This window comes from Cibotium barometz, chromosome 7 (genome assembly GCF_041138505.1).
Source record: "Cibotium barometz isolate CiBa-2024 chromosome 7, ASM4113850v1, whole genome shotgun sequence".
Classification (NCBI taxonomy): Eukaryota; Viridiplantae; Streptophyta; class Polypodiopsida; order Cyatheales; family Cibotiaceae; genus Cibotium; species Cibotium barometz.
In genome coordinates, this window is record NC_141052.1 from 62,439,664 (window position 1) to 62,583,842 (window position 144,179).

General features: G+C 44.8%; 1 protein-coding gene and 1 long non-coding RNA gene across 2 annotated transcripts; both read left to right on the forward strand.

Annotated features, from left to right (window-relative positions):
- Nucleotides 1–1,741: 1,741 nt before the first annotated feature.
- LOC147637294 (putative oxidoreductase C215.11c) lies at nt 1,742–118,934 on the forward strand. Its single transcript, XM_086800933.1, has 6 exons — nt 1,742–2,168; nt 70,502–70,667; nt 70,795–71,047; nt 117,804–118,065; nt 118,211–118,374; nt 118,475–118,934. The coding sequence occupies exons 1-6, from the start codon at nt 1,808–1,810 to the stop codon at nt 118,673–118,675; spliced, it is 1,407 nt and encodes a 468-aa protein (XP_086657059.1). The 5' UTR covers nt 1,742–1,807; the 3' UTR covers nt 118,676–118,934.
- Nucleotides 118,935–142,413: 23,479 nt separating this feature from the next.
- LOC147637295 (uncharacterized) lies at nt 142,414–143,062 on the forward strand. The gene is made up of 3 exons (XR_015266166.1): nt 142,414–142,473; nt 142,607–142,878; nt 142,965–143,062. It is a non-coding gene; the product is annotated as an uncharacterized LOC147637295 (long non-coding RNA).
- Nucleotides 143,063–144,179: the final 1,117 nt, after the last annotated feature.

A 144,179-nucleotide genomic window follows, 5' to 3' on the forward strand; every position in this document is an offset into this window, starting at 1 on the left:
AAACTCATTATGAACTTAATGAATCTAGAAATGATTCAGATATGGTCAAAGACATGGGAAAATTTTCCCATATCAATGCGCAACCTCCCAATGGTACATGGAGATACAACTATGCCAACCCTACTCATGCGTCAATGAACAAATATTGCCATGTCATCACCTTGCGTTGGATAACTCATGTTCAACAATAATGTTAACTTCCTCGATGCCCAAACATGCATGCTTCATTGAAATGTCCCCAAAATGTATTGAAAAAAACAACACTTTCAACGAATTGTCTGTGCACAATTGAAAGGACTATGAAAAGATCATATAATGTGCACTTACATGTTTCTATTTCTAGTCCTTGTGAGCTTATGGCATCACTAGAAGCATGTTGGGAATTGGAGTGCTCCCGCAAAGGTTAAGGTGCCGATCTAGATGGCACTAGGTTAGAGTCCTCGTTCTCAGTAGAACGAGGTGAGTCCACAAGTTCTTAATTGCAAATTAAGTTTTTTCTCTTATGTCCGTGTTCTTTCTTTGCAAAAGGCTTGACAACCTTCTCCTTGCTTGTTGTGCTCTCTTGTTGCATTGAAGAACCTAATTTGAGTTATGATTCTCATTAGAGATTGGTGAGAACTCACTAGGATTGGTGAATCAAGGAGTTCTAACTCTTTTTCTTTTGTGTTTCCTTATAGATGGCTCACATGCTGCCTCTTTGCTTTTACTATGTCTTTCTTGCATCCACCCCCTTTCTTTGTAGAAGGGTGGGTGGTGGCCTTTGATGATGCAGCCTTTTCTCCTTAGTTCTCTTTGGATTGTGGTGCGGATGTGGCCATGCTTTTCAACCCAATATGTACTCTTACAACAAATCCTCATCATTACACACCATTCAAAACCCTAAAGCCTTTTAAGAATCAACCATATATAACAAATGCATGCTTACTCTTCCCCATAACTCCTCCTCGGGTAAATTCTTGCCACATCCACATGGGCATAGAATCCATTCATCTCTGCCTCCAAGCTCCTTTATCTAAAGTTCGAGATAAATTTCGCTATACTCAACCTCGCTCCACACCCAATCATCTATCACTAGATGTTTGAGCCCTTCATAGCCAACTACATCTTTCACCACCTGCAATTGAGCATAACGTTCACAACATTTAAGGTAAGACTACATAGAAACCAATATGTCGCACAAGCGAAAGAGCTAAGAATACATGGCTATGAAGCACTCACCTAGTTGTGCAAGAGATGTGGGGTTGGGAAACTGGGGGAAATGAAGGTTGCATGGCCTTGTACCAACATAAAAATGATTTTTCAAGTGCATCCATCAATGCATGCACTCAATGTGATGGTGCCCCTTGTCTGTGCCTCCTCATGCACATGTTTAACAGGTTCATCTTCCTCTATCTTGCTCCTCGTGGTGGCTAGAACATGAATGCGAGTAATCTTATTAAATGTAGAACACACGAGGTGCCATTATAATCCAAACCAACATGAGATGTTAAAATATACACCAACCTATTCAATGAGGTGAGGTTCATTATGAGCTTTGCCTCCTCTTCACACAACATTGCACCAACGGATACCAAAGTCAAATAATCTTTTGTGTCCTTGACAATACTAAGAATTGCTTGAAAAAAAATACAGACAACGAACGGGACTGGTGGACTTTGAGATTCTCCTGCTCATATTGCTTAATTTACAACGCACGACTCTATGTGTGCATGCTAATATTTAATTGAGGAATGGATATTTGGAGAGATGTTTCATTTAGATAGGGTCAAGAGATACGGTAAGCGTAAGCCCTTGGGCAATAGAGCCAATGGCGGGTCTGGCCGCAGCGCCTTCTCTTCTGCATGCTGGTGGTGGTGGTGTCGGGGTTCCTAAAGACTGCCCCGCCCCTTCCTGCTGCCCGGCTCGGACCTTCACAGCACAAAAGAAGGACAGGAAGACGAAGCAGGGGATGGCTACAACGCGGGCTCTACTCCTGCGAGCCCCTTCATGGCTGCCTCGCCCGGTCACCTTGTCTCCGGTCCTCCACCCGTCGCAGCAGCACTTCCACCCTCGCGCCCTCTCCTCGCTTGCCGCCGCCGAGCCCACTGCGGACCCGGCTAACTACATCCCCGGTCGTGCTGACAACGCCGGCACCTCGCAGTATGCGCAGAGGATTGGTGCAGCTGCAGGTTAGTTCGGTCTGGGAACTAATATGGTTTTAGGCTTTCATCTCTTTTAGGGTTTAAGGCTTTAACTCTCTCACCTCTGCTTCCGAGGATTAGGGTTTTGGCATTCCTGTGCTCGGTTAGTTGTTTCCAGAGAAGAATCCCTAACATGTACGTAGTAGAAGCTGCGGCATTTAGTCCTTTGTTCGCAGGCCTGTATCCATTGTTAAGGGCCTTGGGGAAATGCTACATGCAGGAATGGTAAGGCCTCAAAACAGGCAGATAATGAGCATGTAAACCTGGGTTAGAAATAGCTTCTTGTGAGCCTTTCCATCGGCTTGCTGAAGTGTGATTACACTAAGATGTAAAACAAGGGGAGGCCATTATGGTACCACCAATTTTTAATTAACTCACACACGTTTTCTAGTGAGGGGTTTCATTTGGCCATTTTGGAAGAGCAGCATGGATGGCAATGGCCTTTGTCATGGATGTCTACCATGTGGCTGGCGTTGTGAGGCTGAGAAAGCAAACCAAAAAAACATGTATAAATGTATAGAACCCTGGTGTTTTTTGTGTTAAGCAATGATCGTTGGCTTGTGTAGGTCTTATGGCATGTTTGTTCTTTAGTGTAGAGGGGGTTGTGCCTTGATATGCATCATTACATTTTGTATATTTATAGCATGGTGTTTGATGCATTGTGTGTGTGAATATCACTGCTCAAGAAATGATGATGTGCCTTGCCAAGAGCTCTCCATAGTTTATGTGCTTTGAGCCCGATGGTAGTAGCACCTTGGTAATGATACTTAGAGATAGCAAACTTTGGCAATAGTTGCCCAAGAAGATTGGGTGCAATGGCTCAATGTTTTGGGAATTGGTCAATACGGAGGCTATTATTTGATTTTTTTTGATGTGATGAGGATTTGGGGTTTGGGGATGGCCAAGCTTAGGTAGCATAGAGGTATAGTCAACATTTTTATAGGCTAGTGATGATATAGGAACAAATGGCTAATAGCAATTTGGAGGGAGTTTTTTATTACATGTATGAAAGTGTATTAAATGAAACTCCAAAGGATTTTAAAACTAAGGTAGTTTAAACTCTCGCAATATGAGGAAAATAGCGCATCAAGGATGACGAGAGCAAGGAAAAGATCGACAGAGGAGTTGGTCGCCAGAAGAGTCTTGACCCCATTGAGAAGAAGCAAAGAGAAATATTTAGTAAGTGCATGGGAGCAGCATGAAGTCGAGTCGGTCACCTTTGGAGGATTGTATTAGAATAGTATGGCGTGTGCGTGAAGAGGCTGGAGCAGTTGGCAATGTAAATAGCAAGAGAAGGAACTAGTTGCAACCGAAAGATCTCGATTGTAGACAGGAGGTGAAAAGGCATCTGAGTTGTTGCTAGTTTTGTTCCAGTGAGTTGAGTATGCCTTATAGTGGAGGACCAATGAAGCTCGAAGTTTTTTCATGCTGCTCACATTGAAGATCTTACTCAAGTGAAAATGAAGAGCCTGCAATGCTGAAGGTGGTGGTTTTATAGACTACTGTCGCTGATGATCAGAGTGGAAAGGTTGTGATGCTGTTGATTGAGAGAAAACACTTATGGTGATGGTCGCCTTGTGAAGATGATGGAGGAGGTGAAGACCATGAAGACCTAGGAAGATTGTGAAGCTATGATCAACCTCAACTCGTCAAAGAGTACGCTTAGTTCTTGCTAGCTATATTCTTTTTGGTGATGTGTTTACGAGCGGAGTATAATTCTTCTCATACTTACTAGTATAAGGGTTAAAATTAGCAAGAATTTTAGGTGCTTCTTTCATAGTCACAGGGAATGTGCATTTTTAGACTCGGGAATGTTGGGGATGGTAGCATCTTCCCGTTCCCATTCCCGTCCCATGTCACTCTTGTCATGTGCACAGTGTGTATCTACCGTGTGCTACACGCACGCAAGACTAGTTTCGAGGCTTGGGGAAGCTTGGAGCTAGCCAGGCTGATTGATGAGCTGAGTTAGGGATATACTAACGGGCGGGCACCCAAGTATGGAATTGCAGGCTCCCAAGTGTGGACGCCCGATGACCGGCCAAGAGCCTATAAAAGGGTGGCCAAGGTTAGTTATTGGGATATAGAGAGTCTCGTGAGTTTGTGAGAGCTCTATGGTCTTGGAGCCTGGATCTAGTGCAGACGTGCACCTGTCTTACGCAGCCGAGGCCGGCAGCAATCTCGAGGCCCGCGAGGGCAGCTTCGTGGCGGTATGGGACGTCGTGAGGAGGAGATTGGTCGGTACGTCAACCTAGTTAGCTCAGCTCGTGGCTCGGTGGGGACAGCCAAGACCGTGGGCTTGCCCACGGTTGTCATGGTTAGGTGGTGAGTCACGCCTGCACCCCTTGTTTGTTTATTCGTTTGTTTGCAGGATTTGAGTCTCGTACCAGGAACGATCACGAGGAGATCCGTGGGAATTTGACAGTGGTATTAGAGCATACCTCGTGAACGAGCAAGTCGGTAGGTAAAGAAGAAGAGGTCGAAGAAAGGTGTGTGTTAAAAAGCTTGCTGTTTTTTCTGTGCATACTGTTGTTTTCAGATTTAGTATGTGTTTTTCTTCATCAAAGAAACCCATGTTGATGGGGATGGTAGATGGTAGGGTCGTTTGCTTTGCAAAGAAGAGGAGAGACTCGTTTTTGCAGTCGCATGAACGTAGAGAGAGAAAACAGAAAAAGCATGTTGCATTTCGTTGAACGAACGAGAGAGAGAGCGAGAGAAAGCGAGCCAGGCGCACGCTGCAGGGCTGATCGAGTGGAGCTGCTGGTCGTAAAGAGATGTACGTGTAGGCACAGGCGGCAGCTACAGGCGGCCAGGCGGGCGCCCAGGCACACGTGGACTTATGGCCACGCCTATGCGGGGCTGTCGCAGGCGCAGGATGTCAGCAGCCGTCGATAGGCGAGCAAGCGCCGGTAGCACGCCGGCTAATCCAGGAGGGATGAGAAAAAAAAGAAAAAACAAGAAAAGCACTCGTTTTTTTTATGGGCTTTCTTTTTTAAAATTTTTTTTTAAATGTTTAAAAAATCCCCCTCTCCAAGGTTCAAAAGTGTTTATTTTTTTAAAAGAGTTTAGAATATATCTATATATATATATATATATATATATATATATATATATAATATTTCACGAAGATAGATTTACGTATCGGCTATCACCAGATACGTATTCATGAAAGGCATGTCGAAAGAACCGCCTTTCGGACTAGGTATGGCCATTACGAGTTTCTCGTATTACCTTTTGGGTTAACCAATGCTCCAGTCACTTTTCTGCAAATGATGAACGATCTTTTTCATGAACATTTGGGAAAATTTGTGGTGGTGTTCCTGGATGATATTTTGATATATAGTCATACTCTTGAGGATCGTGTCAGACACCTCACGATTGTCTTATCTATTTTAAGACAGAATCGACTATATGCTAAGTTAGTTCTTTATGATCGACATCATTTACTTGGGACACAAGATCACTCGAGATGGATTGAGCATTGACTATGATCGAGTTCAGAAGGTTCTGGATTGGCCTATACCGCGAACAGTGAAACAACTTCGTTCTTTTCTCGGTTTTGTTGTTTTTCTTAGGAAATCTGTACGGGAGTACTCTCAGCTCATACTACCGATGACCGACTTATTGAAAGGTTGTGGACGTAAGTCAAATCAGCCTATCGCTTGGAATAACGATTTGGATATGGCCTTCAGACTTTTGAAAGATAAAGTCAAGGAAGCACCTATCTTAGCATTGCCCGATCCTAGTCGGCCTTATGTTCTTGAAACTGATGCCAGTGACTATCCCATCGGGGCTGCTCTATTTCAAGATGGTAGACCGGTTGCTTTTGAAAGTAAAAAGCTAGACGACACTCAATCTCGTTGGCCAACCCTTGAGAAGGAGCTTTATGCTGTGATTCATGCTCTCAAGGTTTGGAGACATTATTTCTATGGCTCCAAGTTTGTGGTATTGACTGATCATCAGTCAATCAAGTATGTGTGTGATGCAGATGATTTGAGAGGAAGGAAAGCTCGTTGGGTAGAGTTAATGCAAGATTTTGATTTTGAGATCCGTTATCGGAATGGGTCCATGAATACTGTTGCAGATGCGCTTAGTCGAATTAGAGAGGTGAATTCTTTGTCGTTCACCGAGATTTCTACTGACTTATTTCAGTCATTGAGAGGGCTTTGCAAGACTGATAGTTATTTTGGTCCATTTTGGCAGAAGATCCAGGACGGGAGCTCATTGATTGACCACGACTCAATGACTGAGCAGTCTACCATTCAGGCTGCAGGAGGCCAGTGGTGGATGATTCGGAATGGTTTACTATTCCGTAATGACAAAATTTGTGTACCACAGATCCCGGACATTAGGTCCAAGATTCTTAAGGAGTGTCACGACGCCCCTTCTGTTGGACATCCTGGGGTACACAGGACACTATCGTTAGTGAAACACACTTTTTATTGGCCAAAGATGAAAGGGTATGTAGAAGATTATGTTCTCAAGTGTCAAATTTGTCAGGCAAATAAAGCTGAACGCTTTAGACAGGCTGGGTTGTTGCATCCTTTGCAAATCCCAGGTAATAAATGGGAAAGTATTTCCATGGATTTTATTACCGGATTGCCAAGAACACATCAAGGCCACGATTCTATTTGGGTTGTGGTAGATCGCGATTCTATTTGGGTTGTGGTAGATCGCTTGATAAAAATGGCTAGATTTTTACCGACCCGGAAGACTATTACAACTACGCAATTAGCACGGCAGACTACAGTTTATCGACCAATTGTTTAGACTGTACGGGTTACCGCAGGACATAGTCAGTGATAGGGACTCAAGTTTACGAGTGATTTTTGAAAACTTATTTTTGAGAAGTTGGAAACAACTTTGAATTTGAGTTCCTCTGATCATCCTCAATCTGATGGCCAGACTGAAAGAGTGAATCAGATTTTGGAGGATATGCTTCGAGGATATGTATCCAAAAGACAGAGTTCATGGGAGGATTATCTTCCTATGTTAGAATTTGCATATAACAGTACTAAGCATACGAGTACAGGGTTTAGTCCTTTCATGCTTATGTATGGTTTTCAACCTAGATCACCTGTTACAGTAGGATTCTCAGGACTTCAGCATGATGCAGCACGTAATTTTTTGCAAGACATGCAAGAAATGTTACAATTTGCGAAGGAATCTATTAGAAGTGCTCAAGACCGAGACAGGTTTTATTCTAATAGACATCGTTCAACCAGAGAGTTCTCTGAAGGAACGATGGTATATTTGCGAGCTCCGAAAGATTCCGAGACTTTACGGACAGGTCGATCTCCGAAATTATCTCCTAGATATTGTGGACCATTTCGTATTACACGATGGATTGGTTCAGTTGCATATGAATTGGATTTGCCTTCTCATGTGAAAGTTCATCCTGTATTTCATGTCCTTAGACTTAAGGAAGTACTGGGTGGAGCAGATCAATTAGTTACTCCTCAAGAAATTATAGATGTCGAGGACATGACATTTGTTCTGCACGAACCTGAAAGGATTCTTGGATTTCGTGAAAGAAGATTGCGTAATACGCTTATCACGGAATACAAGATCAAGTGGAAGGATCGTGTTGAGGAGGACGCTACATGGGAGACATTGACTACTCTTCAGAGAGATTACCCTGGCTTTTTAGTGAGCTCAGGAGTGAGCTCTTAGAGGAAGGGGAGTATGTCATGTGCACAGTGTGTATCTACCGTGTGCTACACGCACGCAAGACTAGTTTCGAGGCTTGGGGAAGCTTGGAGCTAGGCAGGCTGATTGACGAGCTGAGTTAGGGATATACTAACGGGCGGGCACTGAAGTATGGACGGGCGGGCGCCCAAGTGTGGACGTCCGATGACCGGCCAAGAGCCTATAAAAGGGTGGCCAAGGTTAGTTATTGGGATATAGAGAGTCTCGCGAGTTTGTGAGAGCTCTATGGTCTTGGAGCCTGGATCTAGTGCAGACGTGCACCTGCTTTACGCAGCCGAGGCTGGCAGCAATCTCGAGGCCCGCGAGGGCAGCTTCGTGGCGGAATGGGACGTCACGAGGAGATTGGTCGGTACGTCAACCTAGTTAGCTCAGCTCATGGCTCGGTGGGGACAGCTAAGACTGTGGGCTTGCCCACGGCTGTCATGGTTGGGTGGTGAGTCAGGCATGCACCCCTTGTTTGTTTATTCGTTTGTTTACAGGATTCGAGTCTCGTACCAGGAACGATCCCGAGGAGATCCGTGGGAATTTGACAACTCTAGTCACAGGGAATGGCCATTCTCAATCTTTTCCGTCCTCGTTCCCCGTCCCCATTTCACGTCCCATGTGACTATGGCTTCTTTGGCTTGCTCATTTTATAGCCAGGGGAGCTTGCAAGTTGCGTTGGTGGAAGAAGCTTGACTCCTAAGCTTGAATCTAGTTGATCGTGGGATGTGTTGGGTGGTGTTGATAGAGTGCATTCTCTTTTTGTGTCCACTTATGGTCATCATGTTGAGCTTTGTTTTGAGTTAGTAAGCCGAGGTCAATTTAAGGAGTGAAGGGTTTAACAGTAGTTGGTGTAACTATTTGGTCCTCTTAGCTCTATTTCACATGATGAAACCCATGCCCGGACACCAGATAGGTGGAAGAAGACATAGGGACAGGGTCCATAAGGTTTGATTAAGAAAAAGCACAAGTCTTGGTCAAAAAGCAAGAAAAAGCAAAAAGTCAAACTAGGTTGACGGCGAGCCAAGGGCACCATTGGCAAGAGGAGATTGAGCTGGACCAAAAAGCTAAAAGCTGCTTTTCCAAAAAGCAGCTCCAGGGCGAAAAAGCAAGGCCCTAATGTCACCAATTGGCCGACCATTTGGTCCATCTCCAGTTTTTGTGTCTCGTTCACTTGAGGCCAGGCCGGTGTCTCATGTGAAGAGGCCAATATTCTTGCTTGACATGGACGGGAGCCAGACTACCTGTGTGTTAGCAGGATGGTGTCGTATGGACGGGAGCCAGACTGGTGCCACTCGTGTATGACTTGGACTGTGTTCTATCCATGGGATTGTCACGCCATGGAAGAGCCGGTATTTTTTTGCCGTGTCTTGCCTATGGGACTGTCACTCCATAGGGAGGCTCGTGCCTGGAACTGTGTCTTACCTACGGGACTGTCACTCCGTAGGAAGACCAGGATTTATGTTTTACGTCGTGCCATTTTTGTGCCGACAGATATTTTGTACTTGTTCCATGGACGGGAGATATGTCCATGATACTATTTGCACATGCACTCATGTTTTGCATGTTTGAAACTGTTTTCGCATGACTTGTATTTTTGTGTTTGCCTGTTTGACGTGTTACTTACTGAGCGGGAACGCCTGCCAGTGAGTCGTAAAGTTTGCTCTGTCTTCTGACGAGTTTTGTTGCATGTGAATAGGTGGTAAGTATATTGCACATGTTGGTTTGATATCTTATTTCTAACCTTTTGTTTTATAAGGTTGTATGTTCACATACACTTCAAAGTGGGCACCCACTTAGGGGCCAAGGTGGGGAGCCACACTTGACTTGTGTGTGTGTGGGGGTGGGTGCATGGTCACCTACGCACACCACCATGGAACTGGCCGCCCACATGCAAACATGGGGAGCCAGCCAACTCTAGTAGTGCAACTCCCTCTCCAACCTTTACAAAAAGAGAGTCACCACCTCCATCGTAGCAACCCTGGCGATCATCTCCTTGGTTTTATTTTCAAGCGACGCCATCTCCACCATCTTAGTGGCCTGCGACTCAGTTCCTCCACGCCTCTTCAGGCTGCAGCCAGGCGTCTCCTCCCTTGCAAGCGGGTGCTCCTCCTCTCACAGCAGGCGGCTGTGACCTTTGTACGGGGCTGTGTTCTGCATACTGGCGCCTCCTCCACTTCAGTACTGCTGCGCCTCCTTCTCTCATCAGGCTGCGCTTCTGTGCCCTCTGTTGGCGGCTGTACCCTTTACTGGTGGCTGCGCTGGTTATCCAGTGGGCTGCCCACTACACAAGACAGCTGCGCAGGCTGCAGGCGGTTGTACTGGCTTTGGCGGGTGCGCTAGCTCTCTTACGGGCGGCTGTTCACTCTGCACTACAGGCGGCGCAGGCTGCAGCCAGATGCCTCCTGTACATACCGATGCGCTTCATCACCTCATTAGTCGGTGACTCTCCTTCTGTCCAGCAGGCTGCAGGTGACTGTGCGCCTCCATCTCCTCCTCCAGGCTGCCTCTTCTCCACTGCAGCCAGGCGACTATATTGGCTGCTCTTTTACGCCTCTTTAGGCTGAGCCACCTTCTCCTCGTCATCTGGTGGCTGTGTTCCTACAGCCAGGCGTTACCTCTCCTAAGGCGGCTGCTCCATTTCCTTTTTGCAAAAGGTTGCACTTCCTTTCCATTGGCGGTTACAAGAGGATTTTGCACCTCTTAGGTGGCTACACCTTCTACATAGGTAGCTCCACAATCTCCTCGACAGGCTGCTGTGTCTCGGTGTCCCTCTCAAGTAGCTGCACACAGACACCATGGGTATTGGACTTCCATCTGCCATCCACAAGTAAGTGAATTTTCAGATTTAAGTAAAGTACTTTGTGATAAATCTGATAAGGGATTCTCTCCACGGCAACACCCGTTCGGTGCCGGGTAGTCCAAGCTCTTGGAGAACCACGGTCCAAAGGTGCTGAGATCGGGAGAGCCAGGCGTAAGTATGGGAGCGCCTGTTTGTGCGTGGTCCTGGAACACCAGTGGGGCGCTCTACGCAGAGTCCAGTGAAGGCACAGAACCGTAGAGAGTGGACCACTCAAGTGGTCGCTCTACTTCGAACGTCGACTTCAAGCCTTTTTGTTTGGTACTGTATTCATTTGTACATGGACATCATCTGGTTCTTTAAACCCATGGAGCATTGTATTTGTTAAATACTCCCAATAAATATATCATATATTGAGGGGGGGTCGGCCCGTTCCGGCCCCAGTGCTGGTGTCCATCTATTTCATTCCATTTCATTTCAATTTCAAGTTATTAAGTTGTCCATTTCAAATTGTGATATTAAGTTGTGCTATTACGCGTGTCGGTGTCCAACGGAGTCTATTCCCACTTGACGGGATCGGTTTCATTGGTATCAGAGCACGGTTGTTTGCCTCTTCCTAGTGGGGAAACGAACCTGTGTATTGGACACCCCGCTTCTAGCACACTTAACACAATGGACAGCCAAGGCAACCCTTTGGAAGTGCCTAATTCGAGGGGTCTATCTAGTGCCTCCCGTGGTTCTGATGCTCTGCGAGGAAGGCACAAGTCCCTTGAAAGGGTTAATGATAGTCAATCAAAGGGTCAACTGTCTCGAGGAAAGACAGTCATGCTAGAAGAAGAGCCTGATGCAATGAGGGCTGAAATGGAACATATGAGAAAGCTTTTCCAGGCACAAGAGCAAGAGCTAAAATTTTTGCATGAAGATCCCCATGTGCAAAGTGCCATTGAAGCAAGGAAAGCTGATGCAATGGTAGATGTAACTTTTGAGTCCATGGCATGGGAAGTGGGCAAGAAGCCAAGGGAGTTGGCACTTGCCTACCTCCTCCGCAAAGGTGACATCAAAGAGGGGGACGATGGAGAGCTGAAATTCAGAAATCCACCTCGCTTGAAGCATGGAGATCCCGCATCTCAAAGGTTGAGGTCTTTTATGCAAAAGGAAGAGGTGACAGTCACCTCTCGTCATGCATCTTCTCCACAAGGCACAAAGCCTGACAGGTATATGTATGCTAGTAGGGCATGAAAGTCACATGCATTCAAGACATGTATCCCATGGTAGGGGTGACAGGTCTCCCATTAGAAGAATTTTGCCTTTTGAGTTGTCTCATGAAGAGACATTGCCTTATGCAGGAAAGTCACGTGCATCTGATTCTCAAGTTCGTGGAGCACATGCCACCGTGCCTCATGAAACTTCTATGATGGCCCATGGAGCCCATGCAGATAGGGTTGCCCCGTTGGATAAGGGGAAAAGAAAAAGAGAAGACCATGAGCCTCACGCCAGAAAGCTCAAGGAATTTAAAGCAGGCGACAAATTTATTAAGTTTGATGTTTTTCATGGAGAACATGATGCGTGGGCATTATGCCTTTACCCCAACAACCTCCCACTTAAAGGCAAAGTGCCCTTAAATGAAGGAAAAGAAAAATCAGCATGTACATGATAATATACAAGGCCATATCAAGGCTGAAAATGGCCTCATCCAATGCCCATCAAGTGTCTGCAATGAGCAAACCGCTCCGGAGGCAAACTCTTTGTCAACAGATCAGCCGGGTTGTCATCTGTATGAATCTTAACAAGCTGAATTTGCTTGTTCTCTATCACCTCTCTGATGAAGTGATACTTCACATCCACATGCTTCGTCTTTGCATGAAAGACAGGGTTCTTTGCCAACTGGATGGCACTCTGATTGTCACAATGCAACAATGGAATATCCCCTGTATAGCCCAAATCAACCACTAACCGAGATAGCCATAATGCCTCCTTGCAAGCCTCAGTGGCTGCAATATACTCGGCCTCTGTAGTAGATAAGGCTGTGCACTTCTGCATCCTGGATATCCATGACACAGCACCTCCTGTGAATGTAAACACATAACCGGTAGTAGACTTCCGGTTATCTGCATGACCGGCATAATCCGAATCCGTGTAACCATGCACTAATGCATCCTGTTTGCCAAAACATACGCACATATCCTGTGTGCCCTTCAGGTATCTCATGACACCTTTCATTGCTTCCCAATGCTTCTTGCCAGGGTTGGCCATGTATCTAGAAACCACTCCCACTGCAAATGCAATGTCCGGCCTAGTAGCAACCATGGCATACATGAGACTGCCACAAGCTGAAGCATACGGAATCTTGGCCATATCAGCCCTGTCTCTATCTGACTGTGGGCTGTCCATAGCACTGAGTTTCACATATGGAGGCAAAGGAGTACTAGTCTTCTTCCCCCCGTCCATATTGAACCTCTACAAGACTTTGCCAATGTATTCCTTCTGAGACAAATACAACACATGCTGATTTCTGTCCCGAAGTATCCGCATACCCAAAATGTGATTTGCATCACCCAAATCCTTCATATCAAAGGTTTGATGCAGCCTCTGCTTCAAGGCATCCATCTCTTTACGAGATTTCCCGGCAATCAACATATCATCAACATACAAGATGAGGATCAATAGACTGCCATCCAAAGCTTTCTTGGTGTATAAGCAGTGATCTATGTCACTTCTCCTGAATTTCTGGGATTTCATGAATGTATCAAATTTATGATACCATTCCCTTGGTGCCTGTTTGAGCCCATAACGACTCTTTTTCAGCTTGCATACAAGCTTCTCCTTTCCACTTACTGCATAACCCTCCGGCTGCTGCATATATATCTCCTCATGGAGATCTCCGTGAAGAAAAGCAGTCTTCACATCCATCTGAATCAAGTCCAGATCATCATGCGCAACCAAAGCTAACACAGCTCTAAGTGTGGTCATTTTGACCACTGGAGAGAAGATCTCATCAAAGTCCACACCATATTCCTGCTTAAAGCCCTTAGCCACTAACCTGGCTTTGTATCTTGGCTTTGCATCTGGTGCAACTTTGAGCCTGTAAACCCACTTGCATGGCAAAACCTTCTTGCCTGTAGGCAAATGCACCAACTTCCATGTTCCATTTTTGTGCAGAGAATCCATCTCTGACTTCATGGCACGCTCCCAAAGAGCCTTGTCTGCCCTCTGTAAAGCCTCCTTATAACACGAGGGCTCCCCACAGTCAGTAAGCATCAAGTAGTCAACCCCTGGAACAAACCTGTCAGGGGCTCTGGAGGGTCTAGTGGTCCTCCGTACCCAATGACCATCATTTGCAGGTTGCTGTCCAGCCTGCATATCATCCATTGGTGGCTCTTGTTCCATGCCATAAGGCTGAAAAATCATGCCCGGTATCTCCTCTAACTGTGGTATATCTATAGGGATATCTTCTGCCATCTCTGGCTGTCCATTTGGACCATTTTCAGCACCATTTAAGGGCTGGTTTTCTTGCTGTAATGGCTGATTTACAGCCCTTTGTTGTTGTCCATGATGTCCATCATCATCAAAGATGACTCTGCCAGGCTCCTGTTGCCTTGCAGGCTCCTTATACATGCATGTTTCATCAAAAATGACATCATTGCTGCGTATGATCTTTCTATTCATGGGATCCCAAAGTCTATACCCCATTTCACCTCTGTCACCATATCCTAGGAATATGCATTTGTGAGACTTAGGATCAAGTTTGGTGCGCATTTCCCTGCGTATGTGCACGTACGCAACGCAACCAAACACTCTCAAGTGCTTGTATGACGGAGGCTTCCCTGTCCATACTTCCTCTGGCACTTTCCCACCAAGCCTCGTGTTAGGTGACCTGTTTATAAGGTGAACGGCTGTCATAACAGTTTCAGCCCAAAAACCATGAGGTAACGCAGCATGTGACAACATAGAACGGACCTTCTCCTGTATGGTCCTGTTCATCCTCTCTGCTGTCCCGTTTTGTGGAGGATCATAAGGAGTAGAGAGCTCCCTCTTGATGCCTTTAGCATCACAAAAGTCCTGAAACTGTTTGGACATATACTCTCCACCATTGTCGGAACGCAAAGCCTTCAGTGTTTTGCCAGTTTGATTCTCAACAAGAGCAACAAACTTCTCAAACACTGAGAATGTATCACTCTTCAAACGAAGAGGATAAACCCACACCTTACGTGTGGCATCATCAATAAAAGACACAAAGTATTTTGCCCCTCCCAAAGAAAGCTGAGGCATCTCACATACATCTGTATGCACAAGCTCTAACTGAGCATCTTTCTGTCCAAGAGCTTTCTTGTGGGGGCACTGTAGTTGCCTACCATATATGCAATGCACACAAAACTGAAAACTTGAAAACTTTAGAGAAGGCAAGTAACCCAAACGAGACAATTGCTCCATTCCTTTGACACTCATGTGTCCCAACCGGCTATGCCACATAGAAATTTCCGGCAGCTCGGTTGCATTTACATTAGCATGGTGACAAACACCTGCATGCATGAAATAAAGAGTGTCCACCTTAGAGCCTCTGGCAACAACTAGTGAGCCCTTACTAATCTTCCACTTTCCACGACCAAATGTGGTAACATAATCAGCATCATCAAGCTGTCCAGTAGAAAGCAGATTCTTCTTGATCTCAGGCACATGCCTGACATCATGGAGCATAAGCTGTGAGCCATCTGAAAACACAAGCCTCACATCACCTCTGCCAAGAATCTTGCATGCATGGTTATCACCCAAATAAACCACTCCTTCATTGCCAGCAGTATACCTGACAAACAAGTCTCTGCAACCTGTGACATGAAAGGAGGCACCTGAATCAATGATCCATGAGTGCATACCATGACCACCTGTAAGAAGTGAATGGGCATCAAGTGAAGACGTAAATAGGACCTCATCCTCACTGCCACCTGCATGTGACACATTGATTTCTTCAATCTTGACTCCACTTTTGCCCTTTGGCTTTACATCTTTGGCTTCATCTTTCTCTTTGTCTTTGCATTCTCCTAGTAATAGAGCTCCATCCCCTACACACCCAAATTCAGCTTTTTTATTCAGTACTTTTTCATTTTGTTGGGATGACAGAGGATACCCCATACATGTACTCCGATTTGTCTCATAGGCCGAGTTCGGTCTTTTGGAAGACGTTAATAAAATCTTTCTTTCTTTCTTTCTTTCTTTCTCTTTGTCTTTGCCTTTTCCCTTTTCCTTTTGATCATTTTTCCATTTGTAGCATTGCTTTTTAATGTGTCCCTTCTTGCCACAATAATGGCATTCCAAATCCTTTTTGGAGCGAGACTTGCTCCTTCCCCGTTCTTGGCTTTTTCCCCTTTGCTGGGATCTCCCTCGTGCATTCATTGCATTGGACTTTCCAACAGAGTTGTTTTTCCTGTTCATCTCTTCTTGAAGAAGAGCACCCTCAACATCTGCATATGACAGCATAGCATTCGAATTGCTAGTGGCTGTCCTGAATGTATCCCAACTCTCTGGCAAAGTGCATAACAGAAAAGTGGCTTTGAACTCATCGTCCATTGCCAACTTTTGATTAATGACCTGGCTGACAATACCATTAAACTCATTTAGATGGGCTGTCATAGACGCCCCTTCCTTCATTTGAAGACCTATGAGTTTCTTCAACCAAGACACTTTGCTTGAGGCACTTTGTTGGGCATACAAGTCCTGCAATTTCTGCCACATTCCCCAAGCTGTCTTCTCTTCACGAATGCTGAAAAGTAATGAGTCTGACACAGACAACATGATAGTAGATCTTGCCAGCTCATCCATATCTTCCCACTCTTCAGCAGTAAGAGAAGCGGGCATTACACCCCTTTCTTTGATAGGCTTGTGCTGCTTTTTTTGGAGCAACACATTGTAGCACTGGGTTTGCCAAATATCATAATTATGCGAGCCTTCAAGCTTCTTGATATGAAGCAATGAAGAGCTCTCACCTGTGGTTGCCATAGCAAAATGCAACCTGTCAATGCTTGACTCCCTGCAAAATGTGCAAACACTGCACCAAAAGCACACAAAGTGCTCACAGTTGTTCTCCCAAGCTTTATCTCCCACTGCGGAAGCAAGAATGCAACTTTTCTCCCACTTTATGTGATGAAATCACCAAAATCTGGTTGCTGCAGATTTTGGACAGCACCTTAAATGTGCTCTGTTGCCCTTCCAAAGTACTGTACAGCAGTACCAAGTGCTCACCAATGATGTACCAAACCTGTACCGGCAAGTACAGCAGCTGAAATTGAGCCTTTTGGTCACTCAAAACAGTGTACAGCCATGCCAAAACTTGCACAAAGCTGTGCCAAATCTGTACCAGCAGATACAGTAGCAATAAATGCTATCCTCGCTGTCCAAATGAGTGAAAATCAGACTTTTACAGTCCCGAACACTGCATACAACAGTCCCGCACAGAAATTGGGCAAAAGCCCCTTGACTGCAAGCTGATTTTTGAGGATTCAAGGCATAAATGTCTTGCCTGCTGCTTTGCCAAGCTCAACAAGCATACGAACTTGAAAAACCCCTTGATTTAAGATCAATTTCTGATCATACATGGTACATTGACGCACATGAAGGCATCCAGAGTGTTCACGATGCTTCCCCCTGGCCACATATACATCCAGTACATAAAACCCCCTTGATTTACAGGCACATTGAGTGCTTGTCAGGCATCAACACATTATCCACAGCATCAAATGCAATTGCCTGCATGCAAATCAATCCAATCGGCATAAAAGCCCCTTGATTTGCACTGCAATTTGCTGCAATTTTGCCCAAATGTGCGATTTTTCACATCATACAGCATGTATGAGTGCTTAATTGCACAATTACATCAAAAGCCCCAAATTTCGAGATCCAATTTCCTGCAAATTGATCGTGATTGTGACCAATTTCTTGCAAATTGATCCTGATTGTGACCAATGTCACCCAATTTTGCCAATTTTGCTCAAAAATTTTGCAATTGGGCACCTGTACCTGCTCAATTGATTACTGTACTTGCTCAATTGCAAATCCCAAATAAAAAATTGAAGCAAATACCTCTGAAATTTCTGCAGAAAAGGGGCGTTGAATTTGCTGCTGTTGTATTGATGCTGCTGCTGCTGGAAAACTGTGCAGATGGAGGGCTCTTCAGGCATGCTGTAGAAGTCTGACTCGACTCAGGTCAGCAACAAAGGGTTGCAGGAAGATGCGCATGCCTACAGGCGAGAGCTTATCTCTCAAGCACAGGTTGAGGCAGAGATGGAGGCGTTGTGTGAGCTTTTGCCGATGACGTATGGAAGCGTGAGCAGAAGCCGTGACAGAGATGGCGGTATAATAGCCTGCACTGCAGCGCCTGCAGAGCGACGACAAACGCAGCGTAGCTTGTAACAGTGTTACCCTCGTAACTACCCTGCTTTACTTCACTTCGTGTGTACCCTGTAGCCCACGTAAGGCGAGTTACGCTATCGAGTCGGCGTAAGGCGAGTTACGCTATTGAGTCGGCGACGATGGAAACAAAGACTCTCCCGCACGTCGCCCACGTTTACGCTGGCAAATCCGCTCGTCGTCACCCACGTTTGCCTCCCGGCAGGGCGACGCTAGTGCTGAGAGAACTGCCGCTGGTCAATGTGTAGTAGAAGCGCTGACGTCGTTGACGCCCAAGGCCCCAAAGGAGAGAGAGATCGTCTGCGCATACGCTGACAACTCCCGGTTCTATTGGCTGGCGCCTTCTCGCTTTCTCTTCCAGCGGCTGGTTTCCTCAGCCTGTCACCTGCTGGTGTTTGTTGTGGGCATGGCTTACAGGTCAGCAGGTTTGATCACCCCTGGCCTTCTTCTTGGCTCTGATACCAGTTGATGGGAGAAGGAAGAATTAGGGTTAGGTTAATTCATGTGTGGGAGACATACACAGAAAAGAACAAGGGAGAGAGAGAGAGAGAGTTGTGGGGATAAGTCAACTCATGAGGCATGAGTGTGTGACTCCCCTATCACAAGTGTATATTGCACTAGTACACATAGTGCACTTAGTACATTAAAAGTACTAAGTGTATTATGTAACTTATGGGCTTGTACACACTATAAGGGTGGGCATTATGCCTTTACCCCAACAATTTGCACCTGGAAGGAATTTAAGGATAGATTCTATGCTCAGTTTTTGCCACCAAATGCGGAGCAAACTCTCACCCAAAAGTGGGACAGACTTGAGCAAAGAGATAATGAAAGCGTGCATTAGTATGTTGACAAGTTCTGGAAAGTGTTGCTGGAGGTAACTCCTTTTATGCAAATCACGGAGGATGAAAGAAAGAGGAAGTCTCACTCTGGACTGCAACCAGCATATCGTTCGGGCATTGAATTGCACCCGAAACATACTTTGCAACAGCTCACAGCTTTTGCTCTTGCTACGGAGCAATTGGTGCTCAAAATTAAGTAGGATCAAGGCGGTTCAAAGGGGAAAGACAAGGCTGTCCCAAATCTGCAAAAGGGTGGACAGCCACCTAAACAGAACTTTCGGGAGACCCACAAGGGAGGTAGAGCTGAAAATACCTCATCTAAAGATCAGGGCCCAAAGAAGAACAAATTCGGCTTGGCCCCGGAGCAAAGAGAGCAATATGCCAAGGAGGGAAAATGTTTTTCTTGTGGTAGCAAAGACCACATGTTTCGACAATGCCCTGACCGCAAACCAAAGCACGAGAACAAGCAGACCAAGGCTAATGTACATGCAGTTCCCGATGTGCAGGGAAACACTGAACATGATGCAAAAGAGCGAATGGTATGCAAGGCTTGGGAACAAATCAAGGATCAGCCCGCCCTATTCATGTTTGATGACTGTGCAACCGATAACTTCATCTCTATGCAAACGGCAGCTGCATTGGGTATTGAGGTTGAGAACATGGGACCTCAGATTGAAGCCCAAGCTACATTTGTTGGTAAAGAGGTGCAGGTTACCCCTTTGATAGGGAAGTTGCGCATACATATCCAGGGCTACCTTGATAATGAATATTTCCTAGTTGCTCCACTAAATGGATGTGATGTACTGTTGGGCAAGCCATGGCATCATAGGCTTGAGTCCTGTAAAGAATACAAGCCATGGCATCATAGGCTTGAGCCCCGCAAAGAATACAAGACCAATATGATTTCTTTTATGCATAAAGGCTGCATGCATTTTATTGATGCTGGCAAAGAAGGGGATTCCATCCTACTTGTATCACACATCCAAATTAATAAAGCAATCGAAAAGAGTCTTTTTGCGTACTTGGTTTTTGTTCGTGATAGCCTTGTACCAAATCATCAAAATGTGGATGCTATGACTAATGATAGGCTGAATTTTCTTCATGCATTCAACGACTGTTTTGCTGATGCATTGCCAGGTGAATTACCTCCCCAAAGGCCCAAAGATCATCACATAGATCTTGTGCCAGGTAATTCTCCACCTAACAAACCTGCATACCGAGTGAGTGCTGCACAAGAAGAAGAGATCATGAAGCAGGTAAATGAGCTTTTAGAGAAAGGTTTGGTTCAGCCCAGTTCCTCACCTTATTGCTCTCCTGCACTTCTTGTTCAAAAGAAGGACGGATCATTCCGCATGTGCGTGGACTATAGAAATTTAAACAAGCTTACCATCAAGAACAGATTTCCAATTCCGTGAATTGATGATATTTTGGATAAGCTTGATGGCTCGGCTTGTTTTAGCCGACTTGATTTGAAGAGTGGTTATCACCAAATACGAGTGGTGCCACAAGATGTCCATAAAACTGCATTCAGGAAAGCCTTTGGATTATATGAATTTTTGGTAATGCCTTTTGGTCTCACCAATGCTCCTGCTACGTTTAATCGTATGATGGATAGGATATTCCGATCCCTTTGCAAATTCACAGGAGTATTCTTTGATGATATCTTGGTTTTCTCCAAGAATGAGTAGGAACACAGAACTCATTTGGTCAGAGTGTTCGAAGAGTTGCGGAAGCATAAACTTTTCATTAATGCCAAGAAAAGTGCGTTCTTCCTTTCAGAGATTCATTATTTGGGACACGTTGTATCCAAGGATGGAGTTACAATGGATCCTGCAAAGATAATTGGCCAAGATTGCAAAACGTACATCAAGTACGTAGTTTTTTGGGATTGTGTTCGTATTATAGGCGTTTCATAAGGCATTTTGCTATGATAACCACTCCTCTACATGATCTCACAAAGAAGAAAACCACTTTCAAATGGACTTCAAAAGAATAGGATGCTTTCTTGTAGCTCAAGCATGCTATCATATGTGGTCCAGTATTGATTGTTCTTGACTTGCACAAGTCATTCGTAGTTGAATGTGATGCTTGTGGTGATTGCATAGGAGCTGTCCTAAATCAAGAAGGGCATGCAGTTGCATAGGAGAGTCGTCGTTTGCATGATGCTGAGCTTCATATGGATATCTATGAGAAAGAGCTTTTGGCTGTAATTCACGCCTTAAAGATATGGAAACATTATCTTCTTGGGGCTGAATTTGTAGTCAAGACATATCATCAAAGCTTGAGATATTTTCTATCTCAAACAAAGCTTTCAGAGAAGCAGATGAGAATGGCAAACTTTCTTTCCATGTTTCATTTTCAAATTGTACATACTCCAGGAAAGAAAAATGTGGTGGCCGATGCATTACCCAGGAGGCCTTATGTAGCTGCAGTCTCAGTGGCCTCTCATGGGGACTTATCTGCTATGAGAGATTTGTATCATTTGGATGCTGATTTTTGCCATATATGGACTGATTTGATGGCTGGTCATTCACATGCCTCTTATGCTATCAACGAGGGTTATCTTATGAAGGATAATTGCCTATGTGTGGTGAAGGATTTGTGTCCAAAGGTTATGGACGAATATCACGCTCCACCTTATGCTGGTCATAGAGGTAACATGCCTACTACACGCATGATTCAGAGATATTTCTTCTGGCCAAGCATGCTTAAAGACATTGAGGCTTATGTACGTGCATGTCTTACTTGCCAAAAGGTGAAATTTGACAGGCAAAAACCTCCAGGTTTGCTTCAGCCATTGCCTATTCCCTCGCAACCTTGGGAAAGTATTACTATGGATGTTATTATGGATTTGCCTAGATTCCGGCATGGGAATGATGCTATTTGGACCATTGTGGACAGGTTTAGTAAGCAAGCTCATTTCTTGTCCGTCAAGAAAACCATTAAAGTTGATCATATGGTAAAGCTTTTTCTTACTAATATCTTTAAGTATCATGGCATGCCTAAATCCATTGTTGGGGATAGAGATCCCAGGACTACCAGCCTCTTTTGGAGGGCTTTATTTGATAATATGGGTACTAAACTTGAGTTTTCATCAGCTTATCATCCCCAAACAGATGGCCAAAGCGAAGCTGCAAATTCAGCCATGTTGGATTTATTGAAGTGTTATGTGGCAGATCAAAAGACTGCATGGGAGAAGTATCTTCCACTTGTTGAGTTTGCCTACAACAATACAATCCATGCCTCCACGGGAAAGGCTCTCTTTGAGATTATTCATGGCAGAGTGGTATTGCCACCCATCCTTCGTACAAAGGATGAGATTTTTGCAGCTGATGAATATGTTCGTGACTTGGATGTAGCCTTCTGTCAGGTACGGACAGCCATTGCAAGGTCACAAGATAAGCATAAAATGGCTGCTGACAAGCATAGAAGGGACATGCAAGTCAAAGAAGGTGATTGGGTTTTGCTGAAATTTGAGAAAGCTAGGCTTCGGAAGAGGCCAGGACGAGAAGGATCATATCCTAAGCTTTCTCCTCGCTATTATGGACCCTTCAAGGTGATTCAAACGATCAATGAAGTGTCATACAGGCTTGCTTTGTCTAGTCACTGGAAGATTCACAATGCAATTCATGTGAGTCTATTTTGGAAATATGTGGGGCCAGATCCTGACGAGCCTGTCATAGAAGATCCGCCAGAGATTGATGAGCTTGAGGAGATCCTCCAGCCAGAACAGATTGTTTTTCACAAGGAGCGAAAGCTACTTGCAGGGAAGCTTTCCAGGAGATACCTTGTGAAGTTTAAAATTATTTGCCTATTGATGCAAAATGGGTAAATGAGAACTATTTTGTTGACTACCCATAGTTGTTGCAGGCATATCTTGAGGCTTTTCAGTTGAGGCAACTCTTTAGAAGCCCGGGGGGATGTCACCAATTGGCCGACCATTTGGTCCATCTCCAGTTTTTGTGTGTCGTTCACTTGAGGCCAGGCCGGTGTCTCATGTGAAGAGGCCAGTATTCTTGCTTGACATGGACGGGAGAGACTGGTGCCACCCGTGTGTTAGCAGGATGGTGTCGTATGGACGGGAGCCAGACTGGTGCCACCCGTGTATGACCTGGACTGTGTTCTATCCATGGGATTGTCACGCCATGGAAGAGCGAGTATTTGTGCCGTGTCTTGCCTATGGGACTGTCACACCATAGGGAGGCTCGTGCCTGGAACTGTGTCTTACCTATGGGACTGTCACTCCATAGGAAGACCAGGATTTATGTTTTATGTCGTGCCATTTTTGTGCTGACAGATATTTTGTACTTGTTCCATGAACAGGAGATATGTCCATGATACTATTTGCACATGCACTCATGTTTTGCATGTTTGAAACTGTTTTCGCATGACTTGTATTTTTGTGTTGTTGCATGTGAACATGTGGTAAGTATATTGCACATGTTGGTTTGATATCTTATTTCTAGCCTTCTGTTTTATAAGGTTGTATGTTCACATACACTTAAAAGTGGGCACCCACTTAGGGGCCAAGGTGGGGAGCCACACTTGACTTGTGTGTGTGTGGGTGGGTGCATGGTCACCTACCCACACCACCATGGAACTGGCCGCCCACATGCAAACACGGGGAGCTAGCCAACTCTAGTCGTGCAACTCCCTCTCCAACCTTTACAAAAAGAGAGCCACCACCTCCATCGTAGCAACCCTGGTGATCATCTCCTTGGTTTTATTTTCAAGCGACGCCATCTCCACCATCTCAGTGGCCTGTGACTCAGTTCCTCCATGCCTCTTCAGGCTGCAGCCAGGCGTCTTCTCCCTTGCAAGCGGGTGCTCCTCCTCTCACAGTAGGCGGCTGTGACCTTTGTACGGGGCTGTGTTCTGCATACTGGCGCCTCCTCCACTTGCCATCCACAAGTAAGTGAACTTTCAGATTTAAGTAAAGTACTTTGTGATAAATCTGATAAGGGATTCTCTCCACGGCAACACCCGTTCGGTGCCGGGTAGTCCAAGCTCTTGGAGAACCACGGTCCAAAGGTTCTGAGATCGGGAGAGCCAGGCGTTAGTACGGGAGCGCCTGTTTGTGCGTGGTCCTGGAACACCAGTGGGACGCTCTACGCAGAGTCCAGTGAAGGCACAGGACCGTAGAGAGTGGACCACTCAAGTGGTTGCTCTACTTCGAACGTCGACTACAAGCCTTTTTGTTTGGTACTGAATTCATTTGTACAAGGACATCATCTGGTTCTTTGAACCCATGGAGCATTGTAGTTGTTAAATACTCCCATGGAGCATTGTATTTGTTAAATACTCCCAATAAATATATCATATATTGAGGGGGGGTCGGCCCGTTCCGGCCCTAGTGCTGGTGTCCATCTATTTCATTCCATTTCATTTCAATTTCAAGTTGTTATTAAGTTGTCCATTTCAAATAGAGCCAAGGAAGAAAAGGACCAAAGAAGGGCTCGAATGTTTGAAGATTTCATCAAGGATCGAGCCACCGAAGCTGAAGGAGTTGAAGCTGCTAAAGCCTATCTTTGGGCCAAAGGAGTTACCATTGGAGAAGGATTTAGAGCTACCCGCTCTAATTCTCATGGAGGAGACAAGGAAGCTACTTCTAGGCCTGCTCTTTGCGATGTTGTTTCCTTAGGACATGTAAGAGAAAGGAAGGCAAAGAAGCCAGAGGGATCAGAAGATCATCAGATTGACTTCATGCCAGGAAGTTCGACGAATGGTTTGCAGTGGTGCTTAGCCCATTGTGACAAATAAAGCTGTGGAATCTTTGTAGACCAAAGCTTATACAGAACCCTTTTGAAGCATTGAGACTTTATGCTAGCAAAGGACTGGTGTTGGGTATTCTAGGCCTTTCTGTGGTTGAATATGATGAGATTGCATTGTGGCAGTCTTGAACCAAGGAGGCCATGTTGTGGCCTATGAATGACAAAGATAACAAGAAAGCAGACGCATGATCTTCAAGACCCTTGAGCCATTTGGTTTCTATAGGTTACCATATGGATTTCACTTTGATGAAGGATCCTTATGCTACCAAAGAGGATTTCAAAGATGTTTTGGAACAGATTGCAAAATAGAGATTTGGTGACTTTTTATGTCATCATGTAGGGTTTTCTTATGATGCAAACCGAGGTTATGTGTGACACAAGAAATTGAGGTGTCTACATGGGGCATGGAGACACCTTGACTACACTTCAAGCTTTAGAGAACTACTTCTATTTACCTACTATGAGAAAGGACATTGAACTATTCTTCACTAAAAAAAAAAGGACATTGAACTATATGATTCGAGAATGTTTGGTTTGTTAGAAGGCCAAGTTTGATCGACAAACACCAGCAAGACTATTACACCTATTGAATGCTCTATCAGAGAACATTGCTATGGATTTTATCTTTGGAGTGCCAAAGTCAGGATTCGGGAATGATGGAATATGTACTATTATTGATAGATTCAGTAAGCAAGCCCACTTTATTCCCGTGAAGAAGACTATCCGCACAAAGCATATGGTGAGATTGTTTATTCACCAGATTTTTAAACATCATGGATTATGAAACCGATCCCGTCAAGTGGGAAGACTCCGCTGGACATCCACACGCTTAATAGCACAACTTTAAAACCACAAATTTGAAATGGACAACTTAAAACAACTTGAAATTGAAATGAAATGAAATGGAAAGATGGACACCAGCACTGGGGCCGGAACGGGCCGACCCCCCCCTCAATATATGATATATTTGTTGGGAGTATTTAACAAATACAATGCTCCATGGGTTCCAAGAACCAGATGATGTCCATGTACATATGAAAACAGTACCAAACAAATAGGCTCGAAGTCGAAATTTGATGTAGATGCTCGAAGCAGAACGACCACTAGCGTGGTCCAGTCTCTACGGTCCTGTGCTTTCACTGGACTCCGCGGAGAGCGCCTCACTGGTGTTCTGAGACCACGCACAAACAGGCGCTCTCATACTAACACTTGGCTCTCCCGATCTCAACACCTTTGGACCGAGGTTCTCCAATAGAGCTTGGACAACCCGGCACCGAACGGGTGTGGCCGTAGAGGGAGTCGGGAATCCCTTATCAGATTTAAACACAAAATACTTTACTTAAATCTGAAATTCACTTACTTGTGGATGGCTGATAGAAAACCAATACTCGTGGTGTTTGTGTGGAAGATGAAGCCACCCAGGGGATGTGAAGTCTTCTTGTAGTCGCCGGTGGAGAAGATGAGCAACTTCTTTCAAAGTAGGAAAGAGACACCTTGTTGAAGAAATAGTCACCTCGTGGTGAACCACCAAGACAAGTACCACCGCAAGAGACCACAGCCGCCTGCTGTGAAAGGAGAAGTACCCACTTGCAAGGAGAAGATACTTGGCTGCTGTGTGGAGGAGAAGATGGCTTGGATGAGCAGCCTGTTTTGAAGGAAGTGGACAACACAACTGCCTGCAAGAGTAAAGGGCAGCCACCTATGAGGATGGTGGGCAGCCCTGCCTGTAAAACAGGCGCAGCCTGTAGAGGGTGTAGTTGCCTGTATCGGAGTAGAAGCAGCCGCCTACAGGAGAGGAGGCAGCGTAGCAGTGCAGCCTTTTGGAGGTGACAGCCGCCTACTGAAGGGGCTGAGATGCACATAGCCGCCTGTGAGAAAAACGACGCCTGGCTGCTGTACACAGGCGCCTGAGGCTGCAGCCTGATGAGGTATGCGCAGCCTATCCTGTAGGGGGAGATGGTGTAGGCGCAGCCACCTGCAACAATAATCAGCCGCCTGTAGAGAGACAGGCGCAGCCAGCAGCAGAGGGTACAGAAACAGCCGCCTGAATGAAAGCTTGCGCCAGAAAGAGAGTCGCCGGTTGTCTCACGTAAGGTGGAAGCGAATCATGCCCACGCTTGAAAGGGAAAGTTTTCTTTTATAAAAATTAGAGTGGAGTTTTCTCTACGCTTGCATGTGGGTGAGGAGTGTGGGTAGGTGACCATGCCCACCCCCACACTCACTTAAGTGGGGCTCCCCACCTTGGCCCCTAAGTGGGTGCCCAAAGGGGGTGCCCACATTTAAGTGAATGTGAACACTTAACCTTATAAAACTAAAGGTTAGAAATAAAATAATAAAAACAACATGTACCATATACTTACCACCTGTTCACATGCACTAAAACTCGTCAGAATACAGAGCAGACTTCACGACTCACTGGCAGGCGTCCGCGCTCAGTAAGTAACACGTCAAGCAGGCAAACACAAAAATACATGTCATGCGAAAACAGTTTCAAACATGCAAAATATGTGTGCATGTGCAAATAGTAACATGGACATATCTCCCGTTCATGGAACAAGTACAAAATATCTGTCGGCACAAAACTGGCACGACATAAAAACATAAAAACTTGGTCTTCCTATGGAGTGACAGTCCCATAGGTAAGACACAGTTCCAGGCACGAGTTTCCCTATGGTGTGACAGTCCCATAGGCAAAACATGGCACAAATACTGGCTCTTCCATGGCGTGACAATCCCATGGGTCGAACACAGTCCAGGTCATATACGGGTGGCACCAGTTTGGCTCCCGTCCATACGACACCATCCTGCTAACACACGGGTGGCACCAGTCTGGCTCCCGTCCATGTCAGCAAAATACTGGCCTCCTCACATGAGACACCGGCCTGGCCTCAAGTGAACGAGACGCAAAAACTGGAGATGGACCAAATGGTCGGTCAATTGGTGACATCCCCCCGGGCTTCTAAAGAGTTGACCTCAACTGAAAAGCCTCAAGATATGCCTGCAACAACTGTGGGTAATCAACAAAATAATCTTCATTTACCCACTTGGCATCAATAGGCAAATAATTCTTAAACTTCACAAGGTATCTCTTGGAAAGCTTTCGCTCCTTGTGAAAAACAATCTGTTCTGGCTGGAGGATCTCCTCAAGCTCTTCAATTTCTGGTGGATCTTCCTGATAGGCTCATCAGGATCTGGCCCCACATATTTCCGAAATAGACTCACATGAAAAGCATTGTGAATCTTCCAATGACTAGGTAAAGCAAGCCTGTAGGACACTTCATTGATCTTCTGAATCACCTTGAAGGGTCCATAATAGCGAGGAGAAAGCTTAGGATATGATCCTTCTCGTCTTGGCCTCTTCCGAAGCCCAGCCTTCTCAAATTTCAGCAATACCCAATCACCTTCTTTGACTTCCATGTCCCTTATATGCTTGTCAGCAGCCATTTTATGCTTATCCTGAGATCTTGCAATGGCTGTCCGCACCTGACCATAGGCAACATCCAAGTCACGAACATATTCATCAGCTGCAAAAATCTCATCCTTAGTACGAAGGATGGGTGGCAATACCACTCTGCCATAGATAATCTCAAACGGAGCCTTTCCCGTGGAAGCATGGATCGTATTGTTGTAGGCAAACTCAACAAGTGGAAGATACTTCTCCCATGCACTCTTTTGATCTGCCACATAACACTTCAATAAATCCAACACGGCTGATTTTGGAGCTTCACTTTGGCCATCCGTTTGGGGATGATAAGCTGATGAAAACTCAAGTTTAGTACCCATATTATCAAACAAAGCCCTCCAAAAGAGGCTCGTAGTCCTGGGATCTCTATCCCCAACAATGGATTTAGGCATGCCATGATGCTTGAAAATATTAGCAAGAAAAAGCTTTATCATATGATCAGCTTTTGATGATTTTCTTGACGGGCAAGAAGTGAGCTTGCTTGCTAAACCTGTCCACAATGGTCCAAATAGCATCATTCCCATGCTGGGATCTAGGCAAATCCATAATAAAATCCATAGTAATGCTTTCCCAAGGTTGGGAGGGAATAGGCAATGGTTGAAGTAAATTTCACCTTTTGGCAAGTGATACATGCACGCACATAAGCCTCAATGTCTTTACGCATGCTCGGCCAAAAGAAATACCTCTGAATCATGCGAGTAGTAGGCATGATACATCGATGACCAGCATATGGTGGAGCGTGACATTCGTCCATAACCTTTGGACGCAAATCCTTCACCACACATAGGCAATTATCCTTCATAAGATAACCCTCGTTGATAACATAAGAGGCATGTGAATGACCAGCCATCAAATCAGTCCATATATGGCAAAAATCAGCATCCAAATGATACAAATCTCGCATAGCAGATAGGTCTCCACGAGAGGCCACGAGACTACAGCAGCATAAGGCCTCCTAGATAGTGCATCGGCCACCACATTTTTCTTTCCTAGGGTATGCACAATCTGAAAATGAAACATGGAAAGAAAGTTTGCCATTCTCATCTGCTTCTCTGAAAGCTTGGTTTGAGATAGAAAGTATCTCAAGCTTTGATGATCTATCTTGACTACAAATTCAGCCCCAAGAAGGTAATGTTTCCAAATCTTTAAGGCGTGAATTACAGCCAAGAGCTCTTTCTCATAGATATCCATATGAAGCTCAGCATCATGCAAACGACGGCTCTCGTATGCAACCGCATGCCCTTCCTGATTTAGGACAGCTCCTATGCAATCATCATGCAAACGACGGCTCTCGTATGCAACTGCATGCCCTTCCTGATTTAGGACAGCTCCTATGCAATCACCACAAGCATCACATTCAACCACGAATGACTTGTGCAAGTCAGGAACAATCAATACTGGGCCACATATGATAGCATGCTTGAGCTGCAAGAAAGCATCCTGTTCCTTTGAAGTCCATTTGAAAGCAGTTTTCTTCTTTGTGAGATCATGTAGAGGAGTGGCAATCATAGCAAAATGCCTTATGAAACGCCTATAGTACGAACATAATCCCAGAAAACTACGTACTTGATGTACGTTTTGCAATTCGGGCCAATTACGAATGGTCTCTATCTTTGCAGGATCCATTGTAACTCCATGCTTGGATACAATGTGTCCCAGATAATGAATCTCTGAAAGGAAAAACTCACTTTTCTTGGCATTGACGAAAAGTTTATGCTTCCGCAACTCTTCGAATACTGTGACCAAATGAGTTCTGTGTTCCTGCTCATTCTTGGAGAAAACCAAGATATCATCAAAGAAGATTCCTGTGAACTTGCGATGGGGTCGGAATATCCTATCCATCATACGATTAAAAGTAGCAGGAGCATTGGTGAGACCAAAAGGCATTACCAAAAATTCATATAATGCGAAGGCTGTCCTGAATGCAGTCTTATGGACATCTTGTGGCACCACGCGTATCTGGTGATAACCACTCTTCAAATCAAGTCTGCTAAAGCAAGCTGAGCCATCAAGCTTATCCAAGATATCATCAATTCGCGGAATTGGGAATCTGTTCTTGATGGTAAGCTTGTTCAAAGCTCTATAGTCCACACACATATGGAATGATCCGTCCTTCTTTTGAACAAGAAGCACAGGAGAGCAGTAAGGTGAGGAACTGGGCTGAACCAAACCTTTCTCTAAAAGCTCGTTTACCTGCTTCATGATTTCTTCTTGTTGTGTAGCACTCACTCGGTATGCGGGTTTGTTAGGTGGAGAACTACCTGGCACAAGATCTATGCGGTGATCTTCGGGCCTTTGGGGAGGTAATTCACCTGGCAACGAGTCAGCAAAACAGTCGTAGAATGCATAAAGAAAATTCAGCCTATCATTAGACATAGCATCCACATTTTGATGATTTGGTACAAGGCTATCACGAACAAAAACCAAGTACGCTGAAAGACTCTTTTTCATTGCTTTATTAATTTGGATGTGTGATACAAGTGGGATGGAATCCCCTTCTTTGCCAGCATCAATAAAATGCATGCGGCCTTTATGCATAAAAGAAATCATATTAGACTTGTAGTCTTTGCGGGGCTCAAGCCTATGGTGCCATGGCTTGCCCAACAATACATCACATCCATTCAGTGGAGCAACTAGGAAATGCTCATTATCAAGGTAGCCCTGGATATGGATGCGCAACTTCCCTATCAATGGGGTAACCTGCACAATAAATGCAGCTTCGGCTTCAATCTGAGGTCCCATATGCTCGACCTCAATACCCAATGTGGCTGCCATTTGCGTAGAGATGAAATTGTCAGTCGCACATTCATCAAACATGAATAGTGCGGGCTGATCCTTGATTTGCCCCCAAGCCTTGCAAACCATTTGCTCTTTTGCATCATGTCCTGTATTTCCTTGCACATCAGGCACTGCATGTACATTAGGTTTGGTGTGCTTGTCCTCGTGCTTTGGTTTGCGATCTGGGCATTGTCGAAACATGTGGTCTTTGCTACCACAAGAAAAGCATTTTCCATCCTTGGCATATTGCTCTCTTTGCTCCGGGGTTAAGCCGAATTTGTTCTTCCTTGGGCCCTGTTCTTTAGATGTGTTATTTTCAGCTTTACCACCCTTGTAGGACTCCCGGAAGTTCTTTTTAGGTGGCTGTCCACCCTTTTGCTGATTTGGGACAGCCTTGTCCTTCCCCTTTGAACCTCCTTGATCCTGCTTAATCTTGAGCACCAATTGCTCCGTAGCAAGAGCAGAAGCTGTGAGCTGTTGCAAAGTATGTTTCGGGTGCAATTCTATGCCCGAACGATATGCTGGTTGCAGTCCAGAACGAAACTTCCTCTTTCTTTCATCTTCAGTGATTTGCATGAAGGGAGTCACTTCCAGCAACACTTTCCAGAATTTGTTAACATACTGTTGCACGCTTTCATTATCTCTTTGTTCTAGCCTATCCCACTTTTGAGTGAGAGTTTGCTCCGCATTTGGTGGCAAAAACTGAGCATAGAATCTGTCTTTAAATTCCTTCCAAGTGGAGATGGGATCCTTGGTGATCTTTTCAGTGATCCACCAATGAGCAGCAGTCCCTTTCAAAAACATGCTAGCATGGCGCACCTTTGACTTTTTTGTGAAGTCCTCATTGCTAAAAGCAATGTCGAACTTTAGAAGCATCATGCTCACCATGAAAGACATCAAATTTGACAGATTTGTCACCTGCTTTGAATTCCTTGAGCTTCTTGGCATGAGGCTCATGGTCTCCTCTTTTTCTTTTCCCCTTATCCAACGGGGTAGCCCTATCTGCATGGGCTCCATGGGCCGTCATAGAAGTTTCATGAGGCACGGTGGCATGTGCTCCACGAACTCGAAACTCAGATGCATGTGACTTATCTGCATATGGCAATGTCTCTCCATGAGACAACTCAGAAGGCAAAATTTTTCTAGAAGCAGACCTGTCACCATGAGATACATGTCTTGCATGCATGTGACTTTCATGCCCTCCATGAGCACTGGCATACATATATCTGTCAGGCTTTGTGCCTTGTGGAGAAGATGCACGTCGAGAGGTGACTGTCACCTCTTCCTTTTGCATAAAAGATTTCAGCCTTTGAGATGCGGGATCTCCATGCTTTAGACGAGGTGGATTTCTGAATTTCAGCTCTCCGTCATTCCCCTCTTTGATATCACCTTTGCGGAGAAGATAGGCAAGTGCCAACTCCCTTGGTTTCTTGCCCACTTCCCGAGCCATTGATTCAAAAGTTACATCTACCATTGCATCAGCCTTCCTGGCTTCAATAGCACTTTGCAGATGGGGATCTTCATGCAAAAACTTTAACTCTTGCTCTTGAGCCTGCAAAAGTTTTCTCATATGTTCCATTTCAGCCCTCATAGCATTAGGCTCTTGTTCAAGCATAACTGTCTTTCTTGGAGACAGTTGACCCTTTGATTCACTATCATAAACCCTTTCAAGGGGCTTGTGTCTTCCTCGCAGGGCATCAGACCCACGAGAGGCACTAGATGGACCCCTCGAATTTGGCACTTCCAAAGGGTTACCTTGGCTGTCCATTGTGTTTAAAGTTTGCTAAAAGCGGGATGTCCAGTACACAGGCTCGTTTCCCCACTAGGAAGAGGGAAACAACCGTGCTCTGATACCAATGAAACCGATCCCGTCAAGTGGGAAGACTCTGCTGGACACCCACACGCTTAATAGCACAACTTTAAAACCACAAATTTGAAATGGACAACTTAAAACAACTTGAAATTGAAATGAAATGAAATGGAAAGATGGACACCAGCACTGGGGCCGGAACGGGCCGACCCCCCCCTCAATATATGATATATTTGTTGGGAGTATTTAACAAATACAATGCTCCATGGGTTCCAAGAACCAGATGATGTCCATGTACATATGAAAACAGTACCAAACAAATAGGCTCGAAGTCGAAATTTGATGTAGATGCTCGAAGCAGAACGACCACTAGCGTGGTCCAGTCTCTACAGTCCTGTGCTTTCACTGGACTCCGCAGAGAGCGCCTCACTGGTGTTCCGAGACCACGCACAAACAGGCGCTCTCGTACTAACACCTGGCTCTCCCGATCTCAGCACCTTTGGACCAAGGTTCTCCAATAGAGCTTGGACAACCCGGCACCGAACGGGTGTGGCCGTAGAGGGAGTCGGGAATCCCTTATCAGATTTAAACACAAAATACTTTACTTAAATCTGAAATTCACCTACTTGTGGATGGTTGATAGAAAACCAATACTCGTGGGGTTTGTGTAGAAGATGAAGCCACCCAGGGGATGTGAAGTCTTCTTGTAGTCGCCGGTGGAGAAGATGAGCAACTTCTTTCAAAGCAGGAAAGAGACACCTTGTTGAAGAAATAGTCACCTCGTGGTGAACCACCAAGACAAGTACCACCGCAAGAGACCACAGCCGCCTCCTGTGAAAGGAGAAGTACCCACTTGCAAGGAGAAGATACCTGGCTGCTGTGTGGAGGAGAAGATGGCTTGGATGAGCAGCCTGTTTTGAAGGAAGTGGACAACACAGCTGCCTGCAAGAGTAAAGGGCAGCCACCTATGAGGATGGTGGGCAGCCCTGCAGGTAAAACAGGCGCAGCCTGTAGAGGGCGTAGTTGCCTGTATGGGAGTAGAAGCAGCCGCCTGTAGGAGAGGAGGCAGCGTAGCAGTGCAGCCTTTTAGAGGTGACAGCTGCCTACTGAAGGGGCTGAGGTGCACACAGCCGGCTGCCTGTGAGAAAAACGACGCCTGGCTGCTGTACACAGGAACCTGAGGTTGCAGCCTGATGAGGTATGCGCAACCACCTGCAACAATAATCAGCCGCCTGTAGAGAGACAGGCGCAGCCAGCAAGCAGAGGGTACAGAAACAGCCGCCTGAATGAAAGCTTGCGCCAGAAAGAGAGTCGCTGGTTGTCTCACATAAGGTGGAAGCGAATCATGCCCACGCTTGAAAGGGAAAGTTTTCTTTTATAAAAATTAGAGTGGAGTTTTCTCTACGCTTGCATGTGGGTGAGGAGTGTGGGTAGGTGACCATGCCCATCCCCACACTCACTTAAGTGGGGCTCCCCACCTTGGCCCCTAAGTGGGTGCCCAAAGGGGGTGCCCACATTTAAGTGAATGTGAACACTTAACCTTATAAAACTAAAGGTTAGAAATAAAATAATAAAAACAACATGTACCATATACTTACCACCTGTTCACATGCACTAAAACTCGTCAGAATACAGAGCAGACTTCACGACTCACTGGCAGGCGTCCGCGCTCAGTAAGTAACACGTCAAGCAGGCAAACACAAAAATACATGTCATGCGAAAACAGTTTCAAACATGCAAAATATGTGTGCATGTGCAAATAGTAACATGGACATATCTCCCGTTCATGGAACAAGTACAAAATATCTGTCGGCACAAAACTGGCACGACATAAAAACATAAAAACCAGGTCTTCCTATGGAGTGACAGTCCCATAGGTAAGACACAGCTCCAGGCACGAGTTTCCCTATGGTGGGACAGTCCCATAGGCAAAACACGGCACAAATACTGACTCTTCCATGGCGTGACAATCCCATGGGTCGAACACACTCCAGGTCATACACGGGTGGCACCAGTCTGGCTCCCGTCCATACGACACCATCCTGCTAACACACGGGTGGCACCAGTTTGGCTCCCGTCCATGTCAGCAAAATACTGGCCTCTTCACATGAGACACCGGCCTGGCCTCAAGTGAACGAGATGCAAAAACTGGAGATGGACCAAATGGTCGGCCAATTGTTGACAGATTACCCAAAGCCATTGTAGGAGATAAGCTGTTTCTGGCAAGAAAATTGATATAAAACCTGTTTTAATGGATTTGGAGCGATAAAAACCTCCAAAAAGCAATTTTTAGGGTTTTTTGGAGCAGTTTAGGGTTTTTGAAATTTTTACTCCATAAAGCTCCGCACATGTCCGTACAGCTCCGTACAGCTATACGGATCTGGACAGTCATACGAACAAATGATGACGTGGCACTACACCCGATGAAGGCACTTTGAATCAGAAGGAAAAACTCCATGGTTTGGTTCATGATCAAGAAGATGATTTCCAAGCTTCAACGGAGATGGCAACACCTTAGAGATGAAGAGGTTGTGTAACGGGAGGCGGACGCGTGTATTGGAATCGTATAAATGTGAACAAGATTCTGAGCACTTAACACTTGAGCATTACAACCACAAAGCTGAAAATGACAGTACACCACATAAAGGGGCCGATGATAGGCTGACCCCCCTCCTTTAGGTTATATTACCAAAAGAGTCTGCAAAGTACAAGATTACGGGTGCCTGGGGATTCACCACCAGCCTGCACCTGATTCTTCCAAATACATCATGAATGAATACATTTCAAACAAGAGAATCTGTAGGTACATCCGCCCTACACACAGGTACATCCGCCCTGCATAAGCCTCTTCACAGGTACATCCGCCCTGCACAAGAGTTTCACAATCCTCACAGGTACTCCGCCGCCCTGCACAAGAAGTAAATGGATCTTTAGGCCCTGTTTCCACGCGAGAAAGTGATCCAGAAACCTGTGTTCTCCGCGAGCAAGTGTTCCCAATGCTTGCCCTAAACACCTGTTACACCAGGAATCCTTGAGACACATCCATGCTCACACATTCCATTGCTGTCCGGCCTGTTTTATGCAATAACCAGTCCAAAACAGCAGCTTTCCATCGCGAGAAATCCACCTGTAAAGGGTCCTACAGCCCTGTGGAGGTCCCTAGAGCTGTCCTGTATTGTCCAAGTTGACTTTGGACACCTGTAACCAGCCCAAAACTCGCAATAACCAGAAAATACAGGTCTGAAATTTACCAACCAGCCCTTTAGAAGAGTGTGGGGATCGATATCCAAGCTTGTGTGAGTCCGGGAAGCAAGCAACCAGCCCTGTAGCAACTCCCAAAGCTTCAACCAGCTCTCCAATGTGTTAAGTTATGAATAAAACAGCCCAAATGGCCTCTTGAAGGAGGCGCCTTTCTCCAGTGCCACCTAAGGGGCTTGGTGGGTTCACAAACAGGCTGACAAGTGTCCCCATAAGGTGTCCAGGTAGGTGTCCAGCCCATAGTGTTCCATTTGTCCTGTTTGTATAAGTTTAGGTCCAACCAAATGGGAAATGGCCATAAGTTGTCCGGACTTCATTAATTTTGGTCCAACCAAATGCGAACGCATTATAAGTTGTCCGGCCACTTATTAATGAGTGTGGACCTGCAAACCAATAAACTTTAGTAGTAAATGAAATAAGCTGTAAATTGAGTGTGGACGCACTTACCACCTGCAAAACCCATAAGCCCACAATTTTAGGCCCAAACAGGAGTGCACACACGCGTCCACAAGGTGCCCGGGCGTCCCCGGTCCCTCGGACTTCACAAGCCAAAATAACAAGCATTGTCCAGGCAGCAAGACAATGTCACACAAAGTAAAATAAAGTTATGGCATGCATCATTTATGCATTGTGCACATGTAAACTTGGAGAACCACCTATCATCATTCTTGTACTTGAAAATATTCCGCCTGCCATCATAACACACCATGTGTGCATGGCCGGAATCCACACGGGCATCGCCCGAAAGTCCACAAATGTCCTGCCATGTCCTTGGACTCATATGCATCCACTCATATGATCCATACACATGCTCAGGTATAATACATACATGCATCCGCATGTTTCTAGGCCTGACACGCATCCGCATGTCCCTAGAATATAGGGATTTGTGACATCCCCCCGGCTTCTAATCAGTTGACCGCAACTGAAAAGCCTCCAAATAGGCCTTCAAAAGATCTGGGTAATCCTCGAAGTAGGCCTCATCCATCCATTTTGCATCCAAAGCTGAATAATTCTTGAACTTCACAAGGTACCTACGAACAAGTTTGCCTCCCGCAAGCTTTCGTTCCTTGTGAAAAACAATCTGTTCAGGTTGAAGAATCTCTTCCAGCTCATCCACCTCGGGTGGGTCTTCCAAAACCGGCTCAAACGGTGTCGGTCCCACATAAGGCCTCAATAGGCTCACATGAAAAGCATTATGCATGTTCCAATGATCTGGGAGTACAACCCGAAATGCAACATCATTGATCTTCTCCAAGATCTGAAAAGGTCCATAATACCTGTTGGAAAGTTTAGGGTACTTTCCCTCTTTTCCTGGCCTCTTCCGAAGGCGTGCCTTTTCAAATTTCAGCAAGACCCAATCACCTTGTTTGAATTATACATCCCTTCTATGCTTATCAGCTGCATTTTTATTCTTGGTTTGAGACCTCTCTATGGCTGTCCGTACCTGTGCAAATGCAGTATCTAAGTCTCTGACATACTCATCTGCTGCAAAAATCTCATCCTTTGTACGAAGGATGGGTGGTAGTACCACCTTGCCATAGATAATCTCAAAGGGCGCCTTGCCCGTAGAAGTATGCACCGTGTTGTTGTAGGCAAATTCCACAAGTGGTAAATACTTCTCCCAATCCGATTTGCGGTCGGATACATAAGATTTCAGCAAGTCAAGGACGGCTGAATTTGCTATTTCACTTTGCCCATCTGTCTGTGGATGGTAAGCTGATGAGAAGTTCAGCTTTGTACCCATATTGTCAAACAATGCGCGCCAAAATAAACTTGTGGTTCTAGGATCTCTATCCCCCACAATAGATTTAGGCATGCCATGGTGTTTGAATATCTGTGCCAAAAACATCCTGGCCATATGATCTGGCTTTATTGTCTTGCGCACGGGAATGAAATGTGCCTGCTTGCTAAACCTGTCAATAATGGTCCAAATAGCATCATTTCCCTGTGGTGTCCTTGGCAAATCCATAATGAAATCCATAGCAATGCTTTCCCATGGTTCATTTGGTATAGGCAAAGGCTGAAGCAATCCAGGTGCTTTATGTCGATCAAACTTGACCTTTTGACATACCATACATTCACGTACATATGCTTCAATATCCTTGCGAATATGTGGCCAAAAGAAATACCTCTCCAAAGCTTGTGCTGTGGCCAAAATGCCTCTATGACCTGCATATGGAGGAGCATGACACTCATCCATAACCTTATGGCGAAGGTTCTTTACCACACACATACGATTTTGCATCATGAGATATCCATCTCTTATGACATAAGATGGGACAGCAATACCCTCTTGCAAATCAGCCCATACATGTGCAAAATCCTCATCCAGATGATAAGTATTACGCATATCCGATAAGTCCTCATGGTATGCAACTGTAATAGCATGAACCTGTGGTCGTCTAGATAAGGCATCCGCCACCACATTCTTTTTCCCTGGAGTGTGTAAAATCTGAAAATGAAACATTGAGAGAAAATTTGCCCATCTCATATGCTTCTCTGAGAGCTTACTTTGAGTCAAAAAGTATCTCAAACTTTGATGATCAGTTTTGACCATAAAATCAGCCCCTAAAAGATAGTGTTTCCAAATAGTAGGGGCATGAATTACAGCCAACAACTCCTTCTCATAAACCTGTAAGTGAAGCTCTGCATGTTGCAAGCGTCTGCTCTCATAGGCAATGGCATGTCCTTCTTGGTTCAAAACAGCCCCTATGCAGTCCCCACTTGCATCACATTCCACCACAAAAGGTTTGTGCAAATCCGGAATAATGAGTACCGGTCCCGAGATGATTGCACTCTTCAATTTTTGAAAGGCATCTCTCTCTTCTTGTGTCCATTTAAAGATTGCTTTCTTCTTCGTTAAGTCATGTAACGGAGCGGCAATGAAAGCAAAATGCTTGACGAACCTCCTGTAGTAAGCACATAAACCAAGGAAGCTCCTCACTTCATGGACTGATTTCAGCTCTGGCCATTCTTGCATGGCTTGTATCTTTGCGGGATCCATGCGCACACCATCCTTTGATACAATGTGACCAAGATAGTGAATCTCTGGGAGGAAGAATTCACTCTTTTTTGCATTTATGTAGAGCTGATTTTCCTTAAGCTCTTTAAACACAATAGCCAGGTGCTCACGATGTTGGGCTTCATTCTTTGAGAATACAATAATGTCATCAAAGAATATACCTGTGATTTTTCTATGCTTTCTGAACACCCTGTCCATCATCCTGTTGAAGGTAGCGGGTGCATTTGTAAGACCAAAAGGCACCACCAAAAACTCATAAAGACCAAAGGCTGTCCTGAATGCAGTCTTGTGTACATCTTGAGGTGCCACTCACTTGATGATACCCACTCTTGAGGTCTATTCGGCTGAAACATGCCGAACCTTCAAGCTTGTCCAAGATGTTATCAATGCGCGGAATGGGAAACCGATTCTTAATGGTTATCTTATTGAGGGCACGGTAATCAACACACATCCTGTAAGTACCATCCTTCTTTTGAACAAGAAGTACCGGCGAGCAATATGGCGAGGAACTAGGTCGAATCAAACCCTTTTCCAAAAGTTCATTCACCTGTGCCATAATCTCTTCTTGTTGACTAGCACTCACCCTGTATGGTGGCCTATTAGGTGGAGAGCTACCGGGAATTAGATCTATACAATGATCTTCCGGCCTCTCTGGTGGCAACCTTGCTGGCAAAGCATTTGCAAAACAATCTTTGAACTCATTCAAAAAGTTAAGCTTGTCTTGATCTAATGCACTAACATCAACACTAGAATGTTCAATGGTATCACGTACAAAAACCAAGTAAGAACAAGCTGATTTCTTTATTGCCTTATTAATTTGTACATGGCTTACAAGAGGTATGGTACTTCCAGTAGTACCAGCATCTATAGAGTGCTCACGGCCTCTATGTACAAAGCTGATTTTCTTCTCTTTGTAAGCCGTAACAGGCTCTAAACGGTGATGCCAGGGCATCCCCAACGAAACATCACAACCTGTAAGAGGAGCCACTAAAAAGCTCTCATAGTCGAGGTAGTCCTGTATATGTACACGGAGCTTACCAATGACCGGAGTTACATCAACCTGTTTGCCCTCAAAGGCGGCATCTGCATTCATTTGCATTCCCATGTCTTCCACATTGAGACCTATGGCGGCAGCCATCTGCACGGATATAAAGTTATCTGTGGAAGCATCATCAAAAAGAAACAAAGCGGGCTGATCCTTCAATTTGCCCCAAGCCTTGCATATGACTCTACTCTTGGGCTCATGCCCTGTATTACCCTGCACATCGGGTACAACATTCACAAGAGGCTTTTGCACATTAGGCTCAGCATTCTTAGGATTCTGTGGGCATTTAGGATATATATGATCTTTACTGCCACACTTAAAGCATTTTCCAGCCTTCCTGTACTCTTCCAATTGCTGTTTTGAGAGCCCAAAATTGTGGCGTTTACCCCCCGGCTTCTTTTCAGAGTCATCCTTTGCATCTCGGCCATCTTTGGGAGCATTCTTAGGTGGCTGTCCACCCTTTTTCTGGTCATAACCAGCCCTGAATTTGCTCTTGTTTTGACCTGCAAATGGTTTATTTGTGGGTGCTTTTATGTGCAAGTTCTCCGCAATCATGGCTGAGTGTATAAGCTCTTATATGGTCTTATTTGGGTACACTCCCAAGCTTTGTTGGATGATGTGATGGAGCCCCGATTCAAACTTTCTCTTCTTCTCGTCCTCTCCAATCTTCATGAAGGGAGTAACCTTGAGAAGGATTTTCCAAAACTTTGCTATGTATGAAGCAACGGACTCTCCCTCATCTTGGGACAGCCAATCCCACTCCTTGCGTACATCCTTTGCAAAGTTTGGTGGTAAGAATTGATCATAAAACTGAATTTTGAAAGAAGACCAAGTTGGGGCAGCACTTCCATCAAGTATTTTTGCAAGCCACCAATCACTTGCCGTATCCTTGAGATGCATTCCCACATGCCTGAGCATAGACTTTTCCGAAAAGTCTTCATTGCAAAAAGCTATCTCAAACTGTCTAATGAAAGCAAGTGCTTTGGTAGAGTCCATCCGTCCCTGAAAGTTTTCAAACTTTACATCCTTGTCACCGGACTTGAACTCTCGAGGCTTCTTCCTTCTATATGCATCCCTATGTACATCCTGTTCATCTGCATGATGATGATGCCGCGATGAAGATTCACGATCCCTCTTCGTTCTCTCTTGAGTCACACTCTCCAAATGAGTGGAAAGCTCAACACGAGAACGGACATGTCTTCTTGGAGCAAAGCGGGAATGAGTAGAGGATCCCTCATCCTTACTCTTCTCTTGACCTGCATCAAGCCTAGCACCAGAGACTCTTGTCCTTTCAGCATTTGGCACTTGCTGTGCTCTTTCTGCTTGTTGTGCATCATGTGCATCACCACGGGCAGCCATGAGGGGTGGCTTCTTGAAAGCCAAACTACCATCTGCTTCAGTGTATACATCACCCTTAACCATTAGGTATGCAAGTGCAAGCTCTCGGGGTTTCTCAACATCCATTTCCTTTGCAATTGCTTCAAAAGTGACTTCATGGACCGAAGCCTTTGTCTTCGCAGCCAACACCCTTTGTACATCCGGGTCATTTTTCAATGACCTAAGCTCTTCGGTTTCAGCCCTATAGCGTCGTACTTGACGCCTCAAAGATTCCAAATGAGAATGCATAGTGTCATGAGTACCTGCATCTCCATAGACATCATTGCCTGCAGCATCTCTTGCATCCCTTGTACCATGAAATTCACGGTCCTGTGTGTTCTCCACACTGTCAGAAATGTGGCTGTCCATGACACTCAAATCAGGTCACCACTTATGATTCCAAGCCTCAGACCAATTTCCAATGAGGGGAAAAACTGAGCTCTGATACCAATGTAACGGGAGGCGGACGCGTGTATTGGAATCGTATAAATGTGAACAAGATTCTGAGCACTTAACACTTGAGCATTACAACCACAAAGCTGAAAATGACAGTACACCACATAAAGGGGCCGATGATAGGCTGACCCCCCCCCCTTTAGGTTATATTACCAAAAGAGTCTGCAAAGTACAAGATTACGGGTGCCTGGGGATTCACCACCAGCCTGCACCTGATTCTTCCAAATACATCATGAATGAATACATTTCAAACAAGAGAATCTGTAGGTACATCCGCCCTACACACAGGTACATCCGCCCTGCATAAGCCTCTTCACAGGTACATCCGCCCTGCACAAGAGTTTCACAATCCTCACAGGTACTCCGCCGCCCTGCACAAGATGTAAATGGATCTTTAGGCCCTGTTTCCACGCGAGAAAGTGATCCAGAAACCTGTGTTCTCCGCGAGCAAGTGTTCCCAATGCTTGCCCTAAACACCTGTTACACCAGGAATCCTTGAGACACATCCATGCTCACACATTCCATTGCTGTCCGGCCTGTTTTATGCAATAACCAGTCCAAAACAGCAGCTTTCCATCGCGAGAAATCCACCTGTAAAGGGTCCTACAGCCCTGTGGAGGTCCCTAGAGCTGTCCTGTATTGTCCAAGTTGACTTTGGACACCTGTAACCAGCCCAAAACTCGCAATAACCAGAAAATACAGGTCTGAAATTTACCAACCAGCCCTTTAGAAGAGTGTGGGGATCGATATCCAAGCTTGTGTGAGTCCGGGAAGCAAGCAACCAGCCCTGTAGCAACTCCCAAAGCTTCAACCAGCTCTCCAATGTGTTAAGTTATGAATAAAACAGCCCAAATGGCCTCTTGAAGGAGGCGCCTTTCTCCAATGCCACCTAAGGGGCTTGGTGGGTTCACAAACAGGCTGACAAGTGTCCCCATAAGGTGTCCAGGTAGGTGTCCAGCCCATAGTGTTCCATTTGTCCTGTTTGTATAAGTTTAGGTCCAACCAAATGGGAAATGGCCATAAGTTGTCCGGACTTCATTAATTTTGGTCCAACCAAATGCGAACGCATTATAAGTTGTCCGGCCACTTATTAATGAGTGTGGACCTGCAAACCAATAAACTTTAGTAGTAAATGAAATAAGCTGTAAATTGAGTGTGGACGCACTTACCACCTGCAAAACCCATAAGCCCACAATTTTAGGCCCAAACAGGAGTGCACACATGCGTCCACAAGGTGCCCGGGCGTCCCCGGTCCCTCGGACTTCACAAGCCAAAATAACAAGCATTGTCCAGGCAGCAAGACAATGTCACACAAAGTAAAATAAAGTTATGGCATGCATCATTTATGCATTGTGCACATGTAAACTTGGAGAACCACCTATCATCATTCTTGTACTTGAAAATATTCCGCCTGCCATCATAACACACCATGTGTGTATGGCCGGAATCCACACGGGCACCGCCCGAAAGTCCACAAATGTCCTGCCATGTCCTTGGACTCATATGCATCCACTCATATGATCCATACACATGCTCAGGTATAATACATACATGCATCCGCATGTTTCTAGGCCTGACACGCATCCGCATGTCCCTAGAATATAGGGATTTGTGACAGGTTGTTCTCCGACTTGATGCTCAAGAGAGGCTCATGCTTCTTTTATACTTGAAGAGGGTCCTTCTTTTTGCCAAAAGCTTATCCATGCTTTGCTTTTGCCTTTTTACTCTTTGCTTTTTCCTTTTTGCTTTTCAATAATGAAATATTACTCAACTTTTGTCAAAGTTATTTAGTTATTTCTTTTCCCCCCCCCTTTTTTTTTTTTCAATTGGCGTTTGGCCCAAGATCCTCCCATAGTTACAAAATTTCAGTCCGTAGACAACCGCCCCTAGGCGCTTATTTATCCACCCGTAGGCGATGCCGCCAAGGAAGCACCAAGGGGGGTTTTGAACCCAGGACCTCTTGGTCCTAGGCAAACATCTTCACCACTTAAGCTATCACCTCATTGGCTTTTTCTTTTCTAACTTCAAGGCCTTGCTTTTTGGTCCTGGAGCTACTTTTCGAAAAAGTGGCTTTTAGCTTTTTGGTCCAACTCAGTCTCCTCTTGCTAGTGGTGTCCCTCGCTCACGGTCAACCTAGTTTGACTTTTTACTTTTTCTTGCTTTTCCACCAAGACCAATGCTTTTTCTTAATCAAACCTTATGGACCTTGTCCCCATGTCTTCTTCCACCTGTTTAATGTCCGAGCATGGGTTTCATCATGTGAAATAGAGCTAGGAGGGCTAAATAGTTACATTCCCTCCCTCTTATATCGCATTTGTCCTCAACTGCGGACTGCAAGTGTTCCAAGCACATCCATATGTTCCATGTATATCCATGTGTTCCAAGTACATCATGTACCTCCATATGTTTCAAAGTACTAGTCCCATTTGGTGAGCTTGTGTATCTGGTCTTTCCCCGTATCTGTGGTGCAGTCATAGGAAATGGCCGTTTCAGCCCCTAGAAACGCGTTTCTTTGTTTCAGGATCCCATTTGTTTCCATGGCCATTTCTCGTTTCCTAAGTGATATTGTCACAAGAAACAGCCGTTTACACCCCAACAAACTTGTTTCCCTATTTCCATTCCTCGAACTTTTCCGTTTCCATTTCTCGTTTTTGGTGACTATGCTGTAGTGTTATCTGTTCATCTGGCAACATCTCAATGCCTTTTATTAGACCAATTGCTTTATTCTTGATGGTACCTCTTCATGGCCTGTGTCACGTGCATCGCGCACTTGGATGCCACGTAGACATATCTGCACAGAAAGTGCAGTACCTGGGATGGTGAACTGGTCCCATGTGAGCCTAGTCCGGGACGAGTCAGCCAGGGATCCATCTCAGTTGTCCGAGGTTAGGTGTGCATTGTCTTGCATAGGAGTCTAAGGTCAGGTGTGCACTGTCCTGCACATGAAACAATGCCAGTCCTAAAGATGTTTGTCAAAGCCTTGTCCAGCCACCCAGAAGCAGGCGCATGATGCCCAGCCAGTCAGGGAACAAAACGCATTGTAGGAGTAGTATAGAAGGGTGACCCCACGATCCCATTATCTCATCTCATTTCTCACCAAGAGCTCAAGCATAAAGAGGCTAGACAAGCCAAGAAGGTGCTAAGCAAAGGGGTGAAGGACTGCAGGTCAAGGGCAGGGAATTTCCAGCCAAGAAAGGTCAAGGATTTTTGTATTTTCTTTCAGATTTACATCATTCTAATAAAGCAAATACACCATCCGTGGTGGGGGCCCTAAAGAGGGTATTTGGGACCCAATATTGTGTCCTCTCCATCTCTCTCTCTCTCTCTCTCTTAAAGGAGGAACTAGTGGAGGCCAAATTGCATGCTAAAAGTCAAGCGGCTGAAATCTCAGCCTTCAAAAAGGAGTTGGAATCCACTTCCCAAGGCAAGCTTGAGGATGGAAAATTTCAGGCCTCCTTTATTGAAGAGCTGAATACCATCAAGGAACAAATGAGGATCATTCGAGAGGAGGAGGAGCAACATAAAGAGAGGACATCTTCATGGGTGGAGGTGATCACAGAGACACAAAAGAAGATGGATGAGTCGGAGAAATGGATCGAGGTCGCCAAGAAAGGGAAAGGTAAAGAATCGCCACCCATCCCCACTCCCACCATCATCAACATGACCCTTGAAGAGGAGCAAAAGAGGAAGACCTGGACCTTACATGTACGAGTGTCCAGTCTAAAAGACCATGATGATGCGGAAGGGGAAACCAAGGAGCTCTTCTCTATGATGGGCATTCAAGCCACGCACACAAAGGCATGGAGAGTGGGAAAGAAGAGAGAAGGTAGTGGCGAATCTTCTAAGGAGAGAGCACTTATCATTCGTTTCCCCTCCATGGAAGTGAAGAAGGACTTCTTGAAGAGACGTCCTACACTCAAGAAGACGGGAATATTTCTTGGAGATGACCTCACACTCTCGCAACTTGCCCACATGAAAGAAGTTATGCCCGAGATAAGGGCAGCCCGAGAGAAAGGGAAAGTGGCCTTGTATAGAGATGGTAGAGTGGTGATTATGGAGAAGCACTCTTCATGACGGCGTGAGACCTATGGGACTACAGTTGCTACTTGGAATTGTAATGGATCTCTACGCCTTGATGTAGGGGCTTTTGAGGATAGTTTCACTGGGAGGGACATCATCTTCTACTGTGAGACGCATTAGGCCCCTGGACAGTCCATGCCCCATGTTAGTGGATACCGATGGGAGACAGCTTGTAGACAGGAGACTCGTTCAGAGCATAGAGGACGGGGCTCAGGAGGAGTGGCAGTATTGTTTAGAGAGGAGCTGCAGCCACTGATACATATAGTCCGCAAAGATGAGCAGGCTAGGTACATGTGGGTTAGACTGAGGGCAGAGACGGGCAGATATCTCTACATTGCTATATGCTATTTTGCTCCTAGTACATTAGTATATGCATCACCTAGCGCGGGCAGTCTCCCTTTTCTATTTTGGATGATGACATTTGGGAGTTCTCCAGGGATGGTGACATCATTCTCCTGGGGGACTTCAATGCGAGGACCGCCCATAACCAGACAGTATTTTATGATACCTCAGAGGAGATGTTGAGGGAGCTTGATGTTAGGGATATGGGCCTATCTAGACTCTCACAGGATGAGGAACATACAGTGTATGGGCGGTATTTGATAGACATGGGGATTGCACATGGATTGGCCATCCTGAATGGCCTACAGAGATTCCCGACAGCGGGCGGTTTCACTTGCTTTCCACATCGGCATGGTGCTAGTACAGTGGACTATGTTATGGCTCAGCCCAATTTCATTCCCTCTTTTCAGGATTTTATGGTAGGCACTAGGCCGGTTGGAGTAGCAGTGGATCATGCTATCTTGTCCTTCACTCTCACATTTCAGTTCAGCACCCCTCCATTGGAACAGGTCTCCACACACTCGTTATACCTTTACGAGGGAGACTGATACCGTGTACACGGATGAGATATACAGACGCTTATGTGCCGAGGAGCCGGGACGGCCATTAGATGAGCTCACTCAAATATTGATAGAGACGCTTCATGCTGCAGCATCAGAGGCATATCCCCATAGTCAGCCTACACGGAGATGATCTGGGAACATGCCCCAGAACAGCTGGTATGATGAGGAGTGCAGAGAGATGAGGATCAGGTTACAGAGAGAGGTGCTCATGGGTGTTACCACTCACAGACAATCACGGATTACCTTCCGGCGCCTAGTGCGACGGAAGAAGAGGGCTTATCTTGCTCAGTTAGAGAGGGATTTGTATCAGTTATTTATGAGTCAGGACTCAGGCGAGGCATGGAGACTATTCCATGAGCATTCACCATCACCAGCCATTACCTCCACAGAGATTTGGGGTGAGTATGCAGCATCCATGTACACAGCACCAGGACAGCCGCCCCTGCTAGATCCATCGGAGCCATGCCCAGAGACATGTGCTTTCTTTACTGCTGAGATGGTAAGGAAAGCTATTGACAGGATGAGGATTGGGAGAGCATATGATCATGATGGTTTGGTAGCAGAGCACTTTCTTCATGCCAGAGAGATGCTTGCAGAGCTTATTGCTATGATGTTTAACTGAGCCATGTGTGAGGGTTTTCCTGAGCCTTGGAATATGTCCACGATTGTGCCTATCTTCAAGTCAGGGGATCCCATGCTTCCTGGGAATTATTTTACCATCATGATTGGTCACACATTGGCTAGATTATATGCATCTATCCTTGAGCAGGAGTTGAGTAGATGGGCAGAGAGAGAGGGCATACGTGCATCAGGGCAAGCAGGGTTCAGGAGAGGTTTCTCCACTCTTGACCATATCTTGACACTTAGAGCTATTATTGAGGAGGGCAGATTATATGGTAGGAGGATTTATTGTTGCTTGGTGGATTTCCGCAAAGCTTTTGACACAGTACCGAGAGCCAGACTGATGCGCAGACTACAGGAGATGGGAGTGCCCACAGAGCTGATTTGGGGAATCATGGTGTCACCATTTGGCCATCGGAATGGTTCACTCTTGCTTTCACACTATGTACATATTGGATTGGTGTCCATGGCTTATGGAATGTGCCTATGCATGTGATTGACATGTGTCATGCTGTATAGTTGGATATGATATTCCGCTGGGACTTGATGTTATCATGCCCGGAATATCTGGAGGACTTGGCTTTCCGCTGGGACTTGTGCCTTTGTGTACATGCCCGGAAACGCCTGGAGGACTTGGCTTTCCGCTGGGACTTGTGCCTTTGTGTACATGCCCGGAAACGCCTGGAGGATTGGCTTTCCACTGGGTCTGGTATCGCATATACTTGCCTGGAAACGCCTGGTCTTATATGGTTTCATGAACGGAAATTGCTCATGCCAATGCTGCATTGCATAGCATCTTTATGTGCTTGCCTGCAAATGAAATTGCATGCTGTTTTCATGCCTGCATGACCTATGTGTAGTTCCGGGTAAGGGGACGCCCGCCCGTGAACCGTGCGTGTGAAACTGTCTGCTGACATGGTTGTGTGGCATGTGAACAGGTGGTAAGTATTTCCCGATCTAGGCTCAAATAGTCCTTAGGACTTAGCCAATATTTATAAGTTAGTGCGTTCCCATTTCATTAAAGTTTGGGCGCCCAAAAGTCACTTATAAATTATGACATCTTCCAAGTTCACACTCATTGAAGTCCCGAGGCGGACAAGACTCAATGTCCAGGACCTAATCCTCCCCTTTTACTCATAAATGGGCATCTCCCCATGTCCCTTCACGTGATTGGACCCCAATTCACTCACTTATTAAGAGAAATTCGTGTTTTCTCTTCATGAGGATATTTGGAGGCTGAAAACTCTGTTTTTCCACCATTTCTCTCCATTTCCAAGCTCTCCATAGCCATACCCAACTTGCTAGGGTGTTTTCCAAGCTTCCAAGAGTGTTTCCAAGTGCTAATCACTCTCCTCCTCACTCCCAATGACTGAAATTCAGCAAAACAGCTCTCATTTTTGCTGTAATTTCTGGTCTTTTTGCTGAAAACCGTAATTTCAGCCTTCCTTTCTTAAGTTGAACCATAGGGGAAGCTTTCCCAAGGTTCCCTTCATCCTCTTGAAGACTTTTGTCGCGAAGGATTGCGGCAAATCGAAGATATCAACACTTCTAAAGCTTCCAACGCGAAGGCTTCCGCTTGCAACAACTTCTATGAAGACTGGTAAGGTAATTGGACAATGTATTGTCATTACTTACTCAGTAGAAGGGCAGGACTCCTTGTTTAGCCGCCTTGTGTAGTATTTCTCTTGTCCTATGTGCTCTTGAAGATGTTGCTAGAGCCAATGGTAGAGAATATGGGCACTGAAGTCGGGCCGGGCATCAAGGCAGCTCCTTGGTGATCTACATCGACATACCATTGTTTTCTAAATGCTGAATTTCATATGCATTGGCATGGAGGATTTGGCAATGGATGCCCGTGAAACTATGTATTGAATTTCTCCAATAGTAATACAATTTACTCAAGGGAGGGGTCGGCCGTTCCGGCTCATTGTGTGCCTCTTGTCAATTCAGCAATTTACTACTTGTATTTGAGCAAGTGTCCTTCAAATCTTAGTGTACTTAAGTGTATTGATTAGCATTGTGTTCAACCAAGTTACATTGGTATCAGAGCGTACGGTTCTCTTTCACTTCTATCGTGAGAGACGATCACCGTGAACACTTGCTATCTCTACACTTAGAACATTATGGACAGCCATACAATGAATGTTGGAGATGCTAATACAAGAGGCAGGGACAATAAAATGCATGCCTCCAATGCTTTACAGGATGAGCAAACTCATGTGGTGCACAATAGGGAACATGAATATGTGGGACAGCCGTCTCGTGGCAAAGAGAAGATGCAAGAAGAAGAGTCGATAGTCTTGAGGGCTGAACTTACTCGTATGCAGGCTCTTCTCCAAGCACAACAAGAAGAATTGAATCTCTATCGCCGCGAGGATCCATTGGTACATGACCGTTTGAAGACCAAGAAAGCTGAATCTTATATGGATCATGCAATGGCAATGATTGCTTAAGAGTTGCACATGCAACCAAGGGATGCAGCACGTGCATACTTGGCTCGTACCGAGGATGCCTATGCAGAAAAGGCAACCATCCCACATGTCTTGGAATCCCCACAAGTGCCCGAACAAGAAGTTATGTCTAAGAGGATGAATCTCCATGCTATGGGAGAGGAACAATCAGTGACTTCACGCCATGCAGGAATATCTCATGTAGCCCGTGAAGGATACAATGTTTATGGCAGTGGTCAAAATGTATGTCAAATGCCATTGCCGGCTGAAAATGTACATGCACAACACATGCAACATGGGCTGCAATTTTCTGTTGGTGCAGGTATTCCACGTATCTCTCATGCCACTCATGCCTTCGAGTGTGCTCGTGGGGGAGAAGCTATGGCTGAAAATGTATCAATGCATGTTGAGGGGCCAGCCATGCCTCATGCTTACAGGGCACATGTATCTATGCCTTATGCATCACCTTTTGGTCCAAAAATGATGCCAGTCACAGGAGCTGTCCCAATGGACAAACATGGGGGAAAACATGTTGAGATGCACACACATGCATCAAAGTCTCGTGACTTCAAAGCCGGAGACAAATCTGTGAAGTTTGACACATATCATGGAGAATATGATGCATCAAAGGTACTTGCTTTTATTGCCCAGTTTGATATTGCTTTCAGTGATGAGGATTTCACTCAGAAATCCATGATTCGGCATGTAAGCATGTTCATGAAAGGCACTGCTGTCCATTGGTGGCTCACGGAGAAGCTCTCACCGAATCCTGTTAGATCATGGAAAGAGTTCAAGGAGAGGTTCTGTGCTCAATTCTTGCCTCCCAATGCATTGAATGAGATAACAATGAAGTGGGATTGGGTAAAGCAAAATGAGGGGGAATCGGTGAATGCATATGTACAAAAGTTTTGGAAAGTGCTCTTGGAGGTGTCTCCATTTATGCATGTTACTGAGGCGGAAAGGAAGAGAAGGTTTCAATCGGTATTGCAACCCGTGTACAAAGTGTTGGGTTTTATGCTGTGTATGCACCCAGAGGAGTGCTAGTGATCATCAGTAGATTACTGGGGCACTTTTTACTTCAGTTAGTGGAGGTTTTTTCCCCCAGTTTAGCTCAGTTTCACTTATATGCAGTTTATAAGTGTTTTGGTCCACCCGGCACATTTTATGGCCGGACATGTGAACACTTATCTTTAGGGTCACTATTATGTGGCTATTGTACTTCACTTTTTCATTAAGCATAAACTGAAGTCGTGTTCTCTCTCTCTCTTGGTTTCCACTCCTGCTTGAGGTTTCTGTAAACCCTAACCCTAACACTTCATTGCCTTCATTTGGTATCAGAGCTTTGAAGCTTGCCCTACCCTGCCTGTACACTGCCAGTGCTGCTGCCCGTACTTCTGAGCGCCGTACACCTGTGCGCCGTACAGCACTGTTGCTGCCCATACAACTGTGCGCCGTACTGCAGCTTCAGCACCTGCTGCCCGTACACCTGTGCGCCGTACTGCATTCCGTACCTGACAGCGCCGTACTGCATTTCGTTCCTGTCAGCGCACGTGTACCAGCCCCGTATACCCAGACTGAGCCGCCTTCAGGTACTGTACCTGCCCGTACAGTAAGCGCCGCCCTCAGTTCTGTACTGCAACTGTCAGCGCTGCCTTCAGCATCTGGTCGCCTTGCTATCAGCTTCCGTACAAACCTGCGCAGGAAGCCCTGCAGCATTCAATGCTGCGTACCTGCTTCTGTACCTGGCGACTGTACCTGCTGTGATACGACTGCAACTTCCACCTACTGTACTTGCCCGTACAGTAAGCGCCGCCTTCAACTCGACACTGTGCAGCTTCCGTACTTTCAAGAGTCGACCACAGTACCTGCACAGTACCTCCACGAATCTGCCTGCAGCCTTCATCAGTCCTGTGCAGTACAGTCAACTGTACATTGAAGTCAACTTGTACCTGCTAACATCACACTGTGGTAAGCATTGCAAGATTTGAATATTGGGCATTTTTATTTTCTCTGTGAAAATATACAGGCACAACAGGCAGATTTTCTAGCAAAGAACTATACATGTTTTTTGCACAGTTTGGGTGCAGCAAATTTGGGCATTTTTGGGGCATTTTGGCATTGTGTACGCCATTTGCTGCTCTACTCAGTCATTGGTGCTTTGAGCTGCACATTCAGAGGATTGAGAGTGCAGGCATGCTTGGGTGAACTGTATTCAGTGGAGTACAGTTATTTTCAGGGTTTCTGCTATTGGGTTTTTTGATAAACAGGTACAACATTGTGCGTAAGCATAATGGCAAATCAACAGCAAAGTGATGTATTCACATATTTGTCTAAGGAAGACAAATTGGATGGCACGAACTACTCCTTGTGGAGTTTTATGCTGAAAAATGTGCTTGTGGCAAAAGGTCTTTGGGATTTTGTTAGTGGTGATGAACCACGTCCAGGTCCATTGGCTCCAGAGACTCCTCCCCAAGGGGGTGCTCGTGGACGAGGACAACAGGTACAGGCTCCAGGACAGCCATTGCCTGTTCAAAGAACAAATGCTCAAAACACATGGGATGCCAGGGATGCACAAGCTTTGTCACTCATTGCATTGTCAGTACAGAGGTCCATTATACCTCATATTCGTTCAGCTGGCTCTTCACAGAATGCATGGGTGACTTTGGAGCAGATGTATGCTGCTCGTAATGAGGCTAGGATCTCATTTTTGAAAAGAGAGCTGGAAAATCAGAAAATGAATGAAGGAGATGATATGTCTAGCCACTTGAACAAGCGGCAGGATTTGAGAGAACAACACATCAATGTGGATGAGATTATTCCTGAGACACAGCTTGTGTCCACCATCTTGCACTCTTTGCCAAGATCTTACTTGGCTTTTCATACCTCTTTGAACCTCAGCATGAGGAATGCTGTTGAACCCCTCAAGTATCAGGAACTTGTTGCTCTCTTACTACAAGAGGAGCAAATGAGGAAGAATATGAATATGAACACAAATGCTGAACAAGCATTTACTACAGGTCAAAAGGGGAAAGGAAAAACTCAGCCAAAGAGTTCAAATCAAAATTCAGGTGATGGTGGTTCTTCACAGGATACCAAGAAAAGTGATGGACAGCCCAAGAAGAAGGGCAAATGTCATTACTGTAAGAAGCCAGGTCACTACATCACGGAATGTAGGAAGAGGATTGCCAAAGAGAAGGCAAAGGAAGCTGGGATGTCTGTTAATGATGCTTCTAAAGCTCCTCCAGAGACTGCTTCTTTTGTTGAGGACAGGGATTACTGTTTTTATACATGCAGCTATGATGCCTCTTGGTCTTCACAGGCACTCAGTTTGACAGAGCATGCATGTACTTGGTATTTTGATAGTGGTGCCTCAAAGCATATCACATCTCGCAGGGATTTGTTTAGTCATGTTGGCCCTGCCCCTGTTGGCAAAACTGTTCAGTGTGCCAACAATGCTTCATATCCAGTTCGTGGCATTGGGGAGATTCAGCTCATAGCCATTGATGGCTCCATTCTCCGCCTTACAGATGCCTTATATGTACCAGGGATAAAGAAGAATTTGTTGTCCATTTCTTCTTTAGCACATTGTGGTATGCAAGTCCACTTTGATGATGATAAATGCATGGTCAGAGACAAAGCTAATGCCTTGACCTTGATGCTTACTGGTACATTATGTCATGGACTTTATTAGTTGGATGCATTTCAGCCCGTGGATCAGTCTGCTTATAATGCATTCACTCTTACTCCAGCTATGGTTGATGCGGAGTTATGGCATGCTCGCATGGGGCATGTAAATTTTGGTAGTCTTATGCTTATGCAGCGACATAACATGTTCATAGATCTACCTCTCATGGAGAAGCCTCCAGATCACATTTGTGAAGGATGTATTTTGGGAAAAATGCATAGGTTTTCCTTCCCACGTGATCAGGCTCTAAGAGCAACTGCAAAGTTGCAGCTTATACACAGTGATCTTTGTGGTCCCATGCAGACGAAGTCATTAGGTGGTTGCTTCTATTTTGCAACATTTATTGATGACTTCTCTCGTATATGCTGGGTCTATCCTTTGACACAGAAATCACAGGTATATGATGCATTTTTGGCCTTTGTAGCACTTGCTGAGACAGAGTCAAGATGCAAGGTCAAGACTCTCCGTTCTGACCGAGGGGGGGAATATATGTCACACATGCTGAATTCCTTTCTTGGGAGTTGAGGTATAAAACATCAGTATACTACTCCTTACACTCCACAGCAGAATGGGGTTGCAGAAAGGAAGAATCGGTCACTCATGGAGATGGCCAGATGTATGCTAAAGGCAAAGAGGCTACCACATATCTTTTGCGTGGAAGCTGTCATGTGTGCTTGTCATATTTTGAATCGATGTCCCACAAAGGCATTGGTTTCCATTACTCCTTTTGAGGCTTGGCATGGCCGCAAGCCTTCTGTATCACATTTTCGTATCTTTGGGTGTCTTGCATATGCACACATACCCAAAGAGTTGAGGAGGAAGCTGGATGATAAAGCCACAAAATGCATTTTTGTTGGGTATAGCCGTGAGAGCAAGGGCTACCGGTTATATGACCCACTATCTAGGAAGATATTCACTAGTCGGGATGTGATTTTTGATGAGAAATCAGAAATATCCATGGCTGGTTATGAGGCAAATCAGGCTGAAAATGATGTGTTTGAAGGTCTACTACCTATGGAGTTTCATTCCACAGTTGGTGATCCAACTCATGAGGGTATAGGACAGCCAGCAAACGATGTAGGTGGTGCAGAAATTCAGCAGCAAAATAAGCCAGAAGCTGAACCAAATAAGGGGCAGCAGGCCCCATAGGTCAGACACATACCTAGATGGTATTTGAGGACATTACAGGACAGCCATTTAGAGGTCCTCTTGCTGGTCGTACTCGTAGGGAGACACGGACCAATGAGCATGCACACATCATGGATTTGAATCTGGTTATGGCAGCCAGTTTACAGGATGATGATGAGCCTGATTCATTTGTGGATGCACGAGATAATGTGCATTGGAACGAAGCCATGCAGGATGAGCTTGATTCTATTAAAAGGAATCAAACATGGGATTTGGTTGATCTGCCCAAAGGCAAGAAAGCAATTGGTACTAAATGGGTCTATAAGTTGAAAAGACATGCAGATGGATCCATTGACAGGTACAAAGCCCGTCTAGTTGCAAAGGGCTATGCACAGAAGAAGGGCATTGATTATGAGGAGACATTTGCTCCTACATCCCGTATGTCGACACTTAGGTGTGTCATTGCATTGGCTGCACATCGTGGTTGGGTTGTTCACCAGTTGGACATAAAGACTGCATTACTACATGGGGACCTCGAGGAGGAAGTTTATGTATTTCAGTCCATGGGATTTGCAGAACATGGTCATGAGGGGAAAGTTTGCAGGCTGGAAAAGGCCTTGTATGGTTTGAAACAAGCTCCACGAGCTTGGTATGCAAAAATAGATGCTTTTCTACTCACTCAGGGATTTGTGAACAGTCCATCAGAAGCCACTCTGTATGTAAAGAAACAAGAGACAGATCTGCTGGTCATCAGTCTTTATGTGGACGATCTCTTGCTCATGGGATCAAATGATGACAAAATTGCAGCTTTTAAGGAGATACTGCAACAGACATTTGACATGTCTGACTTGGGGCTTGTACATTACTATTTGGGCATACAGTTTGTGCAGGATAACAGAGGCATTGGGTTGTTGCAATCACGTTATGTTGCTAAACTTCTGGAGAAGTTTAAATTTCAGGATTGCAAGCCTATTAGTACTCCTATGGAGCCTGGGATGAAACTGTCACTACAAGATGACAGTGTTTCCTTTGATGCCACTACATATGCTCAGGCTGTTGGGTGCCTCATTTACTTGTGTAATACAAGGCCAGATATTCAGTATGCAGTCTCTCAGTTGAGCAGATTCATGCACAGCCCGCGGTTGTCACATTGGCAAGCTGTGAAGCGTGTATTCCGTTATTTGCAGGGTACCTTGTCTCTTGGATTGCTTTATCCTGAGGGGGGGTGACATGCAGTTATACGCTTACAGTGATTCAGATTGGGCTGGTGATTTTGATACCAGACATTCCACTAGTGGAAATTGTTTCTTTCTTGGCTCTTCATGCATTTCTTGGCTAAGCAAGAAACAGACCACAGTGGCCACTTCGTCTTGTGAGGCAGAGTACAGAGCAGCCTACACTACTACTGTTGAGTGTGTTTGGCTGCGTCGTCTCATGACTGATATGGATATTTCAGTGGAGGAGCCTACACCTATCTATACTGATAGTCAGAGTGCAATTGCTGTGGCCAAGAATCCTGTGTTTCATGCTCGCACGAAACACATTGAGATTCACTATCATTTTGTTCGGGAGAGACTCCAGGCAGGAGATATCAGTCTGATCTACTGTCCTACAGTTCAGAATGTGGCAGACATCCTCACCAATGCATTACCACGTCCGAAATTTGAAGCATTCCGCAGTGCTTTGAATTTGTTTCCTTTTGGTGGATGATGTACAGTGATCACATATCACTCCAGGGGGGTTTGTTGGGTTTTATGCTGTGTATGCACCCAGAGGAGTGCTAGTGATCATCAGTAGATTGCTGGGGCACTTTTTACTTCAGTTAGTGGAGGTTTTTTTCCCCAGTTTAGCTCAGTTTCACTTATATGCAGTTTATAAGTGTTTTGGTCCACCCGTCACATTTTATGGCCGGACATGTGAACACCTATCTTTAGGGTCACTATTATGTGGCTATTGTACTTCACTTTTCATTAAGCATATACTGAAGTCGTGTTCTCTCTCTCTCTTGGTTTCCACGCCTGCCTTAGGTTTCTGTAAACCCTAACCCTAACACTTCATTGCCTTCACAAAGCGGGATTACAAATGTATCCTGGTCATACCTTACACCAATTAATCGCAGCCCGCCACCGCCACCGAGCAATTGGAACTCAAATTGAGTCGATCCAATAAGACTAAACCCTCATTTCAAGGCAAAGAGAGGGCTGTCCAAAACCTGCAAAATGATGGACAGCCACCTAAAAGGGACCAAAACCAAGCCAAATCAGGTCCAAAAGCTGAAAATAAGTTTGCTAACAAGCGTCCTTATAAGCCGGCAAACTTTGGTCTTAGTGCTGAGAAGGAGGAGCAATATATGCGTGAAGGGAAATGCTTTACTTGTGGCAGCACTGAGCACATGGCAAGAGCATGCCCAAATAAGAAGAACAAAGCTGAAAATGCTAATGTACCGAAGCCTAATGTGCATATGGTTCCGGGTGTGTAGGGCAACACTTCACATGATAGCAAAGATAGGGTTGTATGTAAAGCTTGGGGACAGCTCAAAGATCAACCCGCTTTGTTCATGTTTGATGATTGTGCATCGGAGAATTTCATATCCACTCAGATGGCAGCTGCTTTGGGTATTGAAGTGGAGGACATGGGTCCTCAAATTGAAGCAGGGACTGCCTTTGTTGGTAGAGAAGTGCAGGTCATGCCTATTTTTGGCAAGTTGCGCATACACATTCAAGGCTATGTGGATCATGAGGATTTTCTTGTGGCGCCTTGAATGGTTGTGATGTATTGCTTGGAAAGCCTTGGCATACACGTATTGATCCGTGCAAGGCTTATAAGACTAACAAGATCACCTTCATGCATAAAGGCCGAGAACATGTAATTGATGCTGGTGAAGAGGGTCCCCTTGTATCTCATGTACAAATTAAGAAAGTAATGAAAAAGAGTATTTTTGCGTACTTGATTTTTGTGCGAGATCCTATTGAGAAAACTAATGTACATGTAAACACTCTTTGTAATGATAGGCTGAAATTTTTGCAAGAGCACAATGATTGTTTTGCTGATGAGTTACCAAATGAGTTACCACCTGTACGACCGGAAGATCATCGCATTGATCTTGTGCCGGGTAGCTCACCGCCTAATAGGCCAGCCTATCGTGTAAGTGCATCCCAAAAAGAGGAGATCATGAAGCAAGTAAATGAGCTTCTTGAGAAGGGTTTGGTTCAGCCAAGCTCTTCCCCATATTGTTCACCCGTCCTCTTGGTTCAAAAGAAGAATGGATCCTTTCGTATGTGTGTGGATTATAGAGCTTTGAATAAGCTTACCATCAAGAATCGGTTTCCGATTCCACGCATAGACAACATCCTTGACAAGTTGGATGGATCGGCATGCTTTAGCCAAATTGATCTCAAGAGTGGATATCATCAAGTGCGTGTAGTGCCTGAGGATGTACACAAAACTGCTTTCAGGACAGCATTTGGGCTTTATGAGTATCTTGTTATGCCTTTTGGTCTTACAAATGCCCCGGCTACATTCAATAGAATGATGGATCGCATATTCCGTGGGTACAGGAAATTTACAGGTGTCTTCTTTGATGACATACTAGTCTTCTCGAAGACCGAAGAAGAGCATAAAGCTCATTTGGCTATTGTTTTTGAAGAGCTCCATAAGCATAAACTCTTCATAAATGCAAAGAAGAGTGAGTTCTTCTTGTCAGAGATACATTATCTTGGGCATATTGTGTCCAAAGATGGAGTGCGGATGGATCCTGCAAAGATTGATGCAATTCGGAATCGGCCCGAATTGAGTTCAGTGCATGAGATCCGTAGTTTTCTTGGATTATGCTCTTACTACCGCAGGTTCATTCGGCACTTTGCATGGATTGCTTCTCCTTTGCATGATTTGACAAAGAAGAAGGCCGTGTTCAAATGGACTAATGTAGAGAGAGATGCATTCCTCAAATTGAAAGATGCAACTACTCATGGTCCAGTGTTGATCGTTCCGGATTTGCAAAAGCCTTTTTGTGTGGAATGTGATGCATGTGGAAATTGCATAGGGGCTGTCCTTAATCAAGAGGGACATGCCGTGGCTTATGAGAGTCGTAGATTGCATGATGCAGAGCTATCTCTTGGCATTTATGAGAAAGAGCTCTTGGCTGTAATCCATGCACTTACTATATGGAAACATTACCTTCTTGGGGCTGATTTCACTATGAAGACAGATCACCAGAGTTTGAGGTATTTTCTTACTCAAACTAAGTTGTCAGAGAAGCATATGAGGATGGCCAATTTCCTCTCTATGTTTCATTTTCAGATCTTGCACATCCCAGGAAAGAAGAATGTAGTGGTCGATGCATTGTCACGAAAGCCGTATGTAGCAGCTATCTCGGTTGCCTCTCATGCGGACTTGTCTACCATGCGTGATTTGTATCATACGGATGCTGATTTTGCCACTATTTGGGCTGATTTGATGGCTGGTCATGCACATGCCTCATATGTGATCAAAGAGGGTTATCTCATGAAAGATAATTGCCTATGTGTGGTGTCTGACATGAGGCAAAAGGTTTTGGATAAGTGCCATGCTCCTCCATATGCTGGTCATAGAGGCATAATGCCTACTATGCACATGATTGAGCGGTATTTCTTTTGGCCAGGTATGCGGAAGGACATAGAGGCACATGTACGTGCATGTATCACCTGTCAAAAGGTCAAATTTGATAGGCAAAAGGCACCAGGTTTGCTTCAGCCATTGCCTATTCCCACGCAGCCATGGGAAAGTATTACAATGGATTTCATTATGGACTTGCCACGTACCCAACAGGGTAATGATGCAATTTGGACAATTGTGGACAGGTTTAGCAAGCAAGCTCATTTCTTGCCGGTCAAAAAGACCATCAAAGCTGAGCATATGGTTAAAATATATCTTGCACAAGTGTTCAAACATCATGGGATGCCGAAGTCCATTGTGGGGGATAGAGATCCCAGGACTACAAGTCTCTTTTGGCGGGCCTTATTTGATAATATGGGCACCAAATTGGACTTCTCATCAGCTTATCACCCTCAAACGGATGGGCAAAGTGAGGCTGCAAATTCAGCCGTGTTGGATCTCTTGAAATGTTATGTGGCGGATCAGAAGTCTTCTTGGGAGAAGTACTTACCGCTTGTGGAATTTGCATACAACAACACGGTGCATGCATCTATCTACGGGAAAGGCCCGGTTTGAGATTGTTTATGGTAAGGTGGTTTTGCAACCCATCCTTCGCACAAAGGATGAGATATTTGCAGCTGATGAGTATGTAAGAGACTTGGATATTGCGTTTGCTCGGGTGCGGACAGCCATTGCAAGGTCACAAGACAAGCATAAAAAGGCTGCCGACAAGCATAGAAGGCAATTGGATGTTAAAGAGAATGATTGGGTATTGCTGAAATTTGAGAAAGCAAGACTTGCAAAGAGGCCTGGCAAAGAGGGTGCATATCCTAAGCTTGCAACCAGGTACTATGGGCCTTTTCGAGTGATCGAGAAGATCAATGAAGTGGCTTTCAGATTGGCATTACGTAGTCATTGGCACATACACAATGCTTTTCATGTGAGTCTCCTTCGCAAGTATGTAGGGCCAGAGCCCTGTGAAATGGTCATTGAGGATCCACTAGAAGTGGATGAGCTTGAGGAGATCTTGCAGCCAGAGCAGATTGTGTATCACAAGGAACGCAAGCTTGCTACAGGCAAAGTTGTGAGGCGTTACCTTGTGAAGTTTAAGAACTATCTTTCCATTGATGCTAAATGGGTAGATGAAGAGTTCTTAGGAGATTGCCCGCAGTTACTACAGGCATATTTGGATGCATTTCAGTTGTGGACAACTGTTTAGAAGCAGAGGGGAATGTCACCATTTGGCCATCCGAATGGTTCACTCTTGCTTTCACACTATGTACATATTGGATTGGTGTCCATGGCTTATGGAATGTGCCTATGCATGTGATTGACATGTGTCATGCTGTATAGTTGGATATGATATTCCGCTGGGACTTGATGTTATCATGCCCGGAATATCTGGAGGACTTGGCTTTCCGCTGGGACTTGTGCCTTTGTGTACATGCCCGAAAACGCCTGGAGGACTTGGCTTTCCGCTGGGACTTGTGCCTTTGTGTACATGCTCGGAAACGCCTGGAGGATTGGCTTTCCACTGGGTCTGGTATCGCATATACTTGCCTGGAAACGCCTGGTCTTATATGGTTTCATGAACGGAAATTGTTCATGTCAATGCTGCATTGCATAGCATCTTTATGTGCTTGCCTGCAAATGAAATTGCATGCTGTTTTCATGTCTGCATGACCTATGTGTAGTTCCGGGTAAGGGGACGCCCGCCCGTGAACCGTGCGTGTGAAACTGTCTACTGACATGGTTGTGTGGCATGTGAACAGGTGGTAAGTATTTCCCGATCTAGGCTCAAATAGTCCTTAGGACTTTTCCAATATTTATAAGTGAGTGCGTTCCCATTTCATTAAAGTTTGGGCGCCCAAAAGTCACTTATAAATTATGACCTCTTCCAAGTTCACACTCACTGAAGTCCCGAGGCGGACAAGACTCAATGTCCAGGACCTGATCCTCCCCTTTTACTCATAAATGGGCATCTCCCCATGTCCCTTCACCTGATTGGACCCCAATTCACTTACTTATTAAGAGAAATTCGTGTTTTTTCTTCATGAGGATATTTGGAGGCTGAAAACTCTGTTTTTCCACCATTTCTCTCCATTTCCAAGCTCTCCATAGCCATACCCAACTTGCTAGGGTGTTTTCCAAGCTTCCAAGAGTGTTTCCAAGTGCTAATCACTCTCCTCCTCACTCCCAATGACTGAAATTCAGCAAAACAGCTCTCATTTTTGCTGTAATTTCTGGTCTTTTTGCTGAAAACCGTAATTTCAGCCTTCCTTTCTCAAGTTGAACCATAGGGGAAGCTTTCCCAAGGTTCCCTTCATCCTCTTGAAGACTTTTGTCGCGAAGGATTGCGGCAAATCGAAGATATCAACACTTCTAAAGCTTCCAACGCGAAGGCTTCCGCTTGCAACAACTTCTATGAAGACTGGTAAGGTAATTGGACAATGTATTGTCATTACTTACTCAGTAGAAGGGCAGGACTCCTTGTTTAGCCGCCCTGTGTAGTATTTCTCTTGTCCTATGTGCTCTTGAAGATGTTGCTAGAGCCAATGGTAGAGAATATGGGCACTGAAGTCGGGCCGGGCATCAAGGCAGCTCCTTGGTGATCTACATCGATATACCATTGTTTTCTAAATGCTGAATTTCATATGCATTGGCATGGAGGATTTGGCAATGGATGCCCGTGAAACTATGTATTGAATTTCTCCAATAGTAATACAATTTACTCAAGGGAGGGGTCGGCCGTTCCGGCTCATTGTGTGCCTCTTGTCAATTCAGCAATTTACTACTTGTATTTGAGCAAGTGTCCTTCAAATCTTAGTGTATTTAAGTGTATTGATTAGCATTGTGTTCAACCAAGTTACACATGGCTTTATACAGGACAGTTGTGGGGCAGGTACGTACTACTCAGGGTATATCTGAGATGGTTCACTCCACTATTGGGGTGAAACAGGGCTGCCTCCTTTCTCCCACCTTATTTGGGATGTATGTGGATGAGGTTTCGGACTATGTAGAGCGGGAGGGTGACATAGGAGCACAGCTAGCAGGGACATGGATTCCGTTGTTATTGTATGATATTGTGCTGATCTCAGATTCTCCAGAGGGGATGCAGCGTCATTTGGATGCATTGCACACGTTTGCACAGGACAGTGGATTGTCTGTTAACCTTGGTAAAACCAAGGTGATGGTGTTTAACACCACAGCACAGTGGGGTAGGAGGTCAGTACCCACCTTTACATATGGTCAGGAGACAGTGGAGTATACAGATGCATATACTTAGCTTGGTGTGGTTTTTAGTGGCCCACTATTTTCCTTGAGGAGAGCAGCGGAGACCAGATTGACCAGAGCTTATGGAGCATTGGGGAGACTAGAGAGGATGTGTTCGCAGGTTTAGCTTCAGGAACCTCGAACAAAGCTCAGTCTCTTTGACACTTTGGTCACTTCAGCCATGTTGTATGGAGTGGAGATATGGGGACCCTCAGTGGATCACCACAGCCGAGCTAGTAGCACCGATGGATGGAGATGTATGGAGAGGCCTTTGGTTTCTATGATTTTCCGGATGATTAGGGCCAAGGCCTCCGTACCACATGATATTATCCGTGCAGAGATGGCTGCCCCCCCATTGGTAGTAGAGGCACTCACTCGATCAGTCTCCTTTATACATAGCACTTGGGCTCTCCCTAGAGACAGATATGCTCGCTTAGCCCTGGAGTCTTCACGACAGTTGTTGGCATCACAGGGAGAAGGATCATGTTGGTATGCACAGATGACAGCTTGGTTCCAATTGCATGGCTTTAGTGTGGACAGGCTACCTCCATTTCAGTATTCCCTGGATGCACCCTGCCTCTCTCTCACACAGGCAGAGATTACCAGACTTATCAGGCAGGACTTGACTCAGCTAGCTGGACACTAGGAGGACATGGATACAGCTGACACACGAGCTTGGTACAAAGATGGCTTTCTATAGAGATCATCTTCTCCAGCTTACGGAGGATGGGTTTGTGATTAGACCCAGCTACATGGATACTCATCTTTCTCATGGGGTACAGTGTTCTATTGGTCAGATGCGCACATCCTCACACCAGCTAGAGATTGAGACTTGCAAATTCAGAGGAGTACCAGCTGCGGCCAGGATTTGCCAGTTGTGCCAGATGGAGCATATGTCACTGTACAGTATATTATGAGATACGAGGCCGTTTTCACTGCCTGTTCAGAGAGGGTTTCGGACCACTTTCCAGAGTCATGAGATACCAGGATGAGAGATGCCTCGGATTATACTTGCTGGAGCTGCGTAGACATAGAGAGGGTCTCTTGAGAGGGAGGGGATCAGAGAGGGAGAGACACCTACAGAGGCAGATTACAGACTTCTTTCGACCAGAGGTTGAGCAGTCAGGCCAGCAGGCATTGTAGCTAGCCCCAGAGTATAGCCGCACCAGAGGTACACTGATTGATCGGGCTATAGAGTTGGGGCGGTCCAGGCGCCCCAAGATGAGAGGCCCATCTCGACACCAGCGGAGACCACAACAAAGGATCAGGACCATACTAGCACGGCATGGGAGACGTCCAGTCAGAGTACTCACCATGGAGGACATTGAGGATATCCGCCATCGACTGATGAGAGACATCTTTGGATAGTGATGTATATGATGCTTACCTTTGTTGTTGGAGTTTTCCTTCCTAGATGTTATCCATTAGGAGCTTCTAGTACCTTACTTTTCCTCATAGTTGTTTCAGTTTCAGTTAGTTGTTTAGTTGCTTTAGCTTTTCTTACACAGACATTGTATCAGATCCACCAATTGTTGTAACCTTTTTGGTCTCATAGGTCATTTTGGCCTTTTGAGGACGTTAATATATCATTTCATCTCTCTCTCTCTCTACCAGACTTATCAGGCAGGACTTGACTCAGCTGGACACTAGGAGGACATGGATACAGCCGACACACGAGCTTGGTACGAAGATGGCTTTCTATAGAGATCATCTTCTCCAGCTCACGGAGGATGGGTTTGTGATTAGACCCAGCTACATGGATACTCATCTTTCTCATGGGGTACGGTGTGCTATTGGTCAGATGCGCACATCCTCACACCAGCTAGAGATTGAGACTGGCAGATTCAGAGGAGTACCAGCTGAGGCCAGGATTTGTCAGCTGTGCCAGATGGAGCCAGAGACAGAGTTACATTACATATGTCACTGTCCAGTATATTATGAGATACGAGGCCGTTTTCACTGCCTGTTCAGAGAGGGCTTCGGACCACTTTCTAGAGTCATGAGATACCAGGATCAGAGATGCCTCGGATTGTACTTGCTGGAGCTGCGTAGACATAGAGAGGGTCTCCTGAGAGGGAGGGGATCACAGAGGGAGAGACACCTACAGAGGCAGATTACAGACTTCTTTCGACCAAAGATTGAGCAGTCAGGCCAGCAGGCATTGCAGCTAGCCCCAGAGTACAGCCGCACCAGAGGTACACTGATTGATCAGGCTATAGAGCTGGGGCGGTCCAGACGCCCCAAGATGAGAGGCCCATCTCGACACCGGCAGAGACTACAACAGAGGATCAAGACCATACTAGCACGGCATGGGAGACGTCCAGTCAGAGTACTCACCATGGAGGACATTGAGGATATCCGCCATCGACCGATGAGAGACATCTTTGGATAGTGATGTGTATGATGCTTACCTTTGTTGCTGGAGTTTTCCTCCCAGATGTTATCCATTAGGAGCTCCTAGTACCGTACTTTTCCTCATAGTTGTTTCAGTTTCAGTTAGTTGTTTCGTTGTTTTTAGCTTTCCTTACACAGACATTGTATCAGATCCACCAATTGTTGTAACCTTTTTGGTCTCATAGGTCATTTTGGCCTTCTGAAGATGTTAATATATCATTTCATTTCATTTCATTTCATTTCTCTCTCTATTTTTTGCACATCTTCATTCAGTTTGTGCGTTAATTCCGTCGCGAAACGAGTGCTGATTTTTGAGCATTGAAGTTACCGATTCTTCTCCGAAGCTTCCGCATGTTACAGTGGTATCAGAGCCCACTTCAAGTGCAAAGATTCAACAAAGAAACCAGAATTTTTTCTCGCTCGTGTGGTTGGTTTTTAGACGCAGGTGGACTACCTCTTTTGGAGTGACTCCTGTCCCTCGAAGGACGGTTGGTTTTCAACCTCCGGACGTCTCCCACACAGATAGTGGATGGTCAGATTGCGTTCCGGAAAGGAAGTGCATTTTCCTGCTATGGGGAGCTTTGACAACGAGAGAGATCAAGAACCATGGGACTAGAGTGCACCAGACAGCCTAGCTAGGTCACCAGGCTTGAGTGTTACAGACATGTTTCAGCAGATGATGCGAGCAATCGCAGAACAGACAACCAAGTTGAATGAGTAGAAGGCGCAGATCTTGGCTCTGGAAGAAGAGTGTACCCGTTCTCTAGCGTCGCGTTTTCCATCTCCTCCTCCCTCTCCTTCCGTATCCCAGATTCCAGATCCTCGACATAGGGACCCTTTTGCGGGGTCACAACCGCAGCCGAGCTCTTTGCTCGAGTTGTAGATGCGTGCATTGGAGATCCGACAACGAGAAGACGAAGCCATGCGACGCGTGAAACACCAGCGTTACCTCAAAGCTTTGGACGCCATATTGACATCGGCGGTGCTCTCGAATCATTTTCCCGAGCAAATGAACTTGAGTAAGTATAATGGTAAACTCGATCCCACAACTCTCTATGCATGGTTGCATCAGTTTGAAGCTTACTTTGCCGCAGTTAGAAAAATAGATACTGACAGAGTGATCTTAGCCAGTTGGTACTTGGAAGGCGAGGCAATTCCTTGGTGGACTCAGTGGGCTCATGCCCACACCAGAGTAGGTATGGCAGCTTATGTGTGGGACGAATTTGTCGGCGACCTTAAGCAACGATTTCTACCGCCCCACTACCTTGAGTGACTCGAAGACGAGTTCAGGGGAGCGCGTCAGAACGCGCAACCAGTCCTTCAGTTTGCCAATAGAATTTCGACTTTATGTCAGCAATTAGGCTTATCTGATACGGACAAGAAAGGACAGTTTTTGTATGGCCTTGACACGCAAATCCAATGGGAGGTGCGTATGTTTAGGCCAGCCACCTTTGAAGATGCGCTCTCGCTTGCGCAGAGTGCAGAAATGAAACATAATGGTGGCAAGCCCAAGACTTCTCAGCCGGCTTCTCCCAGGGCTACCACCTCGGGGGGCAAAGGCCAGAACCAGACGAGGTCTTCCCCAAGACAGAGCCCGGGAGCCTCTGGCTCGAAGAACTCGAACAATGCGTCTAAGCTTACTCCAGACCAAAAAGCGGAGGCAGGCAAGACAGGTGGCAAGTTGAGTGCTGAGGAGCTTTCTCAGTACAAGGAGGAGGGTAGATGTTTCTTTTGTCATACAAATTGTCCTAAGAAGCCACCAAAGCCCGCCGTCGCTGCCTCCACAGCTTCCGTGGTGAGCTCAGCTCCCACACAGACCCTAGCGGCTACCCCAAGTTCTTCAAACCCCGGTGCTTCAGTTGGAGCAATTATTAGCCGGGAGCTCGAAGATAAGCAGAAGGGCGCCCATGACCAGGAGTATAAGCGCAACGAATTGCTCAAGTCCTTTGGCTACATAGGTGGCCAGAGAGTCGTTGTCTTGTTTGACAGTGGCAGTACGGAGGACGTGGTCACGAAACAGGCTGCTAGGCATGCCCGTTTCGATTTGACTTCAGTGGACAAATAGGTTGAGGGTTTTAGCACAGGCATGACAACGAGCGTCAAGTATGAAGCTCTAGGTGCTGAGTTAGTTATTCAGGGCATAGAGTTTGTGCGTGATTTTATGGTTGCCCCTCTTGTAGGAGCAGACATAATTTTGGGTATTCAGTGGTTTCACAAGTTTCTTCCAGATGTCAAGTTGGACAAGCACACGTTCCAAATCAATCGGAATGTGTCAAACGCCCTAGTGACCATTAAGTGTGAGCGAGGAATTCCGAACTTTCCGCTCATAAGTCACTTGCAGGCTAAGCAAGGAGTCAGGAAAGGCGCACAGTGTGCGATGATTTACATCCAGACAGCCTAGACGGTGGCCAGTGCTTCCGAGAAGCACTCGGTTCTCCATGAAAAGTTTCAGAAGATTTTTCTTGGGGATAGCCTCCCTCACCAGCTCCCCCCGTCCAGACTAGAGGACCACAAGATTGATTTCCTCCCAGACTCGGAACCCCCGAGCAAGTTTCTGTATCGAAGGCAATGGAATGGGAGTTGGACCGCCAACTCCAAGAATTGTTGCAATTTGGCTTCATCCGCCCCAGCGTGTCGCTATTTGCAGCACCGATCTTATTTGTCAAGAAGAAAGATGGGTCTTCCCGTTTGTGTGTCGATTATCGTGCACTCAACAAGTTGACTATCAAGAGCAGATTCCCGATGCCTCGAATTCATTATATTCTCGAGAGGCTGAATGGAGCAAAGGTGTTCTCGAAGTGGATATCACCAGGTGTGGATTGTGGAGGGGGACATACCCAAGATAGCCTTCCGTACGGAATGGGCCCACTATGAATTTGTGGTCATGCCATTTGGCTTGACAAACGCCCCAGCTACATTTAACTGCATGATGATGCGTGTTTTCTGGGATTTGATCGGAAAGTGTCTGTTCATATTTTTGGACGACATACTGGTATTTTCAGCTACGGTTGAGCAGCATGACATTGATGTGGAGAAAGTCCTTAAGTTGCTGGAAAGCAACGAGCTCTACGTCAATGAAAAGAAGTCGGAATTTTATCTGTTCTGGGTGCATTACTTGGGATACATAATTAGTGCTGAAGGCATTCGACTGGATCTGGTTAAAGTGGCCGAGATTGTTAATTCGGAAGTACCTCAGACAGCCTATGACATCAGATCATTTGTGGGTATATGCAAGGCATATTTCACCCACATCGACAAGTTTTTTGACCTCTCGACAGATCTCACCGATCTGCGAAAGGGAGTGAAGACAAGAAGGCAAAAGATTCGAATGACTCCACGAGCGTTGGAGGCATTCAAGAACCTCAAGGTGGCTTTATCAGAAGCACCTTGTTTAGCACTTGCCTCGTGGGACGAACCATTTCAGGTGATCACTGATGCCAGTAACATCGCAATTGGAGGTGTATTGCAACAGAATGGTCATCCAGTAGCTTACATGTCTCGTAAGTTATTGCCCGCAGAGAAAAACTACTTAGTCTATGATCGTGAACTCCTAGCAGTTATACAGGCCTTGAAACATTGGAAACATTTTCTGTATGGCGGTGACTTTGAAGTTCACACTGACCATCAGGCATTATGCTAGATTCAGACAATGCCAAGTGCACAGTGGAGTGATCGACAACACCGCTGGAGGCAGATATTCCAGCAATTCGGTGGGATGATTGAGTACCTTCCAGGAAAGGCCAATCGAGTGGCCGATGCTTTGAGCAAGAAGGGACAGGTGACTACGATTTAGACCACTAGACTTGATCTTGTTGGAACCACCCCCATGAGGGCCAGGAAGGCCTTGGCTGAACCCACCAGCCATGGAGGGGCTGTAGGACAGCCTAGGGGCAAGCTAAAGGCAGATTTCAGGAGATGCAGCCTTTGTGTGGCTGTAGGGCGCAGCCCATACAGGCTGCACAGCCCTAAAGATGTTTGCAAAAGCCTTGTCCAGCCACCCAGAAGCAGGCGCATGATGCCCATCCAGTCAGGGAACAAAACGCAGCATTTTATGTGATTATTTTCAGCATTAAATGCTGGAAATTCAGTCGTGGGAATAATTTATGCTGGCCGCCTGGTTTAGAACTGGCTGACTGCTATTGTAGGAGTAGTATAAAAGGGTGAGCCCACAATCCCATTATCTCATCTCATTTCTCACCAAGAGCGCAAGCATAAAGAGGCTAGACAAGCCAAGAAGGTGTCAGAATGCGCAGCGGAAGACTAACGCACGTAGGAGACGCATCACCAACGAGCACCATGAACACCCCCAATGGGCACTGCAGCATCCCTCCACCGGGCTAGCATCCCTCCACCGGGCTCCCATCTCCCGGTGAGCTGCCTCCCAAAACACCGGCCGGAGGAGATGACTATGACAAGGTGCCATTCTAGCCTATATATGGCTCTTTCAACTTCCCATGCTTCCACTTATGGGATAATCCAAGGCACCTTCTAGCCATAGATCACATGCTCGAAATCGCCTACCTTCCAACACCCTCCCTCGATTCGAGCTCCGCAAGCCACCGAGGCGTGAGGGGGTCGCCCAGGACCGCACACGCCTGAGCCGCCCAGGACCGCACACGCCTGAGCCGCCCAGGATCACACACGCCTGGGCTTTGATACCATGTTAGAATGTGCAGCGGAGGTCTTGAGCTTCATGCTTCAATCTCTCTGCTTGCTGATCCACAACAGCCAGCCTTTTTTAGAAAAGCACAGGTAAAGCTTAGAATTTATGCCAAGTTCAGGAAGCATGAAATTTTCTGTATCAAACAAGTTTTACATCGTTGATGCTGAAATGTGTACTGCTGTCCAAGCCCACTTTGCTAATGTAGAAGGTAGGTTCTAAGTGTGACCTTTCAATTATGGTGATGTAGATTCGCCTTTGGTGTTGCTTTTGCAGGCCCTTTTATGAAGTTTAGGGTATTTGCAGAGAATGTGTAGGGTTACTAGAGACTTGACGGAGAAATGCTGCTCGCAGCAAGGCTGCACTAGAAGTCCCAGTGATTGACGTGGATATGTCTTGCAAGAGTGCCGTGATTTTTCACATAGGATTTCTAGGAGAAGAACATGCTTTATTCTAAGGGCTTATGAAGAAGAGCATTGGATGAGGCTGTTTTAAAGGGTTTTTTACAGGATAGAGCTGGAGCTGCATCGGGGGGTTCTTAAATGGAGCATAGGAGGGAACGAGTATGGAAGAAAGAGAGTATAGTTGACTGAATCTGACTTTCTTTGGGAGGGGGTTCTATCAATATTTGACCAATTCTTTTGAATACCTATGGTGCAATGAATTTTGTTTGATTATCTGTGATTGATCACTTTATAAATATTGAGCCTTGCCACTATTTTTGTCTGGATATGTGTTCTTGTTTTGTGGAAATAATAATCTTTTTCTTTGATTCTTTTCAGGTCCTGGCCACTTTAGACAGTTGAAAGTTGGTGGTCAACTTGGGGATCTCATTGTCTCATCTCTTGGCATTGGAACCTTTGGGGGTAGTGAGTATGAAGAAGTAGACAAAGACTATGTTAAGACAATAATAAGAGGCTTCAACCTTGGCATCAATTTTATAGACACGTAAGTATTCTGGCCCACTTTTGGAGTGTCAAATTTACAAATCCAGAGTTTGTGCCAGCATGCTTGCACACGTATAGACATCCTGTTTGTGCATTTATGGTGGTGGTGTTGTGGTGGATCCTTTCAGAGCAAGCAATTATCGCAGCATGCACAGTGAGCTGGCAATTGGCCAATGCATGGCAAGAGCTGTAAATCAGGGTATAGTAAGGAGAAATGAAGTAATTGTGTGTACAAAGGGGGGTTTCCTCTCTTTTGATTATAGAGAGAGTGTTGAACCTCGTACATACATCGAAGACAAATATGTTAAAACTGGACTTTTTCAATGGGATGAATTTGTGGGAGGCGTGCATTGCCTTTCGACACCATTTGTTATGAACCAGGTGAGATTTGGTGCAAGCCAGCTAGATGCTTCTCTGTATATTATGTTTTTGAGATTATCTTCGATTCATGCCCTATTGCAAGCATAAGAATGATGCATCCAAGCATGGTATCTCCAGGCATTTTATCCTGAAAACTTAAGCTTTAGGTAAAATCCAATCATCCGCAACCTTGCAAATTTTAAGACTTATGACAGCTCTCAAGACCAATGTCTTCCCCTCTATAGAATCAGGTTGTCGCGTTAGCTCGATGAACCTTTCTCTTTAGTAATTTGGCCATAGCCAGGAAGATTTAAAGACATTACAGCAGCAATTAATGTAAATGAGTAATTCATGGTTCAGTCTTAGTGTACAGTGAAGTAGTGGTATCACAAAAAGGTCAATTTCCTTCTTATGTGAAGATTTTGACCAAGAAGCGCAAACAAAGGCTTCAAGGAACTGGGGAGGGTAGTCTCATCTATGAGGTAGTTCCCTCCGAGAGCGGCCAGCCATGGAGGGGACTACCCTCCCCAGTGTTTTCCCTCTTTTAGAGGCTCTGAGCATGTGCTTCAACCCGTTGGCTGGTTTTTCATATAACTAATAGAAGGATATTTTTCTTGGAAAAAAAAGGCTTCAAGGAACTGAAGGCCTGTTTGGGGCTGTTTTCACAGCCCAACAGGTGTTGGAGGTGCCTTGGACATGCATCCATAGTTGGGACACAAGTTGGGCACAATATGAACATAAGAAATGACCTTTTGGACAACTTTTTGGTGTCATAAAAGGGCTGGCTGACCGACCAGCATCATGACACCCTATATAAGTGTAGTTTAGGGTTCATTTTAGTCATCTCATATCATCTGTCACGTGCACGCCCGTGCCATGGCATAAATCTCAGCGTATTCCCTGGTTTAGATAGCATCTAGGGCATTAACAAGGCCCATATGGTCTTATGAGCAGTCGGCAGCATCATGGGCATTGTTGGCAGCATGAACCACATCAAGGCCACGTGTGTGAACTGAATCAGCATTTAATGCTGATTTCATCAGGTCATGGACATATGTACAGGCCGACAGCTCCTTCTCTTGGCTCTACCAAGGTCTATATAAGCATTAGACATCAAATATTATCTAGTCCCTCTTTTGGGCTTAGGTCATCATGTAGGTAGTAGATGTGCATCAGCCACCTTTTGGGCAGGCCAAGGGCCTCATGAAGTTTTAAGTCATACATCTTTTTGTACCATAGTAATATACTGAATACCAACAGCCATTTCTCTCTCTCTCTCTCTCTCTCTCCCCTCTGTCTAATCATTTCATTAAGCATCCCATAATCAGGCTTAGGGCTGGATCACGGAAGAATGCATCCGTGCATGCTACATCATCAGCCCTTACACACATACAGGGTGAATACAACTGTTTGTTGCAGTCTTCAGCCCTTAATGCAAGCAACATCTTGAGATCATCACAAAGCTGTGAATCAACAAGTTATCTATGCATAACAAGGATCTGATCCAAGATCCAAGTTCATCATTGTAAATATTCATGTTTTGTAATACACAACATATTAGGTCTATCTCTACTTCTCTCTTGTGTCTTGCTAAGTTTTGACGAGTGTTAATCCGTCATGTGCTGAGCATTAAATCATATGTTTGTCTCTCCGCCTTGTCACTCATGTGACAAGGAGATAGTCGGACTCAATCCACATCATCAAGTCCTAGAGAGTCTCTTAAACGATTAGCTTCTTTGAGCCTTACATCTTGATATCTTGCGGAAATCTTTAAATTTTTTTTTTTTTTGGGGGGGGGGAGCTTCCCCTGTGTGCTATTTTGGAGCATGCAGAATCTTACAGATAGGATTATACTTTGATAAGGAATATTCATCAGCTTGGTTCTTTAACGATTGCACAATGTAGATGAGATGAGAGAGAGAGAGAGAGAGAGAGAGAGAGAGAGAGAGAGAGAGAAAGAAAGAAAGATTTTATTAACGTCTTCCAAAAGACCGAACTCGGCCTATGAGACAAATCGGAGTACCTGTATGGGGTATCCTCTGTCATCCCAACAAAATGAAAAAGTACTGAATAAAAAAGCTGAATCTGGGTGTGCAGGGGATGGAGCTCTATTACTAGGAGAATGCAAAGCTATATGCATGGAGTATACAATCATGATATGCAACCTAGCTAGCTCCATCCTGTACCATAGCTGTATTAACGTCTACTAGAGGCCGAACTCGACCTATGAGACAAATCAATGTACAACTGTCAATGTCTTCTGGATGTCCAGAAAAAAAAAGGACAAAATGAACATGAAATAAACTATGAAAGTATTGAGAGAGAGAGAGAGAGAGAGAGAGAGAGAGAGAGAGAGAGATTTTATTAACGTCTTCCAAAAGACCGAACTCGGCCTATGAGACAAATCGGAGTACATGTATGGGGTATCCTCTGTCATCCCAACAAAATGAAAAAGTACTGAATAAAAAAACTGAATCTGGGTGTGCAGGGGATGGAGCTCTATTACTAGGAGAATGCAAAGCTATATGCATGGAGTATACAATCATGATATGCAACCTAGCTAGCTCCATCCTGTACCATACTGGGGGTATAAAATGGTATACATCAGTGAAGGGGGTGTCCACAGCTCCCTGAAGAACATGCCTGGGTGTGCTCTGAAGCGAGCCAGTCGCTCCGCACCCTCTCTGTGAAACTGAGCTCTGATCTCTGTCATCTCTCTCTGGTATAGGCCTGGTGTCCGAAAGCCAGGTGTCCTCTGTCTCCTGCGGGCTCTAAGTGTCTCTGCTCTCTGGAGAGTAATTCCCTGCCGTGTAGGGGCTGGGAGGGGTATGGATCTCTGAAAAAATGTAGTAATCTGTGTCTGTCGCCCCCCCTCTGGAGCTGTCTGAGCCTGTAATAATGTCTCTCTGTGGCGCTGTATGTCTAGAATGTATCTCCCCAGTATGCGCTGGTCTGCTGCCTCAAAGATCTGGCGTAGGGAATGTGGCTCTCTGAATAAAATGGGATATCTCTCTCTCATGGCTGTATATGCTCTGCATTTGCATACATAATGCTCCTCACTCTCCACCTCCTCTCTGCACAATCTGCATACCCTCTCCTCTCGGGGGATCCGTGCTGCTCTGCCAGTCTCAATCTCCAATCGGTGTGATGAAACTCTGAGCTGACCAATAGCCACTCGGGAGCCGTGTGGTAAAAAGCCCTCCATGTATCTAGGCCTCTCTATAAATCCATCATCAGTGATACTCATGAAGTGATCTCTGTAGTATAGCATCTTCGGTGGAAGAGGCTGTGTAGGCGATATCCATGTCTCTCGTGTATAGAGCTGCCATAGATCCTGTCTCAATACTCTGTTCCTCTCACTATGAGAGACGGATATGTGGTGCATCCCTGTCATACTGGAATGGTGGTAGATGATCCATGTCTAGGCCATGCTGTGAGAACCAATGTGTGACCTGTGCATACCATGATCCTTTGTCTCCTGCCTCAGCCAAGTGTCTAGATGCCTGAAAAGCTCTGTATGATAATCTGTCCTGTGGCATCTCTCTGAATCTGTCTAGCAGGCATATAGTCTGAAATATGGCCTCTACCATCATAGGAGGCGCAGCAAACTCTGCTCGGATAATGTCATGAGGTACTGACGGTTTGCTGCGTATCATGCGTGCCATCATGAGGGCCTGTGGTCTCTCTATCTGTGTCCACCAATGGGTAGCAAGGCCTGGCGCCCATACTGCTGCTCCATACATCAATGCCGGTGTGACTAATGTGTCAAATAGCCACCCCTTCGTCCGGGGCTCCTGAAAATGCGCCTGGTGGCACTGTCTCTCTAGCATAGCCAATGCTGCATATCCCCGTGTCAATCTAGCTCTGGCTGCTGAACCCATGGTAAAGCGTGTGGCTGCTGCAGAGAAGGTAACCCCTAGGTACACGTATGATGTCACCACCTCCACCTGGCATCCTGCGAGAGTGAATGTCAGCTGACTCCTGCCCTGTCTCGATGTATGAAAGACCATAACCTTGGTTTTCCCAAGGTTCACAGTAAGACCCCTCTGTGTGCAGAAATCATGGAGTGCATGTAGATGCTGCTGTAGACCACCTGGGGACTCAGACACTAATACAATATCATCAGCATAGAGCATAATATGTACTGAGGTACCTGCTAAATCAACTCCATCTCCGCCTCCCCGTGTAATGAAGTCAGCCACCTCATCAATGTATAACCCAAATAGCGTGGGGGAAAGTGGGCATCCTTGCTTCACACCAATGGTGCTAGAGAGAAATGAAATGAAATGAAATGAAATGATATAGAGAGAAATGAAATGAAATGATATATTAACGTCTTCAAAAGGCCAAAATGACCTATGAGACCAAAAAGGTTACAACAATTGGTGGATCTGATACAATGTCTGTGTAAGGAAAGCTAAAACCAACTAAACAACTAACTGAAAACTGAAACTGAAACAACTATGAGGAAAAATACGGTACCAGGAGCTCCTAATGGATAACATCTGGGAGGAAAACTCCAGCAACAAAGGTAGGCATCATACACATCACTATCCAAAGATGTCTCTCATCGGTCGATGGCGGATATCCTCAATGTCCTCCATGGTGAGTACTCTGACTGGACGTCTCCCATGCCGTGCTAGTATGGTCCTGATCCTCTGTTGTAGTCTTCGCCGGTGTCGAGATGGGCCTCTCATCTTGGGGCGCCTGGACCGCCCCAGCTCTATAGCCCGATCAATCAGTGTACCTCTGGTGTGGCTGTACTCTGGGGCTAGCTGCAATGCCTGCTGACCTGACTGCTCAATCTCTGGTCGAAAGAAGTCTGTAATCTGCCTCTGTAGGTGTCTCTCCCTCTCTGATCCCCTCCCTCTCAGGAGACCCTCTCTATGTCTACGCAGCTCCAGCAAGCACAATCCGAGGCATCTCTGATCCTGGTATCTCATGACTCTAGAAAGTGGTCCAAAGCCCTCTCTGAACAGGCAGTGAAAACGGCCTCGTATCTCATAATATACTGGACAGTGACATATGTAATGTAACTCTGTCTCTGGCTCCATCTGGCACAGCTGACAAATCTTGGCCTCAGCTGGTACTCCTCTGAATCTGCCAGTCTCAATCTCTAGCTGGTGTGAGGATGTGCGCATCTGACCAATAGCACACCGTACCCCATGAGAAAGATGAGTATCCATGTAGCTGGGTCTATTCACAAACCCATCCTCCGTGAGCTGGAGAAGATGATCTCTATAGAAAGCCATCTTCGTACCAAGCTCGTGTGTCGGCTGTATCCATGTCCTCCTAGTGTCCAGCTGAGTCAAGTCTTGCCTGATAAGTCTGGTAATCTCTGCCCGTGTGAGAGAGAGGGAGGGTGCATCCAGGGAGTACTGAAATGGAGGTAGCCTGTCCATACTAAAGCCATGCAGTTGGAACCAAGCTGTCATCTGTGCATACCAACATGATCCGTCTCCCTGTGATGCCAACTGTCGTGAAGAATCCAGGGCTAAGCGAGCATATCTGTCTCTAGGGAGAGCCCAAGTGCTGTATAAAGGAGACTGATCGAGTGAGTGCCTCTACTACCAATGGGGGGGCAGCCATCTCTGCACGGATAATATCATGTGGTACGGAGGCCTTGGCCCTAATCATCCGGGAAATCATAGAAACCAAGGACCTCTCCATACGTCTCCATCCATCAGTGCTACCAGCTCGACTGTGGTGATCCACTGAGGGTCCCCATATCTCCACTCCATACAGCATGGCTGAAGTGACCAAAGTGTCAAAGAGCCAGAGCTTTGTTCGAGGTTCCTGAAACTGAACCTGCGAACACATCCTCTCTAGTCTCCCCAATGCTGCATAAGCTCTGGTCAATCTAGTCTCCGCTGCTCTCCTCAAGGAAAATAGTTGGCCACCAAAAACCACACTAAGGTAAGTATATGCATCTGTATACTCCACTGTCTCCTGACCATATGTAAAGGTGGGCATTGATCTCCTAACCCACTGTGCTGTGGTGTTAAATACCATCACCTTGGTTTTACCAAGGTTAACAGACAATCCACTGTCCTCTGCAAACATGTGCAATGCATCCAAATGACGCTGCATCCCCTTTGGAGAATCTGAGATCAGCACAATATCATCAGCATACACTAATAGCGGAATCCATGTCCCTGCTAGCTGTGCTCCTCTGTCACCCTCCCGCTCTACATAGTCTGAAACCTCATCCACATACATCCCAAATAAGGTGGGGGAAAGGGGGCAGCCCTGTTTCACCCCAATAGTGGAGTGAATCATCTGAGATATACCCTGGGTAGTACGTACTTGCCCCACAACTGTCCTGTATAAAGCCATGATTCCCCAAATCAGCTCTGTGGGCACTCCCATCTCCTGTAGTCTGCGCATTAGTCTGGCTCTCGGTACTGTGTCAAAAGCTTTGCGGAAATCCACAAAGCAACAATAAATCCTCCTGCCATATAATCAGCCCTCCTCAATAATAGCTCTGAGTGTCAAGATATGGTCAAGAGTGGAGAAACCTCTCCTGAACCCTGCCTACCCTGATGCACGTATGCCCTCTCTCTCTGCCCATCTACTCAACTCCTGCTCAAGAATAGATGCATATAATCTAGCCAATGTGTGACCAATCATGATGGTACGATAATTCCCAGGAAGCATAGGATCCCCTGACTTGAAGATAGGCACAATCGTGGACATATTCCAAGTCTCAGGAAAACCCTCACACATGGCTCGGTTAAACATCATAGCAATAAGCTCTGCAAGCATATCTCTGGCATGAATAAAGTGCTCTGCTACCAAACCATCATGATCATATGCTCTCCCAGTCCTCATCCTGTCAATAGCTTTCCTTACCATCTCAGCAGTAAAGAAAGCACACGTCTCTGGGCATGGCTCCGATGGGGCTGGCAGGGGTGGCTGTCCTGGTGCTGTGTACAGGGATGCTGCATACTCACCCCAAATCTCTGTGGAGGTAATGGCTGGTGATGGTGAATGCTCATGGAATAGTCTCCATGCCTCGCCTGAGTCCTGACTCATAAACAACTGGTACAAATCTCTCTCTAACTGAGCAAGCTAAGCCCTCTTCTTCCGTCGCACTAGGTGCCGGAAGGTAATCCGTGACTGTCTGTGAGTGGTAACACCCATGAGCACCTCTCTCTGTAATCTGATCCTCATCTCTCTGCACTCCTCATCATACCAACTGTTCTGGGGCATGTTCCCAGATCGTCTCTGTGTAGGCTGACTATGGGGATATGCCTCTGATGCTGCAGCATGAAGCGTCTCTATGAATATCTGAGTGAGCTCATCTAATGGCCGTCCCGGCTCCTCGGCACATAGGCGTCTGTATATCTCATCCGTGTATACGGTGTCAGTCTCCCTCGTAAAGGTATAACGAGTGTGTGTGGAGACCTGTCCCAATGGAGCGGTGCTGAACTGAAATGTGAGAGTGAAGGACAAGATAGCATGGTCCACTGCTATTCCAACCGGCCTAGTGCCTACCATAAAATCCTGAAAAGAGGGAATGAGACTGGGCTGAGCCATAACATAGTCCACTGTACTAGCACCATGCCGATGTGGAAAGCTAGTGAAACCGCCCGATGTCGGGAATCTCTGTAGGCCATTCAGGATGGCCAATCCATGTGCAGTCCCCATGTCTATCAAATACCGCCCATACACTGTGTGTTCCTCATCCTGTGAGAGTCTAGATAGGCCCATATCCCTAACATCAAGCTCCCTCAACATCTCCTCTGAGGTATCATAAAATACTGTCTGGTTATGGGCGGTCCTGGCATTGAAGTCCCCCAAGAGAATGATGTCACCATCCCTGGAGAACTCCCAAATGTCATCATCCAAAATAGAAAAGGGAGACTGCCCGCTAGGTGATGCATACACTGATGTACTAGGAGCAAAATAGCATATAGCAATGTAGAGATATCTGCCGGTCTCTGCCCTCAGTCTAACCCACATGTACCTAGCCTGCTCATCTCTGCGGACTATATGTATCAGTGGCTGTAGCTCCTCTCTAAACAATACTACCACTCCTCCTGAGCCCCGTCCTCTATGCTCTGAACGAGTCTCCTGTCTACAAGCTGTCTCCCATCGGTATCCACTAACACGTGGCATGGACTGTCCAGGAGCCTGATGCGTCTCATAGTAGAAGATGATGTCCCTCCCAGTGAAACTATCCTCAAAAGCCCCTACATCAAGGCGTAGAGATCCATTAGAGAGAGAGAGAGAGAGAGAGAGAGAGAGAGAGAGAGAGAGAGAGAGAGAGAGAGAGAGGGGGGGGAGAACAAAGACAAGTACACCCAATTGGATCCCAAATACCCTTGGAAGGCCTCTCACCAAGGATTGGTGTATTTACTTTATTGAATGATGAAAAAGACTGACTTCTTGGAGATCTTCCTTGGCTGTAATTTTGCAGCTTGAAAATGACCTCAATCCTTGACCTTCAAGTTTACCTTTTGCCTCAGACTTCCCTTGGCTGTCCTGGCCCTTGAAGTTCTTTAGCACTTTGTGAACAATGAGACAAATCAATGTACAACTGTCAATGTCTTCTGGATGTCCAGAAAAAAAAGGACAAAATGAACATGAAATAAACTATGAAAGTACTGAGATGAGAGAGAGAAAGAAAGAAAATAAGAAAGATATATTAACGTCTACGAGAGGCCAAAGTCGGCCTATGAGACAAAAAATAATACAACTATGTTCTTCCGGTCATCGGAAGAAAAGAAACAAAAGAAAAAGTGTGCATGTGTCTGGATACAACTGTGAATCATCATGGATCGGTGGAGCCCATATACAAACAATATAAGGGGGGTGGGGATGTGGATGGAGTGCTAAGGTAAGATGCATCTCTATATGCTGAAGGGGTAGTACAAGCATGCTATGCAGATCTATGTCTAACTCCATCCAGTGCCATAAGAGGGATATAAGATATCATACATCGCCGATGCTGAGGCTGTGAATGGCATGAACATGTACCCTGAGTCTGAATGAAAGCGAGCTAGCCTCTCCTGTGTCTCCATCTGGTGTCTCATTCAGATAGCTGCTATCTCTCGGTGACGGAGTCGGGGTGCTCTATGTCCAGTCTGTCTAGGTCTCCTCCTGGCTCTCAATTCCTCTGCTCTCTGTGCGGTCACCCCACGTGGTACGTCAGCTGGCACAGGCATAGCTCTCTGGAAGAAATCTGTGAGCTGGGACTGTCTCCCATCCCTAGTGGGAGCGGGTGTCTGGAGGAGTCTCTCTCGAGAACTATGAAGCTCTAGTAGTAGTCTGCCAAGCTGTCGCTGGTCCGAGGCCTCCATCAACTGATGTAGTGAAGAGTGCTCCTCAAACAATCCTGCATATCTATCTCTGACCCCTGGTGGGCTCTATATCTACATACAAAGTGATCCTCAGTCTCCACCTCCTCGCGGCACAATCTGCATATCCGCTCAGCTCTAGGAACCCGTGCCGCTCTCCCAGCCTCTATCTCTAGTTGATGTGATGAGACTCGCAGCTGTCCAATAGCAACACGAGAGCTGTGGGGCATGTATACATCCATGTACCGCGGTCGATGTATAAACCCATCCCTTGAGATGCTCATAAAGTGGTCTCTGTAATACAGCATCTTCGGTGTAGTGGGCTCTCTGGTGCTGTCCATGTCTCCTGTATGTAGTGCTGCCATATGTCCTGTCTCATCACTCTGTTCCTCTCATTGAGAGAGAGGTAACCCCGTGGAGCAGACTGATCATACTGAAAAGGTGGCAACCGCTCAATGTCTATACCATGATGTAAGAACCACTGTAGCATCTGTGCATACCAAGATCCAGTGTGTCCAGCCTCGGCCAGCTGTCTGGATGCCTCAAAAGCTCGGCGGGATAATCTCTCCATGGGCATCTCCCTCATCCTGTATATAAAGGAGATCGTCTGGAACAATGCCTCCACTGCCATAGGTGGTGTAGCAAACTCAGCTCGAACAATGTCGTGCGGGACGGATGGTTTGCTGCGTATCATCCTCGAGAGCATCAAGATCTGTGGTCTCTCCAGTTGTACCCATGTGGAGGCTGCAAGCCCTGGTGCCCAAACCGCTGCTGCATACATCAAGGCTGGTGTCACTAATGTATCAAAGAGCCACCCCTTCGTGCGGGGTTCCTGAAAATGTGCCTGATGACACTGACGCTCAAGGCCAGCAAGAGCTGCATACCCCCGGGTCACTCTGTCTCGGACTGCCTGAGCCATGGAGAAGCGTCCAGCTGAGCTAGTAAATGTGATGCCAAGGTAAACATAAGAGCTCACCACCTCGACCCGCCCTCCTGCTAATGTGAGAGTAGTGTGGCTCCTGACTGCGGGTGAAGTGTGGAAGATCATAACCTTGGTTTTCCCAAGGTTCACTGTGAGCCCCTGCTGTGCGCAGAAGTCATCAAGAGCCACAAGGTGTCTTTGAAGCCCAACCTGCGTGTCGGATACCAAGACGATGTCATCAGCATAAAGCATAACATAGACAGTAATACCTGATAGCTCAACCCCAGAGCCTCCTCCCTGTGTGATGTAATCGACCACCTCATCAATATAGAGCCCAAAGAGCGTGGGGGAGAGCGGGCACCCCTGCTTCACACCAATGGTGCTAGCAACTGTGTCGGACAAGCCTCCTGGGCATCGGACTCTCCCAAAGAGAGAGAGAGAGAGAGAGAGAGAGAGAGAGAGAGAGAGGAGAACAAAGACAAGTACACCCAATTGGATCCCAAATACCCTTGGAAGGCCTCTCACCAAGGATTGGTGTATTTACTTTATTGAATGATGAAAAAGACTGACTTCTTGGAGATCTTCCTTGGCTGTAATTTTGCAGCTTGAAGATGACCTCAATCCTTGACCTTCAAGTTTACCTTTTGCCTCAGACTTCCCTTGGCTATCCTGGCCCTTGAAGTTCTTTAGCACCTTGTGAACGATGAGATAATTTGACCCTTGCCAAGCCTTTGCTTTTATATTCACAAAGGCTCCGGGTGTTGTTATATCTCTGATTATACACATGTGGAGGAACACCATGGAAGGGTGGTGTGTGTTCCAGGCATGGTTTAGTACTTGGAAGGACTCCATGGAAGGATTGAGATCCTGGTGTGAGCTCCTGGCATGATTGGTTACATGTGAAAGGACTCCATGGAAGGATTGATATCTTGGTGTGCTCTCTTGGCATGACTCCGTACATGTGGAAGGGCTTCATGGAAGGGTGGATACCCTTGTCTTGACTGCCTGGGCAATGCTTGGTATTTCTGCTTGTGATTGTCCATGGGTTCTAGGGATGCTTGGGAACCCTGTGGACGCGAGTGTGCACACTTGTGCGTGGTCTTATGTGTTTTGCAGGTGGTAAGTGACCCCAAACTCAATTTACAGCTTATATTTTATTATACTAAGGTTTATGAGTGCAGGTGTTCACATACACTTAAATTTGGGTGGACAAATTATGAAGTGTTCACATACACTAAAGTTAGGGTGGACCATTTTTAAAAGTGTTCACATCAAGAGGACTAGTTTTTAATGAAACTTGGCCATTACTCAAGGTGGGCAGTCCATCAAGCCATTGTTATTCTGGGAGGGGAAGGCCAAACTCAGCCAGGCGCCCCCCCCCCCCCCCCCCTTCCAGCTGTTTTTGGAGGTGGAACACCCTAGGCTTCTCACAGGTGTCAGTTGGGCATGCAAAGTTGCTCTCGAGGGCTGGTCGACTCCTTGCAGGGCTGCAATATCGCTGAAGGCTTGCCTCCCTAGCTTCCACAAGAAAAAGTGATTCTTCTCTCTCTCTTTCAAAGTAGGCGACCCCTTCTGGCTTCTCTACAGGGCTGGTCAATTGCTTTATAGCAGGTTTCAGGGCTGAGATTTGATGCTCCGAAGGCTCTTGGTTCAAGGCAAACAACAGGGCACCCATCTCATCTCTTGGGGTGACCTGTACAGCATGTTTGTGGGTTGAAAACAATGCTGTTCAGTCCAAATTCTTCGCGATAGATTTGAAGGCAAACAATATTTAAACCTACGTGAAGCTTGCGGCTCTAAGGGTGTGTCGGGGTAAAGGCATTATGCCCACCCTTATAGTGTGTACAAGCCCATAAGTTATAGTACATAGTACATTAAAAGTACTAAGTGTACTAAGTGCACTATGTGTACTAGTGCAATATACATGTGTGATAGGGGAGTCACACACTCTCACACTTGGTGAGTTGACTTATCCCCACAACTCTCTCTCTCTCTCTCCCTTGTTTCTCTGTGTATGTCTCCCACATGAACTCTAACCCTGATTCTTCTTCTCCCATTCAACTGGTATCAGAGCTTAGGTTGTTGTCTTGATCCTCTCCCTTTGCCCTAGAGCTCGCCATTTTCCGGTGCAGCACACTCTGCTCGCATTCTTTGTGCATCTCTGCTGATGTACAAGCCTAAAGCACTACTGTACCTGCCAACTAGGCGCCCACAGCAGCAGCAGCAGCAGCAGCGCCCGCAGCACGTTGGATCCTGATTTGCCTATCGCATAGTTAGAGGCGTTGGTCCAAAAAGCGTAGCGCTACTAGGTGGAGGCGGCGAAGGCAAGCTCGACACGACGAGTGGCTGGGCGAAAACGGGTCAGCCCACACGAGGCGAAGGCGAGCTAGTGCGATTGGTGGCATTTGGTCGCTAATCGGCTGGCTACAAGGCGTGTAGCGCTACAAGGCGAAGGCGGCGGCAACCGGCGTTGGAGTGTTGCGAGACGGCCACTAGGCGGAGGCGGCATCGCATCAGGCGTTTACGAGAAGGCGTAGGCATTGCAGCCCTCTCTCTCTCCACGCCGGTGATCTTCAGCACCGCAACGCCTCAATGCCGGTGATCTTGTCTTTCGAAGGCGAGTTTGGGTCAGCGTGACTAGGCGAGGTGGAGACAAGGGTTGCCCAGCCAGCAGCGTGGGCTGCTCAGCTGCTGCCCAGCAGCAGCAGCCACGCTGCCCAACCAGGCAGCGCAGAGGGCTGCGCAGCCATCCGTACAACTGCACCACTGCAGGCACATCAGCAAGAAGCGCCCCCCCCCCCCCCCCCCCTTTCTGCATCAGATTTCTGCAACAGCATCAACAGAAATTCAGCCTGCAAATCTCAGAGAAATTCAAAAATTAAGAGGTATTTGCCTTCAATTTTGGGAATTTCTTATCAATTCAATCAATTGAGCAGGTACAGGTGCCGAATTGCTCAATTTCTGAGCAAAATTGGCAAAATTGGGTGACATTGGTCACAATCAGGATCAATTTGCAAGAAATTGGATGTCGAAATTCGGGGCTTTTGATGTAATTGTGCAATTAAGCATTCATACATGCTGTATGATTTGAGAAGTCGCACATTCGGGCAAAATTGCAGCAAATTGCAGTGCAAATCAAGGGGCTTTTGTGCCGATTGGATTGATTTGCATGCAGGCACTCGCAGTTGATGCTTTGGGCAACGTGTTGATGCCTGTCAAGCACTCAATGTGCCTGTAAATCAAGGGGCTTTCATGTATTAGATGTATATGTGGCCAGGGGGAAGCACCGTGAAGACTTTGGATGCCTTCATGTGCGTCAATGTACCATGTATGATCAGCAATTGATCTTAAATCAAGGGGCTTTTCAAGATTTTATGCTTGTTAAGCTTGGCAAAGCAGCAGGCAAGACTTTTATGCCTTGAATCCTCAGAAATCAGCTTGCAATCAAGGGGCTTTTGCCCAATTTCTGTTCGGAACTGTTGTATGCAGTGTTCGGGACTGTAAAAGTCTGATTTTCACTCATTTGGACAGCCAGGAGAGCATTTATTGCTACTGTACCTGCTGGTACAGATTTCGCACAGCTTTGTACAAGTTTTGGCATGGCTGCACATTGATTTGAGTGAGCAAAAGGTTCATTTTCAGCTGTTGTACTTGCCGGTACATGTTTGGTACATCACAGGTGAGCACTTGGTACTGCTGTACAGTACTTTGGAAGGGGAACAGAGCACATTTAAGGTGCTGTCCTAAATCTGCACCAACCAGATTTTGGTGATTTCATCACATACAGTGGGAGTAAAGTTGCATTTGTGCTTCCGCAGTGGGAGATAAAGCTTGGGAGAACAACTGTGAGCACTTTGTGTGCTTTTGGTGCAGTGTTTGCACATTTTGCAGGGAGTCAGGCATTGACAGGTTGCATATTGCTATGGCAATCACAGGTGAGAGCTCTTCATTGCTTCACATCAAGAAGCCTGAAGGCTCACATAATTATGATATTTGGCAAACCCAGTGCTATAATGTGTTGCTCCAGAAGAAGCAGCACAAGCCTATCAAAGAAAGGGGTGTAATGCCCGCTTCTCTTACTGCTGAAGAGTGGGAAGATATGGATGAGCTGGCAAGATCTACTATCATGTTGTCTGTGTCAGACTCTTTACTTTTCAGCATTCGTGAAGAGAAGACAGCTTGGGGAATGTGGCAAAGATTGCAGGACTTGTATGCCCAGCAAAGTGCCTCAAGCAAAGTGTATTGGTTGAAGAAACTCATAGGTCTTCAGATGAAGGAAGGGGCGTCTATGGCAGCCCATCTAAATGAGTTTAATGGTATTGTCAGCCAAGTCATTCATCAAAACTTGGCAATGGACGATGAGTTCAAAGCCACTTTTCTCTTATGCACTTTGCCAGAGAGTTGGGACACATTCAGGATAGCCACTAGCAATTCGAATGCTATGCTGTCATATGCAGATGTTGAGGGTGCTCTTCTTCAAGAAGAGATGAACAGGAAAAACAACTCTGTTAGAAAGTCCAATGCAATGAATGCACGTGGGAGATCCCAGCAAAGGGGTAAAAGCCAAGAACGGGGAAGGAGCAAGTCTCGCTCCAAAAAGGACTTGGAATGCCATTATTGTGGCAAGAAGGGACACATCAAAAAGCAATGCTACAAATGAAAAAATGATCAAAAGGAAAAGGGAAAAGGCAAAGACAAAGACAAAGATGAAGCCAAAGATGTAAAGCCAAAGGGCAAAAGTGGAGTCAAAATTGAAGAAGTCAATGTGTCACATGCAGGTGACAGTGAGGATGAGGTCCTATTCACGTCTTCACTTGATGCCCATTCAATTCTTACAGGAGATGGTCATGGTATGCACTCATGGATCATTGATTCAGGTGCCTCCTTTCATGTCACAGGTTGCAGAGACTTGTTTGTCAGGTATATTGCTGGCAATGAAGGAGTAGTTTATTTGGGTGATAACCATGCATGCAAGATTCTTGGCAGAGGTGATGTGAGGCTTGTGTTTTCAAATGGCTCACAGCTTATGCTCCATGATGTCAGGCATGTGCCTGAGATCAAGAAGAACCTGCTTTCTACTAGACAGCTTGATGATGCTGATTATGTTACCACATTTGGTCGTGGAAAGTGGAAGATTAGTAAGGGCTCACTGGTTGTTGCCAGAGGCTCTAAGGTGGACACTCTTTACTTCATGCATGCAGGTGTTTGTCACCATGCTAATGTAAATGCAACCGAGCTGCCGGAAATCTCTATGTGGCATAGCCGGTTGGGACACATGAGTGTCAAAGGAATGGAGCAATTGTCTCGTTTGGGTTACTTGCCTTCTCTAAAGTTTTCAAGTTTTCAGTTTTGTGAGCATTGTATATCTAGTAGGCAACTACAGTGCCCCCACAAGAAAGCTCTTGGACAGAAAGATGCTTAGTTAGAGCTTGTGCATACAGATGTATGTGAGATGCCTCAGCTTTCTTTGGGAGGGGCAAGATACTTTGTGTCTTTTATTGATGATGCCACACGCAAGGTGTGGGTTTATCCTCTTCGTTTGAAGAGTGATACATTCTCAGTGTTTGAGAAGTTTGTTGCTCTTGTTGAGAATCAAACTGGCAAAACACTGAAGGCTTTGCGTTCCGACAATGGTGGAGAGTATATGTCCAAACAGTTTCAAGACTTTTGTGATGCTAAAGGCATCAAGAGGGAGCTCTCTACTCCTTATGATCCTCCACAAAACGGGACAGCAGAGAGGATGAACAGGACCATTCAGGAGAAGGTCCGTTCTATGTTGTCACATGCTGCATTACCTCATGGTTTTTGGGCTGAAGCTGTTATGACAGTTCATCTTATAAACAGGTCACCTAACACGAGGCTTGGTGGGAAAGTGCCAGAAGAAGTATGGACAGGGAAGCCTCCGTCATACAAGCACTTGAGAGTGTTTGGTTGCGTTGCGTACGTGCACATACGCAGGGAAATGCGCACCAAACTTGATCCCAAGTCTCACAAATGCATATTCCTAGGATATGGTGACAGAGGTGAAATGGGGTATAGACTTTGGGATCCCGTGAATCGAAAGATTATACGCAGCAATGATGTCATTTTTGATGAAACATGCATGTATAAGGAGCCTGCAAGGCAACAGGAGCCTGGCAGAGCCATCTTTGATGATGATGGACATCATGGACAACAACCAAGGGCTGTAAATCAGCCATTACAGCAGCAAAACCAGTCCTTAAATGGTGCTGAAAATGGTCCAAATGGACAGCCAGAGATGGCAAAAGATATCCCTATGGATATACCACAGTTAGAGGAGATACCGGGCATGATTTTTCAGGCTTATGGCATGGAACAGGAGCCACCAATAGGTGATATGCAGGCTGGACAGCAACCTGCAAATGATGGTCATTGGGTACGGAGGTCCACTAGACCCTCCAGAGCCCCTGACAGGTTTGTTCCAGGGGTTGGCTACTTGATGCTTACTGACTGTGGGGAGCCCTCATGTTATAAGGAGGCTTTACAGAGGGCAGACAAAGCTCTTTGGGAGCGTGCCATGAAGTTAGAGATGGATTCTGTGCACAAAAATGGAACATGGAAGTTGGTGCATTTGCCTGTAGGCAAGAAGGTTTTGCCATGCAAATGGGTTTACAGGCTCAAAGTTGCACCTGATGCAAAGCCAAGATACAAAGCCAGGTGGCTTCAAGCAGGAATATGGTGTGGACTTTGATGAGATCTTCTCTCCAGTGGTCAAAATGACCACACTTAGAGCTGTGTTAGCTTTGGTTGCGCATGATGATCTGGACTTGATTCAGATGGATGTGAAGACTGCTTTTCTTCACGGTGATCTCCATGAGGAGATATATATGCAACAGCCAGAGGGTTATGCAGTGAGTGGAAAGGAGAAGCTTGTATGCAAGCTGAAAAGAGTCTTTATGGGCTCAAACAGGCACCAAGGGAATGGTATCATAAATTTGATACATTCATGAAATCACAGGATTTTAGGAGAAGTGACATAGATCACTGCTTGTACACCAAGAAAGCTTTGGATGGCAGTCTCTTGATCCTCATCTTGTATGTTGATGATATGTTGATTGCCGGGAAATCTCGTAAAGAGATGGATGCCTTGAAGAAGAGGCTACATCAAACCTTTGATATGAAGGATTTGGGTGATGCAAATCACATTTTGGGTATGCGGATACTTCGCGACAGAAATCAGCATATGTTGTATTTGTCTCAGAAGGAATATATTGGCAAAGTTTTGCAGAGGTTCAATATGGACGGGGGGAAGAAGACTAGTACTCCTTTGCCTCCATATGTGAAACTCAGTGCTATGGACAGCCCACAGTCGGATAGTGACAGGGCTGATATGGCCAAGATTCCGTATGCTTCAGCTTGTGGCAGTCTCATGTATGCCATGGTTGCTACTAGGCCGGACATTGCATTTGCAGTGGGAGTGGTTTCTAGATACATGGACAACCCTGGCAAGAAGCATTGGGAAGCAGTGAAAGGTGTCATGAGATACCTGAAGGGCACACAGGATATGTGCATATGTTTTGGCAAACAGGATGCATTAGTGCATGGTTACACGGATTCGGATTATGCCGGTCATCCAGATAACTTGAAGTCTACTACCGGTTATGTGTTTACATTCACAGGAGGTGTTGTGTCATGGATATCCAGGATGCAGAAGTGCACAGCCTTATCTGTTGGGTTTTATGCTGTGTATGCACCCAGAGGAGTGCTAGTGATCATCAGTAGATTACTGGGGCACTTTTTACTTCAGTTAGTGGAGGATTTTTCCCCCAGTTTAGCTCAGTTTCACTTATATGCAGTTTATAGGTGTTTTGGTCCACCCGGCACATTTTATGGCTGGACATGTGAACACTTATCTTTAGGGTCACTATTATGTGGCTATTGTACTTCACTTTTCATCAAGCATAATACTGAAGTCGTGTTCTCCCTCTCTGTTGCTCTCCACGCTTGTTTGCAGCATCTCCAAACCCTAACCCTAACACCTTCATTGCCTTTATTTGGTATCAGAGCTTTGAAGGCTTGCCTTGCCCTGCCCGTACATTGCCAGTACATCATTGTTGCTGCCCGTACACCTGTGCGCCGTACTGCAGCTTCCGTACCTGCTGCCCGTACACCTGTGCGCCGTACTGCAGCTTCCGTACCTGACAGCGCTGCCGTACTGTAGCTTCTGTTCCTGTCAGCGCACGTGTACAAGCTTCGAACGACTGTGCCTGTGAGCGCCTTCAGGTACTGTACCTGCCCAGACTGCGCCGCCTTCAGGTACTGTACCTGCCCCGTACAGACTGCGCCGCCCTCAGTTCTGTACTGCACCTGTCATTGCCGCCTTCAGCATCTGGTCGCCTTGCTCTGCACAGTCCTCCGTACAAACCTGCGCAGACTGCCGTGCAGCATTCAGTGCTGCGTACCTGCTTCTGTACGAGTCGACTGTACTCTCTGTACATTCGACTGAAGCTTCAGTACTGTACCTGCTTCGACTGTACCTGCTGTGTCCAATATGACTTCCAGACCTGCAGAGTACCTGTTCGCATTGTTCAGTACAGTGCTCCGTCAGAGTACATCCACTGTACTTCAACTGTACCTGCAGTCTGCTCCGTACAGTAAACTGTACCTCCACAGTACAACAGTCATTCGCATTGAAGTCAACTTGTACCTGCTAACATCACACTGTGGTAAGCATTACAAGTTTTGAATATTGGGCATTTTTATTTTCTCTGTGAAAATCTACAGGCAAATACAGGCAGACTTTCTAGCAAAGAACTATACAGGTTTTTTGCACAGTTTGGGTGCAGCAAATTTGGGCATTTTTGGGGCATTTTGGCATTGTGTACGCCATTTGCTGCTCTACTCAGTCATTGGTGCATTGAGCTGCACATTCAGAGGATTGAGAGTGCAGGCATACTTGGGTGAACTGTATTCAGTGGAGTACAGTTGTTTTCACGGTTTCTGCCATTGGGTTTTTTGATAAACAGGTACAACATTGTGCGTAGGCATAATTGCAAATCAACAGCAAAGTGATGTATTCACGTATTTGTCTAAGGAAGACAAATTGGATGGCACGAACTACTCCTTGTGGAGTTTTATGCTGAAAAATGTGCTTGTGGCAAAAGGTCTTTGGGATTTTGTTAGTGGTGATGAATCACGTCTAGGTCCATTGGCTCCAGAGACTCCTCCCCAAGGGGGTGCTCGTGGACGAGGACAACAGGTACAGGCTCCAGGACAGCCATTGCCTGTTCAAAGAACAAATGCTCAAAAGACATGGGATGTCAGGGATGCACAAGCTTTGTCACTCATTGCATTGTCAGTACAGAGGTCCATTATACCTCATATTCGTTCAGCTGGCTCTTCACAGAATGCATGGGTGACTTTGGAGCAGATGTATGCTGCTCGTAATGAGGCTAGGATCTCATTTTTGAAAAGAGAGCTGGAAAATCAGAAAATGAATGAAGGAGATGATATGTCTAGCCACTTAAACAAGCTGCAGGATTTGAGAGAGCAACTCATCAATGTGGATGAGATTATTCCTGAGACACAGCTTGTGTCCACCATCTTGCACTCTTTGCCAAGATCTTACTTGGCTTTTCATACCTCTTTGAACCTCAGCATGAGGAATGCTGTTGAACCCCTCAAGTATCAGGAACTTGTTGCTCTCTTACTACAAGAGGAGCAAATGAGGAAGAATATGAATATGAACACATGTTGAACAAGCATTTACTACAGGTCAAAAGGGGAAAGGAAAAACTCAGCCAAAGAGTTCAAATCAAAATTCAGGTGATGGTGGTTCTTCACAGGATACCAAGAAAGGTGATGGACAGCCCAAGAAGAAGGGCAAATGTCATTACTGTAAGAAGCCAGGTCACTACATCACGGAATGTAGGAAGAGGATTGCCAAAGAGAAGGCAAAGGAAGCTGGGATGTCTGCTAATGATGCTTCTAAAGCTCCTCCAGAGACTGCTTCTTTTGTTGAGGACAGGGATTACTGTTTTTATACATGCAGCTATGATGCCTCTTGGTCTTCACAGGCACTCAGTATGACAGAGCATGCATGTACTTGGTATTTTGATAGTGGTGCCTCAAAACATATCACATCTCGCAGGGATTTGTTCAGTCATGTTGGCCCTGCCCCTGTTGGCAAAACTGTTCAGTGTGCCAACAATGCTTCATATCCAGTTCGTGGCATTGGGGAGATTCAGCTCACAGCCATTGATGGCTCCATTCTCCGCCTTACAGATGCCTTATATGTACCAGGGATAAAGAAGAATTTGTTGTCCATTTTTTCTTTAGCACATTGTGGTATGCAAGTCCACTTTGATGATGATAAATGCATGGTCAGAGACAAAGCTAATGCCTTGACCTTGATGCTTACTGGTACATTATGTCATGGACTTTATCAGTTGGATGCATTTCAGCCAGTGGATCAGTCTGCTTATAATGCATTCACTCTTACTCCAGCTATGGTTGATGCGGAGTTATGGCATGCTCGCATGGGGCATGTAAATTTTGGTAGTCTTATGCTTATGCAGCGACATAACATGTTTACAGATCTACCTCTCATGTAGAAGCCTCCAGATCACATTTGTGAAGGATGTATTTTGGGAAAAATTCATAGGTTTTCCTTCCCACGTGATCAGGCTCTAAGAGCAACTGCAAAGTTGCAGCTTATACACAGTGATCTTTGTGGTCCCATGCAGACGAAGTCATTAGGTGGTTGCTTCTATTTTGCAACATTTATTGATGACTTCTCTCGTATATGCTGGGTCTATCCTTTGACACAGAAATCACAGGTATATGATGCATTTTTGGCCTTTGTAGCACTTGCTGAGACAGAGTCAAGATGCAAGGTCAAGACTCTCCGTTCTGACCGAGGGGGGGAATATATGTCACACATGCTGAATTCCTTTCTTGGGAGTTGAGGTATAAAACATCAGTATACTACTCCTTACACTCCACAGCAGAATGGGGTTGCAGAAAGGAAGAATCGGTCACTCATGGAGATGGCTAGATGTATGCTAAAGGCAAAAAGGCTACCACATGTGTGCGTGTCATATTTTGAATCGATGTCCCACAAAGGCATTGGTTTCTATTACTCCTTTCGAGGCTTGGCATGGCCGCAAGCCTTCTGTATCGCATTTTTGTATCTTTGGGTGTCTTGCATATGCACACATACCCAAAGAGTTGAGGAGGAAGCTGGATGATAAAGCCACAAAATGCATTTTTGTTGGGTATAGCCGTGAGAGCAAGGGCTACAGGTTATATGACCCACTATCCAAGAAGATATTCACTAGTCGGGATGTGATTTTTGATGAAAAATCAGAAATATCCATGGCTGGTTATGAGGCAAATCAGGCTGAAAATGATGTGTTTGAAGGTCTACTACCTATGGAATTTCATTCCACAGTTGGTGATCCAACTAATGAGGGTACAGGACAGCCAGCAAATGATGTAGGTGGTGCAGAAATTCAGCAGCAAAATGAGCCAGAAGCTGAACCAAATATGGGGCAGCAGGCACCATGGGTCAGACACATACCTAGATGGTATTTGAGAACATTACAGGACAGCCATTTAGAGGGTCCTCTTGCTGGTCGTACTTGTAGGGAGACAAGGACCAATGAGCATGCACACGTCATGGATTTGAATCTGGTTATGGCAGCTAGTTTACAGGATGATGATGAGCCTGATTCATTTGTGGATGCACGAGATAATGTGCATCGGAACAAAGCCATGCAGGATGAGCTTGATTCTGTTAAAAGGAATCAAACATGGGATTTGGTTGATCTGCCCAAAGGCAAGAAAGCAATTGGTACTAAATGGGTCTATAAGTTGAAAAGACATGCAGATGGATCCATTGACAGGTACAAAGCCCGTCTAGTTGCAAAGGGCTATGCACAGAAGAAGGGCATTGATTATGAGGAGACATTTGCTCCTACATCCCGTATGTCGACACTTAGGTGTGTCATTGCATTGGCTGCACATCGTGGTTGGGTTGTTCACCAGTTGGACATAAAGACTGCATTCCTACATGGGGACCTCGAGGAGGAAGTTTATGTATTTCAGCCCATGGGTTTTGCAGAACATGGTCATGAGGGGAAAGTATGCAGGCTAAAAAAGGCCTTGTATGGTTTGAAACAAGCTCCACGAGCTTGGTATGCAAAAATAGATGCTTTTCTACTCACTCAGGGATTTGTGAACAGTCGATCAAAAGCCACTCTGTATGTAAAGAAAGAAGAGACAGATCTGCTGGTTATTAGTCTTTATGTGGATGATCTCTTGCTCATGGGATCAAATGATGACAAAATTGCAGCTTTTAAGGAGATACTGCAACAACAGACATTTGACATGTCTGACTTGGGGCTTGTACATTACTATTTGGGCATACAGTTTGTGCAGGATAACAGAGGCATTGGGTTGTTGCAATCACGTTATGTTGCTAAGCTTCTGGAGAAGTTTAAATTTCAGGATTGCAAGCCTATTAGTACTCCTATGGAGCCTGGGATGAAACTGTCACTACAAGATGACAGTGTTTCCTTTGATGCCACTACATATGCTCAGGCTGTTGGGTGCCTCATTTACTTGTGTAATACAAGGCCAGATATTCAGTATGCAGTCTCTCAGTTGAGCAGATTCATGCATAGCCCACGGTTGTCACATTGGCAAGCTGTGAAGCGTGTATTTCGTTATTTGCAGGGTACCTTGTCTCTTGGATTGCTTTATCCTGAGGGGGGTGACATGCAGTTATACGCTTACAGTGATTCAGATTGGGCTGGTGATTTTGATACCAGACATTCCACTAGTGGAAATTGTTTCTTTCTTGGCTCTTCATGCATTTCTTGGCTAAGCAAGAAACAGACCACAGTGGCCACTTCGTCTTGTGAGGCAGAGTACAGAGCAGCCTACACTACTACTGTTGAGTGTGTTTGGCTGCGTCGTCTCATGACTGATATGGATATTTCAGTGGAGGAGCCTACACCTATCTATACTGATATCATTTTGTTTTTGAGAGACTCCAGGCAGGAGATATCAGTCTGATCTACTGTCCTACAGATGAGAATGTGGCAGACATCTTCACCAAGGCATTACCACGTCCGAAATTTGAAGCATTCCGCAGTGTTTTGAATTTGTTTCCTTTTGGTGGATGATGTACAATGATCACATATCACTCCAGGGGGGTTTGTTGGGTTTTATGCTGTGTATGCACCCAGAGGAGTGCTAGTGATCATCAGTAGATTACTGGGGCACTTTTTACTTCAGTTAGTGGAGGTTTTTTCCCCCAGTTTAGCTCAGTTTCACTTATATGCAGTTTATAGGTGTTTTGGTCCACCCGGCACATTTTATGGCCGGACATGTGGACACTTATCTTTAGGGTCACTATTATGTGGCTATTGTACTTCACTTTTCATCAAGCATAATAGTGAAGTCGTGTTCTCCCTCTCTGTTGCTCTCCACGCTTGTTTGCAGCATCTCCAAACCCTAACCCTAACACCTTCATTGCCTTCATTATCTACTACAGAGGCCGAGTATATTGCAGCCACAGAGGCTTGCAAGGAGGCATTATGGCTATCTCGGTTAGTGGTTGATTTGGGTTATACAGGGGATATTCCATTGTTGCATTGTGACAATCAGAGTGCCATCCAGTTGGCAAAGAACCCTGTCTTTCATGCAAAGACGAAGCATGTGGATGTGAAGTATCACTTCATCAGAGAGGTGATAGAGAACAAGCAAATTCAGCTTGTTAAGATTCATACGGATGACAACCCGGCTGATCTGTTGACAAAGAGTTTGCCTCCAGAGCGGTTTGCTCATTGCAGACACTTAGATGGGCAGTGATTGGTGGATGGCCAAGTTGTTGGATGGCAGTGTAGCTCTCTTGGACTGATTTTAAGAGGCAGTTTATGCACAGTTTTTGCCACCAAACTTTGCTAAGAATGTGAAGAAGGAATGGGATTGGCTTACGTAGGAAGAGGGAGAGTTTGTGTAGACTTATGTGGGCAAATTTTGGAAGGTGCTGCTGAAGATAACTCCCTTCATGTCTCTTGATGAAGAAGAGAAGAAAAGAAAGTTTGAAGTTGGCTTGCACTTTGTAATACAAGACAGCCTTGAGGTGTATCCAAATCAGACACTTCTAAAGCTCATTCATTCGGCTATGGTTGCATGTTTTGCCCAAAAATAGGCCATTTGCAGATCCATACAAAGGCAAGAAGAGGGCTGGTTATGACCAGAAAAAGGAGGGACAGCCCCATAAAAGTGACCAAAAAGGCTCCTCAGATACGAAGGAAGGCTTGTCTAAGACGTCGGGGAGTAAATTCTTTGATCATGGGCTGTCCAAATAGTAGAGGCTTGAGTATGCACGAGATAGGAAATGTTTGGATGCGGCATTAAGGACCACTTTTATCTTAAGTGTCTGAAGAATCCCAAGAATATAGGGGACAAGGCAGAGAAGCCTAATGTGAATGTGATTCCCGATGTTTAGGGAAATACAGGGCAGCTTGCTGAGAGCAGAACCATATGCAAGGCTTGGGGGCAACTGAAGGATCAGCCCACTCTTTTCCTTTTTGATGATGCATCCACATATAACTTCATCTTTGAAGAGATGGCCGCTATTGGGTTAAATGTATCAGATTATGGTATGCAAATGAATGTTGATGTCGCTTTTGCTGGTAAAGGGATTAATGTAACTCCTATCATTCGGAAACTTCGCATTCATATCCAGGGCTATCTAGATCATGAGAGCTTTTTGGTTGTTTCACTCATGGGATGTGATGTATTGTTGGGAATGCCTTGGCATGCTCGTATGGAGCCGAAGGACTATAAGTCCAAGAAAATTACCTTTTTGCATAGAGGTAGGAAAGTGGTCATAGATGCGTGTACTCTAGGAAGCACCATACCTATTGTCAGTCATGCACAAATTATCGGGTGAGTGCCAGTCAGTAAGAGGAGATTATGATGCAAGTTAATGACTTTCTTGAGAAAGGGCTAGTATGCCCTAGCTCTTCTCTCTATTGTTCGCTAGTTTTATTGGTACAAAAGAAGGATGATTTGTACCGCATGTGTGGATTATCGTGCCTTGAATAAAAGCACGATTAAGAACATGTTCCCTATTCCACGTATAGATGATATTTTGGATAAATTGGGAGGAGCTGCTTGTTTTAGCTGCATTGATCTCAAAAGTGGCTATCATCAGATCAGAGTGGCACCTCAGGATATCCATAAGACGACTTTCCGAACCGCTTTTGGGCTATATGAGTTTTTGGTAGTGCCTTTTGGCCTTACTAATGCTCCCGTCACTCTTAATCGAATGATGGACCACATATTCAAGAAACACCGAAAGTTTACTGGCACATTCTTTGATGACATCATTGTCTTCTCAAAGAATGAGGAAGAGCATAGAGAATACTTGGAGAGCTTAGACATCATAATGTCAAATCCCCACGGATCTCCTCAACGAAAGCTCTTGTAATAGGACTCGAAACCTACAAAACAAAGCCAAATAACGTGAAGGGGGTGCAGGCCTGACTCACCACCCAACCTTGACAGCCGTGGGCAAAACCCACAAGTCTTGGCTGTCCCCACTGAGCCACGAGCTGAGCTAACTAGCAAGACGTACCGACCAATCTCTACCCCGTGACGTCCCATACCGCCACGGAGCTACCATTGTGGGCCTCGAGACTACTGCCGGCCTCGGCTGCATAAAGGAGGTGCATGTCTGCACTAGATCAAGGCTCTTGACCATAGAGCTCTCACAAAGACACGCAAGACTCTATGAACTATTGACTAACCTTGGCCACCCTTTTATAGGCTCTTGGCCGGTCACCGGGCGTCCACACTTGGGCGCCCGCCCATCCATACTTGGGTGCCCGCCCGTTCATACTTGGGTGCCCGCCTGTCAGTCTATCCCTAGCCTAGCTCGCCAATCAGCTTGCCTAGCTCCAAGCTTCCCCAAGCCTCGAAGCTAGTCTTGTGTGCGTGTAGCACACGATAGATATACTTTGTGCACATGACATACTCCCCTTTCTCTAAGAGCTCACTCCTGAGCTCAATAAAAACCCAAGGTAGTTCCTTTGAAGGGTAGTCAATGTCTCCCATGTAGCGTCCTCCTCAACACGATCCTTCCACTTGATCTTGTATTCCGTGAGTAGCGTATTTCGCAATCGTCTTTCACGAAATCTAAGTATCTTTTCGAGTTCATGTGGGACAAAAGTCATATCCTTGACATCTATGATTTCTTGAGGAGTAACTAATTGGTCTGTTCCACATAGTACTTCCTTAAGTCTACTGACATGAAATACGGTATGAACTTTCACATGGGAACGCAAATCCAGTTCATATGCAACTGAACTAATCCGGCGTGTAATCCGAAATGGTCCATAGTATCTAGGGGATAATTTCGGAGATCGACGTGTCCGTAAAGTCTCGGAATCTTTCGGAACTCGCAAATACATCATCGTTCCTTCAGAGAACTCTCTGGCTGAACGATGTCTATTAGAATAAAATCTGTCTCTGTCTTGAGCACTTCTAATAGATTCCTTTGCAACTTGTAACATTCCTTGCATATCTTGGAAAAAATTACGTGCTGCATCATGTTGAAGTCCTGAAAATCCCACGGTAACAGGTGATCTAGGTTGAAAACCGTACATAACCATAAAAGGACTAAAACCTGTACTCGTATGCTTAGTATTGTTATATGCAAATTCTAACATAGGAAGATAATCCTCCCATGAATTGTGTCTTTTGGAGACATATGCATGAAGCATATCCTCCAAAATGTGATTCACTCCTTCAGTCTGGCCATGCCATCAGATTGTGGATGATCTGAGAAACTCAAATTCAAAGTTGTTTTCAACTTCTCAAAAACAAGCCTTCAAAAGTCACTTGTAAACTTAGAGTCCCTATCACTGACTATGTCTTGCGGTAACCCGTATAGTCTAAACAATTGCTCGATAAACTGCCTTGCTAATTGCGCAGCTGTAACGGTCTTCCGTGTCGGTAAAAATCTAGCCATTTTTGTCAAGCGATTCACCACAATCCAAATAGAATTGTGGCCTTGACGTGTTCTTGGCAACCCAGTAATAAAATGCATGGAAATACTTTCCCATTTATTACCTGGGATTTGCAAAGGATGTAACATCCCAACCTGTCTAAAGCGTTCAGCTTTATTTGCTTGACAAACCTGACACTTGAGGACATAATCTTCTACATACCCTTTCATCTTTGGCCAATAAAAAGTGTGTTTCACTAAAGCTAATGTCTTGTGTATCCTAGGGTGTCCAGCAGAAGGGGCGTCGTGACACTCCTTAAGAATGGCCAATCCACATCTTATGATGGGCCAGTAGAAGTTAAGGAGGTAGACACTGCACAGCCAGGGGAGGATCCCAAACTTGTCTACATTGAGAACGACTTAACGACGGCTAAAGAAGAAGAACTCATTGCTCTCCTAAAAGAGTTCAAGGATTGTTTTGCTTGGAAATATATGGAAATGAAGGGTGTACGACCTGAGGTGGTTCAACACATTATCCCGATCATGAAAGAATCGAGACAATCCAGGCAAAACCGTACCAAATGAATCCTAAATATGCAGCTATAGTAAAGGAGGAAATTAATAAGCTCATCTCGTTGCGGATTTCATCTATGAGATTGAGCACACGGATTGGCTTTCGCCAATCGTGATCGTGCTAAAGAAGAATGGAAAGCTAAGAGTCTGTGTTGATCTCAAAAACGTCAATGCAGCTACCAGGAAGGACCACTACCCTTTACCATATACAGAGCATGTATTAGAACGGGTAGCAAGGGAGGAAGCCTACAACTTCTTAGTTGGGTTTTCAGGCTACAATCAAGTGTCCATTGCACCAGAAGACCAACACAAGACAACCTTCAACACAATGTGGGGCACCTATGCTTATAAGGTTATGCCTTTTGGCCTCACGAATGCCACAACAACTTTTCAACAATTGATGTGCACGACCTTCAAGGATTACTTGCAAAAGTGGCTCGAGGTATTCATTGACGATTTGTGTGCACACTCACAATGGACTGAACACTGCTGATAGTACTCCCGCATAGATTTCTGAAGAAAAATAACAAAACTGAGAAAAGAACGAAGTTGTCTCACTGTCTGCGGTATAGGCCAAGCCAGAACCTTCTGAACTTGGTCATAGTCAATGCTCAACTTGTCTCTTGTAATCTCGTGTCCCAAGTAAATGATTTTAGTGATAAAAAACTCTTATTTACTTAATTTAGCATACAGTTGATTTTGTCTTAAAATAGTCAAGACAATTGTGAGGTGTCTAACGTGATCCTCAAGAGTACGACTATATACTAAAATATCGTCGAGGACACAACCACGAATTTTTCCAAATGTTTACGAAAAAGATCGTTCATCATTTGCTGGAAAGTGGCTGGAGCAATTGTTAATACGAGAAACTCGTAATGGCCATACCTAGTCTGAAAAGCGGTTCTTTCGACATGCCTTTCATGAATACGTATCCGGTGATAGTCAGTACGTAAATCTATTTTTGTGAAATACTTCGCTCTGACTAATCGGTTAATCAAGTCATCTGATCTAGGGAGAGGATAACGATTCTTTATTGTCAGTTTGTTCAATCTCTTGTAATCTACACACATTCTCCAGGTATTGTCCTTCTTTCTTCTAAGTAACACATGCGCACCCCAAGGTGATTTACTTGGACGGATCTGGTCCATCCTCAAATAATCTGCGAGTTGTTTGGTCGACTCATCTTCCTCAGCTTGGCTCATCCTGTAAGGTGAAATGCTAACAGGTTGAGCACTAGGGACCAGATCAATATGATGATCTATTGCCCTTTCGGGTGGTAAGCCCGATTCAAGTTTCTTTGGAAATACATCTTGAAATGAATCAAGTAACTTCTTTAATTCTTTACTTCCAAACACACTTAATTGATCGACATGCATAGTAGGTATGAGAAATGAAGAAAGTGAAATCAAGACATAGTGGAAAGCATTATACAGAGAAGAATCCATTATATTTCTAAAATCAACATTATTGACAAGAGGTTCCTGAAAGGGATGGATACAATCACCTAAGATACAATACTGGGTGTTCCGATATTCAAAAGAAAAAGTATGACTAGACCAATCTATTTGGACCTGAAGGGTCTTAAACCACTCAATCCCTAATAATAAGTCTACATGCTCTAGATGCATAACATAGCACTCCAGAATATCTTCGTAGTCCTGAATCCGGATCGGCAACTTCTCCACCTTTCGATCCCATACTTGCCGATCCGCAAGTAGGCGTACCTCGTAGGTATGATCACTAGGTGTTGTGTCCAAACCCAATTTCTGCACAAGTTTGTAATTAACAAAGTTGTGTGAGCTGCTAGGGTCCAGAAGAATGTGGATTCTATGACCATTCACTTCTCCATAAACTCGGAGAAGATCATGCAAGCCAAAAACTTTAGAGTTGAACATACAATTAGAACATGAACTAGGGCGAGAAAGTACACTGACTGAAGTACCTGTCAAAGGCAACTGGTTGGCTGCCTTCGTCTTGGGTCCTGCATTGGCACTCATTACGCATGTCCTTTTTCTTCGCAAATGAAGCAACGTCTCTCCTTCTTGAGCTTCAAAGCCTTAAAGAGACGGTTTTTCTTTGCTGGAGTCGAAGTAGAATTCTTCGAAGATTGGTCCGAAGACTTTCCTTTTGTTGTGCTAGCCATCGGCGCGGAGAACTTTCTTTTGTGCTTGTTCCCTTGCTCGGTCACGGGTTTGGTTTTGGAAGAGACCATTGTATCGTCATAAATACGAGCAGAATGAATGGCCTCGTCTAAAGTTTTACATTTGTTGTTTTTGACCTGTAAACGGTACAAGTCGGGTTAACCGACTACGAAGAAACCCAAAAGAGTAGTAGAATCCATCTTCGTAGCTTTCATATGTAAGTCTCTAAATTTCTGGAGGTAGACCTCATAAGTGAGGTTCTGTGAGGTCATGGTCAAACTAGCAAACTGAGCAACGATATCGTAGTCCTCCTCCTCCTTGAGGAATTCTTTCTTGAAGACTTCTTCAAACTGGGCCCAGGTTGCTGGTTTAGGTTTGAGTTCTTTCCACCAGAGCAAAGCTTTGCCTGAGAGGAAACCTGTTGCTAACTGAATCTTTTTGTCATCATCATATGGATGAAACTGGAAGTGGACCTGCCACTTATGTAGCCATGTTGTCCACAATCTCCTTGGTACGTTGCTTTTGCTCGCCCCCAAACTGTTCCGGAGTAATGTTGGGGCCTAAAGCAGATGCCAAGGTATCCATGCCCGAGAGAGTAGACAAGGTAGTGGTCAATAAAGAGATGGAATTCTGTAAAGCCTGCATCTGTGCAGCGACTTGTGCCTAACGTTCTGAGAGGAAGCTTCGAAAGCAACTTTAAACTCCTGAAAATCAGATTTAGTTACAAAATCTTTGAAAAGATCGCCATCGGCGGCCTTAGTAGCCGGCAAGTCTTCATGTTCAAGAATGGGTTCCATCTTCGATTCTTGGGTCGACATCTTGAAGAGGGCAAGTGAGAAAATCTTGGCTGGAAACAAGGAAGAGTGCTAGAGAGTACGAGGAGATGTGTGGCTAGAAGCCCACTTTAGGCGTATTTTATAGCCCTCCCAAAAAGCACGTGTTTTTCTTTTGTTGCTTTTGTGAAAAAAATTAAAAATATTAACTTTAAAAAAAAACCATGCTAGAGGGCTTTTATAAAGTCACACATAAAGCTTGTAAAAAGCACTCTTTAAAAAAAACATAGGCCACACACATAATAACCTAAAAAAACCACATGCTTTTTTTAATTAAAAAAATACGCTTTTTGATTTGTTGTTTTTAAAACCCCTCGATGTAGGTTCTAAAAACAAAAAGCAATGCGTGTTTTTTTCTTAAAAAAACAAAGGCTAAAAAAAAACATTAAAAAGTGGCTGCCCGCTGTCCGCCACCTATCGGCTGCAGGAAACGAACGCCGACTAGCAGTGACGCTACCTTAGTAAACGCCAACTTGCACGCTACTCCTCGTCGACAATCCCGGCTGCCAATTTCACTCACACAAGCTACGCAGCCTACACAGCCGACAAGCATTCTCTCCCTTGCTTTCCCCCGTTGAGTCATACAGTCGGCAGAATCTCTCCTGTCCTCTTCTCTCTTTCACTTGCTGATTCGCAGCTGATTTCACTCATGCTTCTCTCCTTGCCAATAAAGCAACTCTTCACTTGCTAAGCAAAGCGACCCGTTCCATGACCACATTCCACTTGGGTTCCAACGATGCAAAAAATAGCAGTATACATGAAAAAAACAGCAATCATCTTGAACTCATACCTCTTTCTTTGACCTCGTTCTTCTCTACCCACTGACTTGCACGCTCTTTGAGGCATGCTCTGATACCACTGTCAAATCCCCACGGATCTCCTCAAAGAAAGCTCATGTAACAAGACTCGAAACCTGCAAAACAAAGCCAAATAACGTGAGGGGGTGCAGGCCTGACTCACCACCCAACCTTGACAGTCGTGTGGGCAAAACCCACAAGTCTTGGCTGACCCCACCGAGCCACGAGCTGAGCTAACTAGCAAGACGTATCAACCAATCTCTACCCCGTGACGTCCCATACCGCCACGGAGCTACCCTCGTGGGCCTCGAGACTGCGGTCAGCCTCGGCTGCATAAAGCAGGTGCACATTTGTACTAGATCTAGGCTCCTAACCATAGAGCTCTCACAAAGACATGCGAGACTCTATGAACTATTGACTTACCGGGCGTCCACACTTGGGCGCCTGCCTATCCATACTTGGGTGCCCGCCCGTCAATCCATCCCTAGCCCAGCTCGCTAATCAGCCTGCCTATCTCTAAGCTTCCCCAAGCCTTGAAGCTAGTCTTGTGTGCGTGTAGCACACGATAGATACACTCTGTGCACGTGACACATAAGCTCTACATAAATGGTAAGAAGAGTGAATTCTTCTTATCTGAGATTCATTATCTTGGTTATATCGTATCCAAGGATGGGGTACGTATGGATCCAAGCAAAATACAGGCTATCTAGAGTTGAAGTCAGTTCACCAAGTCGAAAGTTTTCTTGGGTTATGTGCATACTACATGAGGTTTATCAAACACTTCTCTAAGATTGCCTCACCTTCTAAGAAGAAAGCTGTCTTTAAGTGGAATGATGTAGAGAAGGAAGCTTTCCATAAGTTGAAAGCTTGTATCGTATCAGGACCGGTATTGATTATTCCGGATTTACATAAACCCTTCTCAGTTGAATGTGATGCATGTGGGGACAACATTAGAGCTGTTTTGAATCAGGAAGGACACGCCATAGCTTTTGAAAGCAAGCGTCTTCAATATGTAGAGCTTCACTTGCAGGGTTTATGAAAGAGAGTTATTGGCAGTGATTCATGCCCTTACTTTATGGAAGCATTACCTTCTTGGGGCTGAATTTGTTGTCAAAACAGGTCGCCAGAGTTTGTGGTAATTTTTGACGCAAACTAAATTATCAGAGAAACATATGAGATGGAAAAATTCTCTCTCTATGTTTCATTTTCAGATTTTGCATACAGCTAGTAAAAAGAATGTAGTGGCATATGCTCTTTCTAGAAGGCCATAGGTACATGCTATCACTGTTACCTATCATCAGGATCTTTTCGATATGCGAAATTCGTATGATTCAGATGATGATTTTCAGCTTGTATGGGCTGATTTATAGTAGGGCATTTCAGCCTCGAACTGTTGCATATGGGATGGATATTTGAGGATGCAAAATCGCTTATGTGTGCATAAGGATTTACGGGTTAAGGTAATGGATGAATGCCATGCACCGCCGTATGCAGGGCATAGATGAATTCTTGCCACTACGTAGGCTTTGGAGAGGTACTTTTTTTTGCCAAAAATGCGCAAAGACATAGATGTTTATGTGTGCGAATGTATGGTTTACCAAAAAGTAAAGTTTGACAGGCATAAGACACCCGGTTTGCTTTAACCGTTGCCTATTCCAGATCAGCCATGGATTTTATCATGGATTTGCCAAAAACGCAGCAGGGAAATGACGCCATATGGACCATCATTGATAGGTTTAGCAAGCAGTCTCATATAATTCCTATGTGAGAATATTAAGCCTGAGCACATGGCGAGGATATTCTTGGCCCAGATTTTCAAGCAGCATGGTATGCCTAAGACTATTGTGGGAGATTGGGATCCGAGAACCACAAGTTTGTTTTGGCGAGCTATAATATGGGCATAAAGCTGAATTTTTCATCAACTTATCATCCTCAGACAAATGGGCAAAGTGAAATTGCAAATTCAGGTGTACTTGATTTGCTCAAATGCTATGTGGCTGAGTGGAAATCAGATTGAGAGAAGTACTTGCCTCTTGTGGAGTTTGCTTATAACAATACGGTGCACACCTCCACTGGGAAAGCACCCTTGGAGATTGTTTATTGCAGGGTGGTGCTTCCACCCATCCTTCACACGAAGGATGAAATCTTTGTTGCGGATGATTATGTTAGAGATCTGGACACAGGTTTCTCATAGGTATAGACATCCATACAAAGAACTCAGGAAAAGCATAAGAAAGTTGCAGATAAACATCGCAGACAAGTGGATTTCAAAGAGGGTGATTGGGTGCTTCTCAAGTTTGAGAAGGCATGCCTTTGGAAGCAACGTGGCAAGGAAGGCAAGTGCCCAAAGCTGTCTCCCAGGTGCTATAGGCCATTCCAAGTGTTGGAATGGATTAATGAGGTAGCTTTTAGGCTTGCTTTGCTTGAGCACTGGCGCATACATAATGCTTTTCATGTTAGCCTCCTCAAGAAATATGTGGATCCTGAGCCAGTTATTGAGGACCAACCCGAAATTGATGAGCGTGAAGAAGTGCTTCAACTGGAACAGATTGTGTCTCATAAGGAACAGAAAGCTGTTGGTGGCAGGCTTATCTGCAGGTTCTTTGTGAAGTTTAGGAACTACCCCGCACTGGATGCGAAATGGGTAGATGAAGACTACTTCAAGGATTATTGAAACCGGCCTTTGATAGAAAACCAGAGTGCGGTAGAAGCAATCACCCGTCCACTTGTAGTCTAGAAGAGAAACAAAACACAGATTGGAGCTAGAGTGCCCAAATCTGAAAACACAGCGACACCTGTTAGCCCCAAAGCTTGGCGCCCCTTGCGGTATTTCTTTATTCAATTATAATAAAATGAATGGCTGAGTACAACACAAAGATCAGCCAAGAGTTTACACCTGTATATCCAATCTGACGGCCCACAAATCCTTCTCAGCACAGAGGATCTATGCACACAGATCTGTGTCTCCAAATAACACACTGTGCCTCCCTCTGATCAGCCAAGATCACTACGCAGGCCAGCCATGGGCATACATCTGGCATAACTCAAGTGCATGATACATCTTCTCAGTTCAAACATACATGTGCTGTCCAAACTCTGTCTCAACCCTTGTCAATCTGCCATACCCCTCCTCTCACAAGGGGCCAGATAACACATATCTGCAACAGACATCAAGCAGTAGAAAGAGAGATAGATGAACAGAAACAGAGCTTACCAAGTTCAGCTCGTGAAACAACACTGGAGGAAGCAACAGCACCAATCTGTACTTGCAGGCACTTGTATCCACACCCCTGCTTCACACGTGTGCTTGTACTTGCCTGTATCCTCCTCCTGATGTTCACTCTTATGCTGTCCTTGAAAATACAGATCTGAAAATCAGCATTGTACCCGTCTGTACCGCCTCGAGATACGTGCCAGGAGTTGTACTTGCACAAACAGTCCACTGTCCACTCTTCTACCTGCCTGTAGCTGAGTTCACAGTCCTGTCCAGCATCAGTTTACGCCGCCTACAGCAGTTGCACTTGCTGTACCTGACTGTCCGTACACTGTACGGCAGTCGTACAGTATGGTATGGGCTGTGTACTTGCTGGTACAGCCTGTACAGGGCCTGTGCGCAGAGTATCCAGCAGAGGGAACACAGCGCTTGCAGCAGATTTCAGCAGCCGCCTGTACTTGCACTGTACGGACTGCACACGTGGGAAGTGCAACTGTTCATACAGAAGAAAAACAGCAGCAGTACACAGAAAACAGCAGCCGCCTTCTTTCTCTTGTGCTTTTCTACGCTTGTCAACATGCGCATGAAGGCTCCTCCTCTTTTGCTCCACGACTCCCAAAAAGGGAAGAGAGAGAGAGAGAGAGAGAGAGAGAGAGAAGAGAGAGAAACACTCCTCCCCCAAATTAATCCCTAGGGCCCCAAACTTTAATAAGTTCCTAGGGCCACTAAGGCCTAGGGGCAAACTTTATTAAACATTAAAGTTTAATATTTTTAGTTCCCCCCTTCACACCTAGGGATGTCCACACATCTTAAACTCTGTCCGGGCACCCCCCATGTGAATCATAAAATATTCTGACTCTGCAACCACCATGCCCACACTTGTCCTGCTCCATTTTCACAGGGCCATGACATACCCCCCTCTTGAAAAATGGCAAGCGTCCTCGATTGCATTCTGGTGATGCTTCAAAATATCCAAAGTGAAATATACAATATGGCAAGATCAGCGTCCCAATCTCTCTGAGCCATACACATGTATCAACATTCACTGCAAACCAATGGCATAGTAATCGTCCAAGTTGTATACCACTGTGAACCATACATATCCACAAAAATCTCCATGTGACTAGTACACATATATCATAGAAGTCCCATAAACAGATGTACTGTCGGCCTCAGTACCTTCGGGTGAGATAAAATCTGCACCAAGCGACCTCTAGATGTCATCTGAGCCTGTCTGTACCAAGGGAGTGGAGGTGCTACCCCCCTCTTGAGCATCAGGTAATGCTCCAGACCCATGCTCTGCTGAACCTGAATGAGCCACAATAAGAGTCGGCTCTAACTCAAAGGCATCGAGATAAAGCTGCAAAACCTGAGGTGAATCTGTTAAGTCACCTTCCTCCATCCACTTCGCATCCATCAGTGAATAGTTCTTGAACTTCACAAGATAGCGACGGGAAACTTTACCTCGTACCTTCCTTTCTTTATGTGCCAGTATCTGCTCTGGAATCAGAACCTCATCAAGTTCCTCAACTTCCGTCTGAGCCTCATCTGATACATCCTCAGGCACATCCCCACGGAAAGGTCTAAGAAGACTCACGTGAAAAGCATTGTGAATCCTCCAGTGATCTGGTAACTTCAAACGGTAGGTTACCTCACCAATCTTTTCCAAAACCTGAAAAGGCCCATAATATCGCATGCTCAACTTAGGGAATAAGCGCTCTTTACCCTTCATCTTCTTGAGTCTAGCCTTTTCAAAGCGCAAAAGAACCCAATCACCCAATGCAAACTGTAAATCACGTCTATGACGGTCTGCGGCTTTCTTTTGCTTCTGCTGAGTTTTCTGGAGGGCCAACTTAACTCTCCGATAAGCTTCATCCAAGCTCTCCACATACTGATCAGCCTCAAAGATCTTATCCTTTGTATGCAAAATGGGTGGTACCTTCTTCCCTCCTTCTACAATCTCAAAAGGCGCCTTGCCTGTCGAGCTATGTACAGTGTTGTTATATGCAAACTCCACCAAAGGAAGATACTTTTCCCATTGTTGCTTGTGCTTTGACACATAACACTTGAGAAGATCCAACACTGTAGAGTTAGCCTCTTCTGACTGACCATCTGTCTGTGGATGAAATGACGATGAAAACTTGAGAGTTGTACCCATGTTGTCAAACAACCCTCTCCAAAACAAACTCGTCATCCGTGGATCACGGTCACTAATGATAGACGTAGGCAAGCCATGATACTTGAAGATGTTCGCCATGAACAACTTCACCATATGGTCCACTTTAATTGTCTTCCTCACGGGAATGAAATGAGCCTGCTTACTGAACCTGCATATGATAGTCCAGATGCCATCATTTCCCGTTTGTGTCCGTGGAAGATCAAATACAAAATCCATGGCAATGCTCTCCCAAGGTCTATCCGGAATAGGTAAAGGCTGTAATAACCCTGGTGTCTTCTGACGGTCAAACTTTACCTTCTGACATACGATGCATTGCCTCACAAAGGCATCAACATCTCTTCTCAAGGTTGGCCAATACAAGAAAGTCTCCATTGCTTTGACCGTGGCGTCAATACCTCTATGACCTGCATACGGTGGAGCATGACTTTCAATCATTTGGACAGCACCTTAAATGTGCTCCTATCACAGGCGTTACATAAGACACTTCCTATTACAGTTCTCTCTCCCTATTACATAAAACACCTTAAATGTGCTCTTTTGCCCTTCCAAAGTACTGTACAGCAATACTAAGTGCTCACCAATGATGTACCAAACCTGTACCGGCAAGTTCAGCAGCTGAAATTGAACTTTTTGGTCACTCAAAACAGTGTATAGCCATGCCAAAACATGCACAAAGCTGTGCCAAATCTGTACCAGCAGGTACAATAGCAATAAATGCTCTCCTGGCTGTCCAAATGAGTGAAAATCAGACTTTTACAGTCCTGTACACTGCATAAAACAGTCCCGAACAGAAATTGGGCAAAAGCCCCTTGACTGCAAGCTGATTTTTGAGGATTCAAGGCATAAATGTCTTGCCTGCTACTTTGCCAAGCTCAACAAGCATACAAACTTGAAAAGCCCCTTGATTTGAGATCAATTTCTGATCATGCATGGTACATTGGCGCACATGAAGGCATCCAGAGTGTTCACGATGCTTCCCCCTGGCCACATATACATCAAATACATGAAAGCCCCTTGATTTACAGGCACATTGAGTGCTTGTAAGGCATCAACACATTATCCACAGCATCAAATGCGATTGCCTGCATGCAAATCAACCAAATCGGCACAAAAGCCCCTTGATTTGCACTGCAATTTGTCGCAATTTTGCCCAAATGTGCGATTTTTCACATCATACAGCATGTATGAGTGCTTAATTGCACAATTACATCAAAAGCCCCAAATTTCGACATCCAATTTCCTGCAAATTGATCCTGATTTGACCAATTTCCTGCAAATTGATCCTGATTGTGACCTATGTCACCCAATTTTGCCAATTTTGCTCAAACATTGAGCAATTGGGCACCTGTACCTGCTCAATTGTTGATTGTACTTGCTCAATTGCAAATCCCAAAAAAAAAATGAGGCAAATACCTTGTAATTTTCTGATTTTTCTTTTTGTTGCAGGAAAATTGTGTTTGATGAATTTTTGCTGCTGTTGTGCAGAAATGGGCAATATGATCCAGGTGCTCAAGTGGTGAGAACCTTGAGGGCCTGCGTGATTGCAAAGGAGTGCAGAGCGGCCAGGAGAAGATGGTTGCTTGTAGCAAGAATCATTTGATGCAAGAATCGGCCGCTTCACTAGTGGGAGATCAGAAGGTGATGGCGAGCTGCAATGGAGCGCACCACCAAAAAAAAACGCTGACCCGACTCCTCTTCACGCTACGGGTATGTCATAGGCGTGTTCGCCTGTTGAGTGCCGCCTCCTACTGCTTCGCCTGAATACGCTGGCCTCCTTTAGTGGCTAACGCTCGCCAGCCGATTAGCAACCAAAACCTTGGCTTACGTGTCCGCTTGTGTCGCCTAGCGCCTAGTTGCTGTTCGCTCCACGCTCGACGCTTAGCGCAGACGACCAAAGCCTTCGCCTACTTACCCGGATTGTGCTCGCCAGTGATTTTGTTCGCCTACGGTTGCTGCCTTCGCCTATGGCCTCTTCACCGAGTAGCAGATACAGTTGATGATTGGGCAGCCTGGGCAGCCACGTATGCTGGCTGGGGCAGCTGGTTGGCCAGCCCCTTGGTGCTGCAAGGAGCAGGGCGACCAGGAATCAAAAGGGGGGGGCGGCCAGCAGAGCAGAAGAGGGAGGAGAACCTGGTGACCAAAGCTCTGATACCAGTTGATGGGAGATACAGAATTAGGGTTAGAGTTCATTCATGGGAGACATACACAGAGAAGCAAGGGAGAGAGAGAGAGAGTTGTGGGGATAAGTCAACTCATGAGGCATGAGTGTGTGACTCCCCTATCACACATGTATATTGCACTAGTACACATAGTGCACTTAGTACATTAAAAGTACTAAGTGTACTATGTACTATAACTTATGGGCTTGTACACACTATAAGGGTGGGCATAACGCCTTTACCCCAACAACACAATCCTAGAAAGTTGCGTACATCATGCACGGTCCTCAAAGCTGGCCAATTAAGTATTGCTTCCACCTTTGCTGGATCCATACGGACTCCATGACCAGACACAATATGCCCCAAGAAATGTATCTCCTGCAAGAAAAACTCACTCTTCTTGCCATTAACCACCAATCTATGGTTTCTGAGTTCTGCAAACACAATGGCCAAATGCCTTCTATGCTCTTCCTCAGTTTGTGAATGCACAATCATATCATTAAAGAATGTGCCCACAAACTCTCTATGAGGCCTGAAAATCCTGTCCATCATTCTGTTAAATGTGGCAGGCGCATTTGTCAAACCAAAGGGCATAACCAAGAACTCATATAACCCAAACGTGGTTCGGAATGCTGTCTTATGCACATCCTCGGGTCTAATGCGTATCTGATGATACCCGCTTTTCAAGTCAATACGACTAAAAACTGTGGAGCCTTGTAAGCGGTCCAAGATGTCATCGATCCTTGGTATGGGGAATCGATTCTTGATGGTATTCTTGTTCAACGCCCTGTAATCAATACACATGCGCCAAGAACCATCCTTCTTCTGCACTAAGAGCACAGGTGAGCAAAAGGGTGATGAGCTAGGCTGAATCAACCCCTTATTCAATAGCTCCTGCACCTGACTCATAATCTCTTCCTGTTGGGCTGCACTAACACGATACGGCGGTCTATTCGGTGGAGTACTACCAGGAATCAGATCTATGGCATGATCTTGTGGCCTCTCAGGAGGTAATTCTCCTGGCAATGACTCGGAAAAACAGTCTTGAAACCCACTTAAGAAATCAGCCCTGTCCTTATCTAACATTGACAAATTAGACTTAGACTCATCATCCTGTGCATCCTTTACATAAATCAAGTACGCGGAAAGATGCTTTTTCATTACTGATGAAATCGTCGAAGCGGATACAATAGGAATAGATTCCCCTTTGAGTTTTACATCCAATACATGCTCTTTCGCTCTATGAGTCAGAGTAATTTTCCTATTGTAAGTATCCACCACCGCATGTACCCTGTGGCACCATGGCATCCCCTTTAGTATCACGAGAAGCATGCCCAAATTTTTCAGCTTTCTTGCCCAATTTCTTACTGCTTTTAAATCCAGATGAACCACCTGTGAGTAACGCATTAGCTGTCATAGCATTTTCAATCATCTGTGACATGTTCGTTACTCTTGTCTTTATACAATAATCTTGTACCTCCTTAAGCAGCCCACAACAATACTTCTCTACCTGCTCAGATAATGGCACGGCACGATAAGAAGTCACTGGGAGTAGAGCTTCCCAAAACTTCTTGTTATAATCCTCCAAACTATCACACTTTGAAGCATCTAGCTTGTGCCATGCGGTCATAACATCCACCTCAAATGTAGATGTGAGCCATACGGAAGAGAAAACCTGTTTGAATTGGACCCATGTGGTGGGTGCTATGCCCTGCAAAAGAAGAGTAGACCACCACTGCAAAGCATTGCCCTTGAGAAAAGTGGCAGCTTTCCTCACCTTAGAGGACTCTGTGTAATTCCCACCAGAGAAAGCAGCATCAAACTGCTGTAAAAAGGTAAGTGCCTTCAATTTATCCTTGGCCCCACTGAAAGTGTCAAACTTCACTGCAGCTCCCCCTTCCTTGTAATCCTTCGCCTTTCCCATAGGCGTTAGATTATCATATGGAAGTGGCTTCGCAAGATTGCTGCCCCCAACATTCATACCCATCATTGGGTCAACATTTCCCATTCCCACACCAGGCATACCATACATTCCAGCCATGTTTCCATACATTCCATTATGCATACCTGGCTGCATGCCACCAAACATATTGCCTTGCATCCCAAGTTGCATGCCTGCAAACATATTTCCAGCCATACCGGACTGCATACCACCATACATATTCCCTTGCATGCCAGGCTGAAAATTGGCTCCAAAAGGCCCATACATACCCAGGCCTCCCTGAGGATAACCCCCAGTCATGGATTGGAACACCGAGCCACCACCAAAATAACCTGGATGCATATTTTGCTGAGGAATAGGTGGCTGTCCATAGAAGGAACTCTGAGAGTTTGCACCATAAGCATGCTGCATATTCGGAAACTGGCCAAAAGATGGTTCCTGTGGGATGGCACCACTATGACCCTGTGGAAGATTCTTCGAACGAACCTTCTTCTTCTTTTTCTGGGGCTCTGTGCGAGATCTCAAAAATTCAGCAAATCTCTCGCTCTGTGTGAGCTGCATAAAAGTATCCATAACACTAGCCAAGCGATCTTTGAACCGAGCATCATCATCCTCTTTACCATGCACATCTTCTGGCTGTGTTACATCCTCATAAGGCTCAACATCTGCAGCCTGTTCTCCTGCAAAAATATCTCAGATACATCTCTTTCAGGAGAAGTCTCTTGCTCTTCTTCTTCATGATAGAAGTACTCTTCCTCTGTATCAGACATGATTGCTGAATTTTCAGCGATGGCTTTCTTCAAAGCAACCACGAGCTCACCCCCTTCAGAAAGTTGATGATTGGTCCCGGGGACGGAACCTTGAAACCGGCCTCTGATAGAAAACCAGAGTGCGGTAGAAGCAATCACCCGTCCACTTGTAGTCTAGAAGAGAAACAAAACACAGATTGAAGCTAGAGTGCCCAAATCTGGAAACACAGCGACACCTGTTGGCCCCAAAGCTTGGCGCCCCTTGCGGTATTTCTTTATTCAATTATAATAAAATGAATGGCTGAGTACAACACAAAGATCAGCCAAGAGTTTACACCTGTATATCCAATCTGACGGCCCACAAATCCTTCTCAGCACAGAGGATCTATGCAGTGTGCACACAGATCTGTGGCTCCAAATAACACACTGTGCCTCCCTCTGATCAGCCAAGATCACTAAGCAGGCCAGCCATGGGCATACATCTGGCATAACTCAAGTGCATGATACATCTTCTCAGCTCAAACATACATGTGCTGTCCAAACTCTGTCTCAACCCTTGTCAATCTGCCATACCCCTCCTCTCACAAGGGACCAGATAACACATATCTGCAACAGACATCAAGCAGTAGAAAGAGAGATAGATGAACAGAAACAGAGCTTACCAAGTTCAGCTCGTGAAACAACACTGGAGGAAGCAACAGCACCAATCTGTACTTGCAGGCACTTGTATCCACACCCCTGCTTCACACGTGTGCTTGTACTTGCCTGTATCCTCCTCCTGATGTTCACTCTTATGCTGTCCTTGAAAATACAGATCTGAAAATCAGCATTGTACCCGTCTGTACCGCCTCGGGATACGTGCCAGGAGTTGTACTTGCACAAACAGTCCACTGTCCACTCTTCTACCTGCCTGTATCTGAGTTCACAGTCTTGTCCAGCATCAGTTTACGCCGCCTACAGCAGTTGCACTTGCTGTACCTGACTGTCCGTACACTGTACGGCAGTCGTACAGTATGGTACGGGCTGTGTACTTGCTGGTATAGCCTGTACAGGGCCTGTGCGCAGAGTATCCAGCAGAGGGAACACAGCGTTTGCAGCAGATTTCAGCAGCCGCCTGTACTTGCACTGTACGGACTGCACACGTGGGAAGTGCAACTGTTCATGCAGAAGCAAAACAGCAGCAGTACACAGAAAACAGCAGCCGCCTTCTTTCTCTTGTGCTTTTCCACGCTTGTCAACATGCGCATGAAGGCTCCTCCTCTTTTGCTCCACGACTCCCAAAAAGGGAAGAGAGAGAGAGAGAGAGAGAGAGAGAGAGAGAGAAGAGAGAGAAACACTCCTCCCCCAAATTAATCCCTAGGGCCCCAAACTTTAATAAGTTCCTAGGGCCACTAAGGCCTAGGGGCAAACTTTATTAAACATTAAAGTTTAATATTTTTAGTTCCCCCCTTCACACCTAGGGATGTCCACACATCTTAAACTCTGTCCGGGCACCCCCCATGTGAATCATAAAATATTCTGACTCTGCAACCACCATGCCCACACTTGTCCTGCTCCATTTTCACAGGGCCATGACAATTATCCGGATCTTCTATAGGTTTATTTGGCCGCTTTTCAGTTGCGAACAAGTGATTAGAAGTCGGGGAGAATGTCATATCTCTGATTATATACATGTGGAGGAACACCGTGGAAGGGTAGGTATAGATCCTGGCATGGTTTAGTACATGTGGAAGGACTCCATGGAAGGATTGAGATCCTGGTGTGAGCTCTTGGCATGATTGTTTACATGTGGAAGGATTGATATCCTGGTGTGAGTTCCTGGCATGACTCAGTACATGTGGAAGGGCTTCATGGAAGAGTGGATATCTTGGTAAGAGTTCCTGGCATGCTGATGAAGTCTCATGGAAGGGTGGACACCTTGGTGAGCATTCTTTATACTTGTATGGGCGGTGTCGGAGACGGGTTTGGTACAAGGTGAATAAGTTGGGAGATGGACTCTAGAATATTATGCATAAAGCATTTGTGTGTGTTTTGACATGCATGAATGACTTGTCTTCACTGCTTGGACAATGCTTGGTATTTTTGCTTGTGATTGTCCATGGAGTCTCATGGAAGGGTGGACACGTTGGTGAGCATTCTTTATACTTGTATGGGCGGTGTCGGAGAAGGGTTTGGTACAAGGTGAATAAGTTGGGAGATGGACTCCACAATATTATGCATAAAGCATTTGTGTGTGTTTTGACATGCATGAATGACTTGTCTTCATTGCTTGGTATTTTTGCTTGTGATTGTCCATGGGTTCCAAGGACGCCTCAAAACCCTGTGGACGCGAGTGTGCACACTTGTGCGGCGGTCTTATGTGTTTTGCAGGTGGTAAGTGACCCCAAACTCAATTTACAACTTATATTTTATTATACTAAGGTTTATGAGTGCAGGTGTTCACATACACTTAAATTTGGGTGGACAGTGTTCACATACACTAAAGTTTCGACGGACAATTTTTAAAAGTGTTCACATCAAGAGGACTAGTTTTTAATGAAACTTGGCCATTACTCAAGGTGGGAGTCCATCAAGCCATAATAGATCCCACGAGTTGCTATTCTGGAAGGGGAAGGCCAAAATCAGCTAGGCGCCCTCCCTTTCCAGCTGTTTTTGGAGGTGGAACACCCTGGGCTTCTCACAAGTGTCCGTTGGGCATGCAAAGTTGCTCTTGAGGGCTGGCCGACTCCTTGCAGGGCTGCGATATAGCTCAAGGCTTGCCTCCCTAGCTTTTATAGGCAAAAGCGATTCTTCTCTTTTTCGAAGTAGGTAATCCCTTCTAGTTTCTCTACAGGGCTGGTCGACTGCTGTACAGAAGGTTTCAGGGCTGAGATTTGATGCTCTGAAGGCTCTTGGTTCAAGGCAAACAACAGGGCACCCATCTCATCTCTTGGGGTGACATGTACAGCATGTTTGTGGGCTGAAAACACTGTTGTTCAGCCCAAATTCTTCGCGACAGATTTGAAGGTAAACAATATCTAAACCTACGTGAAGCCTGCGGCTCTAAGGGTGGAACCTTTGTGTGGCCAGAGCCAAGGTTTTTCATGGCTGGTTATTTGGGACAGCACCACCGCTAGAGGGTGTGATCACATACTAGAGTGTGGTGGTGCCCGAGGAGCTCTTGGAAGGCTGAGATTGAAGTCTCAGGCAATTGTTTGATTTGTTTTCATCATATTCTGGATGTATCTGGTGCCCGTCTGAAGAGTGTTTACTCTCTGGCACCCATTCTCTTGTACTGGAACACTTTGTTGGTAATAAAGATACCTTGGGGGGGGAAGGGGGGGGGGGGGGTGGGGGGACTGGCCCAACTTCAGCCCATAGTGCTGTGTTTTGTGCAGTTTTTCATATTGCTGTTTTAGTGGTTTCAAAGTATGATGATGTATTGTTGGATGCTATGTATTATGCTATGATGTTATGTATGGGATAAGGTTTCTGTGCACATGCTTTCGTATTTGTGATATGTGTGTAGATAAATCCCCACAACCTAAATATATGCGTCATTAATGAGAGAATGGTTGAAGGTAGCAAGCGGATGTAGAGGAGAGACTTGGAGCAGCCAACAATGATCCAATACTTGAGCAAAATGATGAATGAATTAAATGACAAAAAGCCTGTTCTTATATACAACAGAAATAGCCAAGTGCCTAAAAATTGTGGGGAAAAATACCCATGACTGAGCAAAATACATTAGATAAATATGCTACATAAATGGTGCAATATATGGGATAAATGTTGGCGATGGACACAATCCAACACCCCCTCTCAGCTCTAGCATGGTGGATCGACTCCCATACGGGTGAAGTGGTGAAGTGTTGATCAATAGAATCTCGAGGAAGAGGTTTAGTGAAGAGGGCAGCTAGGTTGTCCTGAGAGGGACATTACTCAAGAGAAATGATGTCATCAACGACCAGCTCACGAACAAAGTGAAAATGGACCTCAATGTGTTTTTTCTTGCCATGAGTAGATGATGCTCGAGCCAACGCCAACGCACTCTGGCTGTAAGAATGCAAACAAAGGAGTCTGAAAGAACATCAAAGTTACTCAACATCTACAGCAGCAACCATAACAACTCGGTATCCAAAGAGGCTTGGTACTCGGCCTGAGTAGAAGAAATCCTGCTTCTTGGATCGCTAGGAAATGATGTTGGAACCTAAAGTGAAGCAATAACCAGAAGTGCCTGGTATCCTGGTTACTTGCCCGATTAGCATCAGAGTATCTAACAAGCTCGGTGTCTTCTATGAAAGAGAGACCATAGTCCAAGGTAATGAGATAAGTATCGAAGAACCTTGAGAGCGGCTTGCTAGTGAGAATGTCGAGGAGTGGAAGAGAACTGATTGAGAACACTGAACAAATCATCAACATATAAGACGATCAAACAAGTCAAAGGATCTTGAGCAAAGACATAGAGATTGTTGTTTGCAAAGCATCTCTGGAAGCCAAGGGAAATAAAGAATGCGTCAATCTTATCATACCATGCCTTGGGTGCCTGTGTCAACCCATAAAGGGCTTTGTGCAGTCTGGACACCTTAACCCCCATGTCCAGGAACCTGAAAACTTGGAGGCTGTTCAACATAGACCTCCTAATGCAAGGCGCCATTGAGAGAGAGAGAGAGAGAGAGAGCATCTACTAAAGACCCAGTGGGCCTATGAGACCAAAGTGATACAATAATGTCCATGGCATGCCGCATATCTCATCATGGAACGGAAAATAAAATAGAAACAAAACAAAGCTATCCCACTGGGGTGACACAAAACTGTCCATGGAATCTCATCATGGAATACCAAGAATAGGGAACATGAGAGGAGCATCAGCCCTCAATAGATGGTATACCACTCTCCAAAATATCAAGCGTGGGGCTAATGAGTATGGCTGCGAGAGAGAGAGAGAGAGAGAGAGAGAGAGAGAGAGGTTAAACCTTTCCTTGTGCTTGATTATTCAGCTAGAGATCAGCAGAAGGAATCTAGGGTTGCAGACGATTGATATATACTATATTCATAATCCAGAGATCGAGCTTGGCATTGTTTCTCGGCAAACAGTTCTCTCACGAATGAAAAGCTTGTTTGCAGCTCTTGAAAAGGCTGTAGCAGATGGGAAAATTTCAATGTATGGTGTGTCTTCTTGGAATGCTTTCCGCGTGTCATCGGGATCCAAAAACTATCTCTCACTCGAGGAGCTGGTTAATTTTGCCAAAGATGCTGCTGGTGAATGCTTGCACCCTAATCGGCCTGTCCTCTGGATCTTGTGATCTCTTTGTAAGGCTTTAGAAAGCTGTTAGAGAGTTTGAGATTGCAAACCCATTGCTCGTAGCCGTCTTAATTCTATAATGCCAACTTTTTGGCTTAACAGGAGGAGAGAATCACCATTTCAAAGTTGTGATGGTACCCTTCAACTTGCATTTGCAAGATGTTGCCAATAACCCAACACAGAACATCAGGGGTAAAAGACTCCCTCTACTGCATGCTGCAGCCCACCTTGGCATTAATGTGGTTGCATCTTCACCACTGTTTCAGGTGAGATGTTTGGATTACTTTACATATTGAGCTATTTGGCACAAAGATACCATCAGAGTGTGTTGATAAGGTATTGACTTTTGCCTCTTCTTGAATGCAGGGAAGCCTTGCCAAAGGTATAGCTCCAGATGTGAAGGAAAAGTTCCCTGAGTTTGGGGATTCAAGAACAGATGCACAATGTGCTCTCCAGTTTTCTCGCACTACACCAGGTGTCTTGACAACCCTTACCGGTATGTCGAAAGTATCACACATGGAAGAGAATGCTGCCATCATCAGACACCCCGCCATAAGTCGTGGTTGACCTCTGTTGTGGGATGATTTTTCTGCTGTACTCCGTATTCCTTATATGAGACTTGGATTATTGCTAGGTTGAGGTATCTGGGAACCTAGCAGAGAGCTTAGTGGAGAGCCACACTTCAAACTTTTGGGTTGTAAGATTGGTTGCGCTTTTCACCATACTTCAACAATGTCACATTGTTGAAATTGTAATCCAGGTGGAAGTTTTAGGGAGGTTAATACTAAAGCTGTAATCTTCATAGTTAGATCGTATTTTTCACAAATGATTGTTCATGGTTGGTACGTGGTCAAGGAGGGTTAAGGATGCCTTTCTTACTGGAAAATTTGCAAGCATGATACGTGTTAAGTGTTTCTGCAACTTCTTGTTTTGCACAGCGCCACCAAGCTCCCCCGCTTCACAGGTGGTATTAGCACCGCTGCCTCTGTGCGACCATCCATTATCGCACCTGTGAGTCCAAAGCAGCTCACTGCCTGTGTCGATTGCCACCTTGATGTTGTACAGGTTGTCACCACCTCCGTCCTCTCAGCTTTGTCATGCCAACCAGCGTGGGCGCCTCAAGTGTGCGACGCTCTTCTACCCTACACTGCGTGGACTGTGTTGCTCGACTAGCACTGCGAGCCATCTCCTGCTGCTCTTCGAGGCCTCCTCCTTCATGGCTCCTCTAGGCATTGTGGCAGTTGTCGATCCTGTTGCCACTTGCACAGTGCTGCTGCCTGCCTTTGCCTTCACCCTCTCCAATCCTTCTTGGCGTACTTGCTCTGCTTGCTCTCCATGTGTGTCTCTCAGACATGCTTCTATATTGCAGACATCCACATCCTCTAGCTTATCTACTTATTGCTACTACTCAGCACATCTGCCGCATTCAGAGCTATCATTAGCCATGGATCTCAACAGAAGCAACACCTCCTTCGGCAAATTTTCCGGTGCTAACTTTCCAACGTGGCAAACCAAAATTTTCCAGTGCTAACTTTCCAACACATCAGGCTGCTCCTGATGTGTGGAGGACTCTAGAAGACCATCAAGGGTGATGAGCCAAAGCTTGAAGGTGTACCTATGGAGCCTGCAGTGGTAGCTTGGAGAGACAAAAATGACAAAGCCGTGGCATACATAGGACTGTGATTAGCTGACAACCTCGTATATCACATTGATTTCAACAAGACAGCAAACGAGGTATGAACAAAGCTCGAGAATTTGTTCGGTAAACTCTGAAGTGTTTCTCAAGCAAAAGTGTACGACCTTAAAATGAAAGAATCTCATACACTTCAAGAGCATTTAAGCATCGTAGGGACACTTTTGCAACAATTGACCGTACTATCAGTACAAAGTCTTGTGTTAGAGTCTTGAAGAAGGTACCAAATATAAATAAGTCTTGTCTACACCGAGTATCGCACACCGTGCACTATGAGGACATGGTATCAATACTTCTTGACGAAGATCGCAGACTTCAAGACCAGATTTTATAAGGGTATCTTCTTCAGGGATAGAAATCTGCTGAGGGGAAGAGTAAAAGTGATCAAATGTAGTTTCTGCAGAAAACCAGAACACATGATGACCGATGCTTCAAAAGGTTGGCAAAATAACTAGTTGTTGCTGAAGAAGAAGAAGAAGAAGGTCAAGATTTTGAAGACACTCCGGACAAGCCAGAATCATTAGGTGCACTTGACAAAGCCTACACTGCAATGGCCTACCTGGCAGACCACCCTCCAGAGGAGTCACCCTGGACAGAGCCATTGCCATCTGTAGAGCGAGACGTCCATGACCATGAGGATCGTGTCCACGACTCCCTCACCATCGGCGAATTCGAGCCATCATTGCCCGCCACCGGAGGAGTTTACCGCGATGATTCAGCGGTTCAGCTTTTAGCTCTTAGCTCTCTTAGGATGTTACTATTTTCATTCTTTCTTTCAGATTTGTTATGATGAGACATCATCATCACCATCATCAGTTGTACCTTGTTTTGGTCTCATGGGCCATATCGGTCTTTAGGAGACGTTAATATATCTTTCTTTCTTTCTTTCTTTCTCTCTCTCTCTCTCTCACGTAAAGATACGGATTGGGCTTTTTGAATTTATGTGAGTCAATAAGGATTCTCTGACCGGTTCGTCCCTCCGAATGTTTTGTTGCCTTATGTCATAAAAGGCTTTTGGTATTCCAACTTATACTTGTTTTGTGTCGAGGGGGTTTGAGGAGTGGTCAAGCCCCATATCAGTCTTGACATGAGAGTACGTGTTGGCACACTTTGGTATTTTGTATCGTGTGTTGCAGTCAAGGGTCCAATTCACCATAAACAAGAAGGCCACTTCATAAGCCACCACCTTGACTCCGAATGGGGGCTTGTTGGGTATTCGGAGTCTATATGTGTGTCCATTGTATATGTGTATCCCTCTTTATGTCTGTGTGAACATCGCTTATATATGTGTGTGAACACTGTGTGAGTATGTGTGTGTGTGTGGAGACCTCTTAGAGGTGAAAGTGTTTGTGTGTGTGTCTGAACAGGGGCTTATAGCCAGTAGAGTGCTTGTGTGTGTAAGCAGTAATGTCATTGGTTTAGCCAAGTGTCGTCCCATGAGTAGAGTATTAAGCAAGATAAGGCATTCTAGCTAAGGATGGCTTTTTTGTCTACATCTGGTTGTGACGATGGAGAAGAGAGGAGTTGAGGGGCTTGCCACTTCCTTTTGCTTTAATGCTGCCACTTCTGCTTGAAGCCTTTTGATTATGTCATCCTTGACTTCTAGATGAGCCATGCTGACATTTGTGCTTTTGAGAGCTTTTTGCATGGTTTTTAATTGAATGCATAGGCTTGCCCTTGCACCTCGGGCCTTGTTCAACTCTATATTGAGCTTTCTGTTAGTGTCTTCCTTTTGTTTCATTCGCCTTGTCTAGGTGGCTTTGCAAGGCGTCTGCCTTTTGTGTCTCAGAAGCAAAAAAAGCAAGGTGTGCTATTGTGTATAAGAATGTGTAAGCTCCTTGTACTTGGCTTGGAGCGATGCTTTTGAGCCTTGAATGCATTGATTTGCTATTTCGAACTTTCCTATGGTTGTTTGGGCTTCCTGAAGTTGTGCTTCATACTGTTCTGTTTTAGAATTATGAGCTTGCAACAACTTGAGAGTGCTTTAGATTTTATCGACTCTGCATAGGCATCTGCCACCTTTGGCTTTGAAGTGGATTGGGCTGCCTCCTTTGTTAAGAGTCGCCTGACCTCTTTGGAAAGTCCCTTGAACTAGCCAGACCATTGTGTTGGGATCTTGTCTGTCCCTTTGATGGTTTTGCTCCTTGGCCTTTTGTATAACATCTGTGGGTAGGAATGGAATTACATCTTCCTTGGTATCCTCCTCTTGGTTATTAGTCTTTGCCCCCTATGTGTTTGTATCTATTTCAAAGCCCGAGTGTTCCTCCATCTGGCCCTGCTCACAAATAGTTTTCTTTTTCTTTGGCCTTTCTGTCTCTTGTGTGCCCTCATAATCTCTCTTTTGACTGGGCCCTTGTTCACTTGTGGGGGTTGGTTGGGGCTTTGGTTTCTCCCTTGGAGTCGAGCCTTGATATACAATTTTGGTAAGTAGAGGTGCACCGCCCAGATAACAACTTTTTAGGGTTCTTAAGCTTGCAAGTCCTCGCACTACCTCATAATGGATAAGCCCTGTGAAGTTCTTCTTTGCTTGCTAGGAGTTCTCGGACTTCAAAGCTTTATTGAACCTGGTTAGAATGCTCACATTTGCTTGTGTGGTGGTGTATGGTTTGTAAAAGGAGAGGTATGTATGGTAAACCTTACTACTGCGGCTGGATGATCTCACTCCAATATGGTTTTTGCTGATGTCCAACACCAGAGAGCATTCAACCTCTTTGGGTTTCCATAGGCTCTGCAACAAGTAGACAAGTAGAGTCCCAACCTGCAATCAACCTCTGTGCGCCTGCGCCTTCATGCTTGACACAGGCTACCACCCTCCTACTATTCAAATACTACACTATGACCAATGAGACAAGCAAATGACTACATGGTCAGTTGCGTCGAGGCTGAGGTGATGGTGGGGATGGAGGCGACGGTCGAGTGAGGAGGTGCACCACTACACAGTCCAGTCGTTCCGATACCCAACTAACGATGTGGCATAAGTGATGGTGCAATTGAGCGATTAGAAGATAATCGATCGAGTGGACACTTGGTCGGGTGAATCGGATCACTTGATTAGACAGGTGATCACGTGATTATAAATTTGATTGGACGATTGGACATAAGGCGATTGGAGACGACGATCGGTCGATTGGAGTTGTGATGATGAAGTGTTCACATGGATCACATCGATCGATGATCGGACATAAGGCGATTGGATATGGCGAGATCAACGATTGGAGAGGGTGGGATCGACCGATTAAAGTTGTGATGATGGAAGCCAATCGATGACTGGATTGGAGACGGTCATGTTAGTTGCTTCTACTCAATTACATCCAATTCTCAAGATCTTGCAGGCCATCCTTAGGGTTTTCCCCTTAGGGTTGCACAAGTCTTGTATCAGCATAGTAGTCATCCTAGCAGTCAGTCTAGCATCTTGCATCTGCAAGGCATACAGGTTTTACCCATGAGTTTTCTGGGAAAGAATGACATCCATCATCAAAGGAGTAAATGGAGTTTTGGGCTTCAACTGGCAACATGGGGTTCTCTTCCACATAAGGAGGTATAAGTTTGCTCCAACATCGGCTCAGGAGGTTCATAGGTTCAGGAACGACAGAGATGATGTGTGAAAGGATTCCACAGAGACAGGTCAATGGGGTGACTCAGCTATTTCTAAGCAGATTTAGCAGCATTTTCCATGTAGTTCCCACCATAATGAAGAAGTCTTTGGCTTTGAAAGGATTCAACTCCTATAGTCGACCTCAGTATCGGTAGAAGAAGTCAGAAGGGGGCAGTGGTTTTAGTGGAGGAGGATCAATAGAGGAGTTGAAAGGTTGCCAGGTGTACCACCCAGCAATAGTTTAGCAGAGGGGAATGTTAACAGAGGGGAATGTCATGTGCACACCCATTAGGTGTACCAGTGACATGACATTCATAAGCTTTTAGTAAATAGCATACATGATCATCAAGTATTATCTAGGGCATTTATAAGCATTTATCTCATCATGTGCAGCATGTATGGGATTGTTTCAGCACCAACATTAGCACATAGGTCTTCATGAGCACTTAGGGCATGTAAGCATCATGGTCATGGACTGTGGCCGACAGGGTCTAGTCAACCAGTTGACAGCACTTGTGGGCATTTGTGGCAGCTGACAGTAGTTCTCAACAGTAGTCGGCAACTTTATTCGGCATTTAATCATACAAGCTAGCTAACATTAGTAAACTGCCAACCAGCAGAGCAACACACCATATATATAGAAGTGCATCTATCTCATCATTGTTTGTGGTCTTCAGCCCCAAGACCCTAGGTGAGCGAGGAGTTCAGCATTCAACATCTCATATCAGGCCTCTACTCAGCGTTTCCTACCAAGCGAGCAAGGAGAGTCAGCCAATCAGCATATTCAGTCAATAGTCAACATTCAGATTAGCTTTCTATCTCCTACATAGAGGAAAACAAGTATCTAGAAGGTGGACCTCAGCTCAGTGGAATCATCATCATCATCATTCAGCATATCTCTCTCTTCCCTTGTCGAGAAGGATATTCATTGTAACCATTCATTTAATATAGCTGCATTGCATTGACACCTTTGTCTATCTCTTACGTATCATTAAGTGCACTTTAGTTTAGCCTAAGGGGGTGTTTTACTACGATCAATCCCTCTCACGTCACACTTAGATCTCCAGCTCCCATTCTGCAAGATTTACTATTGCCTTTACATTCTAAAGGTGCATTGTTAATAGGAGGAGGAATACCAGCCTTAGAACCCATAAATGAGAACCCAAGGCCGAGGAAGTCCTCAAAACATAGGAAGAAGTGGACAATCTACCTAGGGCATCTGCAGCAGCAGGAGGAGAGGATCGGCTCTACATGAGAGAGGATAGCATGAAATGATTAATGATCCCACATTCTTGTAGAGCATGAAACTTCTAATTCAACAAAGGTAGACTGAGCCCACTAATGATGAGCTAGGTGATGAGGACGTGCTCGGACCCAGCCCCATAGATCCGAATTGAATAGAAGAACCTATGTAGGAAGAGGATGGTCTAGGTGGGGGGTAGCTCCTCAAAGGCCAATGGTGGATCCCAACGCTGATCTAAATGTGGTCACAAGGGCGGATCATTGAATATGGCTGTAGAAATGGGAAGAGGCATGGTTAGGGAACTAGGCACTGTGGCATTGCCCTTAAATCTAGACCATCTCAGATGAACCCACACATCATTTCGAAGCTTGTGCAAAAGTTCTCAGGAGATGGGAACCCGATCCAGCACAGAGAGATTTTTTAGTCAACCTGTGAAACACGTGGGCCGGTAAGCGTAACCATGATACATGCTTTTCTCTGACCCTAGAAGGGAAAGCTCGCCAATGGTATCGAGCCCTAAATCCTGAGGATAAAGTCAACTTCACTCGGCTTAAGAATATGTTCATACCGAGCTTAACTTGAAGTGGGGATAGATGGAGTCATGGGGCCTAGCTCCACAACACCAAGCAAAAAGAAAACGAGTCCATGCGGGATTATGTTTCTTGGCTCTATCACCTCAAGATTCAAATTGAGGGAAAGGCTAATTGATGGATCAGTTATTGCCCTGCTTTCCGGAGAGGAGTCCGAGATCATAAGATGCATGATTATCTGGTGTTAGCCCGATCGACTACTCTAGATACGTGCTGTAAGTTGGCGATTGAATATGAGGATAATATGCTTGAGTTTTTGCAACTGAAAGAGGCCAAGGCAGCTTCGGTGGTGGCACCATCACGAGTATGTAGTCATCAGGATGTGGGAAATGCCCATCTCTCTACCCCCGGAGAGAATTGATTTGGTTCTCAATCTGTAGACAAAAGGAATGTTTAGAATGCAGGACATGTCACCATTGCCGCCGCCTATTTTACCACCACAACCACCATAGGCCAAGGTTAACGAGGTGTTGATTAAGGAACCCTTGGAAGAGGGAGAAGTCATGTGTAAAGTAGAAGTTAATAATGACTACTATCAAGAACCAGTGGGGATCACACCAGACTATTATGTCTCACAAAACATCACGCTAGTACCTGTGTTTCAAACCACGATATAGTAAAGGAAAAAGACGTAAACTTGACTATGAGAAGGGGAACCATACAATGTGACTAATGCTGGCCAAACTCAGCCCCGATAGCAATGCAGACCAACGCCATGCCAACTCTTTCATGTGTTAAGTATGGTGTTGATCATCTGATCAAGGACTACCCATATCGCGCCAATGGCTCTGCTTCTACTTCTAACCATGCCAGCATCAGGACTATAAGTGTGCAGCCTAGAAATATCACGCCATTGAATGTCTTGACACGCGCACAAGTGAAACAAGTTGACAAAGGGAAGAATCCTGGAGGTATTACAACCTCTAAGATTGGGAGAAGGAGAAGAGTGAAAAAGGTGGGCAAGGGTGATACCATGGTCATAATTCAGGATGGATATGAGGAAGATACCATTGAACCAGATCCACCCAATCAAAGGAAGGATATGACCAAGTGCCGAAATCGGATGAGTAGACAAAAGAGAGACCGGCAACCCCCAAGGGTGTTGGAGAATATCCAAATGCTGAAGAGGAAATAAGGAAGCTTGAGAAAGCTAAGGTCCTTGTTGAGGAGTGTTAACGTAACCATGAAGCCAAATTGAGGGCTAACAAGGCCAGGGATACAATTTACCCACGAAATGAGCTGTAAGAGAAAGGAAGTTGGATGTGCCTACTCCAATTCTAGAGGGGTCCGAAGAAGGAACTCATAGTGACCTAATGGCAAGAATGTTTGAGGAGAGGCAGATCAAAAATCGTCCATCCATTCATTCCCTAGGATTGAATATGAGACAAACACGTGGAAGGAGCCGTCACTTGCCAGAGAACCTAGAGACATAGACAGTCTCTCAATAATACTGTCACAACCATCAAAATTCAGCTGGGACCATTGCTATGCAACACGTCGACATTGTGGGCAGATGTCAAGGACTGGGTAGAAGCAAGAATGAAGCCAATGATCGCTATAGAGGAGAACCAATCACCTATGGCAAAGAAAAACCTAGTGCCTGAGGAAGGGGAAACACCCAGATTCATCAAAATACGTGTCAACCAATTGGGGAGGTATTATGAGAGTGATGATACAAATGCTATAATCCCAATCCACCACAATTGGGGAGGTATTATGAGAGTGATGATACAAATGCTATAATCCCAATCCACCACAATGGATATCAAGCGCTTGCTATCCTAGATGGAGGGGCGGGGGTGAGCATTATCACCAAGTGATCTGGGAGAACTGGGGAAAACCAGATTTAGAAAGAGCGGACCTAATTGTCAAGATGGCAGATGGAACATCCTCAAAACCAAAGGGGCCATTGAAAAATATCAGGCTTAAGGTCTTTTTGTTCCGTTACCATCATACATTTGCTGTAATGGACTTTTTGTGCCAGCCAGATTCATATGACATTATCTTGGGCAGACCTTTCATGAGGGAAGCCAAGGTGGTGCATGATTGGGCGTTAGACCAAGTGTATATTCGAAAGGATTCACAAATTCTGAAAATCGATCTCCATACATGGAAGGCACATCCCATGGAAGGGCAGTTGTTTGGGAATGATTCGGTCACACCGTTGAAAGAACCACATCCTTACAAGTCTGCCAAACTAGTTAAAGAACACTTATGGGAAGAGGAAGAGAACGAGATGTACGCATCACTTCCACCTCCGAACTTTAGTGAAAACTGGATGCATGTACTTGCCACCATGCCTAGAGGAAGAAAGTATGTTGAATCGGGAACCATTCCCACAACCTCAGTGTGCATGGTAGATGTGCTACCCAGAGAAGGAAAATAGAGGGTGAAGCCTCAAGCATAGAAGTACTTGGACCACATGATTGCAACAACACCCAACCCTTGAGGAAATGGCGGAAACAAAAGAGGTATATTGCTCGATCGCAATGCCCTGTTGTGAAGTAAACCCACGGACGCCCAGTGGCTTAGATATCTTGAGGTCACTAAGGTGCATGATGAGTTTTTTAAGAACTGGGGTGAGGAGTTGAGTAAGATAACCTTGGAAGGAAAACAAGAGGAGAAAACTATGATTCAAGAGCCTGATATGCCTAAACTTATCACTAAGTTAGGACGAAGGAAACGAAATAAGGCTCTGGCTGAAGCCGAGCGAGAGGCAAGGAAAGCGAGGGCTTGGATAAAAGATAATGAGGATGACAAGCCAGATCTGCTCTCAGTGTCTGACCATTTCGGAACCTACACCATTGATGAACAAAAGGCGATCCAATTGACGACCAAAAGAGTAAAGGAAAATGGCCAATCCACATCTTATGATGGGCCAGCAGAAGTTAAGGAGGTAGACATTGCAGAGCCAGGGGAGGATCCCAAACTTGTCTACATTGAGAACGACTTAACGATGGCTAAAGAAGAACTCATTGCTCTCCTAAAAGAGTTCAAGGATTGTTTTGCTTGGAAATATATGAAAATGAAGGGTGTATGACCTAAGGTGGTTCAACACATTATCCGGATCATGGAAGAATCAAGATCATCCAGGCAAAAACCAGACTAGATGAATCCTAAATATGCAGCTATAGTAAAGGAGGAAATTAATAAGCTCATCTTGCTGCGGATTTCATCTCTGAGATTGAGCACACAGATTGGCTTTCACCAATCGTGATCATGCCAAAGAAGAATGGAACGCTAAGAGTCTGTGTTGATCTCAAAAGGTCAATGCAGCTACGAGGAAGGACCACTACCCTTTACCATATAATGGAAAGCTAAGAGTCTGTGTTGATCTCAAAAAGGTCAATGCAGCTATGAGGAAGGACCGCTACGGACTAGTATTGTATTAGCCTTGGTGTATTATTTAAATCCTAAAAGTAATAGCATTTTATTTTAATCTTACAGATATATACAAAGAGCATGTATTAGAACGGGTAGCAGGAGGGGAGGAAGCCTACAACTTCTTAGATGGGTTTTCAATTACCTCTCTTTAGACATTTTCTCTCTCAAGGCCAAAATAGGGTAAAATAAGATCTTTTTCCATTTCTGAGGGGGGATGATTACAAGAGACTGAAGGGAAGGTTCTTACACTTGTACATCTCAAAAGTTAGGGGAAAGAAATCTTACATCCTACCCCACTTGAAAAACGCAAGGATGTCCTCATCTCGCCATAACTAGAGGATAATCTTGGTAAGAATCATCCTCTTACTCCCAAGGCAGGACTCTTTCTCTTCTTAATCAAGTCCTTTTTTCCAACTTAACAGACGCTCAAAGAATCTTAGGTGAAAAGACCACTTTATTTATAATTTAAACCCATTTTTAGATCCAATTGATTCTGGGGTTCCTTAAAGTTTGGTCAACCCTCTAAGAATCCTATAAAGATCCCTTCTATAAGAAGAAGCATACAGAACTCATCATTAGAAAATAGTTAATTCATATCCTTAACACAAAAATGGTCCATCAGACTAATAATTTCATTTGAACACTTCCCATGAAAATTTTAGTTATTTAGGTTCTTAATTTGTCATTCCTCAATTGGGTCTACTGGGTCAAAGGTCAAACTGCTTTACCATAACTTCCCCGCATTTTCTATGAAATGATAATGATTAAAATTTCACTTTTAATATAAAAATTATTATGCATAAATTCATTTTTTAAGGCTATAAATTTTGCCATAGCTTCCCCACATTTTCTATGAAATGATAATGCTCAAAGTTCCTCTTTCTAGAATAAAATTATTTATGTATAAACCTTCATTTTCTAATAAGAAAATTTTGCCAGAACTTCTCCGTAATTTCTATGAATTGAGAATGGTTAAAATCACACTTTTAACCTAAGAATTAGTTTATGTATAAACCTAAGCTTAAACACAAACATTAATTCATCATAATAAGGAGAAGCATGGTTTTAAGAGAAAAACCACAAAATAAAATGCTTCCCAAGCATGAGGGAGGTTGGGAAGAAGAATAACATTAAAAAGAGAGCATAAACAACATTGTTTAGGCTTGGTTTGCTTGATTCTTTACCTTGCAAAACATGGTGTAGTCCTCATGGAAGAGGATTGGCCACCACCAAGGGGAAAGGGTAATCTTCAAGAAAAAAGAGGTTTAGTGAAGCCCCAAGCAAGTCCTTGGTCACCAAGAGAGAGAGAGAGTAATCTCCAAGAGAGGTTGGAGGAGAGAGAAGCTCCAAAGCTCTCAACAAGAGAAGAGGGAAATTAGAGAGATAATAGAAATAAGCTAATTTAGAGAAAATACTAGCATGGTAATGCTCCAATATGAAAATACAAAGGAATGAAGGTCTATTTATAGGTGAGGGAGGTGACTAACTAAGTCCAACTGAGTTCTAGAGGTTTCCAGCTTCAGTTTGACCCAATTTGGACAAGTTTTGGATCAGTTTGTCTCCCTTTTTGATCTAGTTTACACCAGAAGAGAGGAGAGATAAAATATCTTGATTTTTTTGAATTAAAAAAGCCACAAACAATCATGATAAAAAAAGGTGCCTACCTCAAGTGTCTTCCTCTCCTTATTACCAAGGTGTCAAAAATGCATCATTTCACCTAAATATCTCATGTTTACTAATATACCTTAGTTTTTAACTAAGGTATCTCATTTCACCTAAATATCTCATGTTTACTAATATACCTTAGTTTTTAACTAATAAACCATGTACTCAGTCAACTCTTCATCTTATGTGAGCATTTATACATTTTTGGGCTATTTTATTTTATTCATTGTATTTATCTCATCCCAACACTTGGATTAATCCTATTGGCCCTTTGGAACCTTATTTGAACCTTAATCTAAAAATTTCTGAAAATGTGGACCCTTAGGCTAAGGTCTCTTATACACATATTCAATTAATTCCTAATGCACATTGGAAAGCTCATTTTGAACTTCTGTTTCAGGGGAATTCATCTTAGATATTAGGAGAATTTTTATATCCAAAAATATCTCAATTTTGAATTATCTCTATTTAGACATTTTCTCTCTCAAGGCTAAAACAGGGTAAAACAAGATCGTTTTCCATTTCTGAGGGGGGATGATTACAAGAGATTAAAGGGAAGGTTCTTACACTTGTACATCTCAAAATCTAGGGGAGAGAAATCTTACACGTGAAGACGAATATGTCTTCCTTCTAGAACAGGCTCACTTTGCTTATTCTGGTGGGCACTTTGCAGCAGATATCACTACATGCAAAGTCCTCACAGCCGGGTTATAGTGGCCCACCTTAATGGAGGATGCAGCAAAATATATCAAGCGGTGCAATGAATGCCAACGTGTGGAAATTTTCCACTTTAAGGACAACATGCCCCTGAAACCAGTAGTGTCATTGCAACCATTTGAAAAGTGGGACATTGATTTCAGTAGGCCCGTCAGTCCAGCAGAGCAGCCAGATGCACTCAAGCCAGATATATATAATCACTGCCTCCACGAACTATTGCACTAAGTGGGTTGAAGCTTAGACTACCCATTAAGCTGATGCACGATCAAAAATTCATATATGAATTAGTCATCACACGCTTTGGTTTCCCTGTAGAGCTTGTGAGCGACATGGAACGCATTTCATTAATGAGGTAATCCAATTCCTCTTACAAGAGCTCCTTGTTACTCATAATAGCAAGTCCTCCCCCTGTTACCCCCAAGCGAATGGCTAAGCTGAGAGCATGGACAAAGTTTTGTGTGCCATTCTAACTAAAACAGTGGAGGCTAGCTGCAATAGTTGGGAAACAAAGTTGTTGGCAATACTCTGGGCCTATAGAGCTTCCTACAAGGCAACTACCAATGCCACTCCCTTCAGTTTGACTTATGGTACTGAAGCGGTCATGCTAATGGAGTTCTTGGGTCCCCAGCTTACGCATCGCTATATAAGAGAAGCTCACAGGAAACATCTTAGGCTGTCGCCTTTTCAAGCTTGAAAAGCTTGATGAAACACACCTTCTAGTTGTAGATAGCATGATTGTCGAAAAGCTAAGGCATAAACAATGGTTCGACGACCAGTTAAAAGACAAACAAATGAACAAGGGCGACATGGTTCTCCTATTTAGCACAAAGATGCAAAAAAAGAAACTCAAGCTCATAGGCTTAGGACCCTTACTAGTCGCCAAGATAACCTTGTAAGGTAACCTTGCAAGGTGTTGTGCGAATAGAGACACTTGACGGTGTCAAAATGGCAGTCTATTTCAATGGTAGCAAATTTAAACACTACTATGCCCACTCACAGAAGCCACCCTAAGGGATATTCTGTTAAGATGTCAAAATGGCAGTCTATTTCAATGGTAGCAAATTTAAACACTACTATGCCCATTTTGACACTTGACGGTGTCAAAATGGCAGTCTATTTCAATGGTAGCAAATTTAAACACTACTATGCCCACTCACAGAAGCCACCCTAAGGGATATTCTGTTAAGATGTCAAGCTCAACATGAGCTCACGAGGAGGCGCCTACATGACCATTCGACATTTACATCACTAGCGGGTTTGGTAGCTGGTAGCACTGACATATCTTCGCCACCACCAGAGATCCTAGAGCTGGACTACACCGATTAGTCCACATCTACCTACTCCTCTTAGCGTGTTCACATTATGGACTGCTTGTATATACTCTATTATGTGTGTTAGTCACTTTATCTTTTTGTAGACCTCTTTTGTTGTGTGAAGAAGAAGAATCTTTAGCCTCTCACCTTGTGTGTTCTCTTCTAGGGTTTGTGTGAGTGTGTGTGCTTACAAGAGCTCAAGCTCTCTTCTCCCCTACATCTTTTCATGGTATTAGAGCCTAGTTTATGCTAAGGGCTGAGCGGCAAGCAAGATAAGCATAGGAAGCAGTACAAGGATAAGAGGTTGATCTACTCTTTCCCCTTTGTGTTGGCTACTACACCCCTTGTCTCGAGAGCTCTTTGGGAGACACCGGCAAACGAACTCTGATTGAGGAGCTTTCTTCATGGGAGCAGAGCTATAGGGAAACTAAATTATCAGTTGGATGATATTTTTCGGGCTAAAAACGCGTTTTGGGTGCATCTGGACCTTCATTTTTTAGTTCGCAGGGCGTTCACGGGGTAAGTTTTGATTCTCTGCAGAACTCTATTTTTGGAATTGCAGTAGAAGGGCAATTGGTTATGCAGACATGAGAAGAAAAATATGTCTATGAATGATTATGCCTAGAAGATCAAGGGAATTGTGAAATCCCTTGCATCAATTGGTGTTTTTGTTGTTGATGATGATAAGGTGGAAATGTGCCTACGTGGTCTCGGGTCACAATACAAGGCGTTCAAGACATCTATTCCAGACTCGAGAGAACATTCCCAACTTCATAGATTTGGTGTCAATGTTGATCATTAAAGAGAAGAATTTGGGTGAAAATCAACAGTCTTCACAAAACACAAACAATTCAGAGCAGCAGGCCTTTTACACAAGTTTAGGTAGAGAAAGAGGTAGAGGTCGTGGACGTGGCCAAGGTGGTGGGGCTGATCAGGTAATCAGAATTATGGTCAGGCTAGCAATAGTCCCAAGATTCGCCAACACCAACACACAAGTGGAAGAGGCCAGTTTAGAGGTAGGGGGGTCAACGAGGTCGTGGTAATTGGCAAAGGCAACATAATGATACCAAGGCTATTTTTTCTGTGGGCGGGTAAGCATGGACATGTGCAGGAAGATTGCTATAAGAAGCAGAGTGACATGCGAAATGGAAAAGTGCAGCAAAATAACAATGCGTCCTCTAGCAGAAATAATGAGGATAATGAGAGGTTGTTTGCTATGCAACATGTAGTTAATGCTGTATCTGGAAATGATGCAGCAACATGTAAGGATGATGTATGGTATGTTGATTAAAGTGCTTCGAACCACATAAGTCATGGTGAGTGGTTCAAGGAAATGAAGAGTCTTGAAAGACTAGGTTTTGTTCAAACAGGGGATGACACTGCTCATCCCATTGCTTAAGTTGGAGATGTGTCATTGTCTATGCAAGATGGTAAGGTTAAGTACCTTGCAGATGTACTTCATGTTCCAAACATTAAAAAGAATCTGGTTTCAGTTGGTCAGATGATTGAGCAGGGTTTGCAGGTCTAGTTTAACCCTGATGGTGGTTGTTATGTAGAAGACTTTAAAGATAAGTGTTACAAGTTGGTTGTAAAGGACAACAGAGTGGGTAGAATGTTTACATTGAATCTGGTTTCAGTTGGTCAGATGATTGAGCAGGGTTTGCAGGTCCAGTTTAACCCTGATGGTGGTTGTTATGTAGAAGACTTTAAAGATAAGTGTAAGTTAGTTGTAAAGGGCAACAGAGTGGGTAGAATGTTTACATTGAATGTAAATATGCCTGAAGTGAGTGTTGCAATGTTTGCAAATGGTTTGGGAGTTGTTGTAGATACAGACATTTGGCATAAGAGAATTGGGCATGTAAATGGGCAAAGAATGAAGTCTATGCAAACTAAAGAAATTGTGACAGGGCTACCTAAGTTTAAGGTTGAAGGTATGCAGAAAGTTTGTGAAGCATGTCAATTTGGAAAGCAAACAAAGCATGTATTTCCACATGATAGAAATGTAAGCAGGAATATGTACTAGATGTTGTGCATTCAGATGTATGGAGTCCTGTGAAGGCTATGTCATGGGTTGCTGCAGGTACTACGTAACATTCATTGATGACCACAGGAGGAAAGTGTGGGTTTATTTCATGAAGGAGAAGAGTGAAATGTTCACTCATTTTTAGATTTTTAGAGTGATGGCTAAAAAACAGACATGAAAGCATGTGAAGTGCCTAAGGTTAGATGGAGGGGGATAATACTTCTCCAATGAGTTCTCTGAATTCTTGTGAAAGAATGGCATTCAAAGATAATTTACATGTAGATACACTCCATAGCAAGATGAAGTTGCTGAGTGGAAAATCAGGCACATTGCCGAGATAGCATGAGCATTGATGGTAGAGAAGAATATGCCGCATAGATATTGGGATGAGGCTGTGTCTATAGTAGTTTATATCATGAATAGGACTCCTACTTCCATACATGATGTAATGCCAGAGGAGAAGTTTAGTGGCAAGAAACCTGATTTGTCTCACTTGAAAGTTTTTGGATGTATTGCATATGTCCATGTGCCAGATGAGTTGCGTACTAACCTGGATCTAGAGGTAGAAAAATTTGTGTTTATTGGGTATTCCCTTGAGTAAAAGGGAATATTGATGCTATAATCCCACTACACGTGAATTGAGGGTAAGGAGGGATGTTGTATTGATGAGATGAGTAGCTGTATGATGCTAAAAAAGATGTTGTTGGGACTGATGTAAGTGGAAATGTTGTTGCACAGAATGCAAGTCAGCAATCACAGTCATTGAGTGGACCAAGAGAGTCCTCATCTAGCGGTTCTGTTGATAGACCATGGAGTGGCAGGTTGCGTCATAATACCAATCCTGGAAATGTAGTTGGTAAATCACATAAAGGCAAAGAGAAAGTGGTTGAGCCCTTGGTATGCCTGATATTTTTGCAAGGCATTCTCTTGTTGATGGAGAGTCTAGTGGCTCGGAGATGAGCCTTGATGAGGAGCTTGGGATTCCAGCAAGAGGACACTTGGTGTGAAAAGGATATGGAAGCCATGAATGCAAAGTTACAAAGATCTGGAAGAGGCAAAAACCCTGTGTAGAGGTTGACTTATGATGGTTATATGGCACATCACTATGCTTATATGGCAAAAGTTGTGCAGGAAGATTACCAAAAATCGAGCACGGAAAAACTGAGCGAGGACCCAAACCGAGCGGCAAGAGACCGAGCAAGCTGTTTTGACAATGTTATTTAGAACTCGTAGTCATATCTTAAAGTTTTAGATTCTCAAAGAAAGTGCATACACAAGCCTAGTAATGGAATTCTCCCTCACAAGAACAACACAGCAACAACTTACAACACAGCAACAACTTATTGACATTAGCAAAAGAAACTTATATTGTCTCAATCAAGAAAGTGCAAACATAATTCAAAATGCGACTCTGTTTTAATGAACCAAAAAAGGAATGACAACATATAACCATCTATAAGACACTAGAAGAAGAAATTACAGATGTCCCAAAAGTTACTGACTTATCCATGGCACAAACCTAATTTCTTGCGTTACATAATTTCTTGGTTTCTTGCAATTTCCGCATTTCCGCAATGGATCAAAAAATCCAACCAAATGCCAAACATCCCTTATACATTCCTTCTATATAACACTAGTAGAAGGAATATTGCGATGTCCCGAGAGTGCTTGACTAAGCTCTAACTTTGTAATTGCAGCTTGGTGCATAAATTTGTGTATTGCAGGTTGCAAACCAAACACCCTAATGAACACAAAATATATATGCTCACATGGCACGTACGACTCTTTTTTTAGATCCCTCAAAGCAAACTCTAGACAAGAGCACTTTGGAAATTCGTATACATTAACCGCAAAGGAGATTCCAGATTTCTTTGAATCAGTTGTTGAAATCCAAAAAATGTGTGACTCTGCTTGACTGACAACTGTCTCACGCACTACCTCTCCTTCCATTATAAGTGCTCTGTTAATGCAATCTTGGATTGCCTTGCTTATCTTCTCCTTCCATCTTACAATGCGGCCATCACCTCTGCTCGTTGGGCGAACATTGCATGGTGTTGTCTGAATAGTGGAAACACTATGTTTTACACCCTCCAAAATAAAACCCGCGTTGATGAGTTTGGTTGTCTCTTTCGCAGACAAACATGTGCCTCTAGCAACCTTCCAAAGAAGAGGAGCTAGCCCACAAGACTTCTGAATCTGCTCATCCACTCTAGCCGAATGAATTACACTCGATGGACAAAAGTAGAACATCTGCCAACTCTCCTTATCCGTATACTGTCGACGTCCTTTGAAAAGCAAGGTGTACGAATACCCTTCAGTGGCCCTTCCTTCTTGTCAAGAACGAAAGCTCCACAGCGTTTGGCTCTCCCTTCCAAAATACCCCAGCATGTAGATTGACATTTGGGTGGTGTTCTCCGGATAGCCCATTCTTTCACATCAACCTCACTCTCTTTTGGGGTCCCATGAATGCATGAAGCACCCCCTTTTGGTCTTGGAACATGAATAGTAACGTTCTCATATTCTGGCCGATGACTATCTGTATCAAGTATAATTTTTGCATCCATTTTTCTTCTCTTGCGCATCACACTTTTCAGGACTGTCCTCTGAACATCTGGAGCAACAATAGCTTGTTCCTCCAACACTGTTGATGCAAGGTCCACAAGATTTTTTTTGCTCGAACCCCTTCGTCTCCGGACATAAATCTTTTCTTAATTTGATTTAAACCCGACCCAGACCCCTCATGTCTTCCTGTCAAGTAGGCCTTATAATGGGCACTTTGCAAGACTGACATGGCAAGGCCTGCAGAGCTGAAGCAGAGAGAACAAGCTAACTTGTTGAGCGTATCCCAAAGCTACTCGCATGGATGCATGCTTAGACTCTGAGAGATTAACCATAGGCACAAATGGACCTCCACCCCTTGTGTCAATACCCATTTTGCCCAGTGAAATCCCCGCACCTCCCACCAAGATAACCATGTCTCTAATGAATGTAGCTCTGTCTCATGCGCATGTCCCAAACTCCAAAATGTAACAAGTTTGTCCTTTGCTGATGTGGCTGACACTTCACTTGGTGCATCTCTCCACCGTCGACACAAATCCTTATGCTCTTCTTGAAATTGTGGTTTGATACAAACTCATGTATGTTTTAGCATACTCTTTTCCCAGTGAAAAGAACACAAGCATTTCTTGAACATTATCACATTCCTTTTACCTTTATTGAAAACAGTACACACTGTAAGCCAATTTGCTTGTGCCTCATCAGCCATGAAACCTGCAAACTCTGCACTCTCAAATCCACATTGCTGCAACCTTTCATTCATCAAAGTCCAAAATAAAACATGTGCATTTGTATTCTACACTTTGAACTCACCTACTGCAATTGGAAGCAATTCTCTGACAAAAGGGTGATAAACATGTGCACTCATTGTGGTCCAGCCACTTGTCCTGTGCACATGATCAAAGTGGACAAATTGTTTCTCTAATGGTCCACCCGGCCTCATTTGATTAACCAAGTTGATCTCACTTCCAGGACCCACAGAGGACATCTTAAATACATGAGGCTCCACATTGCTTGTGCCAGCTGGTTTGGAAATAAGAGGCTATGAAAGAAAGGGTATCGCCTATTTGTTTTCTCCTTAAGATCTAGTAATGCTTCGAGCCCAAGAATCGATCCCTTCACATTTTGACGGGCAATATCCATGGATCTCTGAATCCTAATCAAATACCAAAAGTCAACCATTGCAACATGTGAGTTTCAAAAAAATGTAAACAAAGTTTAGACCTAACTTTTTCTTTGTACAAGAGCTGTAACTCTTTCCAGAACCTGGTCGACCCCCAAATCTCCCATATCAGGAGTGATATCAGTGTCATCAAAGAGCATGTCCATAATTATATCTTGAGCTACACCTGTCTCAACCTTTTTACACTTTGCATAAAGGTCATGGGAAGCTCTATCTTGCACCAAAGTATACACAAAAGTCTCATTTGTTTTCGACACCCTAACTGCCACTGGATGCCTGTGACTACCTTGATGTATGACACATCTTGTTGTAGTAGTTCTATCTGTAGGGTAGCAATAATAAATAGAAGACTCACACACAGCCAAGCATTCCGGTAAAGTAGAGCAATGTCGACAAACTAAAGTGCCGATTTCAGAACTTAAAAACCCGATTCTGGGCACCTGTTTAAGTTTTCCCTTCCATTGAGATTGATTGCTTCCCTTCGTCCGCTCATAATATGGGCACTCCACATTACAACATCTTAGATGCCCCCCACATGAACTATGCCTAACAACACCATCAAAACATTCCTTTGTACACATGTGTTATACTCCACCCACACATGACCATCATATCTTTGCTCCATCCCAGCCATTGGCTTACCTTGTGGTGCAATAGGGAGCTCAAAAACAATATCCCCATCGTACTATGATGGAAGTTCATCAACTTTCCTAACTTCAGATGCATTCATTAAAGCATTGAGAAGAGTGTCGTTAATAGGAAATCGTCTAATCAGAGAGACAAGATACTGAGAACTTTATTTTCTATGGGTGTCCCTAAACTAGATAGACAGGGTTCAAGGATTGATGGAGTTCCCAAATAGGAAAAAGAGGGATTTTTTACTGAAGAGAATATATGCCCACCATCATCTCTACCATGTACAACATCCTTGGAATGTAGAGATAAAGTAGACACAGTGCATTCCCTTAGCATTGTTGCAGTAAGTTTAAATGCATAAACACCATCAGCTAGCTTTATCCTAGGCACTACACTGCTTTGATTCTCCATTGATAAGTTATTATTACCTAAGGAGAAGTACTCTTGAAGCTCTCTCTCTATCAAAATAACATCTTCTGAATCAAAACAGACGGATAAAATTTTCAAAGAGCCAAATCAAATAATATCAATGACGTGCACCATTCTGCTTGCGAGATGCAGCTATTGACAAATGTCTGAAAATATATCAAGCAGGCCAAAATCATTCTCCCTTTTCGAGATATGAGTACTGATATTTTCCAAATATGATTACATTTAAAACCGAATATTTGCACCACTAGTATATGTCTTTTTCAAATAACTGAAGAATGATTACGATGTATTTAATGACTATATTCACCACTAATATACGCTTGTACAATCAATTCATAACATTTCAATGCATAATATATAAATAAAAATAAATACATATATAAATAATAAATGATATATAAATAATACATAATATATACCAATCTCTATCCATACACCAAACTGCAGGGTCATCTCCTGCCAACACCTCTTCGCTTTACTCTTCTTCTTTTGCCTCCGCCAAGCCTCTACTTGCTCTTTTCTCAGTTGCAGGGCTTGATTGTTTCCCTCTTCCTTTGTCTTCGCACCCCAGTTGTTGCTACAGTGCTGCTCGACAAAATCGACATTTACATGTAATTGTACCGGGGCTGGATTTCAGAAAAACCGGCTTCCTCTTCTGCGAACCCTTTCTGCATTACCGCGGCCCCTTCTTCTGCACTGCTAGGTGAAGCTGTGGCCCCTTCTTCTCCGTGTTATGCACTCCCCTTAGCTCCTTCCCACCAAGGGCAAGAAAGCCCATACGCTGGCATATGGGCTTTCTTGCCCTTGGTGGCAAGGGGCTAAGGTCTCATTGTCTGTGGCCTTAGCCCCTTGCCACCAAGGGCAAGAAAGCCCATACGCTAGCGTATGGTCTTTCTTGCCCCTGGTGGAAATAAGCCCCACCAAGGGCAAGAAAGCCCATACGCCAGCGTATGGGCTTTCTTGCCCTTGGTGGGAAGGAGCTAAGACCCTGTGCTTGGTTTGAGAATTGCATGCCCATACAGAGTTGGATTGGATCAATGATTTCTCATTCCACTAGTGTGAGAACTACTTATAATTGGATAGTGCTTATGTTTCTTATCTCTAGTAAGAAATAACCCATAGAGGCTACATCTACTTACGTTTATAGGGTAACTTTCTCTACTATAGTAGATTGTGTATGGACATGCAGGCTACTTAATGATCTCCTACTAGCTCAAGACACTCCTATGACTATCTACATTGATAGTCAAATAGCACTTGTAGTTGCAAAAGCCCCAGTATTTCATGCTCAAACTAAATGCATAGTAATGCATTATCACTATGTGTGAGAGATGATTCTAGCAAGGGAGATACATTTAGCATATTGTCCAACACAAGACAATGTGTCAAACATCTTTACAAAAGTCTTACCTTGATCCAAGTAGTTTGAAGCTTTCAACAAAGATTTAGGGTATGGTTTCCTTATTGCCACCAAGGGCAAGAAAGCCCATACGCCAGCGTATGGGCTTTCTTGCCCTTGGTGGCAAGTTTCTAAGGCCACAGACAATGAGACCTTAGCCCCTTGGTGGCAAGAAGCTAAGGCCACAGACAATGAGACCTTAGCCCCTTGCCACCAAGGGCAAGAAAGCCCACAGACAATGATCTTGATTACCTCATGGCCATTTTGTGGCCATGATCTTAATTTTCTGCCACCAATATAATCTTATGTGAAATGTTAGGGAATAATCATGCCTCCACGAAAGAGAAAACAAGCAAAAAAACATAGGGAGTTCGGGTCTCTTACAGTAAGATTTTACATTCAATTGTTGCAGCTTTGATTTCTTAATATTTCTCTCTGAACTAATGATTTATAATTCAGCCAACGAGCAAGGAGAAAGGAGTGTGTGCATCTAGTCCTACAGCAGATGAGAGTGGCGGCGATGATTTCTCTCCCATCCAGGTTCTTGTTTGTATGCTTTTTCTAGGGAATATTTTATGTTGCTTATATTGAGTTTGCCAGTTTCTAAGTTCTATGTTTCAAATGTTGTTTGTTTTGTGTTTGATTAATGTCTTCCTAGGTTTCTAAAAGAAGACAAAAAGAACAAGTATTGTCTCAACCCGCTAGCAGCAATATGCAGTCCATGTGTAGTGAGAAAGAAGAGCAAGGGGAAAATGAGGTGGTGGAAATTATGAAAGGTGGAGATGTATTGGCTAAATGCAGGGTTTTAGATGTTTCAAGGTGCCCACCCATTCCCCTTTGTAGGATGTTTCCATACCCTAGGGTTCGAGGTTTGAGAAGTGACACTTCGCTACTCAAAATAGCCCTAGAGGGTGAAACTTACTGTCCCCACAGAAGGGTATTTTCATTGTCTCTGTTGTATCCCCTTTGGGTGTTGCAATTCCGATAACAAGTGAGATGAGGGCTTCATGGGATGCCCACTAGTAGGCTATAGATAAAGAGTTTGAGAATGAGTTGAGAACCAAGAAGGGGTTGTCTTTTCTTTCCAATAAAATGTTCTATGTGTGGGAGGGGAACCATCGCACAGTGGCTTGGATGGAGCTCATTACAGAGAAATATAAAGATGATAAAGAATGGCATTTGAGGGTCTTTAGCATTGTTGTTGATCCAACTAGACTCAGTGAAGTCTCCTTGCTTGCTGGCTTTCTTCGCATGAATGAGTAAGTTCCTCTCAAAACACAATGCGCATGTGATCCTTCTCATTAAATGCATCTGTATTAAATTTTTATTTTTTTTAAAAGCTTGAATGAGCATGCAGTCATAGTCACAAATCTGAAGGATACATTGGTCAATGCTGCAAATATTTGTGAGTGTGACATTAAATCCTATTTGCGAGAGCAACCTGCTAATGTGGCTAAAACCTTGGAAAAGCCAAAAAGAAGCTTGAATCAAAGACTTTACCCCCATGGTATCCGCTAGCTAGAGAGGATTTGGCCCAGCTTGTTTACCAGGTAGATATACATTTGGGCTCTTTCTTGTTATGAGAGGATTAGAAAGTATGGTATGCAATGATTTCCCCAAAATTTTGTAGGTTGAGTACACTGATCGTATGCAAAAAGTATTGCAATGTTTGATTTGTTTAAAATTATTATTGTTGTGTTTGTCTCCTACTAATATGAAATGGTTTTGGTATATTTATTAGGTTTTGAATATTATTAATCCATCCCTTAGCAAGGAATGGAGAGAAACTTTGTTTTCTCTTAAATTTGATGGAGCGGACACCATTGTGGGTATTGAAAAGTTGAATTTGATAGCAATCTCTTCCGCTAGTGTGCAAAGAAAAAGATAACTTGGTTGAGATTGCTTGAGAGTTCAAGATCTATTCGCAATACCCATGGTATGCCATCAACAAACACAGAGTTCAGAGTGTAAGAGTTTTTCACTTTTCTTGCTTTATCTCTATGCTTCATAGAAAAAAATTATCTTCGCTTTGCATGTTTTTGTGCCTTTCATTATTTCTATCATTGTAGGTGGTTGTCTAGGGAACTGTTGCTAGACATGATAGAAAAGAATGCACTTCGTTCTTTGGAGCAAGAGATAAGAATAGCAGCTACCACAGAGCATCCAATTAATTTGCCCGATGAGCCATCTCTTCATGTTTACTTTGCATCCATACGATACGAGGGTAGAAAATATATTTTTGGCAACATTAAGAAAACTGGTGCTAAAGAAAAGTCCAAAAAAAAGAGGGTCAACCTATTCAGTCCCATCTTGATGCAGCCGCTTGTCGGTTGCTCTATCGGTTGGTTTTCTATTTTAATGCCTTTTGTTTGACTTTGCAGTGTGTAGTTTGTGTTGGCCTGGATAAATTATCTTTGAATATTCCAGGTATTTTTTGCACTTGAGAGACCTCAAGCTGCTTGTTGATTTGCCCAAGGCTTGTAAAACATGGGTGGATATCACTAACAAAGAGTCCACTATGTATGGGGAGAATATGATTGCTCTCTCACCATTTGAGATTGAGACATGCCCTTGGTGGATTGACATGCCCTCGCCCCATGTATTGCCAACAAGTGAGAGAGCTAAGTTTGAGGAATGGCAAAAATCAAAGGGAAAGGGTGCAAGTGGTGGCTGTCTGAGTCAAGGTAAAGTGGCTTCCACAACTGTCTCCTCTCTTTCCTTAAGCTTTACTTTTCTAACAAAGAAGTGGTTTTGAAGGTGATCAAATAAGGGGCAAGGAAGTGCAAAGGGGTGAGCATGCTCAAAGAGGCAAGCAAGCTCAAAAGGGCAAGCAAGCTCAAATTAGTGAGACACAGAGTACATGTGACTTTTACTTATTTCACTTTGCATATTCATGTCTCATGCAACTTAGAGAAGGCTAGCTCTCTATGTTGGATACTTTATATACCTTCCTTGTAAAATAAAGATTTATGTTTCTTTGTTTGTTTTGTTTTAGATCGTGAAATTTTTGTTGATGACAATTCACCACCACCACTCGATGTTGGTATGCATGGTAGCTTTCATAGTGGTATGCTTCTTTTTATGGATATACGCAAGTCGATTGTTTTGTATGTTATGCTTGTTGTTCATTCATTATACTTGCCGTGATTATTTAGGTCCATCCTCATGTCCTAGACCACCATCCCAAAAAGAATATGTGCCACTCTTGTCCATACAAGGGGGGGCTTCTTTGGATCGCTCTATCTTTTCATTTGGATGTGGAGATTATATTTCTATGGGTAAGGATTTTGCATCCTCTATTAGAAATGAGGATTATGCAAAGATCCATACATTTTTTTCTGAAATCAATAAATTGGGGGTGGAGTATAAGAAAAAGAAAAAGACGGTGGCATGGGCTGCTGACTTTGTGCTCTTGGATCTTCCCATGGACTCTACGCATGGACGAGACGGTGTTCCATTGTGGAACAAGGTGTCGGAGGATCATATTCGGCATGGACTTGGAGTGGCAGCAGCTTGTTTGGCGGACTCAGGATGGGTTTGTCTTGCCTCCATTTCAGGTGATTCTTTGAGTCAGAAATATGTAAATAGGATTGTTAGGTACTTGTGAATAAGATTGTTAGGTAATTGTCAATGTTTAAAATG

Coding starts and splice junctions, on each gene's coding strand:
- LOC147637294 (XM_086800933.1), top strand. CDS start 1,808: ATGGCGGGTCTGGCCGCAGCGCCTTCTCTTCTGCATGCTGGTGGTGGT. Junction 70,668..70,794: donor GGCATCAATTTTATAGACAC/GTAAGTATTCTG, acceptor GGATCCTTTCAG/AGCAAGCAATTATCGCAGCA. Junction 118,375..118,474: donor CATCTTCACCACTGTTTCAG/GTGAGATGTTTG, acceptor TCTTGAATGCAG/GGAAGCCTTGCCAAAGGTAT.